This window comes from Diadema antillarum, unplaced genomic scaffold (genome assembly GCF_040938485.1).
Source record: "Diadema antillarum isolate AM-2024a unplaced genomic scaffold, OU_Dant_1.0 seq00001106_RagTag, whole genome shotgun sequence".
NCBI classification, from domain to species: domain Eukaryota; kingdom Metazoa; phylum Echinodermata; class Echinoidea; order Diadematoida; family Diadematidae; genus Diadema; species Diadema antillarum.
In genome coordinates this window covers 594,634-716,265 of record NW_027271922.1, presented here as the reverse complement: position 1 = coordinate 716,265, position 121,632 = coordinate 594,634, and the positions used below count along the sequence as shown (strand labels likewise).

At 38.6% G+C, this 121,632-nt stretch overlaps 4 protein-coding genes and 1 long non-coding RNA gene across 5 annotated transcripts; 4 read left to right on the top strand and 1 right to left on the bottom strand.

The window, feature by feature from the left end:
• The first annotated feature begins 12,219 nt into the window (after positions 1 to 12,219).
• Positions 12,220 to 24,791, top strand: LOC139743800 (uncharacterized). The gene is made up of 3 exons (XR_011711786.1): positions 12,220 to 12,511; positions 23,461 to 23,554; positions 24,743 to 24,791. It is a non-coding gene; the product is annotated as an uncharacterized lncRNA (long non-coding RNA).
• Positions 24,792 to 25,526: 735 nt separating this feature from the next.
• Positions 25,527 to 43,449, top strand: LOC139743793 (uncharacterized). Its single transcript, XM_071654247.1, has 8 exons — positions 25,527 to 25,532; positions 33,063 to 33,260; positions 34,057 to 34,129; positions 35,485 to 35,630; positions 36,148 to 36,330; positions 38,508 to 38,806; positions 39,503 to 39,674; positions 43,324 to 43,449. The coding sequence occupies exons 1-8, from the start codon at positions 25,527 to 25,529 to the stop codon at positions 43,447 to 43,449; spliced, it is 1,203 nt and encodes a 400-aa protein (XP_071510348.1).
• A 2,471-nt stretch (positions 43,450 to 45,920) lies between these two features.
• LOC139743792 (3'-5' exoribonuclease HELZ2-like) lies at positions 45,921 to 75,164 on the top strand. The gene is made up of 16 exons (XM_071654246.1): positions 45,921 to 46,133; positions 47,260 to 47,461; positions 47,887 to 48,027; positions 48,944 to 49,145; positions 51,721 to 51,883; positions 52,617 to 52,769; positions 53,927 to 54,269; positions 54,774 to 54,883; positions 56,011 to 56,244; positions 57,276 to 57,457; positions 58,986 to 59,242; positions 60,714 to 61,103; positions 64,826 to 64,901; positions 66,048 to 70,083; positions 70,753 to 70,756; positions 75,003 to 75,164. Exons 1-16 carry the CDS (start codon positions 46,123 to 46,125, stop codon positions 75,162 to 75,164), a joined length of 6,666 nt encoding a protein of 2,221 aa, XP_071510347.1. The 5' UTR covers positions 45,921 to 46,122.
• Positions 75,165 to 82,183: 7,019 nt separating this feature from the next.
• Positions 82,184 to 92,201, bottom strand: LOC139743790 (putative nuclease HARBI1). Its single transcript, XM_071654245.1, has 5 exons — positions 91,872 to 92,201; positions 87,443 to 87,709; positions 85,511 to 85,647; positions 82,844 to 83,141; positions 82,184 to 82,315 (listed from the first exon to the last, which is right to left on the bottom strand). The coding sequence occupies exons 1-5, from the start codon at positions 92,199 to 92,201 to the stop codon at positions 82,184 to 82,186; spliced, it is 1,164 nt and encodes a 387-aa protein (XP_071510346.1).
• A 1,928-nt stretch (positions 92,202 to 94,129) lies between these two features.
• Positions 94,130 to 116,008, top strand: LOC139743789 (3'-5' exoribonuclease HELZ2-like; the record flags this gene model as incomplete). The annotated part of the gene is made up of 10 exons (XM_071654244.1): positions 94,130 to 94,259; positions 96,811 to 96,960; positions 99,755 to 99,889; positions 104,636 to 104,925; positions 106,373 to 106,569; positions 110,504 to 110,606; positions 111,067 to 111,294; positions 113,477 to 113,636; positions 114,814 to 114,981; positions 115,899 to 116,008. Coding segments are annotated over 10 exons (1,671 nt in total), but the record flags the coding sequence as incomplete, so codon positions are not given.
• Between the last annotated feature and the right edge of the window lie 5,624 nt (positions 116,009 to 121,632).

The window sequence follows — 121,632 nt, the reverse complement described above, 5'->3', positions numbered from 1 at the left end:
CTGCTACATTATAGAGTATGCATGCGTGAACATCTTGAATACGGACAGAATTAGTGGATGAAGCATGACCTTGACAACCAGCAAAATCGGAGATATAACCCTTTGGTGAAATAGGTCTATCTACAGCTGACCCCATTGTGGCAACTTTGATATGGACACGAGGAACTATAGGATGGAATCAAAATGGATCAATATGGATTTGGACGTATAGGACCCCTAAGTTAATCTGGGATAAGGCTGTTTCCTAAATGTAACATTCATACTGTTAGGGGTGAATTGAACATGAAAGAACTTGCTGAAAGGTCGATAGGAAAGAAATACATTCAATGCAAATTTTATTATTTATTTATTTATTGAAAGGTTTATTTATTCATATCACATCTCGTAGCCCGAGGGCTAAATTGCGTATAATAATTCACATAAAATATATACATACAAATTCAAACATTCAGACGGTTACAGAGTAAAGCATTTGCACGTGTGATAGAATTGAGTGGGAAAATATCATAAGTATGCATATCAATAAGTTGAGCATTATCCGATATAATATATCATGCAAGATAAGAACATATTCCACATTTGTCAAAACAAGCAGAACTATATAAAAATACTGTGACGGCTGGTTTGCCTCTACTCCAATAAAACTACAAAACATCATGCACAAAACATCAGGTTTGCATGACTGATGATAACCAAAAATAAAATATTTAAAAATTTAAAAATGTGATTGCACAACCCCAATATAATTATATCAACTGATTTTTTTCTTTATATTTCATAACCAAATTTTGTTCTAATGACTAGATTATCAGATGAAACATATACCCTAGCACTCTCATCCGACCCCTAAAAATACCCGTGACCCACATTCTTCTTTAAACATAATCCAAATAACATCAAACTCACAGAATAGTTCCTCTAACTGTCCAAAAATATACATAAAAACATACATAAAAATGTCATATTTCTCCATTCAGAATTGCAGATTTATAAAAAAAATAGCTTTATGGGGGTGATTCTCAAAGCAATATACGGAAGAGATGTAGAGTATAGAGATACGAGAGGGATAGAGGGAGAAGGAGAGATAAAGGCAATAAGTATGTGTGTACAATACATATATAAGTATACACAATACGCACAAATACACAGCCTTTTGCATGTACTCACATACCATGTGCGAACCTTTGTATAAGGGGGCAGGGTTACAAAAATAACATATTTATATTCTGCGTAGCTTTCTCAGTAAAACACATATCATAAACCACACATATTTGTTAATAGATATTGGGAAAATAGAAAGATACCCGGTGATGAACAGCAACATAGTCAGAAAAGTTGCTCCATCAAAAATGATAACATTATCAGTGAAAGTTTTCGCCTGCCGGGGGAGATGGGAAGGACAAAACAAATTGGATAAAAAAAAGAGGGTCTAGCAAATTTTGGATGTGTATATAATACATCATACAGGTATGCACATACATACATACATACATACACAGACTTATGCATGTGCATACATTACTACGGACGTTTGTATGGGGGTGGAGAATGAGAAAATAACAAATTTATATCCTATTTAACTTTCACAAGAATAAATACATACATATCGTGGACCGCACATATAAAAATTGTAAAGATAAGGAGATACAGCGACGTGATAGGGAAGGTGGCCCCATCAAAATAAAAACAGTCAATGAAAGCTTTCACCTGGTAGAGCAGATTGGAAGAACAGGGTAGAATGGGTAAAAGAGGGGTCTATCTATAGTAAAGATAGAGAGGGAGAAGGAGAGACAAAGAAGGACTACGTGAATGTGTGCATGCACACATAGGTATACAAACAAACACAGCCATATGCATGTACAACTTTACTCAGGACTCCAATAGTGACGTAATCAGAAAAGTAATCCATTAAGAAAATAACATAATAAATAAATATTTAATATTTATTTAAATAATAAAACATTTTTATTATGCCATAGGGTAATAATATAGAGGTTATGACCTTGATAACCTTTTCTGAACAGGAAAGGAGGAGGTTGAAAGGAGGAGGTTAAAAGGAGAGAAAGAAGTAAAAGGCTGAAGGAGAGAGAGAGAGAAAAAAAAAGACTGTAAGGAATGAGTATGAGTATGAGGGGCGTGTCATCATTCATCACACAGAGACTTGTCAGTAATCTTAACCCGGGATAACAATTCAAAATGATTTACTCCAGTACATTGATGTAGAATTCAACAGCCTTGTGAGGTAAGGACTTGCACTATTCTCGAAACGCTTAGTGCGACATTTTTTTTCTCCACGTAGCGCTTTGTGCGTCTGAGTTTTCGAGAGGACGCATTCAGCACAAACCATTTCTGGAAGTACACAGAGTTTGTCGATTTCTGCGCAAATTTTATAGACAACTCCTCGCGTCTCACTTCTAGGCTGGAGATTTGGGCTGTTTCCAGTGCTACCTCGTAGTTGCAGTGCGGTAAAATGGTCCTCAGTGCTCTCTTCTGCACCCGTTCAAGTAGACCTGCCTGTGCGACCGTGAGACCTGAGTGCCACACCGGGCATGCGTATTCCAGAAGCGGTCGAATGAATCCAACATACACAGACACAAGATCATCAGTAGGCATGTTGAATGATTTCAACATTCGGAGCATATACATGCTACGGTTTGCCCGCGACACTATACGGTACGGACATGGCATTCCCACTTGAGGTCACTTTGTAACATGACGCCTCGGAGCTTCACTGACGTGACTTCGTTCATCACTTCGTTGCAAAGTGTAAAATCGAAATCTGGGAGGCTTCGTTTCCCGAAGGATAGCCTCATGACGCTGCACTTTTAGGGGTTGAGCTTTACGCGATTGTTGTCATACCAATCTGCTGTCAAGATCACCACACAACGCGTCATTGATCAGAGCGAGGAACAATGCAGGACCCAGACGAGTACCCTGTGGGACGCCCGCTGTGACAGGTTGCCATGGTGACATGGATGACAACGCTCCTTGGTATCGGACACGACATCTACGTCTAGTGAGGAACTCACAGATCCATCTAATTATCGATGGGGATAGCTGTAAGTCTATGAGTTTCCTCACCAGGATTGTATGGTCGACCCGATCAAATGCGCGGCTGAAATCAGTTGACACAACAGTAATCTCTTGGCCGGCGGTCTCCATGTTCCTGTAGAGGAAGTCCATCAGGTCAACCAGGCAATGCGTAGTAGAATGCCCAGCACGTGCCCCGTATTGCTTTGGGTCAAGATGAAGAGCTAACTCCGACATAACGCGTCTGTAGACGAACAGCTCAAGGATTTTTGCAAAGTGGTTAGTTAGAGAAATAGGGCGGAGTTTGTCTACAGGTGCTGGTGATTGTTCTTTAGGAACTGGGCACACAATTGCATCCTTCCATTGGTGTGGTACGTACATAACAGGTTTCATATGACGAGTTTAGCACTTCGCACAATGGTTCAGCTAGTTCAACGGAAAAAGTCGGAATAATCCGAGCAGGGATATCGTCTGGCCCACCGGATTTGCCAGGCTTGATTCCCTTCAATTCCCTTTCAACATCCCAGGGTGTTGAACGCGATGGATCGGCACAGGCGAGGGAAGAAACGCAGGAAGACTGGAGAGATCAAGTTCGGGGATATCGTCAGCGATATTTGCAAAGTGGCAGTTGACGGCATCGGCTATCCCGGCTTTGTCTGAGGATGAGATGCCCGGGGCCGTTATGATAGTCTCCTTGTTCTCTTTGGAGGTCATAACTTTCAGAAATTTGTACCAGTCAGACGGGTTCTCGCGTTTTAGGTTCTGTACGCGATCGCGATAAAACATCAGTTTGGCGCTCACGATTTCCCGTTGGACTTTGTTGCGTAGTTTTCTCCACTCGTTCTTGTTCTTGTGGAAGGCAACTTGTCTCCGCTGTATCAGTGATTTCACGGGTGGAGTAATCCATGGCTTGTCCCTCCCATGCAGTTTGACAATTCTGGTTGGGAAGTAGACATCTAATCCGTGGGTTAGGGTCTCATAAAATGCATCGCATTTCTGTTGTGTTTCAACACATTTAGCTACATTTGCCCAGTCCTGCTGCGCAATCCATGTGCCGACTCCGCGAATGGAGGAGTCTTTCATGGGTCTGGTCAACCGCTTCGTGACAGCATTAGTCTGGTTGGCGATAGGTGACTTTGACGTCCATACGACAGCGTTATGGTCGCCACCGCGCCCAAGGGGAGATGATATTTGAGGTTCCTTGTACCACTGATAGATATTGGTAATGATCTGATCCAATATAGCGTCTCCACGAGTGGCGGCTTGTTGACGACTTGAGACTTTGAAATGAAAACCAAATTTTATCATCCAAGAAATGACAGAGAAAAAAAGGCCCGTAGAAGTTGTGTTTGTTTATTGAAATTGAACGTTAAAAGTACGAAATTGTGTTCCTGTAAAAGAAATTGAAACTGGTATTTGGCGCGAATTTGAACGGCTATCGAGCTGGCGAGAAATTGAATGCCAACTTTAAGCCGTTAAATTGAATGAATTTCTCTCTAAATTGAATGAAATAAAATCTAAATGGAATGACATGAAATGAAATTGAATACTCAAAGAATTAAGATGAACCGTGAGAGTAGAGCAGTGACCAAAATCGCTTGAATTTGAACGCCTTGTCATTAGGCGCCTAATTCGAATGCAAATCTGATGAAATTGGGCGGAAAACCTGTATATTCCACGTGTCTTTACATCATGTTATTTGTATCTCTGTAATTGCTTGTGATATTTTGTTCTTTTCCATACGTTATACTTTAGTGAGAGTATTCTTATTCGAAGTATATTTCTTTCGCGTTTGCTCAGTTCATTTCATTTTAAATCATGGCAAAAAAACCCCGTAAATTTATTTTTCTATTAATAGATCGCAGAATGAAAACAGCTGATTTTAAGCGTATCCGGGCAATTACCCCCCCCCCCCCCCCCCGGCTAAATACTGGTCAGTGGTATGGTTAGAGTAAAGATTAGGGTTAGGTTTAGGGTTAGGATTAGGATTAGGTTCAAAATTTGAGTTAGGATTAGGGCCAGGGGAAGGGTCTGGGGTAATTCCCCAGGGGGTAATTGCCCTAGACCAGATTTCCAGAGGTATTATAGGTTACATTCGATTTTTTTTTTCGAGTGTGGCTCACGCGTTGTTAACCCTAAGTGACTCATTGCCTCCACTGGATTCTCTTCCAAATTGGTTCGGAGGCATATCCTTTTTATATACTGCAATTGGTTCCTTCCACTTTTTATGCTTTCTGGCACGTTTACATTGTACTTGCTTTCTTCAAGAAATGATATATCTGTACCCGTCAAATGACAATTTAGACTGCCTTCGACTACATTCATTCCTATTAGCCAATACGAACATCGTCTACACATTGTGTCCAAGACGTATTCGGCGTCGGAACAGGAAGAGTATACTGATTGCTTTTCATCCGTCCATGAATCGTGAACTCCGGGATGAAAAATTAAGCATGTTTAATGTTTACCCGGGATATGCTGGTACACCCAGGGTCACGCCGGATGCCTCCGCGATGGGATGCCTCTCCGGAAATGTCGCAGATAACACGGATGATCACAGAGCGACGATCGGCGGTAGACTTTATAAAAATGAGGGGGGAAATGACAAACGTTTGCTCGGAATTAAGAACATCTTTCTAGCTGCTTTCGCACTGGCAAAACTTCTCAAAATTTAACTTCGAGAGCTCTTTGGAGATCACGACGTTTGCTCGTCCGTTTCGTGACAAAGTTCGCGAAGTTTCAGCTGCGAGCGTTCAGACTGCACAAACTTTGAGAAGATTTGCCGGGGTTCGGGAAATTTCGCGAGAAGTTTTCGGGAGTTTGCTGTCACATTGGCAAAACTTAGAGAGCTTAAAACTTCACATAGTTTTACCTGTTTTCATCTCCGAACAATATACAGGTATATAGAAATACGTTCTTCTTTCGCAATCACGTAAAATTATTTTGTACTTTTAGAGATGAGTACTTTCGCCTCCTACTGGTGGCTTCTTCAGACTGCGTCGTAGATAGCGGTACGACGCAGTCTAAAGAAGCCACCAGTAGGAGGCGAAAGTACTCACCAAGGTACAAAATAATTTTACGTTATTGTGAAAGAAGAACATATTTCTATGAAATCACTAATCAGATGAACCTCATTCAGAATATACAGGTATATGTTACAAATGACAAGGTATTATAGTGTATTCCATGTAACGAGTATATTTGAAACGTGGGGAAACTTACAGAAAAGCAGATGCTTGCAGGGTTAGGCCCTCGGAAACAATATCTGCACAGACACACACGCACACACACACACACAAACACACACATACACACACTCACACACACACACGGACACACACAACAAGCATGCGTGCACAAACAATTAACACACAACAGAGAAGAATGAAAGGGATAGAAATGAGAAAGAAAAGAGAACATTATTTTACTGCGACTGAAGACAGCGAACAAATTTCCTTGGAAACATCTTGCCAGTGATTATAATATAAATATGAACATTTGCATCGTTCGCATTTAAAGTCATGTGTTCTTCGTGTACGTAACTGGCCGTAGTTCAGTAATGGTACACACGACATTCGCTTATATGTCGTGACAAATTTACGCACAAGCTGCCCAAGAATCATTTTCGCCAGGGTCATCCCACAAGTTCGACACCAACGAGTCATACGGTCCACGAGCCAGACGTTGAAAAAACAAAAGTCCATGAGTCAGACACCCACGAGTCCTGCAGCCCACGAGTCATAGGTCCCCTACAGCCTCCAGTAAAGAGGCCAATCAGCTAGACACCAGGCAAATAAGCAGGCCTATGAGCTCGCCCGACACTATAAGGTAAAAAAGGTCCACGAGCTCGAGACGCTATACGTACTTAATGTAATGTGACGTTATGTCTGGTTCGTGGTTCGTGGGCCTTTTTTTTTTTCGAGCTCAGAGGCTTTATTTGCATATAAAGTGTCTAGCTCATGGACCGTATAGCTCGTGTGCCTTGTCCACTTTAGTGCCTACATGTTGCTCGCTTGCTGTATGACTCATGAACTGTAGGACTTGTAACTCGTGGGCTGTATGACTGGTGGGCAGCATGCCATGTGGGCTGTATGACTCGTTGGCTATAATTATAACTCATAAGTGTCGAGTTCGCGACGTGCATCCATTTTGTGCCTCCACTGTCGGGACATATTCAGAGAAAAACTTCTCAGAATGTTGGACTTTTTCGCGTAGTGTCGAGCTCATGAGCCTTATTTGACAAGTGCCGAGGTCATTTGCTTTATTTACCAAGTATCCAGCTCAAGGACAGTATAGCTCGTGGGCCTTGTTCACTTTAGTGCCTATCTCACTGGCTTATGACTCGTGATCTGTATAACTCGTGGGCAGTATATGTCGCGTGGGTTGTATGACTCGTTGGCTACTGTATATGCGTGACTCATGGGCGTCGAGCTCGCAACGTGTATCCATTTTCGCCTCCATTGTCGGGACACATTCGGGGAAAAAACTTCTCCGAATGTTGGACTTTGCCATTTGTTTTCGACATTGGCGTCCTTCGCAACTCATTCGCTTGCTCATAAGAGTGAAGATAACCCTTAACTAACATACATATCATTTGTTTGCGCTCAGAACACATTAAGAACAGAATCAATCTGTTCTTCGTATCATTGGACATTATACATCACAGCATCCATTTTACTGTGCGATTTCTCGCAGGTGAATTTATGGAAAGAAAATAGTGATGATATATATGGATGTTTAGAAGGATGGTTAATTCTTGTTGTAGTTACATTACAATCTATAACCTGTTCTCCCCCCCCCCCCAATCTATTATGGTTCCTTCCCCCCCCCCCCCCCGCCCCCCCCAAAAAAAAAATATATATATATATCTTCCTCCCACCTCTGGATAATCAAACCTGACAAGGAACCGAAAAAAATACATAATGTCTTCAAATCATTTTTCTTTCCCAATAGACCACGATTTACTGATGACTATTTAATTCACGAATGTATTTCCTGGTAAAGAGCCAATCATTTCACCCGTTTCTACTGAACATATTTCAGTACTTTGGATCCAGTGTAAATTAGGTTTTGCCACGTCGGGCAAATTTCGGGCAAGCTTTCTTACTGTCAAGAGCAACAAGTGTCATAAATAGATAGGCGTAAAATTTGAACGTGCAATGGCATGAAACCGGTTTAAGACACTCAGTTTGCTCTGTAACTATGTGTACCAGTATGCAGTAAAGTGCTTATGTGTCACGTATGTTTATGTTTGCCTGTGTGGGTATTTAGGTATGCTTAATTAAATATGTGTAGGCGTAGGGAAATTTGTCATTTCTGTAACCCTGTATTTCCGTTTCTCTTTCTTTGTCATTCTCGTCTTAGTCAAGGCCTGTTTAACATGCAAACAAAAATGAACTTGCCCGTAGATGTCTCATTCACATTTGTATGTAGGACCTATATGGTATTATTATACAAGACAAGTTATTGATATTTTTTTTCTAATCAACCCGTTAAGGCACAGTATATGTGTATGCATCATTTACTATTGTTGAAGATATGATTTTGTCTACGAGTACCCGAATGTTTACAATTTGAGAAAAAAAAAGAAAAATGAACACAAGTACACACCATGATATTTGTACCTTAAGGTGTAATGTTCTTTTACGTGGTTTCTACCAAACCGGCATCATAATTAGCATTTTCAAGATTGTACTTGCCCTGTTGTGTGATTTTTATCCATTGTTTGTTGTTATCTGTTTGTTACATTCATGTGGAAAATACCATTTATTTTTAAGACATCCATTTGAAATGCCTTTGTTCGTCATTGCGATTCGCTTTTCCTCTAATTGTGCTGATGAACACCATTGCTTATCGATTCTTCTCGACAGAGAAATATACAGGAATCTTTAAACAATCCAAAATTAATAAATCTATCACAGGAAGTTTAATAAGCATCAACAACTCTCTTCAGGTGGGTTTTGTCTCTATTGATTGCGACGGTATGTTGCAGAATACATCCATTTAATAACATGGAAATCACGAATAACGAAATGCGTAACAACAAAATAGGTATCTCATGATGTAACATCTGTTCATCAAAACAAGAAAAAAACAGGATACATAGTGTATGGTATAAGTTTGAAATTCATAGGCAGAGGACTTTCTGAGTTAGCCTCTGCACAACTTTTGTCCAGAAATAAAGAAAGAAGAAAAATAAAGAATCAGTACAGATACGGAAGGTGATCCGAGAGGATACTCGGATCACCTAACAAACAAACACACACACACACACACACACAAAACACGGAATTAATTTCTTTTGCGACTTGACCACAACTAACCACCCTTCTCAGTAACTTTTCACATCGGCCTGTCTGCAAACAAGGTAGAGGAAGAGACGTCGGGGAATTCCCAGTACAAACTGTAATTTAATTCCTTCCTGTGTTTGTCGGCTCAGTTTATTTGTGTCTGTCTCCGTACGTGTGTGTATGCGTGGGTGTGTCAAGAAAATCTTCAATGCCTGCGTGTTAAGTGTGTGTATGCCACTCGATAGCATTGTTTCCAGCACTGTTGGCAAAGCGCTGTACTAAAAACCACAAAATAACATTTCGCTGACTTGTATAAGCCAACTATGCTATAATGTATATCTGTATAATTTGGTGTATTTATGTTTGTTTGATTTCACTTCAGTCCGTCTGTATGAGATTATTTTATAGTGCAGGGCCCCTTGGTTTGGTTTGGTTTGGTTTATTTCTGCATTTTGTTTTTCTCCAAATACAATAACAAATGAAAACAAAGTGATACAGAGTATGCAAAAAAAGGAAAGTATAACGTACAAATCAATATAAGAAATGCCAATTTCATAACAACATCAGTCTGTAATAACAAATGAATCAAAGCAATATGTTTAGGCATGATAGGCTAATGTATGTATATATGAACAAAAGAGCATACAGGGGACCGTCATCATAAGCAGAGTTCGAAGTGGATGAGGCCCTAATATCCTATATATTCGAATATATTACAACACCAAAAAACCTACACATAAAACTCTTCTTAACGTTATATACCAAACGCATTTTGCTAAAGAAGACAAACAAACAAAATAGATCAGGTTTTTGTCTGAAAGTGCTGCCCCACAGAAAGACATAAATGTATAAATAAACAGATGCCACTGGTGGCCACATATATCCTTGATGACGTATAACCACACATTAAACCCAGGGAAAAAATGCCAAAATGAGGTTTCATCAGAAGTGACGGAGAAGAACGGCAAAAAGGTCTTTTATTAGTCAATAGTGAAAATGTGACCGGCGACAACGGTTTCAGGCAAAAATCGGAAATTTGAAAATTCATTTCAATTTCATTTTTCATTTCAAAATCTTTGTACCCCGCCTAGGAGTGAATTAGCTCTTGCGACTTTTGTCTGAAACCGTTGTTTGCGCGTCACAAATATAAACTGAAGTTTGCTTAAGATATAACAATTCAAATTGTTGGTGCATTGTAACTCTGCCAATACCTCTCGGATTATCTAAAGCATGATGGGATGTTGCTTAGTTGCTATTTCAGATACTATGTTTGAAGATGACCTTTAATAGTAACAATATTACGTTTTTACCTCCTGCATCTAAAGTTTAAATACTCTCTCCTTTTTTTTTTTTTTTTTTTTGAGAGAGAATCTCAGACAAGTTATGTATTACTGGAGAGCATGCATGGCTACAAGTGTACCAAAATCATAATATTGATTTCCGGTGAATCTAACAAGCGAATATATTGCGAATAGTCAGATATACACAATTTGGATTTGATTAGTAGATACAGATAGGCTACATAAACAGATGATAAAAGAAATAATGACATGGTTATGTTGTATTATAAACCCATGTTGTAAAAACAGTTATTAGCATATTTGATAAGCAATAATAATGTTGGGTACAACTGCCACACCCCCTCCCCCCATATCGGACGTTCGCGCAAGAGTGGTGATAGGCCTACGCTCTGTGCTATAGATAGCACGTACCAATTGGGATACCATAATGTATATGCTTTGAAGAAATATATGTTGACGCATATTGATAGCATAATGATTATGATCGTCACTGTTTCTTCTTTGTCTCGTATGATTTTAATTGTGAACTTTTTCCATAATGATCCACCCACATTACACTTTACCTCATAGGTCGTCAGCTAATCTTGCCAATAACTGCAATTCCCAATCATAATCCTTCTTGACATAGGTTTGCAGTGGCGGATCCAGAGGGGGGCGCAACCAGCGCACGCAAACCCCCCCCCCCTTTATTTGTCCTTAAAAACAAAAGAAATTAAAAGAAAAAAATGAAATGAAATCCGGAAGTGGCACCATAAATATTAGTCACGCCCCCCTTTACAGAATTCCTGGATCCGCCCCCGGTTTGTTTGTTGTGGTTTTTTTTAATCACTGCTCGGATAGCCGTCTTTGGTATATTCATTGTTTTTGTACATTAATTACATGAACTCTTTTGCTTGTTTGTTCCTCCCCGAAAAGAACAGCAGCAACATCACAACAGCAATGTTGATCGTTTCATGACGTCGCCCGAAATCATGGCCGGACAATTTCGTTGTTGTCATGCGCGCGATTTTGTTTTAACCTCTTCTTAGCAACCGTTTACATATTATTTTGAAACATCTGATCTGAACCAAGTACCATCACTGTTCGCGTTTACCTAACTTCAACGAAATGTTGGTTCGCTCCTTGTTAAATATTTCTGCTAAAAAAAAAAAAAAGATGTGAAGGCGTGGTAAAAGCAATAATCATTATAAGCAATGTTAAGTATCGTTAGATGTACAAGTGTGAACAATAGTTTTTATTATAAAATCGTTTCCATAGAATAAACCGTCTACTATTGAGAAAATTAGTGTATCTCCTTATATTTGTGGCTTTATTTCGAATTTTTCATATGACATAGGATGTTTTGTCATGCACTGAACTATACATATGCATCAAAATATAGCTCGAACTTAAAAAAAAAAATCACCGCTCCCAATGGTGGACAGTGGCTTTAATAAGTGAACGTTACAGGCTCTAATATAGCATGCATGGCGATATTGTTGGCCCCATTGTATCTGCGATGTGAGATGTTATGAATAGTATCATAGACAGAAAAAAAAACCATTAATCATGACGTGGGTAGTGACATAAAGGAATTGTTACCTCACGTCGGAGCGTATGATGTAGGTACACTGCAACCCTTCGTCGGGTCCCCATTGTTATCTGACTGATTGCGCAATCAGCGTTCGGTTCTGAATATAAATTGGCAGTGAGCTGACATCAGAGTTGCAGAGATGTGTTCGTCGGCGATATAAGAACATGGCAGGACATGAAACGATCGCCTGTCAGGTTCTTTCCCCGCTCGCTTACTATCGATGATCAGCGTTTTCAGACTTTCAGACTTCAGTGAATTTGCTCATCAACGCTGCTACTGAGAAAATTTTCTTCGAATCATGGCTTTTCGATAATCGAGTAAGTATATTGTGATCACACTATTGCATTTTATATCGCTTGTCTGATTTCGGTTCCTGACAAGGTGGTATTCTCATATCAGATCACGAATATCAAATCGATTGATCCTTTCAACCATTTGGAGGGGAAGAGATAAAATAAAAAGGAATATTTTGTATTTAGATTATGATAGGGGAGGACTAAAGTTCATTAATTTTCGAGTGTTTGTTAAAGCACAAAGAATTATGTGGATTAAGCGTTTGATTTTAGGGGATCATAGTATGAAGTGGAAGTTATATTTCAAGTTTTCCACTAAATCGATGGGAGGTATTTTGACTTTTTATAGTAAGGCGATTTTACGGTTGTTGAGGTTAATTTTACCTGAATTTTATAATATGTTGCAGGTTTGGATGGGAAGTAGAAGTTTGATTCTGAAAGAGGATTCAAAAAGAAATGAGGTAATTTTTAATGATAAATTTATTTTGATTGATGGATATACAATATTTGATAAAGAGTTATTTCTTAGGAATGCATATAAAGTTCATCATTTGGTAGATGTAAATGGGGAATTTAAAGGGAGAAGGGAGTTTTTAAGATTAGGATTTAGTGAAGAAATGATTGGAAAAATGTCTGAAATATTTTTAGCTTTACCGTCATCGTGGAAGGGTACATTAAAACGAGAAATGAATATGGAGGATACTCAATTGAAAATTGAATTTTATTTGCAGAACAAAATATATCATTATACATGATATAACATCAAAACTTATTTATAAAGCATTGATGAGGAATGGAATTGAAACATCATCAGCATATATATAATAATTTAGTTGGTTTATATAATTTCGAGGACATAGATATTAGATCGATTTTTCTAAGGCCTCGGAAGTCTACTCTTGATTGTAAGTTGCGTCAATTTCAATATAAAATGTTGTATGGTTTAATATATACCAAAGCTAAGTTATTTTCTTTTGGTTTTGCAGGAGATAACCAATGTACATTTTGTTACTCTGAGGTTGAGACTTATGAACATTTGTTTTTTTTTTTATTGTAGGAAAGTCAATCAGATTTGGAAATTGTGTAGTGAAGTTTTTGTTTTACCCCAGATGGAAAAGTTAGATTGGCAATCTGTTCATGTAGGTATTAAAACGCAGGATATTGGAAAAGGGCAACTCATAAACCATTTGATATTATTGATAAAATGGATGATATTTATATTTTCGAAGGAAAAGAACAGGCCCCCATTGATAAGAGAAATTAAAGAAAGAATGTTAGAAAGTCAAGAAGAAGAAAGGAAATTAGCAATGAAACGAGGTATGCTGGCCTTGCACAGCAGGAAATGGAATCAATTAATGACACGGTGATTCTTACTCCACATCTATTGCTACCTTTGTGTGCTTTTTTTTTTTTGATTGTTTGGTGAACGTTGTACAGGTTCGGTGTTTTTTTCTTTTTGTGTGTGTGTGTGTGCAAATATGCGTGTGTATCTGTGTTGGATGAGGTTATACGGGTGAGCGATGAAGGGGTAATGTTTTATAGGTATGGATTATGTACAGACATTGATCGTGTAGATTTGTAAAGCTTTTGTATGTATGTGTGTACGTAGGTATGTAGGTTTTTGGTTGACCCCTGATACATAGGTATGTAGGCTTTTTGTTGACCCCTTAACAATATTTGATTTCATTATCTAATAATTACTGCTGTGACGAGTATACGGACGCAGTTAATGGGTATATTTTGTATTGCGTATTGTACATACATATGGTTTTGCTGACCCATTATCAAAAATTGATCTTATAATTATTGTGGGGATGACTATATTTGTGAAGCAGTTACTGTGTATTGTATAGTAGAATAATCAGAAATTGACACAATGACAGTCATAAGAATTATTTTGTAATATTTTCATATATGTTTGAAATGTCACGCAGCAAGCAAAACAACCAAATGTTGAATTGTAATCAACGATGGATGATGGAATCGAAATAAAATATTGTTTGAAGCAAAAAAAAAAAAAAATCTTTGTGTTCAGTACGCAGAAAATGAAACATATCATGCACATAAAAAACAACCAACAAAACAAAACAAAATAGAAAAAAAAAAACCCAGGGTAAACTTAACGCTGATCTGTCGCATCAGGCAATTACACTGGTACTCATAATCATGCTTCAGCTTATAGTGACCAGTCACGGAAAGTTGAACTTATGATACGGCGAGGATGCACATAATGCTGAGATTAGCACTTGGGCTGTATTCGTATATTCTTTCAAGCTGCTTAATAGAAATTCTCGAAATTAGCTGTCTTGCTATTTATTGTAAAAGCGATAAAGGTGAAATAGATATACCCTAATGACTCTTTAAGTATTATGAAAACTGAGTGAACATTTCAATGATTCTTTTGCACTCCTATTATATCACTATATCTAGCTCCTGTAAGAGCAGTTTAAAAGTTGAAATAAATAATCATGTCACTTTTATCACGAAAACCGGACACACCATGGTGTGCGCGTGTGTAAATATAGGCCTATATATCAATCAATCAATCAATCAATCAACTTTATATTTTATTTATAACATGTAATGTATGAATATATATATATATATATATATACTCTCTAAAAAATCGAGTGAAAATATTCACTCTTAAAGGAGTGAATTAAAAAAAGAGTGAATTTAGAGTGAAATTGGAGTGAATTTTTAGTGAAAATGTTCATTTTCACTCGTGGTGTGACCTCAGGGATCACTCCAAAATCTTCGAGTGATCCCTGAGGTCACGCCAAAACGAGTGAAAATGAACATTTTCACTCAAAACTCACTCCAACTTCACTCTAAATTCACTCTTTTTTGAATTCACTCCTTTATGAGTGAATATTTTCACTCGATTTTTTTTTAGAGAGTATATATATAATAAAGAACATAGCATTTATATACGAACATAGCATTCATATACGATTGCGCATTGCAAACTAAATAATCACGACATAATTCAAACATAAGAATGCATTGTTCAAAAGATGGGTTGTTAACCTGGTCTTAAACTCATTAACTGTAGCCATACTTGCCTTTCAAACAAGGGAGATTATTCCATAATTTCGGCGCAGCATACACAAACGCCCTGTCACCAAGAGTAGCTTTTGATTTCCCTAATGGAGATTTCAATAGTGTTTGATTCTGTGAACTTCGGAGATGGTTATGTTTGAAATGATGATTTTAACTCCACAAGTTCCTGTATATGCACACTGGTGCTGTACCATGAATAGCTCTGATGTACCATCAACAGAATTTTAAATTTTGTATGCTTCTTTGCATTACAGGAAACCAATATAACGCACGCAGAGAAAAACGAGGGGAATTTCAAACTAATCCAGCACATGCATGTATATATATATATATATATATATATATATATATATATATATTTATGTATATATGTATATATATATATATATATATATACATATATATATATATGTATATATGTATATATATATATATGTATATATATATATATATATATATATATACATATATATATATATATATGTATATTATAGCACTATACACATGTACGTGTACTGCTTATAGGACTAATATCACACGGAGAACGATCGCACAAAAACAATGAATTAATTTTCAGGCGGTTTGTTAATATAGGTTTTCCCGGCCAATTTCGCACTTTTGTCAGTCATTTGATAGAAGATTCATTCATTGAGCAAAACCCCTCGTTATCGCACGGTCTGTCTTTCAAAATTGCAGCTTTTGCGTTTTTTATTAAGCATTTCGATAGATGAAATTTGCACACGAGGCTTTAGAATTCGTAAAAAGGGCATTCAAATTCTCTGGTACCCCATGATCATTCAAATTCGCCACCACTCGCCGAAAAGGTTATTAGTTGAGTCATTCAATTTCGCGAATGGGCGGTCAAATTCTAAACATTTTCATTCAAATTAACGTCATGATATTTCTTTTTAGATAAAGGTGAGAACATTTAAACGTGATTTTCTCTGTGATCTTTTGTTTCATCCACACACTGTTAAGCAGTGAAAGTATCATATTTATTACCCTATCTCGAGTTTGTTGTTCTGTCATTATAGGCCTACATGTACCAATACTAAACAGATTAACTTCATCTTCTTACAGAAAAATAAAACTGTTGCCCAAATCTCTAAAATGAATACGAAAATATGAAATGTAATGATGCTGATAGTGCAAAAGCTATATATGTTGAAAAAATAAAGAAAGGACCAAAGCATAAAATTTGTGTGTGCTTAACTGACTGCAAAAGACGTTAAATAAGATGCCCAAAAATGAATTCGAATGAACGAGCGCAGCATAATTTATATGCGTGATCACGTGACCACGCCATTCTAAATTGAATGGACGAATAACGAAATGGTGCTTGTTTTACGAATTTCAATTGAAAAGAGTTAGTTAGAATGAGGTTAAAGGTCATTTGAATGCTCCAGAATGAAGAGATCATTTCTCCAGGCCTTTATATCTCCACAAAATGTAACAGGTTAGCAGGTTTATAACCAACTAGGACTAACCAACGAGTCGCTTCAGAGCCAGAATTTAGTGGCCTTACTCCCTGAGCAAAATGATTGGAGGTACTCGATATGCCTGTTTCGTATAAATTGTAAATGTAACTTATATAGGTTCCTTCAACCATTCTTGAATATTCTGTAATCATCTTCAACTTCTCTATAGACACTTGTAAGGCCCAGACCCTTCCACATATCCTGACCCATTGTCTATAAAGTGCATGTCATCATTAAAAAAAAGCTAACGCAGAATACCTGGCCACACACATGAAATAATCTACAAAACATGCAACTGTACAGTGTATGAATTTACTCGCAGGGTTTATTCATATACACGCACATGATACTGAGGAAGTGTTATACAAGTATGAAACACATTATTATTTCCGAAGGGAATTCCCACTCAGAGTGTTGCATACTTTAACATACCAGTATTTACTTCTATAGCATCTTGTACACCGTATACTGCATCGATAGCTTTCGGGTAATCTGAGAGACTCGAGTCTTTGGGAATCCCATCCCTAGATTATAGACATGAGCGTGCAGATTATTATGATTCAAGTCTTCAAGATTTTTGCATGATATGGAAGATTTTGATCCAGCTGTTCTCTTTGTTATCCGTGATCATCTATACACGCAGTCATAATAAGTTGAAGTTGTATAAAGGAAGGTGTCGCGCTATAACATAAGAGGTTAAACTCTTTCAGCCAGAGAGCAGTGAATTCTTGGAATGTATATCCTTACGCGAAAGTTGTAGATGCGACATCAGTTAACGCCTTCACGTCTAAGCTGTTCACTCATTGTAAAAGCGCTATGTATACCCATACTGTATTGTATTGTATTGTATTGTAAGCTCAATCATCACCGAAAACAGAAGCGTAATCCAGATTGCATAATATTGACCAACCCATGGGTACATTATCTCTCTAAAAAATATCGAGTGAAAATATTCACTCTAAAAGGAGTGAATTAAAAAAAGAGTGAATTTAGAGTGAAATTGGAGTGAATTTTGAGTGAAAATGTTCATTTCCACTCCTTTTAGAGTGACCTCAGGGATCACTCCAAAATCTTCGAGTGATCCTTGAGGTCACTCCAAAATGAGTGAAAATGAACATTTTCACTCAAAATTCACTCCAATATCACTCTAGATTCACTCTTTTTATGAATTCACTCCTTTTAGAGTGAACATTTTCACTCGATCTTTTTTAGAGAGTACATTGAACTCCTCAGGCTCAGGACTGGATCTGTTAAATGGCTCTCTACAAGTCTTTGAGTTACTGCATGGGCGTCATCATAATCATAAACGTAATTCGGGTAAATGTAAAATATTTACCAGAATCACCTATATATTATTGTATATAACCAGTTCGCACTGCGTAGAACGTTCAGGGCCCCATTTCATAAAAAAAAATTTATATGATATAGCAACTCTTGCTGTAATGGCAATTGTCACGGTATCGACAAGAATTCAGCTCCATGATTGGCTGTTCCCATGGAAAGTTGCCGGTATAGGCCTACTTTCAGCAAAAGTTGCTTACCTAACATCTTTTATTAAAATGGCATACTGGACTGTATATTACCTCTTTCCTTTCGCATGCGTGTGACTGCAGCTTCAACAAAGAAAAACTTCTCCACTTATCTGGTCAATCCAATATGTAGGCCTACTTACATATACACACAATTTAGAAACCGTATATCTGATAAAATGTACATTTATTATTTGCTAATTTTAATTGCTCGCATAATCCTTCAAAGTATATAAATCGTAAACGCTTCTTTGTCATCTGACCGTAGGCCCTATATCGTAAGCTGTGACACGAAACGACAGCAGCTATGTCCGATATTGCTGGTTACCATGGCAACCATAAACTGACAACCATATAGTAAGTACCCCCATGTTTTAAAGGAAGCTAGCAAAGTCGAGTGTGCACGTATAAGGATGCAGTACACGCAGTGTCCTGCGAAAAGAAGGCCAACTCAGCAATATCATGTTGCACTATACGTGTGAGAAAGACTTAACATCCGGGAGAATCGGGGCAAACACCAAGGAGCCGCACTAGCTAGGCCTACCCTCATCTTAGATTTTCTGTTGTCGTATTTTATTTTATTTTATTTTATTTATTTATTTATTTATTTATTATTATTTATTTTTTTTTGGGGGGGGGGGTGTTTGAAATCAACCCCATTCTCCGAACCCTTTTTCAGGACTAGAAGATATCCCCTTTCAGGGGTATTTCGGGGGAAATACAAAAAGAGCTCCTATAAATTTCAATGATTTTCGGGATTTTCCCCCGAACTGAGCCCTACATCATACCCCTTTTTCCCGAAAAATCGGGAAAGGGCATGCGATACTAGTACTATACGCTTGATCATCGTTTGTTTTGTTTTGTTTTGTTTTGTTTTTCCGGAGGAGGTCCTCTTGGCTCCCCAGGAGTCCTCCTATCGTTAGTGTAAACTATATCACTCTTTGTAATACATTTTTTGTACCCCCATTCCGCAGACATTTTCTCCCATTGGTCAGTTGCAGAAGCAAAGTTTATCGCTTCCGACTAGCCACCGAAGAGTATCGAATCGCAGTCCGATGGATCCGAGTTGTAATGGTCGAGTATCGGGTCAGTGTTGTGTGTGTGTGTGTGTGTGGGGGGGGGGGTTAATCCGATGAGGGAATACTATAGTACTATATCACCTGATATACTAGTAGTCACCTACCAATTAAGTCAGATTCAACAGACTGCGATCCGCTACACTTCGGTGGATAGCCCGAAGCAACAAACTTTGCTTCCGATGAGTGAGCGATGAGAACGACGATCAGTTCGCGGACTGCTCGAACTAAAAAACAAAACAAACTAGAAATGTCGCTATGGCGACTGGTATGCCATAATACATGATTCTCCTAATAGGTCTAAAGTACAATGTCTTGACAATGTGTGATGAGTTTCACATAATTGACAATAAAATGACAATTGGTGTGTCAAATGTGTCAAATGTGTCAAATGTGTCGAATGTTTACTTCCCTTGAACTAGGTTTGATCGGGTGTACGGCTATATTATTTATAAGAGTGCAGGTATTTGGGGATTTGGGGATCACCAGGGGATTTTTACTTGATCTTTAACCTTTCATAATTTTAAGAAAGAAGTGAAATTTAGCCTTTTCACTTGACCTTTGACTTTCCGGCAAAAACTTCCAAGGGAACCTCTGTATAGGGTAATACATGCATACACTAAGTTTCCAGAAAAATCCTGAGGGACTTGCATATAGATAAGAGGGGAATATTGAAATTTTGCGGAGTTGACCCTGAACTTTGACCCCATGACCTGTACCTTTGACCCACTTGGACCCCTTAATTACCTAGATAATCACTGCCAGTCTAAGTTCAATGAAGATACATTGAACCATAATTTGTGAGATTTGGAGAAGTGAAATTTTAACATTTTCATTGGACATTTGACCTTTGACCTCACGACCCAAAACTCTCTCTGGAGAATCTGTGGTTGGTAGTTCATGTATATGCACTCAGTTTCAAGAAAATACCTTCAGGGATTGCATAGGGCTTACCAGGTCCTATAGATATGGGGGAGATAGTGACATTTTGACCTTTAAAGCATGTGCAAGCGCGATCTGACGGAACACTTCTTTTTTTTTTTGCGGGAGGGGGGGGGGGGGGGGGGGGAGGTGCAAAACCTCGACGGGCCGGATGTGAGATCCTCGGCGAGTGTGTGTGTGTGTGTGTGGGGGGGGGGGGGGGGATACCCCCTCCAACGGTATAGGGTCTTTTTGTAAAAACAGAGTACAAAAGTGGCGTTTATAGAACTTTTAGGCCTAAGAGTAATTAAATTTCTTGGGGATTAAGCAAAGTGGGGAAAATCAGTGCTGATTAAGGAACATGACTATAACAATTTTTAACAGGGGTACAATAATGTGACGGTATGAACCCAAAATCCAATTGAATACTAATAAATCCTTGGCGAGGGAGCAAAGCGACGGACGGGGGGCGCGGACGGGGGAGTGTGTGGGAGCTAGGGGTAGGGACTTTTGTAAAAACAGAGTACAAAAGTGGCGTTTGATAGGGGATTAAACATAATCAGTCCGAATTAAGGACTATGATTATAACTTACAGGGGTACATTATGTGACGATGTGAGATCCTGCGTCGACACTTCGTAGCGGAGGCATAAAAAGAAAGAAAGAAAAAAAAAAAGAAGAAGCAAGGCCCAGGGGTGCAAAGTCTCGAGAAGTATCGTGCGCGTATTGTCGTCTGCTGCGACAGAGTGGAGCGGCAGCGCAGCGCAGCTTGTAGGCTACGTATGCACCCCAAAATTTGGATTGGGTACGATCATGTGTGGACCGAAGCGCAAGCAGCAGCAGTATCAGATCGAGCACCGGCCGGCCAGCGCCCAGACAATGAGACAGGTACCTGTCTCCGGAATTCCTTGGGTTCTTGATGATCATTATGATCCGATCCGCGGTCGTCGTCACTCAAATGATCAAATTGTTCAGCTGCATGCGTTTCCATCATCATGGCTCGTCACTTCATTAATTTGCAAATGGCCTGGCAAATTAATGAAACAATCACGGCCTTCAGGTCAGAACCAAGAACTGGTGAGCAACACTGTTACCCTGTTACTGTTAGTTAAATGCGACCAGCCCTAACGCGGCGGCGTCTCCGGGGCTACCCTAGTATACCGTTAGTGCACCACTTTTCGACAGGTCCCAGATTTGGACACCCAGCAGATAATTCTTATCAGATTTTATACTCAATACAAACGTCTCGTCTGACTTCAACAATCAACCAAGTTATCAATCACATTTCTGGTCTTATAGAAACACCGTTTGTCACTTGTCATCATAATCCGACGGTAGAATACTTAGGAGAAAAGCAACACAGTGTCAGCAGAGATGTTGATGTCAGCCATTTTTAGGCAAATTAGGGGTTCAAAACAATATGACGCATTTTGTATACATCGCCGTAAAATGAAATTCACCCATGCCGGTTATCTTACTTTAGTATCAGTTTGTTTGCCAAATCCTGATGTTTGATTTCATAATCGTCTTTAGTAATTTCATGGCTGAATTCGTGATAAATGAGCAAACTTGTAGTTGTAGAAAGAGTTGGCTTAAAATTTGAGAATGTGGCACCAGATTTCGACATTCCCATATTAAGACACGTTATAGAGGAAACAACAAGTTCTTGCACTGATATGAATGCTGGTTTGCATCGATCCACAATGCAGTGTACGCGTACTGTATGCGCCATGTGATTTATGTGTGATGTGCGCTGCATGATTGTGTCTAAAAATGATGCAGGGTGTCGAAATCTGATGCCAGCGACGGCGTGATGGAAATCGCTTAAAAAATGAACACAAGTGCATTCAAATGGGAATTCGTTCAAGACATATAATTATTGGCCTTTGTAGCTCAACATCATATCGAAATTCCTAGGTAAAACGGTGCAGTATTGATGGCGTAAACAAGGAAATGTGCTAAAAAAAAAAGTGTCGAAAATAAAAATTGTGAGGAATGGAGGCATGCCGGTATAATTCATGTACTTGACAAAATGATCTCCTGCGCAAAATGCAAACAGATCTGTAACCGTAGATGGCTAATGTCTGTTTTCAAAATAGTGTACACTCATTTGATTTTGCTGTCTTTATTTTTTTCCCTGCATGCTTTGCATTCAATACTCTTTTCCCCCTCTCCCCTGATGTCTTTCCCCCTTCTAATTTCTCTTTGTTCATTTGATATTATAAAATGGGTTCAAGAATGTAGCCAATTGGAAGCGCTGAAATGAGTCACGTGTGCGTGCATTATTTTCTTCAGGTAAGCACTAAGAACAGTCTCTCTTCCACCTCCCTGGCCTGACGTACGTCACAATGTTTTACACTAGCAGTGCGCACTCAATCAGTTGTTACAAGTGCGTCACGCGCTACTATACGCGCTGTCAATCCTGTAAACAACTTCTAGTTCGGGCCGCGGGCTGCCACAACAGCCGGCGGCCTTTCTTGTGCATAACAGTACGTGGCGTACGTATACTCTTATACGTACGTACAGTACTAGGTGAGTGTGCGGGATTTCCGAGTGCGACGTGCGTAAATGTTTGGGACGAACATCTTCGGACATCTTGACTTTTGAGCGAGTGCTACATGTAGCTGACTGGTATTGACCCACAAAGGTACGTGAATAATGCTGTTAGTTTTCGACCCATTTTATAAAACTAATGATGCACAGGATTATTTCGTGGCGTTAGTGAAGGTGCGGCTCACTCTCGAGTATTGACAACGGTTGCAAACATGCACTCGGCTGCGCCTCGTGCATGTCGCACCATTGTCAATACTCTCGAGCGCGCCGCACCTTCACTAACACACTCTATCCTGTGCATCATTAGTATACTAGTATATTTCTCCTTTTCTTGTTTTTTCACATTAACAATAGGTGTGGGCTGAAAGACTACAAGCATGGAGCAGCATGCGAACATTTCCGAGGAAAATGCTAGACATTTCAGAGTGGTACAAGGTTTTAATGAAGTGTAAGTACAAATGTAAAGTAATATTTCATGCATTGTGTATACCTATTGCAAAGTGATTTACAAGATCATGGCAGCAACATTCATGCATATTTTGCGGGATAACCAAACCAGCTTGTCCTGGGTCATTTTCTTCTGTAGCATTAGATTGTGGATCCTAATTTACGTGAAAGTTATATTAGTGATTAATCACTTTTCAAGTGATATCACAACTCAAGAGAGCAAAAGTCACTTCTGTCTGAATACCTCATTCAGATGTAATTTTTACAGCCATGACTATTGCATCGGTATGTAATGGCAAGATTTTCCCAAAAAGCAAAGGAATGTACTTAAATTTTGAATTCAACATGGCAGGATTTTTCTTTTTGTATTTCAGGCAATGTGATCATTGTAGGAGAGTACCAGTATGCAAAACATTTATTTTGTAACATTTTTTCTCTTGAGTCTCTACCGTTTGTACAGTGCACTCCTGTTACAACGAACACGGTTATAACGAAATTTCGTTATAACAAAGTAAATCTTCTGGTCTCAAAATTATCACCATTAAAGTCTATGGTACAAAATTCGCTTATAACGAACACGGTTATGGCAAATTTCCGTTATAACGAAGTCTTTTCAGAGCGCCACAGACAAAGAAAAACAAAAGAAATGTGCTCCGTTATAACGAAATGCGAATTGCTTTCGAAAATATGTAGCGGAACAAGCATTTATAGCGTCTCTGCATGGGTGGACGCTTCACACCACTGTGTGTTCGCTCCTTGTGTCACGCACAGTTTCTGAGGGGAACTTGCGTTTATTATTGTAATACAGTTATCCCATCACATTTCACATAGCTTTCCAGCGTATGTTGAGTATTCAGCAAATAGAATATGATATATGTACATGGTTTATCAATTATTCCTTATTTTCGGTATATAATGTATTTGTTCGGTTATAATAAAATTTTGTTATAACGAAAGAAAACTGCCGGTCCCGAGCATTTCGTTATAACGGGAGTGCACTGTAATGTATCACATGTAGCAGAGTTAGCAGACACAATTTTAACTCACTTGATTTAGTGCAAAAAATGATAATCCTTGGAAGATTTATACTTTTACAGTGTCAGACTCATCAAATCAGTGCCTTTGATACATGTATGCAAATGCTACCTGTAATTCTATCGTAGTGACACTTTCATATTTGTCCTTGCAGTTCCTCAGTCATCAAAGAATGGAAGACTCGTCATGATTCCCAATCAGAGGTAGATATCTCTAATTATGTTGTTTTGAATGAATTTCTGTATTGTGGGCATACTTCGTGCATTATGATAAAGAATGAAACAGGTAAAAAAAATCTGTACAGGCCATTTGTAATGGTGGAAAGAAAGGGAATTATTGTGCATGAGAGGGTGGGACTATATGGAAAAAACTTTTGAGAGGTAATGCTATATGACAAATATTTGCAATGACCCAAGGGATACAATTCCAATGCATGGCAAATGAAATTCTTTTTTAGATATATATATATTTTTTTCTTTCATTTTTTTATTTACATTTTCATATTCTTGAAAACTGGTGCTTAACCCATTGAGGATGGGCTGATTTTGCTACAGCACACACTTCCCATCAAAACACTTGCCCGAGTATACTAGGAACTCATCCTCAATGGATTAATTTTGATCTAACTTTACAGGAAGGATTTGACTATTAATTTTACCCCACTGGGGTTCTTCTCGGGCAGGTCCCAAGTGTGTCAAATTAGCTAATGTTGATAATTTTTGACATTTTCATCTTCTTGACACCTTGTGACTGGATTTTGACCAAACCTGGGAATCACTTGAGAAGGAAATTTGAGCTTGTAAAAATATTGGTTGTGCCCTCCTTGGGTCCATAGGGTGAGGCCCAAATAGCTAAGGTTTGGAAGATGTTGCTCAAGGGGCCTGCAGCAACCCCCAAATCTCAAGATTTCTGAAATCTTTTGTCTCAAGTGGAGTGCTATGAAGGTGAGCTGTGCTTCAATCTTGAGTGATTGCTAGACCCGAGTGTCTCTTGTTTGTTTTTTGTTTGTTTGTGTGTGTGTGTGTTTGTGTATGCCAAGAGTTTGTGTGTATGTTCTGAAATGGTGGGAAATCAAACATTCCAAGTAATGTGGTAGACAGCCCTGTCGACCTCTTTAGATGTCACCCTGGAATTATGTTTTTCGAAGTAGTAGATTATAGTTGTTGAGATTGAAGTAAAAGAGAGCTTTAGATTTTTGTGATGGGGACATTCAGAGGGGAAAAAACCTGGTCTGAGCATGCACAGAATTGCGTATCAAAGTCGATCTATTTATAGCTTGTGCATCTGAGTTTTCACTATGCATTCTGTGCTATTTTTACGTCCGCTCAGTTCACAACGTAGAGAGCTACTTCATGCATCGATCATATTGGGGTGCCATATCATTTTTTACGCGTTGCATCTCAGTGTAATCTAAGCTACTTTTCAGCACGACACAGGGAAGAGGAGAACGTACAGCTCAAGCGTCATCTCAAACATCCCCGCAGCAAATCTAAGGCTCCCTAATATGAGAAGAGACATGACAAACCAAGTCAAATCAAAATGACATAGGACGAGGTGTAGACATCCATTATGTCAGGGATGTTTGCCCAGTTAATTCAAGAAACTGCAGGTTGATATATATATTAAATAGAAACAGTTATTGACAGAAGACATGGAAGATGTACACACTTGTCCACATAATAGTTCTTTTTGCTGTAATACATCATATAGATATCTCAAAGAAGTACATTTTTGCAGTTGAGGTAAGGTTAATTTAGCTGTAGAAGCACACGGTAAAGACAAATTTTAACATACACAAAACTGAAAGGGAAAAGTATTCCATGTGAAAATATATATGTAGACTTTAAGGTGCATTTCCAAACCATGTTTAAGTTACATAGCTTTACATAGCTTTAATTAAAATTAATTAAAGGAGTACCATCAGATGAACAAAATGGTAGCAGTTTCATCAAAATCGGACCTAATGTAAGAAAGTAATGACTTTTAAAGTTTCTCATGTTTTCACCAATCAGTGATGTCACAAATACACATTTAAAACTTGGCTAAGTTCATGTGCAGTAAATATGCAGAAGGGATGATGTCACTGCTTTCACAGGTCTCTGTTGTAATAGTGGACCAGATTCAATGATGAACAGAGGACATAGTTGTTTAACGATAAAATGAACAACTTTAATCCACTATCACAAACTAGCGTCATGTAATGACTGCTGCTCTGACCGTATCACTCAAATATAGAATACATGGAATATGCGTACACTTATGATAAATGTAGTGCGCTCATATAACACAACATCCCCCTCCTTCTGAAAAGATACAATGACGAATATTTTTAAACTGCACTTGTACATATGGAAACATTCACATTGATCTTCCAAGTATTATAAATGTGAATCTCTGACACAAAATGCTGAAAAAATGGAGGAAGCTTGTTTGAGATTTGCATAGATACGTTGAATTACAATCAGGCAGGCAAATGAAATCTACTCTACTTGAAACAGCTGGTCTCACAAATGCAATGTACCAGTATCAGAAACTCTTTTTTATCAGTATAAGTTTTACATTTCTCATATATACTGAACAAATCTCGACATATAGAAACATAATGATTTAGCATTTGAGTTTGTACTCAGATTATCATCAACAAGGAAATGATTTATATATGCTTGTATGTTTGTTGGTTTTTTTAACATTCAGTTGAGATTAACTTTTGTATGTGAAATTAGTGAACAGCTACATCATAGTTTCAATGCATAAATGTGATTAACAGTTATACACAGATATATATATAGCATGCAACAACCATTTTGATAAATGTAGCATATGTCGTAGTTGTTATGGTTCCTGACTTAAATTTCAAATATTGTCTTGTGAAATAAAATGATGTGTATCACTTGGTTACACAAATGTGCTGTAAATAAATCAACACTAAACATAATGAATAAACATATTATTTACACTGACAATGCTGCTAGTATATCTTCCAGCATTTCATTACTCTTGGTACCGCGATGGGGGTCTGACTTCACGTCCATATCGCGTTATGTACCGGGTAGAGACTGATTTCCTATCAGATTGTCTTTGTCTTCTGTCTGGATGTTGTCTCCTTTCCTCACTCCGGTCGTCGTCTTCGAAGTGAACCCGTTTTGGAACTGTTGGCTTCGTTCCTGTTGGCATCTCTCTCAGGTGAGATCTATTTCTCCTCAAGATGCTACCGTTGGGAGTTGCTACTTCGTAGGATCTTGGTTCCTGACGTACTTTGCTCACTTCGGCGGGAAGCCAAGTGTTGTCTTTGGGATTCAAAACTCTCACTTTCTGTCCAACGTGCAGAGGTGGTAAATCTCTACCTCCATGCAAGTCGTGATTGTGTTTCATGTTCTCCTGTCTCTGAAACAACAAATCAGGCGTAGACGATTGTTTGGTCAAGTGGTGACTTGGAAGTGTTGTCCTGATTGGTCTTCCAAAGAGTAATTCAGCAGGTGATGGTAGGTTGGAGTCGATTGGTGTGGCACGAAAATGTAGTAGTGCTGTCTGGATGTCTTGTCCAGTTCTGGTACACTTGGTCATGATTCCTTTCACAGTTTTTACCATGCGTTCAGCGAGTCCGTTGGATCTTGGATATCGCGGAGACGATGTAATATGATCAATTGACCATTTCTCACACATCTCTTGGAATGGTCTTCCAACGAATTGTGGACCATTGTCTGATATCAGAGTTGCTGGTGGTCCGAAAAGACTGAAGATACCACTCAGTATGTTTGCGACTGCCGCACTGGATGTATCCTTCAACTTGCGAACGATTGGATACTTTGAATGGTAGTCGGTCACCAACAGGTATTCTTCCTTGTTGAAAGTAAACAAGTCAGTTCCAAGCTTCGTCCACGGCGAAGTTGGTATGTCGTGAGGTTGCAAGGGTTCTCTTTGTTGCTTGACCTGATTTTCTTGGCAGGCGTAGCAATTCTTTGAGATTTGCTCAATGTCTTTATTGATGTTCGGCCAATACACGGTTTCACTTGCTAGTCTGCGGGTACGTTCAATACCTTGATGACCCTGATGAAGTTGATTCAGGATGTCTTGTCTGAGGTCTGTGGGAATGATGACTTGATTGCCTTTGAAAAGTACACCATCTGATACTCCGATTTCATCGCGGTATGGCCAAAATGTTCTGACCTCTCTAGGTACTTCCTTGATTGTGTCTGGCCAACCATTCGTGACGATTTGCCACAGAGCTCGCAAGGTAGGATCTCTCGACGTCTCTTGTTGCAGCTCATTTCTCTTCTTTTGTCCAAAGAAGATAAGGTCAATCTGTGATATGTCGATTTCCTCACAGATCTCTTCCACGTTAACATCAAGGGGAACGTCTTGATTCTTGCTTGGATTAGGCATTCTGCTCAAAGCATCTGATATGATCATCGATTTGCCTGGCTTGTACTTGACATCATAGTCATAGCCTTGAATTTTGATGAGAAGTCTCTGCAAACGTGGTGGCGCACATCTCAGTGGCTTTCTGGTGATCATCTCTAAGGGTTTGTGATCAGTTTGGACAGTGAACTGGTTTCCGAACAGGTACGTGTGGAAACGTTGTATTCCAAACGCGAGGGCTAGCATATCTCTCTCTATGTTGGAGTAGTTAGCTTGGGACGATGAGAGAGACTTTGAAGCAAATGCGACAGGTTTGCCTTCTTGCATCAAACAAGCTCCTAGGCCTTTTGATGATGCGTCGACTTCTAGGATCGTTGTCTTCCTTGGATCATAGTACTGCAAACAAGATTCTGCAGAGATCGCTTTCTTGAGTTCGTTGAAGGCATGTTGATGATCGTCTTGCCATGTGAATGGCACATCTCGCTTCAGTAGTTCACGTAAGGGTGATGCCTTTTCAGAGAAGTTGGCGATGTGTGGAGCGAGATAGTTAAGAAGACCAAGGCACTTCTGTAGATCTTCTTTGTCTTGAGGCGTTGGCATGGCATGAATGTCTTCAATCTTCTGTGGATCAGGGCGGATGCCATCTCTGGTATATACAGAGCCGAAGAAGTTGATGCTGTCAGTTTTGATGATACACTTCTTACTGTTGAAGACAAGTCCTTCTCTTTGGGCAACTTCCATCAGTCTGTGGAGGTTTTTGTCATGCTCTGCCTCGGTACGTCCAACAACTGCAATATCATCAGCGATACAGATGCATCCATCTACTTGACCAACGATACGGTCCATGTGTTGCTGGAACAAGTCTTGGCTGACAGAAAGTCCGAAAGGTAGGCGTGTGTAGCAGTATCTGCCAAATGGAGTACGAAAAGTTGTCAGCTCCTGGGATTCTTTGGATAGGTGAACAGACCAATATCCGGATTTCGCGTCGAGCTTAGAGAAATACTTTGCTCCGGAGAAAGCTGGGTTGACCTCTTCAAGAGTTGGAATCTTGTGGGGACATCGTTTGAGATTCTGGTTTAATCTCCTGGGATCTAGGCATACTCTCAAGGATCCATCTTTCTTGAGAACTGTAGTAATCGAACTACACCAGTCGGTGTGATGGTCGATTTGTTTGATGATGCCTTGCTTCTCCATTGAGTCAAGCTCAGACTTCAATTTGTCTTTGATGTGGACGCTGCACTTTCTTGGAGCATCAATGGTGGGGTGGGGACAGCTCCTTCTTTGACATGTAGTGTTGCTTCTCCACGAAAGTTACCAATACGATCAAACTGGTCCGGATAGAGCACTTGCAGGTCCTTGACAGATTTCAACGGAGACGGTCTGTTAGTTGGACTACGACTCTGAGGGTGCATCTCATGGATTGTTACCACATGTAACTCACTGCACATAGGTAGTCCAATTATCACTGGTCCTGAGACATCGACCACGTAGAAAAGTTGATCTCTCCACTCGGAGTCTTTGTACTTGCACGTGATCTGAAGGGTGCCCAAACAATGTATCGGGGAACCGTTGTATGCGGTAAGACGTGCTGAAGTCGGGTGTACAACTGCTTGCCACCTGCTTCCATACATGGCCTTGATTGTCCGTAGAGGGAGTGTATTTCCACTCGCTCCGGTGTCGACCTTTGCATGTAAGATGTGTTGTCCACGTTTGCTGGGACAGATAATTCCAATCTTCATGAATGCTTCTTTCTGATGCACAGAATCGATAGATGCGTCTAGGTCGTTTCCCAGTACGATAGTGTTAAATTCCTCAAAATCTTCCTGGGTTTCTCCTTCTGGCTCTTTGGAGAACTCGGCTACCTTTTGTTTGGTTGGCTGCCTGGTGGGTGTCTTCTGTCTTCGTGGTGAAAAACTGCGGTTACCACCTTGGCGTCCTCTGCTTGGACTTCGTCCTCGAAGCACTTTTCTGTGTTTTGTCTTTCTGCAGCATTTAGCCCAGTGTCCTTTGGAACCACATGCTTTGCAAATGTCTCTGTAGGCTGGACACTTTCGTGGTGGATGATTCAAATTACAGTTACCACACTTCTTGCGTCTATCTTGGTTATGTGATAGAGCATCTACGTTGCTTGCGGAGGAGTCGATCGAACGAAGACACTGTTTGCCTACGGCTATGGCTTCGTATTTCCTGCCTTCATCAAGGAGGTTTGCTATCTTGTAGCCTTTGGGTTGGTCTAGAAGATCTTTCTGGAACGCCTCAATAGGTGTAGACGCAATGACTAGCTCTGTCACGCGTTCTGAGAGCTCATCTTCGGTGAAGTCACATTCTTTGGCTTTACTCCGGCATCTATTTACAAATTCGTCGATAGTTTCATTTGCGTGTTGACGATATCGCATCAGTTCCAGTCTGTGGATGCGAAAATTCAGCTTGACTTTCAGCTGACCTTCAAGAGTAGACCACAACATTGCAGGTTTTTCTTGATCCTCATTGGATAGACCGGATGCGTTAATTCTATGCAAACCTTCATTTCCTACTGCAATTTTGATTTTGATTGCTTGCTTCTTTGGGTCTTGGACATCGTTGTCTTGGAAGCATAACTCCATGCGTTGTTTGAATAACTTGAATTCTTCCGGCACATCAGCACTATTCCAATTCATTTCTGGATACTTTGCCATCGTGCGTTTTGATTTAGATTGAGCTGGAGATACAAATGATACAATGCTTGATATCAACGTCACACTGTGCAAACTTACGGCTGAATGGTTACAGATATAGTTTACAAAGTAAACAAATCAATAATAGTTTGCAAACACAGAAATATGTGACACAAAATCACTACTGATATACATGTATCAATAATATACACTCTCCAAAATACATCGAAACATGTCTAGATGTCAAGATTACCACAGTAATACACAGATGGAATACAATTGTATGTCTAAACATTCATGTGCACAAATAACGAATGTATGTAATTGCCCACACGCAAGTGTTCAAATGTCTGAGATAGTTTAATGAATTGTACTAATTCTCATCTCTTTTATCTGGTTGCATATGGATTCAATCTCGGTCTGGATCGTGCCGTGTCTTGATTGTCCGTCCTCGCTACGTTGTAGCTTGCAGGGTAGATGAACTGCGATAACGGGAAACTGCGTATGCTCTGTCAGAAATATCCTTCCGCTGAGTGATGGTCCCAGTACAGTACAGTAGAAGCAATGATGTCGCAATACACGTTGCTATGCCGATAAGATAAACACAATTCTGGCCAGTCCAGGATTATACGCGTCTATCTGCGTCTTCTATTGTTATGTCAACAATGGATGTCAATGGATACGGTGCGCTCAGGTAATGCGAACTTGGTCTATTGTTACGTCAACAATGGAAGTCCCTGGTTGAAACGCTCGGGTATTGTGCGTACTTGGATATGGTGCGCGTCGATAATGCTTGTTTACTACAGAACTGCAACTGTCCAATGTGGCGAATGTCAGTGATTCGTGCGACGAAAATGTTCTGACAACATTTTGTACGAGCTACACAGCTATATCTTACGATGTAGAAACGAATATAGAATGCTCTGCAAAGCGTTCATCAATCCGATGATATGTATTCGTATCGTTATTTGTTGATGAGCAGCATGGATGATAAAATAATCGATTTATTCACGCACAGTGTTACTCACAAGACGAGTCGTTCAGCTAGTCCATGCACGTATCTGCAGTAGACGTAGACGTGTTGTGCGCAGTGTCCTCTCGGGCGGTTTCAGCACAAGTCACTCATGATGAATTTCCCTAAGAAAACTTTAGTTCCGTGCTGATTTGGCATAAATCCGTGTCGGCACCGCTGTCACCATGTTGTAATAGTGGACCAGATTCAATGATGAACAGAGGAGATAGTTGTTTAACGATAAAATGAACAACTTTAATCCACTATCACAAACTAGCGTCATGTAATGACTGCTGCTCTGACCGTATCACTCAAATATAGAATACATGGAATATGCGTACACTTGTGATAAATGTAGTGCGCTCATATAACACAACAGTCTCCCTTTGAACTGCTCAGAAATCTTCACTTTACTTCCTCTGACATTCGCTCACTTGCTCTTTTTGCAGACATGGATCCGTGACTTCATAATCGATCTGCAGGAAGAAGCAGATGCTGCTCTGAGCCATGGTGTAAAAGGAGAGGATGTACAGAATCTTCTGGCTCAGTCACTGGGTTTATATAGAGTCTTGCAACATGGCAGCCATTTACCTCAAAGGCAGAGAGACAAGACATTTATCAGACATACAAACTCTTGTATAGGTTTGGTAAGTCTTCACAGTGGCTCTACAGCCAATATTTTTTCCTTACTCTCCTTGTTTTTCTGCTACCACAAGGATAAACCACATGAGTGACACTCAACCTGCTTTCTAGTGGCAAAGAGGATTATTTATGGAATGTTGTAATTATTATTATAATTTTTGATAGATCTCAATTTGGTTATATGTATGAAACCCTGTGGGACTATCAACTTCTCTACCCATCATATTGCATTTTCCTCTAATGTTTTCAAAATCTGTGCAAGTTAAACATGCCTTGATGCAGACATAAGATGATAGATAAGTAATGTCCTGTCTGATCATTTCAAAAATATTATGTACACTCAACACAGTTGAAAATAAAAAGAATAAAAAAGATTTGAAGAACATAAGGATTTTAGGGTGGTGATTTACTTCAGTCAGTAGGGCATCTGCCTCCAGATCCAAAGGACCCGGGTTTGATTCCCAAGTCTAACTAAAGCAATGTTGTGTGTAATCATCCCCTAGCGGTGAAGTGGTCTGCCTCACTTCCAGCTGGACCCCATGGAATACCCATGGAAGACCAGATAGTGCAGCTGAATATGGGCTACCAAACCATCTTCTCAGATGGGAAATGAAACATCAGTCAATCTCAATCTGAGCTAAAAATATAAGAGAAAAAAAAACTCTGTAAAGCACAGCGACAATGAAAGCTGCAAATACTTGCAGAATATTAAATAGTAGCAATCTGACTAGTTCAGTTTTGACGAAAAAAAAAATTTCATTGTTCTGAGGCCCCTTGTTTGTTTTAAATGTCTTCTTTTAGGCTGATAAACACAGACAATTGCCAGATGAAGCCATGCTCTTCCTGGAAAATGCAAATCGCAGCTTGCAAAATGGTGAGTCCTGTACTGAAATTGTTTTGTAGGTAAAAATAGTAAGTGTGCTTTGCATTGATACAAATAAATCTTCAAATTAATGAATTTTTGTATCAAGTTGTTTGTATTGCAGCTGATTGATGAATTGCCCTACATTGACATAAATAAGCAAAAATCATTCATTGTTTTAGTAGTAGCCATGATAAAGAATCATAAGCCTACATACATACTTGGTCTAGATTTGAACTAACAATCTCCTCATTACTTACGTTGATGGTAGGGCAATTTGTCAATCAGTTGCAACAAATGAATCTGGTTAGGGATTCAAATGCTTAGATTATTCACTCCAAAGACTAGATCAGGCCACATTTTTCCTGCCCATAAAAGCCTTGCTAAGATGAAAATGAAAAAAAAAAAGGAAAGACAAGTATATGTATGTAAAGAGGACAAGAAATGACACTTCTTACCGCCAAAAAGAAGTGATGTAATACTGCATCCCCCCCCCCCCCCCCCGCTTAAAGTGACAGTCCACTCTATAGTTTATCAAATATTCAAGAAAACAGAAATGTAGAAAGTTTCTGTAAGATTAAAGAACTATAAAGGCTTCTTATGTTTTCATGAAATACAAATGCAAATAAGGTGATGGTGACACCGTTTGCTTGCACCTAAATTTTCATCAAATTTTCTATTGTAGTTGCATATTTTTAGATGAAAAATTTTTATTGTTTACAATATTTTTTCTAGCATTTGAAAGATTTAGGTCTGACAAATTATACAAGGAGGGGAATTGATACTCCATATTAAGACTAATTTTATATCTCATGTACAAACTGATAATAGAGTTTTGAGGCAAGGACGTCATCACTTTATATGATTGCGACCGAATTTTACTAATATCACTATTTCATATAACTTCAAATGCCTCAACTTTCTTATCATATGTCCAATGTAAGCCTTTGTAAACTGACAATTGTATACCAGGTAGTAACCTGTCAAGGCCAGAAGAGTTGGAAAGGGAGGAGAGAATATGAAAAGGGGGAAAAGAAGAGGAGAGAATATGAAAAGGGAGAAAAGAAGAGGAGAGAATATGAAAAGGGAGAAAAGAAGAGGAGAGAATATGAAAAGGGAGAAAAGAAGAGGAGAGAATATGAAAAGGGAGAAAAAGAAGAGGAGAGGAAGGGAAGAAGAGAGGAAGACACATAAAAGAAAGTGATGGAAGTTTACAAAAAGGAGAGAAGAAGTAAAGATCAAATTTCTGCCCTCTGGCAGCTCAAATATTAATTCCAGTCATAAAGTCCTTAGACCTAGGAAAATCTAGGTGAGTCAATCATTGTCAACAGTGTGTGCTTTTTTTCCTTTTTTTTTTGTCTATTCAGTGTTATGGGAATCCAAGGAGAGGCCACCTCTTGCACTTGTCATTGAATTCAAACGGTCGATCCTGAGTAAATCTCCTTCTGAGAGGGTGGCAGCCAAGCTGAGAGAATGTCACCAGCAACTTCTGAAACTGGCTCCAATACAAATGGTATTATATGAAACTTAATATAAAATTGATTGTTTGAGATCTCAAATCCTTTTTAACTACATGCCCTTCTTACTGTGTATAGGCTGGTCTGTACTGTGTGTGTATGTAAACTGACTAACACATAATGAAATCCACTCTGCCCCAGAAGTGCAGTAACTACCGGTACTCACATTTCAGGAAATGTATACCATGAACATGGTGTATATGTATGCAGGGGTCTAGGGCAATTACCTCCTGGGCAATTACCTCGGACCCTTCCCCTGGCCCTAATTGTAATTGTAATCCTGAACCTAATTCTAACCCTAACCCAAACTCCTAATCCTAAACCTAACCCTATAATCTTTACTCTAACCTTACCACTAACCAGTATTTAGCCAGGTGGTACTGTAATTGCCCTGATATGGTATGCAGTGGACAACTCCTCTGTGAAAAACAAGGTATAATCTATCATGCGTTGATGTCAGACTTTCTGGCCATGGTATCTTGACTACATGTTCATTTATTGTTTCCCCCTCAGCAAATTGTGCTTCCACATTTCAGCGTTTGGAATGCCGTCCAGTTGAGGCAGGTGCTAGATGCTGAGTTGTGGCAAAGTGCATTCATGGCAGTCTTAAGTGGAAATGCTCCCACAAAGTCTCATGCCATTGACATGGATTGGATTCCCCAAGAACATATCAAGATGATGGCAAGGGAGAGGCAGGTAAGTCAATCTTTCACTTAAGCTGATAAGGCAGAAGTGACTCTGTGAATGGATTTTTGTAGCTTATCCAAGCCAAGTGGCTCAAGAGAGTCATCGCGATTGTTCACTGTCCAAAGTGCCATGTGCAGTGTACATTAAGTTTTTCAGTTTTACACGTGTAGCTCACCTGAGCTAAATGTTAATTTGTCTGTCATCCGTCATCCACAGTGCATAAACTTTTTCACATTTTCATCTTCTTCTTGAAAACCAGGGGCTAGATTTTGCCTAAACTTGGCAAGAATCACTTATGATGGCAGCAGTATTTTAGTTTATAAACATACAAACATACAAATAGTGATGATGCCCTGGGTAACACCTAGGTTTGGGCCTAGATACCCAAAATTAGCTCATTTTCATAATTTTGTATATTTCCATCCTCTTTGAAAACAGGTGGCTGGGTATCGACCAATCTTGGCAGGAATCATCATGGGGGAGGGAACCATATAGATTATACAAAATACAGGTTTTACCTGATTTAGAGGGAGGCTAGGGTGGAGCCCAAGTACCCCAAAATAGCTGATATTCATAATTTTAACTCGCCTGGCTAGTTCAGGTGAACTATCGCAATCGGTCACCATCCCACGTCCGCGGGGCATCATCTGTTGTCTGTTGTCCAGTGAGCGCAAGACCTGCAGGTCTCTCGTTTTGAATTCACCTGAGGCAAATGCCCCCCCCCCCCTGCACAATGCCCCAGGGGTGGGGGGAAGCCCTCCAAATTAAGGAATCTTTACAAATCGTCTTCTCTAGAACCAGAAGTGATTGAGCCAAGTTAGTGCTATGAGTACCTCCCCCGGGACCCTGTTTAGGGACCATGTTGGAGTCAATTTTCACCTTCATCTTGAAAATGATGGCCAAATTTCCACCCACCTTGGGTAGGTATTACCATAAGGGTGATATGTATTTGTACAAATTGGCACCATTTCCCCCCCACCCCCCCCCCCCCCCCCCCCAAAAAAAAAACAAAACAAAACAACAACAACAACAAACAAAAGGTCTGAAAGCAATGAAAGTCATTTCAAAGGGATAATGGAATCTTTCATAATTTCAGTAGTATATACAAATGTAGTGGAACTGTTCCATGTATGTGCATTTTAATATAGGTATTTGTGAGGTACAGGAGGTCAATGTTCTGAGGGTATAGTTGCAACAATATATCAGAATATTCCTTCTGAATATTTTTAGTGTGTGACATTTTGGGCAGGACTGAATAAAATTAGAACATGTTGGACCATGATCAGCCCAAGAAATTGTACTATCTGCATTTGTACACATGTGTGCCTGTGTGTGCTTGCAGGTGGGGTCATACTTTTTTCAGATTTTTGAGTGTTCATAAGTATTTATGTATGTGCATGTGTGTACATATTTGCATGTGTGCATGGATACATCATTTAGGTTCATGTCTGCATGAATGTGTATGTTTGTGCATATAAAACAAGGGACTCCTGTTAAAGGGTGTGTACAGTTCTGGTCGAGGCGAGGATTTAGCTTTTACCATTTTGCGAGATATTCAGAAACCACTCTATGAGATGTCAAAGAGCATGCAATTCTAAAAGGTATCAAAAGTTTATTTGATGAAAATCAGTTTTGAAATGGTTGAGATATCCAAAAACAAGGTGAAACAAAGAGATCCTAATAAAGTTGGGGCATGTCGCCTTTTATTATTATCACTTTTTTTTGATATCTCAGCCATTTCAAAACCAATTTTCATCAAATAAACGTTGAATGCTTCTTAAAATTACATGCTCTTTCATATTTCATAAGAGGTTTCTCATTATCTCACTTAGAAATGTTCAAACATGAATCCCTTACCTCAACCAGTACTGTTCAGTCTCTTTAAGATGATCGCAGCCCTCGAGACTGGCAATTTGCTGTAGTTATATTAAGATTTTCTTATAAGCGAAAATAGATTACATTTGTATAAGAAAATGTATCGACAATAATTTTGAGACCTGAATGTTTATGTCACTGTCAAGAGGGTTTTTTTTTTACATTATAGCCTTTTTGAACTGAGTGAACTGTACATATTTCTGTTCGCCTATAAGTTTGTGTGCATTTTCTGTCAAGTGAAAAGAAAATGTGATGTCGAACATCATTTTGCAGTGTAACTTGATATTGTGCATGTCTTTATACGCAATTAGCCTTTTCGTCAGAAGAGATGCAAGGCAGGGCGTCCAGAGGTGTCATCCAACAAAGCAGGAACTAGAAGGACAAGGCAAAATGCCAATGGGAGGATGAAAAATGACACAGAGCTGTCTTCCCCTCCCTCATCTCACGATCAGAAGCAGCGAGGCCAGTCAGCTAGTACAGGCCAGTCAGGGGATTCAGGACAATCCCTGTCCAAAGCATCCAAGAAATGGCTTGAGGAAAACCGATTCCGCCTTGCATGTAAGACCTGCTTCACACTGAAAAGGAACCAGGATGACATCAATACCTACAGGTGAGGTAGCAGTCCAGCTCTGGTCTGTAGCCCCTGAAGTGTAAACCTGCACAGTTGATGCTGCAAAAGCAGCTAGGCTTTATAATTCTAACATACATTTTTTCAGAGAGGTTAGGTTTCTGTCTTTAGGCATGTAATGGTGAAGTCAGTGAGTTTAGTTTGGATGATTATGAAAGGTGAGTGTCTAGATGTTTGCAACAATTTCACAATTAGATATGCTGAGAACATTGAATAATTTATTGAAAGTAATTTTGACATTTTAGAAATTGATTACAATGTGCAAATAGCATTTAAGCATTCAAAATGAGTTTAACCATGATCTGTGAAAAACAAAACTAAAAGCCTACAAATTTCTCATTTGTAAAGAATCTTTATAAATGACTTTTTTATTGGAAGGAAGTGTAATAGAGATGACAGTCAGATGGAATTTAAATTGAGATGCTTAACATAGAGGAAATAGCAAGGTACATGCAAGAATCAACAGCTCAGTGGACCAAAACAATATGGTTGCTTGTTAAAGTATAGTATTCTCTGTAACAGTGGTGCTATTTCCAAAAGATTAAGAAAAACTGAGGAGGAAGAAGAGATAAGAATGAAAAGACAAAGAAGAATACACTGAGGAGGATGAGTAAGGAGAAGCAGCTACTAGTACTTGGGATGTTGTTTGATGCCATGCATCTTTTCATTGATCCTCAGCCTGAATCTCAACCCAGCTCATGGACCCAAGTGTAGGAAAGACCTACTACTCTGTCAACTGGAGAAAAATGGTCCCTCAGCAGATTCCAGTACTGTGTATGGACTTGTGCGCCCTCGCCCAAATCGTGCCAAGGAAATCATCTGTGCCTACTTCACCAAGGGCAAATGCCAGGTAGAGAGGTTTCTCATTGTCTCATCAAAAACTGTTAGAAACCTGAAATTAGGTCCCAACCAAAACTATACGATCCGTTGTTAAGCTGAACTTCACTGACAACGACTTGACAGTTTTGATGAAGATATATTTTATAATCAGACTTCAAGATACACAATGCTGCAAAATACCTAGATTACTCTACATGTCAACACTTTGTGTAAGAGCAGAAAATGTGAAGTTGCTGCAAAGATGGACAATGCCCTTTGTGATTCAAACAGAATGGTCTGTTTGTACTGAAGAAATAATGATTGTAATATATCATGACCTTGTAGAAATAAGAGCACTGTTAAGTATTGGTGTGACATTTCCATTCAAGTTGAAACCAACTGTCTCCAGTTTTATGCCAACTTTGGTTACCAGATTTTCTTGTCTTGGAGTAGTGTTTGTGTTTATATGATTGTGTCCTACACATTTTTGGTGTGCCATTTGTCAGCTGTTGGAGTAAATGTTTTTAGACTGAGCATAGCCAACAAAGCAAGGTAGCAAATACTGATGATTCAAAAAATAGTATGTTCCATTTACTGAAATTTGCTGTTTTGATGAGATTACCATCATTAGAATACGGTAATTAGCTTTGGATGAGCAATTTTCGCTCAAGGTTTCTAGCTGTTATCATCATGGTAGTTACTATTAATGCTAGACGTCATTAATAGTTTTACAGTCAGTAATTGAATAAACATAATCATAGGTGGGGGAGCATTTTCATCTAAATGAATGTCAAATGAGGGAAATTTGCAGTTAACAATAGAATTAGGACATCCCATTAAGGTACATATTTCGTGAGTATGTCACCTAGATAATAGAGCAGTGTGTACTTGTGCACAGCTTGCTATTGTGGAAGCTGTGGGCTTGTTAATGCTGGCTTCTAGCTGTTGTCATGGTAGTTAAAATGCAAGACATTACTACAATAAATTATATGGGTTATTTAAATAACAACCAGCAGTTGAATAAACATACATGTAGTCATGGATGTGAGAGCACATTGTCTAATGAATGTCAAATATGGGAAATATGTACTTTACAACAGAATGAGGACAATGGAATTAGGACAATAAAATTAGGACACACAATTTAGGTACACCCCATTCTGGCTTGCAAACTAACAAATCAGTCAGTGCCTATCCCAAGCCCAGGTAAAGGAGGAGGGTTGGGTGTGATGTTAGCATCTCCACCATGTAAAAACTGTACATGCAGCTACAGAAATGCCAACAAGAGAATCAATAATTAATTTGGACCTGGGAGAGGATGGTTCTCCCGCTGGAGAGTAGCCTTTAAACAAGGCGACTCGCTCTGCGTGCCCCCGTATAGCGCGTTTACCCCACAAACCTGTTGGCCGGCGAGTGGAGCGAGCCGCCTTTATCCACTCATTCAGGGATGTGTACTTTTGTCGTTGTTGTTGCTTTATATTCTTTGACAAATTTGCGTACAAATTTGACGCAGAAAATACACACGGCACCAAGGCAAGCCTCGTTAATATTAAGTAACTATTCTTATTCTACTTAATATTAACGAGGCTTGCCTGTTACTTAATATTAACGAGGCTTGCCTTGGTGCCGTGTGTATTTTCTGCGTCAAATTTGTACACAAATTTGTCAAAGAATATAAAGCAACAACAACGACAAAAGTACACATCCCTGAACGAGTGGATAAAGGCGGCTCGCTCCACTCGACGGCCAACAGGTTTGTGGGGTAAACGCGCTATATGGGGGCACGCAGAGCGAGTCGCCTTGTTTAAAGGCTAGCTGGAGAGCTGATAGCAAGAAGTGACTGGCACAGGACCGGGCTCGTTGGAGAAATCTTCCTCATGGCACATTGCATGCACATGTCACGAAGACACTGAAGCTGTGTATGGTTGTGCACTGCTAGCTATTGGAATTTCATTGTATGGCTGTGATAGGATCATTGGTGATGCTGTGGTAGAGTGATCAATATAAGCTCACAGGCAGGGGTCAACGAACTTTTAGAGCCCAAAGTTTTTATGGCGCATTTCTATTATGGGTCATAACTTTTGATCCATAACTCCATTTGTGACCAAACTTGGATGGTAGATGTCCCTTGGAGAGTGGATGGTCACCACAAGGTCAAAGGTCACATGCAGGGGTCAACGAACTTTTAGAGCCCGATGTTAAGTTTTTATGGCGCGTTTCTATTATGGGTCATAACTTATTGATCCATAACTCCATTTGTGATTAAACTTGGATGGTAGATGTCCCTTGGAGAGTGGATGGTCACCACAAGGTCAAAGGTCGCAGGCAGGGGTCAACAAACTTTTAGAGCCCAATGTTAAGTTTTTATGGCACGTTTCTATTATGGGTCATAACTTTTGATCCATAACTCCATATGTGACCAAACTTGGATGGTAGATGTCCCTTGGGGAGTGGATGGTCACCACAAGGTCAAAGGTCACAAGCATGGGTCAACGAACTTTTAGAGCCCAATGTTAAGTTTTTATGGCGCGTTTCTATTATGGGTCATAACTTATTGATCCATAACTCCATTTGTGAATAAACTTGGATAGTAGATGTCCCTTGGAGAGTGGATGGTCACCACAAGGTCAAAGGTCACAGGCAGGGGTCAACAAACTTTTAGAGCCCAATGTTAAGTTTTTGTGGCGCGTTTCTATTATGGGTCATAACTTTTGATCCATAACTCCATATGTGACCAAACTTGGATGGTAGATGTCCCTTGGGGAGTGGATGGTCATTACAAGGTCAAAGGTCACAAGCATGGGTCAACAAACTTTTAGAGCCCAATGTTAAGTTTTTATGGCGCGTTTCTATTATGGGTCATAACTTGTGATCCATAGGTCCGTTTGTTACCAAACTTGTATGGTAGATGTCCCTTGGAGAGTGGATGGTCACCACAAGGTTAAAGGTCACAGGCAGGGGTCAATGAACTTTTAGAGCCCAATGTTAAGTTTTTTTGGCACATTTCTATTATGGGTAATAACTTTTGATCCATACTCCATTTGTGACTAAACTTGGATGGTAGATGTCTCTTGGGGAGTGGATGGTCACCACAAGGTCAAAGGTCAGAGGCAGGGGTCAGCAAACTTAAAGGACTCAATGTTAAGTTTTAATTGCACGTTTCTTTTTTGCCATAAATTTTTACTCTTTTATATCTCTTTTCATCTGTTATATCTCTCTTTTTTTTATCAGTTATATCCTATTCGCATACAATTTCTTATACGCGAATGGGTGAGACACATGGCACTTGCCTTGTTTATGTTATGTATATTTTGTTATTTTGTTTATGATACATATATTCATTTTTTGTGCGAATGTACTCTTTTGCGATTCACTTCAACTATTTCATATATGTTTGTGTGTTGTGGAGAAGGACAGATCAAGTGGATTTGATATTCAGTATCAGGTGCATGCGATCTGTTCCCTTGAAACTAGAAGCTCAGAATTATATGAAATGGGGGTATGTTTGCATGGATGCAGACCATATTCCTGTTCTCTCTTTCTTACTTTCCAGGTAGAGAATTGCTGTTACAGTCATAGCAGGATTGAGCTAGATGTCTGGCGTGCTGAACACCAAAGAACTTTTGATCGAGCAGAGGTAATGGAATATCTCATGCACCACCCTTCCAGCATGTCGACAGCTGTCTCTTCAGGTGTCCTGTCTGGTACAGCCAAAGCCCAAGGAGGTATCAGACAGAATAACACAAAGAAAGGAGGGCAGCAAAAGCCAGACCCAGCAAAGATGGAGGCAGTCAGGGAGGTGCTAGAGAAAATTGGTGGGGAGATTCTAGTTCTTTGTGCAAAGTGTTACGACAATAGGCCTCGTAGAATCAGCCAACCAAGGGCTTCGAATCGCAAGATATGTTTATATAGCAAGGACCACTTCATGGCTTCAGGGCAATACTTGGTCCACTCTTGTGATGGAGCATACCTCAAAGTCAGGGAGTGTCCCTCCCAGCGCAAGAACAGGAAAATCCCTCTCTGCCGGTATGTCAACAAGACCTTTGGATGTCGACTGGGTGACAAGTGCTCTTTTGCACACAGTCTGGCTGAGTCTGAGTTGTGGGCACTCCAGTTGTCCCATGGCATCAGAATGGAAGAACTGTGGCCCATCTGTTCTGAACTGAAACAGCAAGCTCACCCCAAGAAGGGTGCAAAGTTGGGAACTCTTGGCACCCAGGGAGCAAGAGCGAAACCCCAAGGTTCAGTAGCAAGTGACAGGAACAGGAAGAGCAGGAGGCAACCCCACACTGCATCTGCGACTCGAGGCACCCTGGCCCCATCCTGTGACTCCATAGAAAGATTCCAGGACTACCCTCCTTTCTCTCACACCATCAAGGTACGATATAGAACCAACACCTCACTTGACAATAGAAGATCATCTCCTATGCTGCTAATAGAATTTCTCTTTCTCAAATGTCAAGTCATAGTGCAGGGTTATGAATCCATATGTATATATATAATACATCTCTGTTTTTTCTAACATCTTTTCATGCTGCAGCGGATGGATTGATCAAGTGCTTTCACTGGTAATGATTATTATTTGCAACAATTAAACATGTACATGGACTGCTGGCAGGTTGTTAGGACATTGATAAAAGAATATGTGAATGCGTGGTAATCTTTTTTCTTTTTGCATTTGTAGATTGATAGACACTATATATTGATATTCAGGAAACTGCCTTCCTTTGTAGTGATATAAATATTTTTCTTTCTCTCTCTCTGCCTCAAGGTTGTATGCGGGTTATGTTTTGACCAGGATTCCAGTGTGATCCAGATACAGGATCCAAAGAAAAAATCCTACTGTTCAGGAAAAAAGAGACACCCATGGGGTCAGTACACTGTCAGAGTGGTTTGGGCCTCATCCCAGGGCAAGTGGCTCCGTATCTTCCCTAGACCACCTCAGCTGAGACCAGAGATCAACCCTAAAATTTGCTGGCAGAACAAATCATGCAAGCGTGTGTTTGGCAAACAGTGTCTGTTCCCTCACTTCTTGGAAGAACTGGAGCTGTGGGATTACCAAAAGAAATACAAAGGTAATAGACTGCCTATTGATTCCAGCATTTTACACTGATGTGGGATGTTTTGTGCTGTGAATGTCTAGCAAGAGAAATGAAAGAAAAAGAAGAAGATACCACTGTACAAATCTGATGAATACCAGCACATGCCTAGGCGTAGAAATGTTTTCAGTGGTGTTGTAGTGCTTTGTAAAGGAGATTGTGTGTTGGAATTTGATTTTGCATTTTTTTTAGGACTGTCTGTTGAGGCAATTAGGGGACCAGGCCTGTGTTTTATGAAGAGTTAAAATTGATTATATAGTTAATTTCAACTGTAAGTCTATGGCAGCCTGTGTGGTAAGGAAATCTAAAATCAATTTTATCTTTTGATAAAACGGGGCCCTGGACTGAAGAAGAGATCACTACCAAAATTTAATCATCTGTTCCTTGTGTCATTCTCGAGTTTTCCTGTAAGTTTCATCCTAATACGTCATAACTTTCTGAGTTATTTTGCACACAAGAAAAACAAACCAACCAACCCACAAACAAATGCTGATGAAAACATAACCTCCTCCCTTAGCGGTTACCAGAAGTCCATTCATTTGTCAGTGGATTTCCAAGTTTGCTCATGTTAGATCAATTGTGCCCCCATCTGGGTGATGGGGGGGGGGGGGGGGGGGGAGAGGAGGGACAAAAGTGGGGGCAACTTTTCACATTTTCATCGTCTTTCAAAAAACATGTCAAGTTTGTTATCAAACTTTGCAACCATTATTGAATGGGTGAATCTTCTTTAAAACCAGAAATGCTCTTAGCAAGCTTATTAGTGGGTGTACTTTCAAATTTGTGTATGGCAGATTCAAGGGTAACCCCCTTGGGCGAGGATTATATTGGGTCCAGTTTTCACATTTTAATTGTCTTGTAAAATGTATGGAATGTGAACTTGCGATACTCATTTCAGCGCTAGACCCCTGGGTTTCTTGTTGTTTTTTTAATTTCTTTTTCTGTGTGGTAGTCAGACATTGCCGTGGAAGGTTCAAATGAAAGAAAAATTATCTGAATATCTCTCGAAGCTTTGTTATGTGCACATATTAAGAAAGAAAACAAGTATTTGTCTCATGCCTTGCCATTACAAACTTAATCCCACTTACCCCTTCAGTGAAATCAATGGAGCAGGTCATTGCTAAGCAGCAGCAATCGCAGACTGCATCGCGCCAGACAGTGAGCACTCCTCCAACATCAACGCCAACACTGACTCCAACACCAGACTCTATAGCAGCGCCAACATGCAAGTATCACTGCCCCTACTGCCGGTTCTCTACCTCAAATCAGACGCAGTATGAGACTCACCGCCAATCTGCTGAGCACAAGGCCAGGATTCTTTCAGACTCTGACCGCATCTGGAAATACCGCAGCCCACCCCATCATGCAGAAGGGTGCTATGAGATGTGTAGGGAGTAAGTTGAATCCTTTTCTTACTTATGTGTCATAGACTTTCCTGCATTTAATTCTTTAGTAATGCTATAAGACATAATTGTAATACTACCAGTGCCTAACATTGATATGAATATCTATCAACAAATTGGGATAATAAGAATGTAAACAGGTGACAGTACAGTGGTACATTCATACTTTAAGCATTAAGCCCCAGTCACATAGACATGCCGGCTCACCCCGGATCTGATCCTTGGTGATCTGGGGAGAGATCCGTGTTGACGTCTTGGGCATCCTTGGACATCCAGGAGGCCAACACGGCAACTTTTGAAGGTCAAAAACATCCTGCGCCATCCGGGGACTGCCGTGATGGCAGAGCAATCTGGGATGGTCCATGTGGTTGCCGTGTTGATCTGTGTAAACGCTGCGCATTTCCGGCCTTATCCGTGTAGCTGCCATATTGATGTCGTGTTGATACCATGTGTACAGTCATATCAATGCTCGTCGACGCTCCGTCGCGAGGTCAAAACTATCCCAGAAGTCCCGGGTTCATTGTGTAGATCCTTGAGGATCTGTGCTTAGTGACTAAGGCCTTAAAGGGGATGGCTAGTAACTGATCAGTGGGAATCAGTGGGATGATTGCTCCAATCCTTGTGGAATTCATTTAAGAGTACATTATATATCTATTGTTATGTGAAAATCATTTGCTTCAGAGTGGTCTCGTATTCAAGTAATGTGCAGTAATGTGCCCCGTCACTGTACAGGCATTCTAACCTGGAAACATTGAACTGCACATTACTTGAATATGAGACCATTCTGAAGCAAATGATTTTCACACAACAATAGATATATAATATACTCTTAAATGAATCCCACAATGATTGGAACAATCACCCCAGCATTCCCACTGATTCCCACTGATCAGTTACTAGCCATCCCCTCTAAGTGCACTACACCATGGTGGGATATGTGGCAAAAGATACATGTACAGATGCAGTGTGTATGTGTCACTAGTAACTAGATAGTGAAATGACTGTAAGACCAAAGACAGAGACAATTGAAGACAAGAATGATTAAACCAACAGAGTACCTCACAGACGTGAATGCTGCTTCATATCTTATCTGTGATAAAATGCTGTCTCCTTGTAGAAATGAAACCGGTCAGTGCGAGTTCTCTGGAACAGATGGTGACAACAATGACTGCAAGTTTGCTCACAGTGTAGAGGAACTGGATGAATGGAGGGAACGCCATGACTATCTGATCATGAAGCTTGACAAGGCACGAGAGATGAAGCTCTTTTCATGGCTGGATGACCTTGCACATGATGTTCAAGTGGATGAAGAGAATGCAGTAAGTCCAAGCATCTTATAACCTGTAGTCAGACTGTATTCTATTTCTATTGTATTCAATATCAATTCTAGAGTTACTGCAGGAACAATGTATATCAGTGACAAGGACGTTTACATTTGATCATTGGTCATATAAAAGCACCTATTACAAAGAGTTCACCCTCCATTGATGCAGTTGTCACATGACTAAAATGATTACTGCGAGATTCCCTTGAAACGTTGATCATACATGTTAGATTTTTAAAAGTCTTTAGTCTTTCTTAGTATAAGTTGGATAATACTTGAATAGTTACCAATTTGTTGTTTTATTTCACTGCAATTTGATGTACATCTGAGAGCTCATGCCATTACCAAGCATTTTTAACGATGACAGGATTGTACAAACTAATGCTGCCCAATCTGTTTGAACTGATCTTTGATAATCAGGTGACTGAGGATATGTATGGCATGGAGTTAGAAGTAGACAATGACTTCAGCCAGACGCGTGTCATAACAGAAGAGAAGAATGTGAAGACTCGGCAACAGAAAGAAATACAATGGGATATTATCCTCCATGCTCCTGTAGAGGTGATGACAATGCTAGATTTGTATTTTACCCTTGTCCATTATGAATTTCTTTGAATATTGGATTTCTTGTGTTTTGACATTCATGTAAGCATGCATGGTAGCTTTATGGCCTTGACATGCATCTGACAACATAGAAACTTTGTGGTCCATTCTAATCTCACCAGAGCCACTGTAAGGTCACAAGTGAGCTATTGCTATCACTTTTTATTTGTTGTGCATCATCTTCTTGGAAACCCACAATCCAATCGAATCAAAACTTGGCACTGATCAGTTTTAAGAGTAGGGGATACACAAAGTGTTCCAAATAGTTCAGGACAGTGTGTCTCCCCATAGGGACCTGGTGGCCCCGCCCACATAGCGTTGCATTCCTTTATTAAACCAGATCAATGGTAAAGAATGTGGTGTCAAGGTGAATGCGTCAGAATTGGAATCATGATATACCTCACTTACCTTTTGTATTGTAGCTGACTGAAAATATTTTTGCCTTTCCAAATGACTTTCAATGTTTCCTAGAGATATGTGAGTGTCAAATATTCATATTACAATATTTTCATTATAATATATATATATATATATATATATCTTCTGTATAAATGTTCCATACACTGTGGTATGGTGGTATGTTTTCCTTTTACCAGTTACTGTCATGACCCATGTGAATTCCTCTTTGAGTGGCCTAGTCTGAACATGAAAATCAGCATGCAAATTTTAATATACTTGGCTCAATACAGAAAGTAAAAGTGTTAAAAAGAAAAAAAAAACTGGACAGCAGTATATTTGCTCTGTTTTTTTTCTTGGATGTTTGTAATGTTACTGCATTATGCACATAGTACCAGTAAGCTTAAAATCAATGTCATCAAGTGATGCAATTCTTATAAATGTTTATCCTCCATGATCATTTGTTCACACTGAGCAGAAACAGCTGAAACGAGTTGGACTGCTGTATGACCAGCATCGTTCACAGTTCTTCCTCTCAGACCCAGAGGATGAGAACCAGCCACAGAGCTGTCCTGGCCGTCTACTGGAAAGGGAGACAGATTCCCAGGATTACCGACTGAAAGTGATCTTCTCATCATCACGCTGTGGCCTGTTCTGCCAGTGGCTTGTCTTTGACTTCGGTAAGTCTCATTGGTTTCTGTTAGACAGCTATAACTTGTATTCTTATGTTATCTCTCTCTTTCTCTTTTTAAATGCCATTCTCCTATCAAGTCAAAAAGTCTCATGTTAAGGGAAACTTTACTTCTTGGTCAGGGTGACTTTGATAAAAAGTTGAGTAAACATTGAAAATATCATTCACAGTCAGCCACAAATGTGACAGTAATCTCTTTTTGCATTTTCACAGGCTTTCATCATAAGGAGATCATTGACAATCACTATTGTATGAAAATTAAATGCAGCATTAATGTCATAGCATCAAAAGTCTCTTTGTGGTTTTAAACAGTAACAAAAAGAATATACATAAAATTCAGGTTTATGTCCATGTTGTAACAACTCTGAGGTTCTGACCCTTGCCCTAAAGTTATATAGTTGATACAACTGTATTACAAATTCATATGCAAAGGATATAATATCTTCTTTCTGTTTGCACTCATTCTAACTGAGAAAATGTAATCATTACATTATATGTTGGTCGGTGGGAAACTTGTGAGGCGATGATATGACACAATGCAGAGCTGCATCAATTTAATGCAGTTATGACTCATATCACTATTTTTATTTATTTTATTTATTTATTCAGTTTTCTTTACCCAGGGTAGCCCCATCAGTGGTTTAAACACTGTTATCCTAGGGGGCCCTGCAACAGAATGACAAAATATAACAGTTCAACAAACACAAAATAACAAATCAAGGACATTCCTTTTTACATCATAACATCAGCATAATATCAATATTCTATATAAATGAAAAAATGCAAAGTTAATCGTTGACGATAATAATACACAAACTCATATTATTTGAAAAAAACAAACTTAACATTAAACAGGAATATCAAAAATACCCGAATTCTACCCCAAGTGAGATATGTATGCTCTTACGAACGCTTGAAGAGAGGTGGCGTTTCGGACTTCAGCGGGGAGCTGATTCCAAATACATGATGCATAGTGTGAAAATGATTTTTTTCCGGCTTGAGTTTTAACTTGTGGAATCATGAGACCATTATAACTTGTGTTTCGCGTACGATATGAATGTATGTTACCAAGAGGCGTGATGAGTTCTTGCACATATTCGGGCATGTTGCCATGAAGTGTCTTAAAGACTGCTTTACAAGTGTTCAAACGCCACCTCTCTTCAAGCATCATCCAACGTAACCTTCCAAGCACCTGGTTGGTTGGCACTGTGTGATCCACTCTCCTTACCACTCTGGCCATTTTCTTGTGTTGTTTGATAAGCACATCTTTAAGGGTTTGTGAGCAGTTTGACCATGCACAAGAACAATAATCAAAATACGGTAGGATTAATGAGTTTGCCAGGATTTTAGCGCTACTTTCGGTTAGGTACTTCCGCAGGCGTCTCAGCAATGCTAGTCGTGTGGCAATTTTTTTACAACATTCTTCAACTTGCTTTTGCCATCTCATTGATTCATCCATCCAAACTCCTAGGTACTTATATTCCCTCACTCTATCCAATTCATTACCATCGATTTCAAGTTTCAGCCGATCAGCAGATAGCAGTTTTCTTGATGTTCCTATCACCATGAACTGAGTTTTCTTAACATTCAACGTCAAACAATTTTGTCTCAACCACCGGTTTACATTGTACAATTCAGTATTCAGCACGGTTTCAATCTCCTGGGCATCATTTCCACTGTAAAACAGAACTGTGTCATCTGCATATAACATTACTTCACACTTAGTTACTGAATTGGGGAGATCATTTAACATAACTGAAAACAGAAGTGGCCCAAGTATCGAACCTTGGGGGACACCCACACATACACTAGTACTTTCCGACAAAGCCCCCTTTAATGAGGTGCGCTGTGTACGACCACTGAGATATGAATGGAACCATCTCAATGCATTTCCCCTGACACCGTACATACATAGCTTTCCCAGTAAAAGTTGAGGGAATTTGAGGGAATTTGAGGGAAAACATTCAAGCTTACTAATTCCGAAACCTTTGTATTTTGCACAATTGTGATAAAGTATTGACCTACATATTCTCTGTGCAATTTTACTCCATATGTTAAGATCAGTTTGAGCATGGAGTGGAGATCCCTTAGAAATCCAATGGAAGAATTGCATTTTCCTGTCGAGGACATTTCTAGAGGAGAACATAAACTGTACAAAGAACTACATGTAATAGATTATGGCCTCCTCTGCATGGCAAAGTTACATTGAGAGCATTATTCAGTTTTTGTGTTTCAGGCCATCTTATTACTAATAGACAGAGCATTTTTTTTTTTTGACATTTTAGTTATTTTCTTGTGATGGCAGCCCTTGTTGGAAATATCAAGTGGACAGAGATTTACTATGATTTCATAGAAATAGTAGAATTTGTGTTAACCTGTGAGTTAGAAATGCCTTTTATGGGAGCTCACATTTACTGGGATTACATTTCAGAATATGAGACACTCCTTTCATAGCATCTCCAACGTTTTGGCAGTTACTGTTACAGTTTGAGGTACGTATTAGTTATTCATCTGTTGATGGTGATGTACCAGTACTGACAAGCTTTCTTCATGATTGTATACAGATGAGAGACCCTGCCTTGTTGTCAAGCTTTCTGTGAACATGGGAACCGAAGCTGAGCTCAGGTGGCTAGAGTTTGTTCACCAAGAAGTGGCAGTTAGTGAACTGTGGAGTGAAACCAACTGCAACATCATTAGGAGTGCTCCCCCTGATTCCTGGACCAAGGGGTAAGGATATATTTGGTTTCCACTCAAAGGGTGCTGGAGGCATTATGTTTTTGAGTTGTCTGTCCATCTGTTCATTTGTCCAAACCTAAAAAACACAAGTTAGAAAATAACCTTCTGTTGGATTTTCTTGCTAGTTAACGCAGTTAAATGTATATGTTGCATATGAGCTTAGTAGGTGCATTTAATTTTGGGCACAATCCCTCAAATATCGAAAAAATGAGGTCACTGAGCTTCGGCTAAAGATTTGATTTTCCAACCATAATTGCAGTTCAAAATATTGAGTGGTAACACACTTTGGTAGAAAGGATTGAAGTGCATTGTTTGCATGGAGTGAAATGGATGAAACATCTAAGGTCAAGGTAAAAGGCTAAAGCTTTCATTTCTAGTGATAGTGGTTAAAATCCCATGTGTAAATTAGATAAGATGATCACAGAAATCTTAACTGAATTATTAATATGGCAACAGTTTGATATAATCTGTAGCATAATTTTTCTTCAAAATGTCATCTGTATATGAGATTTCTTGCAAAAATGTAGGGCTGTTGATAGCATAGTCAAGTAGGAATACAGTTGTACTTCACAAATTAATTCCAGTCTTTTATTACTGTATAATCGCCGTCATCATGGTTTTTAGCACCAACATCTGTAGAAACATCTCCTTTCCACCTTTACAAAGTGGCTTGTACATACAACACACACAGACACTCATACAAGCTTGTGTTGAATACTGACAGGTTGATGGAGAAGTATCCCAGGCCAGCAACATCTGAACTACAGTCACGAGCTGACGGCCTGGATGTGCTTCGCCTCAAGAGGGACAACTACAAGGTGTTCATGCACAGGATGCTAGACCTGGAAGAAAGGGAGCGCATGGAGAGTCTCTCTATGTGAGTATGGAATGCTCATATCTCTCGATGTGAGATCTACCAAGTCTCACACATTAGGCCTGAGACTCACACCTCAGGGGTCTTCCTCATGCTCACACGCCTGACAATTTTTTTTTCCTCACACCTCACACACACACACGCACACAGCACAAAAGCATCATATTTCCAATCACCAAACAAGTCACATTTTGAGACAATATTTTAGTTAATCAGAATAACCCAATGTATCACATTAAGTATGTGCCAGATCACACTGTTTTTGGCTAAAAATGCTATTAAAAGCTCCTTACCACAACAAGATGGACACCCTCTCCCCCGCTCATCAGTGGCAACGTGGCACAAAATCTGGCATGTAGTTGCTTTCTTACGTTGCCATCTATGCAATATGAATGGCAAAAATGCAATATGAATATGTGTTCCAATGTGCACTGGCCATCCAATCTTATGGGATTTCTATATTTCCAATCTAAGGGCTAAGGTTTTGTTACAATGAGGTAGGATCAAACATAAGAGTAATCATTGTTTAAAATACCTGTACAGGTCATGAGTAAGAAACTTAATTTGCAATTTGCCCCATTTGCGAAATAAAAATGATAGGAGGAGATGGAAAAAGGAAAAATTATTCTTGCTCAGGTTTTACTTATCTGTTTATGTGCCACGTTCGCACGTCCAACTCGGTTGACGGCGATCCAAGTTCACATATTTTGCTCAAAATGCACAAGCCCCCCAAACTGATCAATAAATCGCCAAATGCCGAGGTACAACTTTCACTCCATTCCTGTCACGTGTAGCTTGCATTACATCATGATTAAATATCAAACAGTCTTTCCTATTGGATTTGTGAGTGAATTCTAAGTTTCTGACATTGTTTTTTTTGTGTGGAAAAGTCATGCCTGAACAATATAGTAGCTACTGGTCATTTGAAAGAAAAATAGTAATTGATATGTCATAGAATTTGCATCATAGCAAAGCCTGGCATTTTCTCTACAACTTTGCTCATTGTATGTCCAGTGTAGCAAAAATCTACAAAAAGTTACATGGCTCTGATATACAGAATGTTTTCCCAAAGCATGCCTACATTGCAGTTTCAGAATAATATGGCACACAGGGGGTTTACACCATGGGGCATTCATTATTGGAAATTGTTCTTGATGCAGATACAGAGCAATGACAGATATGGAGATCAAGCAGACAGCACAGCTTTCCAGGGACACCCTCTTTGCCCAGGGAGGGGAACTCTTCGGAACAATTAAACTCAGCCAGCCTCTGTTCAACGACTCACAGCCCTCGCGTATTTTTCAGGACGATGTCAATGCTGTCCTCCTTAAATACAACAGTCAGGAAACATCCAGAAATGAAGGACTAGCCACAGTTTATGAGGCCCCTATCCTGTCAAAGGAAGGGTCATCCAATGCAATCACTGTCAGTCTTAGCCCATGCCTTGTACAGGACTGGAGACTGAAGGCCATGCTAAAAGGGAAGCAACCAGCCAAAGTGCAGGTGGGTGGGTCGCTTTGTCTTGCATATGAGAGGAGTAAATATTCTCGCCATAGCAAGATGCACGTTTCTGCAAGAGAATTGAATTGGACAGAATGGTTGTGATCTTTGCTTTTAAAACAAGAAGAGAAATTTCTGATTTTGCAGCAATAGTGGCAACCAATCTTGGAAACAAATTATGATCACAGGTTATTATATGTTAGCACAACATTAACTTGACAAAGTGATTTTGTACAACTTAGATACGGGGGGTACAAGTTAGAATGAGCCCAGAAAGATGATATGATTGTTTTTTTTTTTTGGTCCTCTCCCTTTTAAATGAATTGTGATCAGAAATAAACGGTTTATCTGAGTGAACTGTATTTCGATTGAATTATATCGTTTCAGTCTCAAATTCAACCAACTTTTCTCTTACCCTGTGCACATACTGTAGAGGAGGAAGCACCTGAACCTGTCTGTGAGACTGTTTACTCACCAGTATGTGTTTCTTGTGATATCTGCTTACAGGTCACTATACAGTTCTCGATCAACAGACACTGGTTCCTGACCTGTCATTATGCAGTGGATAACTTGAGATGTATGGACACAGTCCTACCACCTCCTAACCAACCTGCAAGGTAATATCAATATTTTGCCAGTTATGTGAAATTGTCATCACACATTGTGATGACATTGTACTACAGTATACAACTATTGGGAGAATCAGGCATAATGGCGGAGGCATCAGTCGCCATAGCGACATTTCTAGTTTACGCATGATATGTCATATGAAAGGAAAAAGAATGGATATTTAGACTATGATTTTATTTTTTGCAAAAGATTGCCCCCAAAAAACTGAAAAAACTCATTCAAAATCCCCATTTGCTTGTGCAAATGAAAATTTAGTAGCATTACTGTCTATTGTTCTAACTCAGTTATGCATGGATTATGAACAATGAGTTGTGCATCAAATGAAAGAGGAAGGGTATAGCTTTCCATTCATGCACATCTCATAAAGCAAATATGTGATTATGATTGCAACGAATTGCAATGAAACTCGGTTTAGTTTTTTCTGGGACACGCTGTATATCACAGTAAAAAATATACAACAGTAATTCACAGCTTTTCTTCTGTGCCAAATTATATTATGTATTTTAGAGAGAGACATGAGACAAAGAAAATGTGTGAGCGTTGTATTTGACACAGTCACATTGCTGCATCATTCAATTTTATTATTTCAACCATGCTTGAGTGTGTTTTTTTTTTCAAAATTTTTATTTCATCTACCACAACAGGTGTTAAGTAAATCTTATATAGTGTGGTGTTCATAATTGAAGTGTGTATTATTGAGACAGCAGCAGTTATGCAATCATAAACCAGTACTGTCATATAGTTTGAAAGGTGCTTTGGTATATTGTTTCATTTTGTTTTGGTTAAAGGGAGGGAGTTGTTAGAAAGGCATTTGCTCATTGAATCTGGTGGTAACATCTTGAATTATGATTCTTTGAGTGAAACACTTCTAGTGTGCATTTTTTCATGGTACATTGCAGACAGTTGTTCACAAGCGTTCTTTACAGGCAATGTTGAATAGATTGGATTAATAGTGTGTCTAGCTGATAGTTGATGATTGAGTCTAAAGCAGAGCTTACTGTGGATGCCATATACATGTACAAGTCGTGTATCTCAGATGCAAGACAGCTACACAGCATTATCGTAGTGGTGTAATGTATTTGTTGGGGGAAATATTTTGCATTTTGCTGAGCAGGTTTCTGGAGCTTGAGGAGGAGATGTGCGAAGAGATGTTGAACAAGAGGCAGGAGAAGGCTGTCCGCTACATTTGCACAGTGGGAACCACACAGACCCCAGGGCCCCACCATGGTCCCACCATGATCCTAGGGCCATTTGGGACAGGGAAGACCCACACCTTGGCCCTGGCAGTACAGAGAACTGTGGACCAGTGCCCACATGCCAGAATCTTGATCTGCACCCGCTCAAATAGGTGAGTCCTTTAATTTCAGACAGTGTATTGTTTGTTGGAGAAATCAAAGCCCCCCCCCCCCCTTCAGCTACATTTGTAACAATAAAAAAATATAACACATGACAGGTACCTTTGTCATGTCATTAGCTCAGTCTTTGCAACATGATGGATATGTACTTAGATATAAGAACATTGTCTGAGAATGTAAACTCCCCAAGCGAGAAATAACTGCACTCCTATGTTCTAAATTGATTAAAGTACTGAAATTGTCATTAAATTATCAGGAGATTATAATCTCATGTGTAATACAATTTAACACATCTCATTTTGTTCATGATGAGCATGCAAGAGATTCAGACATCCTATAATCTCCAAAGAATATAAAATAATTTTTGGGAGTTGTTGGAGCATGCAGATATCTTCCTCCAGGCAATATAAATTGCTTCTTAATTTCATTGTATTATTTTGTTTATACAGTGTTGTAATCCATTTCTAATGTATGTTATATACATGTACATAAGTTAACAGAGATTATTAGAAATCACACAAAATGCACACATTGTATAAAGCAGTATTCTACTCGTTTGCCATGTGAGCTTTGCACTTGATGATTCAGATTGAGTTACATTTGCATGTACACGTATGTCACTCAGTGAACCATGTATTCACAATGATGTTCCAAAAAGAAAAAGTAGCAAATTGAACAATTAGAACATAAACAATTTATGTAATGAGACACAGGAGAAATATTTTGTTGTCACTATTATTGGCTTTATTCTATCTTATCAAAATATGTTTGCTCAGTTTATAGATTGGAGAGAGACATAATATGATTATGACAAATCTTTACAAATGATAAACATACAGTAGAAGTTGATAGTTGAGCATGTTCATTTTGGCAATGTGCTCTTCCAATCCCTTTGATTTACTGCACAATATTTGGCATTTGCCATACATTAAGTGCATATTGGCAGAGCTGTTTCATAGCCTGATGAAGGAAGTGCGATTAATGTTAAACAATATGCTTTGGATTTTTTTTTTCATGCACACAGTGCTGCTGACTGGTACATCTTGAGCTACCTGGACAGCTTCTGTCAAAAGCGAGGGGATGCTGTACAGATGTTGCGAATCTATGCAGCTGAGCGCAGAATTGCCTCGGTACCAGAAGTGGTCAGGAAATACTGCCCTGTGGATGCTGAAGGCTTTCATGTGCCAACAGAGGAAGAGCTTCTTGGTAGGGCAGGGTGTAGTTATTGATGCATGCATCATGAATCAGCACAGGTTCATCTTTAGCAGTTGAAATGTGCCAGACAAGAAACCTAAGGTTGATAATCCACTGTGTGAGGGCCCAAGCATTAAAATTGACATTATCATCTTCTTCAAAATGCATGATCAGATTTTTACCCAACTTAAACAAGATTCATTCTAGGGTTATATTTGATACAAAAGTTATTTGAGATGGCCTTTTTTGGGCCCAGGGGTGGGTAGGTGCCAACAGAACAAAGCTGTTTAATTGTCAAAATTTCCCTGTCTTGTTTTAGAAGTAGTACATTCAATTTGTAGTGTATTCAAAAGAATGTAAGTTTTTCATGACAGTTTGTGGGGGCCAGATTGGGCACGAATTGAGGGTGTAACAATGGTCCGATCTTCACCAAACATGGTAGGAATCACTTTTAGCCTGTTGAGGACGAGTTGATTTTGCTACAACACATGTTTCCTATAGACACCAGCGTGAGTATTTGCGAGACTAGTCTTCAGTAGATTGAAGGCAGGTATAGAATGCAGAAACATTCCAGATGTGCATGTGGTTCCTAGTATGGGACAGAGTGGAGTAAAGGGCCAAAACACTCAATTTCAGTCATCGTTCTATCAAGTAGAATGTGTAGTGGTGTACATGAATATCCTTGCAAATAAAGAATGATACATTAATTATTCATAAAGCACTAGAGAAGTGGCGATACATTATATTTCTGTAAAGGACTTAACATCAAGGGGTTTTGCAGGGGAGTTGCAGTGAATATGAATTTATCTGGAGCTCAGTTGGGTATTATTACCTTGAGGTTTTTGTTTTGTTTTGTTTTTTGAACAGCAGTGTTGAGAAAATCAATGTGTTTCTGTCATAGAGAATGTTTGAAACAGATGATACATCTATCAATAGAATCATGGCAAAAGAATATCTGTTTGATTTAATATAATATGACACATTTGGTTTCCCTACAAGTTGAACAAGATGATTACCCTGTAGCTCTTGCAGGTTAATATTTCTTATAAGAGGAGATTATTGAACAAATATGGGGCATAAAAATGATCATATTTACTTCTTGCATGCACCATGTGGCTTATTTAGTTGCTCATGGTAGCAACAAATGCTGATGTGTAGAAGAGCTTAACTGGGTGTCAGACAATCTTACAAGATTGTTGTGTCATTCTTTTAATTCTCATTGTTGCCTTGTGGATGATATGGAAATAACGAGATTTGTGTTGAGACAGGTATGTTATTGTAATTATTTGTACTGTACATAGAAAAGGGAAAGCGTTTATTTTTAATCAGACTTTGAAGAGTAATCTGCGAGGACAGATCGTTTTTGTAATATGTTAAGAGCTGCCATAATGACAGCTGGTGGGTTAGGTTGTGATGTACAATATTGTAGGTGACCTGTACAATGTGCTGTCAACAGCATAAAAAACTCAAAAAGACCTTTTTCTGGCAGAGTGTGTTAGAGTTTTGTGCTGCTTTTATCCATCTTCATCCCAATGCACAGGATGGGTGCATGGTGGCAAAGAAGAGGCACAGACAGGGCCACCAAAAACCAAACCCAAACCTCCAAACATTGTCCTGGCCACACTCACCATGGCAATGCACCTGGCCAAGACACCTACCCTCCTTGGTTACTTCACCCACATTGTGATTGATGAAGCTGGTCAAGTCTTGGAACCTGAAGCAATCATCCCACTTGGCCTGGCGACAGAGACAACCTGTGTGGTCCTCGCTGGTGATCCCAAGCAAACAAATCCAATGGTGAGTACCACATGACTATCCTTTTTCATTTAAAGCGATTTCTTACCTCCGTGTGCAAAATAACGAAAAAAGTTGTGAATGAATTTAGATGAAACTTACAGGAAATGTTGAGAATGACACAAGGAACAACAGATGATGAAGTTTTGGTAGTGATCCGGGAATTTTTGTGGATTTTATGAAGGAGCTTTGATATTTTGGCAGGTAGGGTCAATGAACTTAGAAGCTCAAGCTGCACATTTTTGAGGTTGTTTCATGCTACGCGCACTGAAGTGCGTGTTCTACTTTCTGCTAGGGCAAGGCGTGCCGCGCAACTGCATATTGATGATTTTACAAAAGGCTTCTATATTGGGAATTGGGAGACTTTCAGCATGAATACTGTACGTGTGATGGGGTTGAAATCACTGATCTCAATGGAAGAACAAGATAGTGGTGGAAATGAGCTGCTTGGCAGAGGTCTGCACTCTTAGAGTGCTTATCCAGGGAATAATTTTCCAACTCAAATTTGATTAGCAATTTTAGCTGATGAACAATATTTCACATGGTATCCTGTACATTTCTATGGAAGAAAACTGCTACACAAAAGATAGTTTGTGTAGCAGTAGTGTAAAAGTGCATAGCAAATTGCGATGATTATTCCCTGCTTCTCTATTTTTTTTTTTTAATGAACTCAAGAGATATTATTTGATTATGACCTCAACACAAGCAACTAGTGCATTCAAGCTGAATTCTGATTACCAATAGAGTGTATTTTCGAGGAGAATTAAGATGAAGAGATGAGTAGCTTGTATTTCCTGCAGGTCTTCAGCATCCAGAACTTGGATTAATTCTTTTTCACTTTTTGCAGTGGTCTACATAATAAAAAAAAAAAATCAAAAAAAAAAAAAATCGAAATTCAGCATTAAATCCTAACAATCATGAGACGAGATATAAACATGTCTGGTTAGTTTGAATGAGCATCATGTGCTATCTTAGGAAAGAAAACTGGCCACCAATTCAACAAGCTGATTTCTTGCAAAAAGGCAGACCAATGTAGCAACAGTGCTGCCCACTTTAGCAGCAGGGAAAGGAACAAGCCACGTAAAAGTTCTGTATATACAAAAGTGATGCATAGGAGTCGTTGGGTGTGTTATAGGCAGTACCTCATGTCCTGCATTGTGCAGAATTGCTTAATTCTGCCCTTTATTTCCAAGAATTTCAGCAAAACCTAAAGTCCAAGTAGTTTATTTCCAGACTGAATAAAACTGTGCATATTTCATTTCCAAAATTGGAAGGTGTTTTTTTTTATGTCTAGTTTAACAAAAATAAAAAGTGTAACATTCTGGAAGTGAAGTAAGTTTGATCCATTCCGCCAGTCTACCAGTAGTTGTAAATGTAGATAGAAGGATGTTTTATATACAAGATGTAGAAGTATTGTCTTTTTTCTTTATTTTGATTTGTTGTCCTTTTTATCATTGCTCTTCAAACATCATAGGTACACTCATTTCATGCGCTGGAGGCCAAGTTTGACATGTCTCTGCTGCAACGCCTCTACAAGTTTGACAAGCAGAACAAATGCCAGGCAAGTTGCCTCCTCCACGACAACTATCGCAGCTGCCAGGCCATCTTGGACTTCCTGAAGGTCCACTATGGTATGACGTTGAAGTCACGGTGTCAGGAGGGGGAGGAACACCCCAACCTCTACCCACTCAACTTTGTGGAAGTGAAGGGAGTTGACACACTGGTCGAGTCATCCTACATAAATCTGGAGGAGGCACGAGAGGTTGTGGAGAAAGTGGCATCACTCATGCAGTTCTGGCCAGAGGACCAGTGGGGAAAGCCAAAGCAGAGTGAAATAGTGGTTTTGTCTCCATACCTTCCTCAGGTAAGTAGTTCCCATGCTGTTTGTAAAACCAGCACACTGTGTGTTGGAGAATTGATAATGGTCATAGACATGCTCCCTCATTGAATTGTCCTATGTGTAAACATTATTGAAATCACAGACATTATCCATTGTCACTGGATTACTACTTCATAATGGTCCATGATGGGTTTTGGTATGTCTTTAATAGCAACATACTTTTTCCCCCATGGCATTCTAAGTGTCATGCCCAACTACATTGGCAACATGCTGGACACACGCGCACACACAAAAAAACCTTGCCATTGACATAAAATTGTCTTCAAACCTTTGTAAATGATGTAGGAATCAAATACAAAATTGGAGTGACATTGTCTGGCTTGGCAACCCATGAATTTCAATCACAGATCACGAAATTCAGTGCACTGAGAATGTGGATGAAGGGGCATGCAGTTTGCAAATGCCCAATCCAGTCCTCATGAAACTCACAATTTTCTACTGTGTTCCCATCAGTGTAGTCCATCACATACAGCATCATGGCATACAATTATGGGCACGAGTTAAAGCAGATAATGTTCCCTTTGTACTTGCCTCTTAAGTCTTATTTGAGTTCTATGACCAAGCCACATTAAATACGTGCACCTTGTAATGCACATGCTGTAGGTAATAAAATACTCTTTCTAAACAAATTTAGGGAAATAGAACAGTAGCAGAAATTACATTGAAATCTGATGTACCACTGTTTTTATGCCCCGCCATGAAGTGGTGCGGGAGGCATTATGTTTTCGGGTTGTCCGTCCGTCCGTCCGTCCGTACGTCCGTCCATCCGTACGTACGGCCGCATTCGTTTACAAGATTACTTGAGTAATATTGACTGGAATTCTACCAAACTTGGTCCGAGTATAAAGAATGATAAGGCAATTGCTTGATTAGATTTTGGGTGAAATCAGCCAAAGGCCAAAGGTCAAAGGTCAGGGTCAAATCATGAAATTGTATTTGTTTACACTATAAACTCAAGACTGGATTGAGCAAATTTCACCAAACTTTGTCCGAGGATGATGTACGATGGGACAATTACTTGACTAGTTTTTTAGTGAAATTGGACAGGGGTCAAAGGTCAAGGTCAAATGCTAAAAATGTTGCTATTTTCCCATACACATTTGTATCTATGCAATTCCCAAAGGTATTTTCTTGAAACTTAGTGTAGACATGTACTACTGCATAAAGATTCTCCAGAGAGAGTTTCATGTCATAAGATGAAAGGTCAAAAGGTCAAAGGTTAGGGGAAAATGTTACAATTTCACTTTTCTCGCAAATGGTTCAATGTTTTCATGGAACTTGTACATACGCATGTACTGACTGGCAGGGATTATCTAGGGAACTTAGGGGTCATGGGTTAATAGTCAGGGGGTCAAAGGTCAAGGTCAACTCCTCAAAATTTTACTATTTCCGTCATATACTAGCATATGCAATGCTTGCATTATTAGTTTTAAACTTAATATATACATGTATTACCTAATGGAGAATCTCTGGGAAATTTCCAGCCAGAAGGTCAAAGGTTAAGGGTCAAAGGCCAGGTTTGAATGAAAAAAAATCTATTTTGTACTGTAATTACACTCTTTCTTCATACCTTTAGAATTACTCAATGCATAAACTTATAAAAGGGTCGGTCAGAAGTCAAATAAAAATCCTCAATTCCCCAAATATGTGTACCTGCACTCTTAGACAATTATAGCAAACCCAGTTCAAGGAAAGTGAACATTCAATATATTTCTGACAAACCTGTTATTTCAGTATTTTGCCAGTTAAAATGGTGTATGTGAAACTGTCATCACACATTGTAAAAATAGTGTACTACATTGTATACACCTAATGGGAGAATCATGCATCATGGCAGAGGCATCAATCGCCATAGCAACATTTCTAGTTTGATAAACATGCAACTTACAAGCTTTCACAATTTTCTGCTCGTATATTTCAGTTCTGATGTTTGATGTGATTGTATTTCATAATGTCAACTTGAATATGGAGCATCATTTTACTTTATACAAACTTCCATAAGTTATGGTGTTAAAGTTAATTTTATGACATTTAAACTGTATATCCTTTTTGCACTGTCACAGAAATTCAATATGAAGTGGAGTTTCTCCCTGAGTACAGTAGTAGATTGTTTTAAAGCACCTATAAATTATAGTGCACCAGTTGGATTTGCCTTTTGCTAGCATGTAAGCCCTGCTTAGAACCACACAAATCCTCACAAGAATTTATGTGAGTGTATAATTATGGTATGCTCCTGCAGTATTTTTATGTCTCTGCCATGAAGAGGTGCTGGAGGCATTATGTTTTCTGGTTGTCCGTCCGTCCGGTTGATATCACTCTTGTGGACAGCGTACCTAAAAATCCGTTTGAGGTAACCTACGTGTAATAAAACTTGGCATGTACATGTATATGAATGAGGGGATGAAGGTGTGCCTATCAACTTTTGGGTGCAGGTACTTAAGGTGAAAGGTGAAAGGTCACGGTCAAATGCTCAAAATTTCACTACTTCCCCCATGTCTATGCAATGACTAAAGGTATTTTCTTGAAACATAATGTATGCATGTACTTTCGAGTAAAGATTTCTCTGGTTAGAGTTTTGGGTCATGGGGTAAAAGGTCAAGGGGTAAAAGGCGAAGTGAAAATGTTACAATTTCACTTTTTTCTCCATATCTCAGAAATTGTTCAAGTTATCTTCATGGAACATACTACATATGTATGTAATGACTTGCAGTGATTATCTAGGGAATTTTGGGGTCATGGGGTCAAAGGTCAGGGGTAAGAGGTCATGGTCAACTCTTCAAAATTTCACCTTCTCCCTCATATTGTTGCAATGCCTGCAGGATTTTTTTGGAACTTGGTGTATACATGTATTACCCAATAGAGATTTTCTTGGAAGTTTTTTGCCAAAAAGGTCAAAGGTCAAAGATCAAGTGAAAGTGCTGAATTTCACTTTTTCCTCTATATCTAGGAAGTAGCTTAAAGGTATCTTCATGGAACTTAGTACATATTTATGCATGTTCTGCCCGAAAATGATTCTCTTGGGAATTATAGGGTCATAGGGTCAAAGGTCGAGGGTCAAAGGCCAGATTAAGATGCTAACAATTTACTATTTAGTACAAAAATTACACTTTTTCTCCCTACCTTGCATAAACTTACAGTATAAAAGGGTCAAAAGTCAAGTAAAAGTCCTCAAATCCCCAAATACATTATTTTGTACATACTCTCTTAGAAAATAAATCCATTAATCCAATTAAACCTAGTTCAAGGAAAGTGAACATTCACCCCATTTGTGACAAACGTTTCATTTTGATATTTTGCAACTTATGTGAAACTGTCATCACACGTTGTCAAGATGTATGATAGACATATTAGGAGAATCATGCTCTATGGTGGAGGCATACCAGACGCCATAGCGACATTTTTATTAGTTCTGTTTTGACGTTGTGGCATATTTTGGGCAGATTTTTCTGTGCATGTGTCATTACGACTTTTAGCGAAATGACTGCCTGTAAATGAAGGGTTCACACTTTGGAATTTACATAGAAGTGCTGCAGGTCCAAATTAAGTTACAATTAAGTAAGTTCTCAGTGAAAATCTGTTACGAGTTTGATGGGTTATGAGTGTCCTTTAACATCTTGTACCAATGCTCAAATTCCAGAAAGATTATATTTGTTTGTTGTTGTTGTTGTTTTCAATTTAACAATCAGGTGAGATTGATAAGATCTGAGATGAAGAAGAACCGTCTACATGCAGTGACAGTGGAGACAGTGCAGAATGTGCAAGGTATGCTAATGTCATTGGTAGGCTATCTCAAGTCAAGAGAGACTACACTTCAGGAGGAACTTTAAGTTAAATGCAAACACTTTGATATGCTGCATTCCTGTGAAAATCCTTTCTGAAATCAGGCAGAATATTACTGAAGTTATAGCCTTTTGAATATCAATGGCCTATTATCAGAGAGATGTATAGTGACCACCTCAAAATATGGTTTGGATTACCTGACTGTAACTCAAAACATAAGCATCTCTTGATTTGTTTTGTGATGTGAAAAGTTGCTCATTCAGAACAAGCTCGTATCTTACTTGTCAAATTTGGTGAGCATTGTGAGACTTGCCCTGTAAATCTCATGTTTAGGGCAAAATCTCCACCATACACATTAAAGTACAGTAAATACGTACTTCCTTGATATGAGCTTGTTCTGAATGGTTGACTGCAATGCTGACCAGCATTTGAGCCACATAGATTTGCCCTGTAAATCCAAACTTTAGGGCAAATCCACAAGCTGTAGTATAGTTTAAAAAAACAAAACAAATTCTTCCTTGAAATAAGCTTGTTATGAATGGTTGACTACCATATTTAGTGGTGTATAGGCCACAGGATTTTTTAGAAAAAAAAATTGCATAGCTTGGGTGCAGCCAATATGTAGTGATAGTCAAAGTGTGACCTTTTCAAACCTGTAAATTGCTGGTATATCTATGACATATACACATACGTGAAACAATGGGCATATACAGTACGAATATGTTCTATACACCAGCAAGTACAGTACACAAATTTTCAGTCATGTTGATAGGCACAGTGCATACAAAGTTACACATTTCTGAGGTCACTATAAAATGTTTCATTTCATATGCGAAGAATACTTTGTCAAAAATTTGCATTTTAAAATTCTTTCTTTGAGAGACATGTATTATATTTTTTGTCTTAAATATTGCATATGCCTGTTGTGTAATGAGAAAAGGAAATGAAGATATGATTTCTGAGACCTCATTCACAGTCTCTCTATTTCCCATATCCCATTGGTGTATGGTGGTAGTGCTGTAGAAACGACAGTAAGTTAAGACAACTTTTTCTGTTTTAGCTATCTGCATGGCCTGCATTATGCAATTGCTTCTGCTGATCTACTTCATAATGTTATTGTCTCGACAGGTAAGCAATATCGTGCAGTGTTCATCAGTACGGTTCGCACAAGGTCTACTCTGAACAATATCGACATCACTGCCATACGCCAGGGTGGTAGGGGACCTGTGAGAAACAGATACTGGTATGGTTTTCTCTCTGACCGAGGACTCCTGAACACAGCTTTCACACGTGCCAAGTCCCTGATTGTTGTAATTGGAGATCCAGTGGCGCTGTGTTCAGTTGGAGAGTGCCAAAAAACGTGGATGAGGTACATCAAGACATGTGAGGAAAAGGAAGGCCTTCTGCCCAATGACCTCACCTTTGCAGAAATCACAAGGCAGATTGATGCATCTAAACACTTACTGAATCCAAAAGCACGGCCTTTTAATCCTCAGTCCAAGACTCACAGATCTAGTCAGCATGGTGTTTCACAGAACAAAGGAGCTGCTGCAGTATCTCAGACTCATGCTGTGGCAGTTCCTGACTGTAGTCAAAGAGGTGCAAAGGATTGCAGATGCCGCAATAAACCTGATGAGGATGCTGAAGCACTGAAGGGACAGGAATGGCTGCAAGATCTGAGAGAGCAGATGCTAGAAGATGAGAAAGCTGAACAGAGGGGAGACAGACCAGATGAACTGGACCCCAGTGATGATCTCAGTGATACATGTCTCCAAGAACCTGAGAGAACGGCAGACGTACCACAAACATCACTGCGAGAACCACATCTTGCACGTGCACAAGCCGTCCCAGTGGCATCTGTTGACCAAATCAAGGAATTTCTTTTGAATAATGTGCGTATGGTTGAGAGGCAAGGGCATGTTGCTCTTCTGCGAAGAAATCAAAGAAGACAAGCTCCCAGGACAAGGTGTGAAGATGCTTACGCATCTGATGGTGAGAAGGACACTAGTCAACATGATGATTCACATGAGGAATCTGTAGAGCAACTTTTAGAACTGACTGTCAAAAACCCTGAGAAATACAAGGTCTGTACCTTCATCCATGAGGTGACTGGGCGTATGATCGCCATTCCAAATGATAGACAATCTGGGCATGTCATCGATATCACCAGTATGAAGCGACGGGGCAGAGCTTTGAACACAGACATAGTGGTAGTAGAAGTCTTGGAGAATGTGGAGGATGAGAAAAATGATGATGAAGCCAACATTAAAGAAGAGAGGAAAATCTATGGAAAAGTGACAGGTATTGTTGAACGCAACGGGGACCTTAAAGGTCGACAGTTGGTGTGCTACTTGGATCCTCACAATGACAATGTCATGGTGCCAGTTGATCGCTCATGTCCAAAACTGATCATTCTAGGGAAAAAGAAGACTAGAAGTGGACAGTGCGATGAAGCAAAAATAACAGTCTACATGGCTACAACAGAGGATGCAAGGGAAAGAGAAGACTTTACATTTTCACATGAAGAGAGAGTTGCTTACTGTGAAAGAGCTCAAAAACTCTTTGCTGTTCAATACTTGCACTGGGCCAAAGGTACTCCATATCCTTTTGGGATTGTCACTGAGAAGTTGTTACCTGGAGATACACAACGTAGTGGCCTGCACATCTTGAAACTTGTACATGGAATTAGAGAACAACATATACAAGTTCAAGAAGAATATCCAGAAGACTGGACCATTCCAAAAGAAGAGCTTATGTCTAGACAAGATCTGCGGGCCAAAAAAGTTTTCACCATTGATCCTCCTGGCTCCAAGGATTTGGATGATGCTATCAGTATAATCCAGCTTCCTGGAAATAGATACCAAATTGACATACATATCGCTGACGTGACGTACTTCATCACCAAGGATAGTGCTCTTGATAAGGAAGCATATGAGCGTGGCACAACCTTCTACCATCCTTTTCCTGTGGACTGTTTCCATATGCTGCCCACAGAGCTGAGCACAAGGATCATCAGCTTGCTCCCAGGTCAAGAAAGGTTGGCATTTACAGTCCGACTTCTTCTGGACCAGGATGGGCAAATAGTTGCAGTTCCACAGTTCTTTAGATCTGTGATTAAATCAATCAAGAGACTGACTTATGAAGAGGCAGAGGGAATCATTCAGGGAAGCAGTCATCAAGGCTGTGAAGTGGAAGCACAGATAAGATGGCTGCATAGGCTTGCTCAGCTTTGTAGAAGACACCGTCTCGAGGATGGCTGGAGGATATACCAATGTGAAGATGATGGAGGTGGAGCAGTATGTCATCCTCATGCCCACAGCCTGATTGAGGAATTAATGCTGTTGGCAAATGAAAGTGTTGCAAAGAAAATTCTTGAACATTTTCCTGAGTGTACACCTCTGAGGAGACAGCTAGCACCATCTCAGGAGCTAGTAGAGGTGTGGAAGGACCGTTATCATGAAGCAATAGCCAACAGTGTCCTCCTGACAATGCATGCTGATCGGAGTGAAGTTGACACTGATATTGAATGTCAGGGTGATCCGATGGCCGTTGCTGTCGAAGTGTGGAGAGAAGTGCAGCGACTTATGCAAGAAGGCCCTATTGACATGCAGAACATTATCAATCTGATCCTGCAAGACAGAAACCATCCACAGCAAGCACTTGCATTGACTTATTACCACCACATCATGGAACGTGCAGAATACATTGACACAACCAGTCAACAAGGGACTGACAAAAGATCACACTATTCCCTAAAGCGAAATGCATATTGCCACTTTACATCACCAATTCGACGTTACATGGATATAGTGGTGCACAGAATGCTTGCTGCTGCAATAGAAGGTAGCCCAAGCCCATACTCACCTAGAGAAATGGCAAACATAACACACCACTGCAATAGTCAGAATGCCAGATCAAAGAAATTCAGCAAGGAGACCTTGTCACTCAAGCTGGCTCTGAAGCTTACAAAAGCTCCACTGCAGGTAAATTCCTTTGTGGAAAGCCTGTCTGAGACAGCAATGATAATGCACTTGCCATACCGAAGCTATTTGCAGGGTGGACATAGGGCTGTTGCTTTCCGCCATCTTAAACCTGCAGGGAAGCCAGAATCAGAGCCTGAGGGTGTGAAACTCAAGTGGAAAACGAGGATGTATGATGCCATATCAAAAAATATTGCGGAGTCTCCAGCCAAGATGAAGTATTCATCTCCAGTCTTCAGTATCCCTGCAGAAAATTGGCAAGCTATTCTCCAAGCTATCACGGAAGGAAATGTTGCTGGAGTCATCACTGCTATTCAGAATGCAGCCATCCATGGACAACCCAATACCAATCCCTTTAGCAGCAATTCCCAAGAATATAGATCAGACACACAGGTCATGGAGATGGTATCTTTTGAGAGGACGTATAAGGTTGGCGATGTTTGTAAGCTCCAGATGAACTCCAAGGTGCTCAAAGGTTTGCTGGTACCTCAGATTCAGCTCTTCCACATAAGCCCAAAGGTTGGTTTCTGTACTGAGCATCGTTCTTCACCTGTTACCTGCTTTGCCAGAATAGCTCGGGAGATTCCAGGCAGGGAGAAGTCCATCACAAGCTATCAAAACAAGTGGCAAGAGGTGCTGTCTATGGTGACTGCCCACAGCTCCGTTAGCAGTGATGACACAGTCATCCTTCAGAATGTGCCAATCAAGTGGTCGAAAAAACATGGTGGAATAGTTGGCTGTTTTGAATTATCTGAGGACTTCCTAAAGGAGCATAATATCGGCATTTTTATTAAAAATGGAGCTCTGATAAATGACTATCACTTCCTGTGTGTCTGCATTGACATCCCAGTCAGTGAGAAATCGCAGCTTGCAATTGTTCGGTACAACAGAGACAAGGATGGCATTGGCCCCTTTAACAGACATGCCTGGAGTAAACAAACAGTTGTTGTCCATTGCTGTTTGATACAGATTGAGTCTGAGAAATTGCAAAAGATTAGCAGAACCAATCAGAAGAAGTCTTTCAAGGGACAGAAGGGGGTTGCAAAGAAAGAAAGCTCTCCACTGATCCTTCCTGTAAACTTTGTTTTGCACCAGTCATCAGTACCTTTTCCTGAAGATCTTATTGATGGGAAAAGTCACTTCGCCACCTCTGTGGAACTCATTCTGAAACCTGAGCCAGAGCGGTAAGAAGTTGTTCTGTACATTGTCATTTTTAGGTTTTTATTTTGATTTGTTTTCTTAACTCATTTGAGCCAGAGATTCAAGTTAGTGCTATACAAGTGTAAGGGGGTGTTGCAAGAAAGTTGAGTTGCAATTGATTGCAAATATCTATTGCAACTTTGCAATAGATAGATCGATTGCAACTTGCAATCAATCGCAAATTCCTGTTGCAAGAAGGGAGCTTGCAATTAATTGCAAGATGCAATTGATTGCAAGCTCCCTTGCTGTATTTTACATTTGTAAAAGCGACTTGCAAAACAAGCCTAGCCATATGCAAAGAGTATTGCGGTATTTTAAATTTATAAAAGCGACTAGTGAGACAAGTCTACCAATTTTGGGGGATTTTTTCTACCTTCGAGCGATATCGTCTGCATCTGCGACGGATGGTGATTCGTAACAATGTAAGTTGAATTTTATTGAAATTATGGTTGACTGACTTATACAAGATAAATTATTAGCAGCTATTAATACTTTGGATGTAAATTTCGAACACGTTAGTCTGGAAACACTATGGAAAAAAGTTATATCGCTAGTAGTCGGATCCCGTTTTTGCAGAAATGTTACCTAATGGTTCGTTGATAACGGTCCCACATATACCTATTTGTGTTTGTAAATGTTTGCTCTCCCGTCAGTCTGGTGAAAATTACGTGGATCCGATGTTGCGATACACAGTTGTAAAATTAAATACTAGTACTAAATAATGTAGTGAACGATAGCTAATTAACTAGAGAAAAAAAAAATAAGCGTAGGCCCTACAGTATATAATTCAGGATCAGATCAAGACAGTGATACAGGTGTAGTAGTCTAGCACTAGTATCTAGCGTTAGATGTGATCATCTTATTGTGGTGGTAATTTAGTACTGCACTAGATCTAGTAGATCTACAGACTTTTTACAGATCTAACTAACACTGAAACAGACGTTATCGTTAGCACAAGTAGCTCACCTCTTGTCTGTACTATTGTTTTGGAGGCCTAACATGACAATGTTGTGTACGACTACGAGTACGTCTGCAATGACGGCAGGTTCAGACGTCAGTGTAGGGATCAACACGAGGTAGCTCCCTACGGAGATAGCCTAGCCTGATGAGTGATGTGATACACAGCTGCTGTCAATGACAACACAGCTGCTGTCAATGACAATGTCCAATCAGTAGTACGATGAAGCGCCTAGCTAGGCTAGGGTGATGGCATGACCGATAAAGTAACAAAAAATACCTTGGTAGATTCTGCTTCTAGAAATAATCTAGCATCGCGGGAGTGCCTGCTATTCCGGGGTTGGAATTATCCAAAATAATTCTCAGTCCAAATATGAATCCATCATCAAAATCAGTATACTGTGCAGAACACAACTGGGGTCTACGTTGACCAAGTAGGTGACGATTTGAAGTACAACCGTACATGTACTAATCGCTTAGCTAATCTCAAAGTAAAAAAAAAAAAAAAAAAAAAAAAACATCGTGTGCCTGTACTGTAGACAAGCACGTGCCAGATCTGACCAAAGCAAGACAGACACACTGGTGATCACTCCTTGGAAGTTGCAGTAGGACTGACTAAAGTTTTGGGGCCTGCAAATGTACCCAGCATCTAGCAAGCTCTCAATGGCCACAAAGGCAAAAACTATTTTGATTGGCTAAAGAATATTACATACATTACATAACTAAAAACGATTGGCTGTCATAAAAGTGATTATTCATAATTACCTAATTTGCATACAAGCCAGACATCACGTGACATTGCAGACAGGAAGTGACCTGGGCATCAAGGGTACCGTATGTCTAGCTTGCATGCAGTGGTTGTACAATGTATACACACAAATAAACAGCCATCTACAGTAGATGTTGAAAAGCTATGTACACTTGTGTGTGTGTTATAAACCTACAGCAGTGTGTATGCAAACTGCATTCCATGCGTTAAAAAAAAAACACTGACAAAAAAAAAAATGGAAAAAGATACACTGCATATCCTCTTCATGTGTTTAGCAGAATGTTGAGCTACTACACATTACTGTAAATGAAAATGCAGATCCTAAGTCGACATAATCAACTGTTATTGAAATGAATGGTGTTGAAGCCCATCTCTAACTCTCCTGTGTTCATGTTATAGCATATGTGATCAAATATGTATGCACTTTGGATTCATGGATGCCAAATGGATGTGAAGGTTTTCTGAAGCCCATGTAGATATTGTGCGAAGATGTACAGCACAGGCCTATCCTTACATTGTACTTCTATTCTTCTCAGCAATTTCCTTAATGACAAACTAATAAAATACTGGGAATAGGACAGACAAAATATGAAAGGCATTCTCCCCTTTCTCAACATAGCCTTCTTGTTTAAAAGCCGCTGAATCAAAGCAAAGTTTCCACATTTTTTATTCCCCAGGATTTAAATGTGATGTAACGTTTATCATATGCCATTCATTACAATACAACTTCAATAGCCCAAGACTACTTCCTTACATCTCTTTTTTATTTATAGTGCAGATAAATCATTGATAAGGTGACTTCATATTTGATTTCACATTTTCAAACTAATGCACAATATTGGTGATGATGAGAATTTTGATTAAAAGTTTTGGTGAGATACCAAGAAAACACATATGATTGAAAACAGAGCATACCATTTCCAGTGAATTCAAATCAGGTTTGGAATGACTGAAACATCCAAAAATAAAGCAAAACAAAGCGATCGCTCATTTTTGGACATCTCAGCCATTTCAAAACAATTGTCATAAAAAAAAGAAATTCTTCATGAAATTACATGCTCTTTCATATTTTGTGAGAGGTATCTCATTATATCACAAAAAATATAATAGAAACCTGAAATTAGGTCTCAACCAAAACTATGCGATCGCTTTAAAATTGATATTGTCCTTGGCATCAATTAACAACATTATTTTCTCTTTTGCAGATTGTAAGCCATGGAATCACAATTAGATGGGAGCCAAAAGCTTGAAGTGAGTAGTTTCTAGAAGTAGACTATTATGCAATTTAAAGTTCATTTGGATTAAAGATCTGGAAATCTATGGTAGGTCTACATGGTGAATTTCCATAATTATAATTCTATTATTCACAATCAATGTAAATTTTCTGAAAATAATGCATGGTAAAGAAAATTTCACTTGGACAATGACACCTAAAACTTTCATATTTCCCATTTTCTACTTTGAATGCCCATTAATATTATATGAACTGATTGTTGTTGTAGCCATATTGTCTATTATTTTTAATTACAGATTAGAAATGATTGTTGTTTTGATGTTCAAGGTTAATGTTTTTTTGTTAAATAAAACATTTTCTGTACTACAAATGGTACTACAATGTACTCATCAGGAATTTTATTTGGGTAGTGAGTTAAAATAAGTTATGTTGTAATAATTTGTTCAGTAGAAAATGAATGCAACTATGTTCATTTACAAATCGATATTTTTCAAAATTGTTATTACAGTGGAAGTAATGAAATCCAACTGTACTACTTACTCAACTAAATATGCAAATTTGAAGCATTTTTGGCTGTTAATTTGTTTCATTTCATTATTGCAGGCAAAAAAGAGGAATCCCAATTGGTCCGAAAAAGAAGTCATGACTCTTTGTCAGTTTGTTGCTGACAATTATCGTGACCTTTTCGGAAACTCGGGTCATTGCACCCAAACAGTAAGTATTATTCTTGTATCCATACAGCTCACTTATGCTTAATCTTAATTTTTACATTTTCCATTTCTCACATCTAAAATTTTTTTCACATAATATTTTATTTAATCAAGATAGAAATGAAACAGTCTTAAAATTGATATCAAGAAGTCCATCTGTATGTATATAATGTATGGGCATATTAAGTGTAATTGAAAAAAAAAAAAACTTTCCTCATCATACAAGTGCATGTGCGCAAAAAAACATTAAGTAATTAACACAGCCAGCACAACCAGAGGAATTTGAGGGGGGTTCTGTGGGGAGTAACAACCCCAACTTCTCCTCTATAAAAAAAAACCCAAACAAACATAATGATATACAAGGTGCAAACACTTTTGGCTTCTCCACTTTTTTTTACCCCAATGTGGCATCCAACAAACAAAGAATGTGGATAACCTTTTGCCAATGTCAATTGCACGTTGTATGCAATCATTTTTTTTTTTTTGGGGGGGGGGAGGGAAGCTTATGAACATTCGAAATTGAAATGGAAGTAAGGCCTATTTTTCCCCTTTATCTTTCTTCTTTTATTTTCATGCTTTTTAGCTGATGCAACCCTAAAGTTGCACAAGAAATGTAATCCCCCCACCCACACTCACACACACTTTTAATTGCATAGTACTGGCCGTGAATAATGCACATAATTTAAAAATCTGAAATATTTGTCCTAAAATGGAGTCAATATTGAAATGCTCAAATTTTTCAATTTTTCCTGTAATTGCATTTGAATTATTCGTTAAATTTAGAAGAAAAAAAATATCATTATTGCAACTGTATATGCTTTCATAATGACATTAGCATGGCAAACAAGATGGATGAGGTTCACACATAGCAGTATGTCGAATTGTTGTTAGAAAGATTTCATATGGAGTAGTTTTTCCATATTGAACCTGAGTTCAGATGATTTCACCTTCTTTAATTTCTTGTTTCTAAGTAATATATTCTGAACATTTAAAGGAATGTATGTATGTTGCATTGATTTTCATAATGATAAAAGAAAATATACCAAATTTCAGGAAATGTAGGTTGTAAGTGGTAAGGGACATCTGTATTACTTTCTGCGGAAGTATCATTTTCTTAAATTGTGTTTGAATTGTTCATTTCTTCTGGAGTTCTTCCAAAGTAATACCATCATTGGGACACCTACATTTTGTATCTACCATTTGATGTTTTGTATCTACCATTTGATGTTGCAGGTCGAAGAGCGCAAAAGAAATTCCTGGGGGCTTTGTGCCCAGCAGCTGAGAGCAACTGTGGGGGGTTATGAGAGGAAGTGGCAGGATATTAAAAAGAAGTGGGCGGATTTGAAGGTCCGTGCCAACAAGTACTCTGCGAAGAAAAACAAGACAGGTGACTAGTGTGTTTACTTTAGGAGACCTTTGGATGATTTCAAGACAATTTCAAACTTCAACAACTATAGATAAGTTATTCAGTTGACAGAGTTTAGAAATTAGTGATAATTGTGATGAAGAATAAGAAATTTTTGGCAATTTATAACAAATTTAAATGAACATGGAGAATTTCATAGCAGGGTCACCATAAGAATTGTACATGGGTTGGGCCTCACAGAAGCAGAAACAAAGAAGAAGGCATCCATACATTATACACAAGTGAACTCGCAAGCAATCAATATTGTAATGGATTATACTGCTACATTTCTGAAATATGTAGGCCTCCTGTGTCATCAGCCATGTTAAGTGTAATTTGTTTATGGATTTTCAAACGTTTGAACTACAATAAATTCCACAAAATCTTTATATTGAGCTATTGACTTTGATATAGTATTACATGATGTAAAAGTATGAAAATTGTCTGGAATATTCCTTTAACCCAAAAAGGGCCTAGTGGCGGAATCCGCTCCCCTCAAAGTTTCTGTTGCACAAGAAGGACTTGTTGCGAGGCTTAACCTTTGTTTCTTCAAGATCACTGGGGGGGGGGGGGGGAAGGGGGAGGATGGGGGCAGAATCCATATCCCCCCCCCCCCACCCTTTTATGGTTAAAGGACAAGTTCACCTTGTAATCTGCTTACTGATATTATATGTGATATTGATGAAAAGAATCTTGATTTATGTATGAAATTGTTTCAGAAGAAAAATAAATCATACAAAATCAAACAAATATTAGTAGAACACATCAGTGAGAAAGAGGGAAATTGGACAATCCATTCAAAAGCTATGATTTTTTTAAAGTTTCTTATCGGTCACAGTTGGATTAGAAGATTACTTTAGCTTTTGATGTCAATATACCTGTATATGTGTACAATAAAAGAAAGTGTAAATAAAATTCAAAATATTTCCACTTTTCTAGCACAACCAAACAACACTCAAACTTCTCCCTTTGAGAAGGCAAGGAGAATAGTATAACCCTTAAAATACATTATTAACAAATGGTAGAAATGTGAACTTTTTTTTAAAAATAAATATTATCTTTTTATACTTCATATAGCACTGTATGCATGTGACATCTTGCACTGTACTTTTTTTTTTTCATCCAGCAGTGATTGGGCTGATACTTTAAAAAATTCCTAACTTTTGAATAGATTATCAGATTTTAGTCAAACTTTTATTGATGTGTTTCACTAATACAGTATTAATGCATTTACTCAATGCACATGTATATGAAGGTGGGCTTATCTTTTAAAATAAACAGAATACACAGTACATAATAAAATCAATAGAAAGTAACACAAGGATGTATTCCATTGATCATCACTCTTGCATTTTATTTCCTACATTGCGCATATGAATGTCATTAGGCATTTCAGTTTTATCAACAAATGTAATTGTCAAGTATTGAAAATGTTGATAAAAAAAATAGCAAATATCATTTACATGCACTGCAAAACTTGTCATGATTGACAAGGAAGAGACATACATGTACAGTTGTATATCATCAGATGTCACTAATTATTGTTTCCTTCCAAAACACATGTTGCATAACATTTTTTGTTTCTTACAAAAAATAAAATATAAATATCTGCCTCTTACATCACATTCATTATTTACTACATGGGGGAATGCTTACATTCTCATTTTGCAAGCAATCACAACAAATAGATTTTCAAAATATTCACTATGAAACTGATTAAGCACAACTGTGCCTCTGTTTTTCATGTCAGGGGAAATTTAAAATAAATGGAACAGTTTCTGGTAATTTTATAATAAAGAATCGTTTGACGTATTCTTCCATGAAAACTGTACAATTATTTGTCTTCCTATGGTTAGGCGGTGGGTCATTCTCAACAAATCCAGTTTTCGAGGCTGTCCTGCAGGCACAGAGCGTTCAAGCCATCTACGGTGTTTTGGGACAAGAGACCGAGGCAGGACTTTCCTCATCGCAGGTAAATGGAGATTTGAGATATGCTTAAGAGTCTTGGTAGACTCTTTTTATATATGTAATGGTGCAAGACAACTTCAAGCATCCTTATCAGAACTGTTTTTTGGATTTATTGAAACTACTCAGCTCTATTCCTGGTCTAAGGGTCTACCTTGAAAAAAAAAATGATTTCCTGTATCCTGTATAATGCTGTGTTATTATGTACAGGCTTACAGAAAGAATACTGTGTTATACATGAAGTTAGATATATCTTCACTCATCAAATAACTCTTATCAATGTAAAGAGAGCATTTTAGGAACTATATGAACACTCCAAGCAGTATTGGTTTCATATTACAATGTAACATGCAAAAGATTGAAATGATATGAAAGTCATAGAATGTAATATGTTTTTGGTTTGCAGGACTCACAACTAATCTTCATAACAAATATAAAGTGTTACCACTGCGTTATCATTCATGACAGGTAACATCCTTATTCCATATATGTCTGGTATACTGTAGATGTAATTTTATATACAAGGTATATGTACTAAAATACATTTAGCATTTTATGTACGGTAGATACAAAATGTTTCACATTTGTGCAATGAGAAAGGGAATGTTTTCTATTGGACAGATATGTAAACTTCTCTGTGGTAATATAGTCCAGGGGCCAAGACCATAAAAATGGGTTATTAGTACCACCTGAGGTGGCAAAACCTGTTAGGTTTCATTTTTTTTTAGGCCGCATATATGCTTATCAAGCATTGATAACATTTTGAAATAAATAGATTAGACAGAATAAATTAATTTTTAACCAATTTGGTCTTGTTATTATATCTCCATACTTATGAATAACAAGTAACCGCTATAAACAATCTTCTTTACATCCACTGGTGTTCTGTTATAAACGCAGTGCACTTAGTCTTTATTCAAGGCAGCGAAGGGAATATCCAAAGGTCATTATGTCCACAGGCATGACGCGGTGCGCTTGGTCTTCATTCAAAACGGCAAAGGGAATACCCAAAGCTTGTGACCCTGTGTATATCCCCTTATCTAAATAAAAAAAAAAATCAACATCTTGTGAATACTGGCATATTATTTTTTCAATTATTCATCATTTTCCAGTGAAAAACGTACAGTGAAAAGCACATCTGTAACAGACAAACAAAATGACACCAAAAAGGTTTTGCCACCTCAGGTGGTTCCAATATCTGGTCTGGCCCACGGACTGATAGAGAAGAATGAAGGCTGGTTATTCTGCAGTTTGCTTATTTTGGCATGATGCATAATGCTTCAACTATTTGGCACTACACCACATACACTGTATTCTAAAATTGCTCTTGTTTATTTGTCTACACTCTCTTCTTGTGGCTGCAAAGCATTACCAGTACTCATTGACAAAAGTAGGAACATTTTCATAGACCTGCCTATAAGGATAAATGCCACATTAATACATCTTTCCTGAAATCTGAGACTGAAATGTTGCTAAAAAGGTATTTCTTACAATTGCAAATTGCGATGCTTTCTTTGTTTCAGGAATCAGGAGGTGACACAGCACAAAACATTCTATGGTTGCTGTCTGGACAAAGTCCTTCCGAGCAGATGCCTACTCCTGAATCTTCAGTAGTCCCTACAAATGTAGGAAACAATGCTACTGCATGCGCTTCTAAAAAAAAGAAAATGACAAGCTTCGAGGAAGAATGCCTTGCCTTGAAAAAAGAGCGTTTAGAACTTGAGAAAAAAAGAGTCCACCTGCTCGAGAGACAGGTGTGTACTGTAGACAAAATTCACAAGTTGCTTGAAAATCACCTTCACAATGAAGCCTAAACATGTCAAGAAACCACCTCTTTTTTCTTTTTTTTTTTACTCATAAATCTTATTAAACTCATCTTCACACTGATCTAAAATACGTTTAAATGGTGTGTACACTTCTGGTTGAGGTGAGTATTTAGCTTTTAATGTCTTGCATAATATTCAGAAGCCACTCTATGAGATGTCAAAGAGCATGAAATTCCATGGGGTATCAAAATTTCATTTGATGAAAACTGGTTTTGAAATGGCCGAGATATCCAAAAAAAACAAGATAAAACAAAGAGATCCTAATAAAGCTGTGGCATGTCGCCTTTTATTATTATCACTTTTTTTTTTGGATATCTCAGCCATTTAAAAACCAATTTTTATTAAATAAATATTGAACCCTTCTTAAAATGAAGGCTCTTTCATATTTCATGAGAGTATTCTCACTATCTCACTTAGTAATGTGCAAAACAAGAATCCCCACCTCAACCACTACTGTTCAGTCCGTTTAACAACAACCCACCTCATATTTTCTCATACAGTGCATAAAATGTTCCCCAAAGTGTCAGATAGAAAATCCCAAAGTACTTCGCCCTAATTTCATTTGAGTACAGTGAACTGATACATAATTGTATCAATCCTTACATATCAAACATTGTGCATTTCAATAATTGATATTTCCAAAATTACAGTGACCTCTGTTTTAATGAGGTCACCGGGACCAGCTCTTTTCTTTCCTTATACACCATATTTGATAATTTGCTATGATCGAAACCTACAAACATTAGAAACCACAAAGACCAAAATTCATGGGACTAAATTTTTATGTCATTATAACTGTGTTTATCATAACAGAAGTTCACTGTAAGACATTTTTGAATACCTGATGTAATTTAGATTTTTCTGCAACAGCGGTCATAAATTTTTAATGAAATGAAAGTTATAACTGATCATAAAAATATTTTATGACCTGATAAATGGGAATGGGGAATGTTCGAAATTTTTAAATATGCAAAGTAAGAAGCTATTGACTTTTAATAAGAGCAATAGTGATGAATAGAAATCAGTTATATACAGGTTGACCCAGAAAGAAATAACTGAAAGCCTAAGAAGTTTAATTTCAGCAATATCGTTGCAATTATGATGATTATTGTGCATGGTAGTGGAAAGGCCACTATCTTTCCAAAAGAATTACACCAAACTCTTATGAAGTTAGTTAATGCGTTTCGATTTCAGACCAATTTCTGTCAACCCTTGCAATTTCCAAAATGTGATCATTTTCCAATCTCAGCGACACCAAAATCAGTGATAACTCGGCTTGCCATAGAAGCAGCAGCATTCAGAATGCATGGAATAGGTCTGTGCCAGCAGCAGTAAAGGGAACTCATTAACTTTATAATTAATCCATGATATTCATTAAGTTTGTTTTTCTTTATAGTTTTCATCCATCTGAGCGTAATGACAACGGTAAGACAGCTCATACAGAGAATTTTTAAAAATCGGTCATCCACATTGTTAAAGGACAAGTTCACCTTCACAGACATGTGGGTTGAGTGAATGCAGCAATATTAGTAAAACACATCAGTGAAAGTTTGAGGAAAATCAGACAATCCGTTCCAGAGTTATGCACTTTTGAAGTTTCTGCTCAGTGAAGGCTGGATGAGAAGACTAATATAGCTTGTGATGTCACATGAGTACAACGATATAAAGTTAATACACCTATAAAGAAAATTCAACATATTTTCACTTTCCTCGCTTAATAAAAGTTCTTTTGACTTCCCTCTTTCAGAGGGCAAAGGGAATAATATTACCCTTAACATACGTCCGTGACATGTTGAGCATATGTACACTTTTTTCAAAAAGTAAAATTTTGTGCAATTCTCTTTTTATTTTCTTTATGTCGTTGTACGTATATGACATCATACACTGTAGAAGTCTTCTCATCCAGCAGTAACTGCGCAGATACTTGAAAAATTCATAACTTTTGAACGGATTGTCCGATTTTCCCCAAACTTTCACTGATGTGTTCTACTGATATTGTTGCGTTCACTCAGTCCACATGTATATGAAGGTGAACTTGCCCTTTAAATTGTGTCTTTGAATTTCTTGTGACTGCTCGGAGACACCGTAACATCACAATAAATGTCTCTAGTCGTTGGCTAGCAAAGCTATCTCTGGTGCTGCTATGTAGTCCCGAACTACATGTAGTTGCAAGCCGGGTGAGATATGTACTTCGTTCATAAACCAACACAGCAAAATTTCTCAGTTCTCAATGTATTTATTAATGTATACTTCATTAAAAGTATGTGCTTTATTCCTAAGCCCCTTATGAACTCATGTCATCACTGCCAATCATTCCTTTAAATTCACCTTGTTATTTTACAGCTACATTAAGCATCTCATTGAACCCAACAGGTCGTCTCATTCACAATGGTAAGGGAAAATGACAATCACATCGTACACTTTGCCAACCCTCTCTTCCGTTCACAGTAAAGAGCTGTTGTCCACATTGTGAACGCTGCTGGTTCTATGGCAAACCGAATTACAATGTAATGCTGATTTCGGTATCTCTGAGAGAGCAAAATGATCACATTTTAAACATTGCAAGGGTTCAGGAAAATGGTCGTACAATCATAACCCTTTAACGCAAAATTATAGAAGTTGGTGTCATTCTATTGGAAAAAGAATGGCCTTTCCATTAGTATGCCTAATAATGTCACATTTGCAACAATATTGCTGTAATTACAGATCTTAGGTGTTCCATTCTATTTGGGCCACCCTGTATACAACTGTAGTTAGAAATACTTTTATTGCATACTAGTGACCCTGAAATTTAAACCAAACTCTCATTTCTTCTCAATGAATTTGCATTCAAATATGTTTTGAAAGTCTTTTAAAAGATAATTTTCTTTCGAGAATCGTACATTCCACTTACTTTGGTATCACATTGAGCTTTTATTCCATTCGTGCTGTTCTTTAAGATTTCATGCATGCGTATTAAAAGCTGTATATTAGATTTTTCCATGCAAATGATTACAAAAATTGCGTAAATGTAAAATAACACAAACATTTTTTAACATCACTCTCAGGAAATATCAGTTAAACCTAATTTCCTTTTAATCACCTGTTAGTATACGCATTATTTGCTGTGCAGCACTTTAGTTCAGCATCTAACAAATCTCGGGCAAGTTTTGGGTAGGGGTTTTCTATCTGAAACTATGGGGAAAGTTTTTACAGACAAGAGACCGGGGGGTCACGCGCTAACCAGAGTATCGCAAGTTCTCCTTCCATGCATTCTTGAAGACTTTTAACTGAGAACACTGCAACCTTGGGGCGGGGGCAGCTTTGAGTTCTGGGGGCATGGTGTCCGTTTGCATAATGATTCCATAAGACTGGTACAGATTATTGACAAGTACATTATACTTTATGCCAACATTGTACTTATACATGAACGGGCAGATCAAAAACAAGTTCCGTTGCCTCTTGGGACATGGGATGCAAATCCAGCCACATAGGGCTTGCAACATCATCACAGCGTGCTGTGTGCTGTTCAATCTGAGCAAGGATTTCAAGAGGGACGAAAGAGATGAAGAGGACGAGGACAGCGATGTAATTTACACCATAAGGAAGTGAAAAAGTTACACTTTTCATGGATTATGATGCTATCAATGTCTTACATACCATATCAAAGGCAATGTAATTGGATATGAAACTAGGTCAGTTTAAAGGGTAACATTATGCATGAATGAATTCTCTGTAAATTGCAAAATTGAAGGGAGGGGAAAAATGATTTTATGTCAAATCAAATTTCACATGGCATGGGAAGTATGGACACAAAGATGTTTTAAAATTCCTAATTTTGCCCCCTGCGAACCCCCCCCCTACAAGCAAGACACAGTTCATGTATCAAAGGTTCTTACAATATCCGCACGCACGGCAATACCAGTTGGATCCGTGTCTCTATTGATGTGATCATCCACAGCATCACGTCTCTCCTCCTCCCTTCGCCTCTCGTCATCATCATCGCTGTCCTCGTCCTCTTCATCTCTTTCGTCCCTCTTGAAATCCTTGCTCAGATTGAACAGCACACAGCACGCTGTGATGATGTTGCAAGCCCTGTGTGGCTGGATTTGCATCCCATGTCCCAAGAGGCAACGGAACTTGTTTTTGATCTGCCCGTTGACCTCTTCGATGATTACTCTCGTCTTCCTGTGTGCACTGAAAGTAAAAAAAATCCGAATTAGATATTTCAAGGTTAGAATAGAAAGAGAAATCCTACTGCTAAATGTCCTTTTTCCTGGACTGAAAAAGAATTGGACATTCCCTTCATTTCTTGTTTTTGTTTTGCTATAACCTGGATTGAAATACCTTTTTATGAATTCGTGTTCATTGGTGAGAGACGTAGTTTAAATGTATATCCAGTTTTTCTATGCGTCTGCCTTGAAGTGTAGCCTATTATTATTTTTTTTTTTTGCAGGGGGGGGGGGGTTGTCCATCCTACCGTCTATTCTTTAATAAATTCTGTGGACGGGGGGGGGGGGGGGGGGGAGGAAAAAAAACACCCAAAAAAAAAAACACTGTAGGATGGTAGCAAAATACAGCTTGGCATGTATATGTTTGAGTGGGAAAAGTTGTACCTATCAGCTATTACTGTAGTTGAACATGCTCAAGGTAAACAGTGAAGGTCAAATTCTTTAAATATCACAATTTCTCACATATTTATACAACACCTGAATATTCTTATTCAAAAGTTATTGTGTACACATATAATCCAGTTGAGATTATCTATAGAAATTTTGAGACCACTAAGTCAAAGTTTAAATGTCAAGTGGAAATGTTGACATTTCAAAATTTCGTCAAGATTTTTGGGAAATGGTTCAAGGCCCATTCATGGAACTCATAATACTAGTAGTACATATGCATGTAGTGACTAGCAGTGTTATTTTTTTGGAAATTTGGTGGTATAGGGTAAAAATTCAAGGGTCAAAGGTTAGGGTCAACTATTTCACTATTTCCCTCATATCATTGCAATACTTGAAGGATTTTCTTTAAGTGTTTATGTGTCATGGTACAAAATTGTATGAATCCCCTGTATGCCACATTAATCTTTGTTAGCAACGTAGTCATGCTTTTGGAAAAAAAAACTTGAAAGTCCATGAAACTTTCATAGTTTTCTGATACCCTGGATATACTGAACTGTGTGGTAGAAAAATTTGAAGCTTTGATTTGATTTAAATTCTATATAAGTATGTGATTGCTTTCCTTTGAATTAACCAGTAGCTACATTATTGTGTACAAGGTGTAACTTGTGCATACAATTAAAGGGGAAGGCGAGTAACTGATCAGTGGGAATCAGTGGAAATGCTGGGAGATGATTGTTTCAATCCTTATGGGATTCATTCAAGAATTCATTGTATATCTATTGTTGTGTGAAAATGATTTCCTTCAGAATGGTCTCATATTCAAGTAATGTGCAGTTTAATGCTTCCAGGTTAGCGTCCCTGGTCAGTGACGGAGCATTAATCTGCACATTACTTGAATATGAGACTGTTCTGAAGCAAATCATTTTCACACAACAATAGGTATACAATGAACTCTTGAATGAATCCCATAAGGATTGGAACAATCATCTCCCAGCATTTCCACTGATTCCCACTGATCAGTTACTAGCCTTCCCCTTTAAGTAACAAAAAACTAATGTACTTACAATTTCAGTAAGGAATACCCACTTACAGTCAATTAACACACACACACACACAAATGAAAGCTGCATGTGCATTGTGACAGGAGTAAAATTGTGAGAAGGCTCCTTATTGTAATGCAGCATTTTGCCATTTATCGATCCTTTATGGCGTGTATATGGATTTGAGCAGTTTCTGCAAAATTATAAACCATCTATTAAGTAGGTTGTGCTAACGTGGCACATATAAATGGTTAAAAAAAAATACTCTCTTGTAATATTTTTATTTTTTTTAAAGAGGTTCAAGATCTGAAGGTTAAATTCAGGTGAAGATGTATAAATCAACTTCTTCCTCCATATTTTGGAAGTGGCTCACGGTATCATTATGAAACTTTGGTACATATTTACACATGTCCTGTCTGACAGTGTTTCTCATCAGAACTTTAGGGCCAAATTTAAAGGTTCATAATTTGGGTTGAAATGCTTAATTTCTGTTTTAATATTTATTTCTTTTTTTCAAGCATTATAAATTATCAAATTATGAAATTACAAAAGTGTCAAATGTTCAGTGAAATTCTCAATCCCAAATTAGATGCTCTCTTAGATAAGCCCATAGTCCAATTCAACCTATTTCAAGGCAAGTGAAAACCAAACACTTCAGTGACAAAAGAGTAATTTTCATATTTGTCACATTCTGTTTAACTTGTACAAAAGGTTGTAAAGATGTACATGTACTACAGACCTATTAGGAGAAGCAAACATAATGTCGGAGGTATACATTGCGACATTTCAAGTGATGCCTAAATAATGTGCTATATGTCCAAATTGCACCGAAGACCAAATGTTTCCCAGTTGTATAACCAGTTTTGATTCCAGAAATTCAAAAGAAAGATAATATTCATCTTACATGTTGTAGGCTTGCTCTGCTGCAGTTTTTGGATCCAGTATAGGTGTCATCAACCAGGGGAGAAGGGGGTAGCCTGAATCGCCCAGTATGATGCCTTGCAATCTGCCCTCATTGAAATTGGCGGCCAATTTGCTGTTCTGTATTGGTTTGGTGGGTAATGAAAGAATTAAAAACATTACAATGAATATAATACAATTTTGCAGTTTTTTTTTTAATTACATGATGTATATAGTGTACAGATTATGACTTGATGATATATTTAGAATGTATTACATTCTGAAAGAATTTTGGTGACACATATGAAGTGATGCAAATCATTGTCTGAAATATTACATTTTAGGCCCTGCATCCTGCATTGCAATTAATTCAAATACTATAATCATATAATTTGCAACAGGTCTCCTTTTTGGAAGCAATAGATCATTCAACGTGTCAGTATAACAGATTGCTTAATACATCATTTGCCATATTGGCTTTGAATTAAAAGAAAACGAGCATATATAATAAATTCTGTACGTTGTATAACATAAAGAAAGAACTGTGTCCTCTCATTTATTATCATTTTAATCTATAAATTCTGCAATATTGTAGTTTGGCTAAGTGTAACTTTCTCAATTAACAGGACAACATAGGCCTTCATGTACATATTATTGGGCTTTTCCATTCATTATGTTTCAAATAGACAAATGCTGATCATTAGACAAATGGCGTTATGGAATGGGTAGCGAATCCTGCTATCTGATTAGCCGAGAGCTATATGTGGATTTTTAGTGGCCGCACGCTGAGTCACAGAGGTAAACATTTTTATCGCTCACTTGTAGTAAGAGAACGAGAACTTGTAGCAAAGGTTCGCGCACTAAGCAAGTGTTCGCGCACTCAGTACGAGACACCTATCGGCTGAAACAACCATACATCAGTAGGGCTTTTTACACTTGTGTTTCTTAACCCCGGACTTTCTCTGACCCAGGACTATCGTTAGTCCCGTACCAATTTTCTCAGCTTTTTACACTCGCCAATTAGTCCCGTACTATCTCTTGTCCGGGGCTAAGGAGAAAACTGACCTTTTTACACTCGTATTTCTTAGCCACGGACTTTCCAAACAACATGAATATTCATAATTACGCTATGTACTGTACACGTACACGCACCCACCGGCAGCACTTGATTACCTCGTTTCTGATTGGTCAGTGAGGGTCGCACTTCGTCTCCGTCGCTTAGCCCAGGTTTATTTTTTCATTCTGTTTACACTCACTTGCTTGGCACCGCAATTGCGGTGCTAACCCCTGCTGTTTTGCAGGGCCAGATAGTACCGTACTATCGGTGGGGCTAGCCCACTTTGGCAAAAACGAGTGTAAACAGGAAGTGGGCTAAGGATAGTCCCGTACCAACGGTGGGGCTAAGGCCCCCCCTTAGCCACACTGTTGGTCCGGGGCTAAGCAAAAATTTACAAGTGTAAAAAGCCCTAGTGTTTAATAGATGCATGGCTGGCCATGCGTCCAGTAAAAACTGATGCGTGCTCGTTTACAGTAAGCCAAAAGGAAATGCATCTAGTAATTTTGTCATTAGGTAAGACAACAGGAAAATAGGTTTTTGGCAAGGAAATTTCCCATTCTATGAAATCATGTGTCAGTCGGAATTTAGTGTGCATGCTGTAACTATTGAAATTAGCCTAAACCCTCTTGGCTTTGTCTCGTGGTTAAGCATTCCACAGTTACCTTATGCACAAAATTCCGACTGACGCACTCAGACCTGTACGTCATTTGTATACTGACACGATGTGTGTAGCCTATGGTACTTGACTGTCAACTGCTCAAATCTGCTCATGCCTGAATATTGCCACAACGAATTCGGCCACTTTTTATTTTTTTTTATTATGGAAATAGCATAACGTTTACATGCCTAAAGTCAAACCTATTCAGCTTTGAAAATCACCTGCAAGATTCGACTGTCATGTGTGGACCCGGGCCACCGTGCGACGACGTTTGTGATTTTGTAGTTAGGATCACAAACAAGTTGGACATTTATGGAGTAGTGCTGGTGACGGTTGCGGTAGATGTACTCGTGTTCTCCAAGTTTGGTGCCGTGTAGCCCAACATGGGTACAGTCAATAACCCCAGATATTCTTGGGAACCCTGCAGTCTCGCGGAAACTTGCCATGTTGCGTTGCACATCTTCATCTTCCTTTGGAAACTTGATTACCTGTGCAAGAATAAGGAAAGGCAGACTTGTAATATAACTGCACTAAAAATGGCATTTCACTAAAATATTTCATCTTTGTATACATGTGATATGAAAACTTTTTACCTCTTATCATTAGGCCAGGCATGTATATTTCAAAATCAGGGTATGCGAGCAACAAACAGTCTAGAAATTACTGGAAATATTATTTCTGTTTTATAGTTCATTTTGGTTAATAATATTAGCATAACTTATCTGTACATTGTCATTACTCTGTGAAAATATTTAAATCCATTTCAGGCAAATGGTACATTGCTTATACATAGCACAATTAACGGTCAATCCAAAATTGAAGAATGTGAAATATGTACAGGTCTGTAGATTTGAAAATGTAACTGATAAGCACTGTTGTTTGCAGTCATTCATGAGAATTTTAATGGTTGAAGAAAATAAGTGGACAACATCAGACATAACTGCTCTCCATTTCATCTTTAGAACGTAGTAACAACAACCTTCCATAAAGATTCATTTGATATGATTGCTGGACCTGAAATTCAGGAAATTTGATTGTGAAATACAGCATTTCTGCCAGCCCCCCCCCCCCCCCAAAAAAAAATGTACGTATACACGTACATGTAGGGCCTATATGTATAGTGACTCCATGTGTTTGTGAAATTAGAATATCTTTTTCTTTTTTTGGGGGGGGGGTTGTGTGTGTGTCCATGTGTGTGTGTGTTTTGAGGGGGTCACAGGAATATTAGCTGAAGTATTCTCAAACTTGTTTAAAAAATATATAATCCTTTTCTTCAGATTGCCAACTTCCAAACTCCCTTAGATGCTCTCTTAGATTAAGCCCTTAGACCAATCAAACCTATTTCAAGGCAAGTGAAAACTAAACACTTCAGTGACCAAAGACTAATTTCCATATTTGTCCGATCTGGTGTAAGTTGCACCAAAGGTTGTAAATAATTCACAAATCAATGCAATGATGAGATTGGAAAGCCAACAAACAGCATGGGCTCCCCGCGCATCGCAGAGCTACCAAGTCTCACGCATTCTGCGTGAGACTCAAGCATTTAGGACCTGTCTCACGATCTCACGCAGGGCACCCATTTTTCTCACGCATCGGGTGAAGTCTGCAATTTGTGCCAAAAATAAGGAGCATAGCTCAAAGAATTCAAGTGATAGTTGCAATTGAAGGTATATTTCCCTTTTGTCTTTCAAAATTAGTATCGTATCATTAAAAGCTAATAATTCAAAAAAGCTCCCTACCATGGGAGGGGTGACACCCTCCTTGTTCGCGTGCGCATGCGCGCGAGCGCCGAAACGCCGAGTCATGAAAATCTCACTCATGAAAAAGTTTTTTGAACTTGGCATCTCTGCTCTGTGCATGGCACATGGCACATTAAAAATGTTGCAATAGGATTGAGCCATAGCTGATCATGTGATGAAGCATAGTTTTGCTAATCACATCACCTGAGAAGAAAAGTTCGTTACACTCTATGTTGGTAGTCCCTTTTGTTTCGCCGATCTCTACACATTCCACACATTATTAATGCAAGACGAGTACGGGCGAAAAACTATGTCACTTGATAGTACACACTGCAACACACTTTCATTTTGGTGCCGCAAGGTGCACACAGCAAATTCATTGTTAAGTTATCTACGCACACGTTGCCTAGGCCATAAGGATACCTACAGACCGCTAAAACTGGTTCAGATGAGGAATAAAATGGGAATTGCTAGGACCCGCTACTGGCGCTAGATGTGGAACATAAAGCAAATCAACTTTTAGTTTCAGGCAATGACACAAGTTATCACTTCCTCAGCAATATGAATTTGTATGCTATCTTTCAAGCTTTCCTCAGCTGCGCTTAGGAAAGGTAGCTACATGTCCACATCGAATTGTTAGTGATACTGTAAAACGAGGAATGTTCTCGTGTGCATTTTAATGTTGCAAAAATCACGTAAACACCAAAATTTGCAAAATTAAAATGCACGAGAAATTTCATGTCTGACACTACACTATGTGCCTTTAACGCCAGTGGCAAATTGCAAAAATTTGCTTAATTATCACTGAGTGATAGCGCCTGTGAATTCTTGTTAAAAATCTTGCATTATAAAAGGAATAAAAACGAATCTGTGTTTGAAGCCTAATTCATATTGTAGCGATTTTGGGTCTGTGATGTTTATGCTGTGCTACTTGTTGTTGGAGTAATTAGGAGGCTCAAACTAAGCACTTCACCTCAACTCAGGTACACGTACAGTTGTAGTTCATTGCTGCTGGCAAATAAATACACTCTTCATTTACATATGTAGGGAATGCGAGGCAATCTGGCATGACACACGTCGTTAGCATGTCTGCATGATCAGACACGAGAGTGCTTCACAATAATAATTGGCACCAGAAGTAAATAGAGTCTAATACATACCGTCTCATTGTCTTTATTTGCCGGTATTAAAATTGGTAGCAACCACGCCAAGCGGTAATTACAGGGTACATGAACGGTCGGGACAGTTGTAATGTTAAACGGGGCCCTGGAAATGAATTGCTATCTGGAGCTGATGTGGGGTGTAACAGCTATCTAGGCCTATTAAAAAACGAACTGAATCTGCACACTACACTGCACTGCAGCTGCACAATGCAAGCATGCACTGTAGATACTTACCAGGTTCTCGTAGAAACTCCCAGCTAACGTGTGGGTTACTCTACACTCACTTCTTGAGTTTCAGGACTCTTCAATACACTACTAGTAGGCCTACCCCGGCCTAAGTGAATGAACTGGAAGACTCCTGCAAGACTGAAAACCTCGCGAAATATTCGGCGTAGTAGTATACCCAAGAATTGGAAAGACTGTTGACTGAACAAAGATCGGTCTGTATCTGTCCGTCGGGTGAATGTTCCGCGGACACTGCGTCTGGCTTCACGATCCCCTCGCCTCGAAAAAAAGGCCTCACACACACACACACACAGGTAACGAGAGCGTTAAAAATAGAAGACTACTCCGGACAGACGGGTCTTTCTGTATATAAAGTCTGGTGTAGTTTAGACTAACTTTCTGTCTCGTTCACTAAAATGCTGCCACCACCCAATTAATTTTATGTAGGTCTCAGGAAAACTGGGACACCTTTCTAACGTTAGGTGATAGATCTTCATTGAATCTTATCTCAGCACACCTCAATTCTTCATCTGCATCAGATTAACACCAGCACCAGCACCAGTAATCATCATCTATTTTACAGGTGAGTTGTAAGCTCACTGCTTTCACAATTTAGCTCTACCTAGTGCTTACATGCTTCTGCTATTTCTGGCGTGTGCATGTCTGATTAGGACATGCACACTTCTGCACACACGTGTAGGCCTACTGTATAAAAATCCCCTGCTTAGCAGTATAGTACTCGTAGTATATGTATTAGGGGGAGGGGCTAACCAGTGATGTTTAGGCTTCGTTTTTTTGCCGTATCATACAAACTAGACTAGAGATCTAGTGTTACATAGCTCACAAAGTCTCGGGAAGTTAACTCCTGACAACTGATATACTATAGTACAAGGACATTTTGTCCTACTCCACACTCAATGTCGTTCTACAACTAGCGTTACAAGAGATATCAATCTCACATTCGCAGACACATTCTCTTGCTCCAGGCAATAACTTTATATTTACTAACGTTAGGCTCTGGTGTTAAAGAAAGGTGCAAGGTAATTAACTAGGGAGTAGAGAAGCGTGCTGTACCCCCCTAATTATTAGGCTTAGCAAGCCAACATACGAGTACGACACCCGCCGGTAGGCGTATTAGCAGGCCCTACTTCAGTAGATCAACATTTGTCTAACGTTAGGGTTAGCTGCTATCATTCCTGCAGCGTTTTATTTTGTTTTGTTTTGTTTTTAATTCATAACACCATGAAGCTCACTGTGTGCTTAATACAGTCTGCTAGCTTTTCAACATCTATCGGGGGGGGGGGGGGGGGGGGGGGGGGGGGGAGGCAGGGGGGGGGGCTAACAGTAGTAGGTTACCCTACCTAGTAGATGGCTGCTAGCACTAGTGCTACTGCTAGTTTATTGTGTATATGATTCTACCATGTGCAATCTACTGTACCAGTATTTGCAAGATATCCAATGGTTATCTTATTTACTGTCTAGTTCTGTTATTGTTTAGAATTGTAGATCATTTACATACTCACATGTTTCTTGATGTTACACAGTGCTTGAGCCACACAGTGTACACATCTGGAGACAGTTGAGCAGTCGACATTGTGGCTCGTTGCAATGTCGTCAAAGATCGACCCCTTCGCAAAGAAATTCAGTGCGATGCATATCTGCAGCTCTTTGCTAAGAGCTTTGCTCCTTTCTGTTTTCCTGTCGAGGTCGCCATCTTTAAGCATCTCAGCAATTGCTCTTACTTCATGTTTCGAAAATCTGTATTTCTTTTTGAATTTTTGGGCCGATAGATGCTCGAATGGATTGATTCTGTCAGGAACGCTCCTCGCAGGAACAGGATCAGCAGCTGCCATTTTGACTTATATGCAATCAATTGCAAATCGATTGCAAAATTTGCAACTACCCCTGAATCTATTGCAAAGTTGCAATTGATTAGCAATCAATTGCAGAGATGCAATTGATTTGCAATCAATTGCATCTTTCTTGCAACAGAATTGATTGCAATTTGCAATTGATTGCAAATTTGCAATTAATTGCAGGATTTGCAATAGATTTTGGGGAGTTGCAATCAATTGCAACTTTCTTGCAACGCCCCCTATGTGTATGAGTATTTAAGCACATTGGTGACTGCAGTTTCAAATTTGTTCATTGTGGATACAGGTGTGCCCTTTCCCCAACCACAACCAAACTCCCCCCCCCCCCCCACCCTGGTAACCAAATCGAGGCCCAATTTTCACATTTTTAGCTTCCCCTTCAAAAGGCACTACTTGGAAGGTATGAATTCTCCAGTGTGATAGAATCTTTGTTTTAGTGGATCGTGATCTGTTCAAAAGGGCATCCCAGGGGACCCAAAGTCCCCAAATGAAGGAATCTTTAAAAATCCTATTCTCTACCAGAAGTGCCATGCTTAGTAAGTGCTATGAGTAAGAACATGTGCAATGGTGACCATTGTTTCAAGTTTGTTCATTGCAGATGGGGGGGGGGGGGAGACCAAATTGGTTTGCACATTTTCATCTTCTTGAAACCCAATAATGAGTTTTCACCAAACATGGTGCATAGGATCTCTAGGGTGATAGGGTCTGTTGGGTGATAGGATCTTAATTCATTCAAATAGTTCTTAATGTGTTCTTATGGGCTCCTTTGGGGTGCAAAGCCTTCAAATTCAGGGATCTTTGATCTTCTTTTCTAGAACCAGAAGGGATAGAGCGTAGCAAGTGCTATGAGAAAGTACAAGTACATTGGTGGATTTTTAGTTAAAGTTTCTTCATGGTGGATCCAGGCAGATCCTGTGGGGACTAAATTGAATGGTGCCCAGTTTTCACAATTTCAGCTTTTCCTGAAAATTGGATTTTCACCAAACGTGGCAGGTAGGATGTCCAGGGTGATAGGATTTTATTAATTTGTTCAAACAGGCACCATGCCCCATTTCCCAGGTAGCCCACAGGCTACCCAAATACCAATGAAGGAATCTTTAAAGATCTTCTCTAGAACCAGATGAGATTGAACTTTACTAGTGCTATAATGTATAGTGGTGAGTGTAGTATACAGTAGTTTCAAATCCTTCTAATCATGGTAAATCCTGGGGAAGGGGGAACCAAACCAGGGCTCAATTTTCACATTTAGAGCTTTTGGCCCCAGTTCAGGCCCCCCTCCCCTAACTTGTGTGCAGTGTCTGTGATATGAATGAAACATGCTTTCCGATTAATTGGATAGGCTCCTACTCCACTGTATTGTGTAAGAAGTGCTCTGCCCAATATTACCTGATCATTGTAAAATGAAGACAACTGTACAACACTGTGAAGGAAAGATACCATAATAAAAGAAACAAGCATATTGTGATTATAATTGTAATGACAAATACCCGTATCACCAAAATATGCAGTTTTCATATAATACATGTAATTTTGCAGCTGACAATCTATTGAATAACATGTAATAATCATTTTCTGTGGGATGCTCTGTTTTTGTTATGTCGAAGGATTAAGTATGCTGACATGTTGAATCAATGTTACTCAGTCTTCTTGCTTGGCCAGAGAGTAATAGTTGTTTGTGGTTTTTTTTTTTTGGTTTTTGTTTTTGTTTTCTCTCTCTCTTTAATGCAATGGAATTATTCCAAGATTGTTTCCAATTATAGCAATTTAAATAAGTGCATTCTTATTGAAAGAAGATCATCAGCCTTTATCCATGTTGTGTAAATATGTATTTGCATAGTTGTGCAAATGTAATATATTCAGTCTAAATGGACAGAACAATGTGCAATACCTGCTAAAATCAACTTTATTCTTATCATTACTCTTTATTCTTTAGGCGTCTTGAAGAAGCAGTGCAGGCCATACATGAGGCACCGAAGTTGGTCAAAGACATCGCATTACAAAAACCTCATAAACCTGCTATTGATGGTGTCGACAGAAGTAAGTTACTGACATGAAATTGCTCCTTTATGCCTGATTTTGTATCCTTGCAAAGTATGAAAGTGAGACACTTTTCGTGAGAAAAGAATTATGTCAGAAAAAGTGTAGTAATGGAAATTTGTTAAATTCATATACACGTAGGTCTCGTAGTAATGCTTCTGCCATGAAGTGTCACCAGAGGCATGATGTTTTCATGTTGTCTGTTTGTCTGCAATTAATTTTGTGGACAATGTAAATTACAAACCGTTTTATGAGATGTCCAAATAAAACTTGGTGCACATATGTATGAGTGGACATGCTGTACCTATCAACTTTTGGGTGTATGTGCTCGAGGTCAAAGGTCAAATTCTAAAAGTTCACTATATCCCCTATATCTCTGCAATGCCTGGAGATATTTTCATGAAGACAGCAGTGTACACAAAACCAGACAAAGACTCTCTTGGAAAAGTTTGGGCCGTGGGGTCAAATTCTAAAAGTTTCCCTTTTTTCCCATATCTCAGAAATGGCTCAAGATATCTTCATGACACTTGCTACATGTATTGCATAAAAATCATTCTCTTGAGGAGTTTAGGGTCACAGGGTCAATATTGAGGGTCAAAGCTCAGGATAAAATGCTAAATAATTCTATTCAATGCTAAAATTACACTACACATACTTTTTCTAAACCTTTTGGAAATGGCTCAATGCATACACTTAACCCGTTGAGGACGGTTTGATTTTGCTACAACACGCATTTCCCGTAAACACCTGCCCGAGTATACTCGGGACTCGTCATCAACGGGTTAATAACTTGATACATACATACAATTGTACAACATGCAGTATGGCACATTTCTACAGGGAAAGCTTTGGGCAGTGGGGTGAAAGGTCAAGTGAAAATAGCTAAAATTTCACTATTTTTTTGTATATTTTGCAAATTGCTCGAAGTAAAGTCGTGAAAATTTATTTACAATCTGTATATATATGTATGCATAACCGGATGGTGATTAATTGGGGGAAATTGTGTGCCATGGCATAAAAAGTCAAAGGTCAACTGAAAATGCTCAAATTTTATTATTTCATCTTTCTGAATTAGCTCAAGATTTCCCCATGCAGTTTGTGTTTAAGTACATGTATTTGCAGGAAGACTGTATCCTTGTTTATGGAGGTGAAATGACCAATAAGAAGCATTGAAAAATTGTACTTGGTTATTTGCATTAAGAATATCTGTGTCTCAGTAAGGAGCTATAAAGTGATTGCATTGGCTAGATTTTGAGTCTGAGGTCAGGGGTGTCTTAGTTTTTTATATAAGAAATTGATGCATTTTACAAAATGTGGGATTTGTGCGCCATTGGGTTGACAGTGCGCAACTGAAAAATTCAATCATGAAAATTATACAAATTCCCAAATAATTGCCCTTTGAAACAAGAGTGCCATCCAAATGAAAGTTGGTGTGAAGAATGTGTACATGCATAGCCAGTCAACACATTTTAAGGCCACAAAAATTTTAAACATTTTATTTCACTTTCCAATTATTGTAAAATTGTCCTCTCATATTGTCAAGATGTACTGTAGGCTTATTGGGAGAATAATGTAATGTAGCAGAGGTATACCAGTCACTATAGCAACATTTCTAGTTACATGTATCTGTGATTATCCTGTGTGAGGGGTTGCACACACAAAATATGGTATTTACTTCTTTTGGGGGAGGAGGGAGGAGAGTTTCCTGTAAAAATATGACTGTTCAAACATTTTTTGAGTTTTACATGCTTACTCCTGGTCAAGATGCAGTGTTGTGGGACCTTTGCCAATGAAAGTTTAGCCTGACAAAAGCTGAACTTGCAGTGGATTGTAAAGATGTAATGATCATTTTGATATTGACATGATAATAACGAGAGTAATGATGATGATGATGATGATGATAATAATAACAATAATAATGACAACAAAAATTAAATGAAAATGATATGTGACCCTGCACCACAAAACCAACAAAATTTCACCGGACATGGATTTTTAGTTGAGGGCAGATTCTGAAAATCAATAATAGAAGAAGGTAGCTCTTTCAGAAATTATGAAAAACTTAAGATTGATGCGGATGACCCATTCCACCTTTTTTGAGCCCTCACATGAAATCAAGGGGTGCAACTTTTTGTTTGTTTTGTGATGCACAGTCACATATAAACATTTCTTGTAGAGTCAATGGGGTAAAAAATCTTGGTCAAGGGTTTATAAGGTTGTACATGCCAGGCAGGATTGGCTGGAAGCTACATTAGAAGCCCATGCTTGCTATACCTCAGAGCTCCTACTGGGGCATCTGCATGATGCACTACGTTGGCGCAAAGAATGAGACACTTCCCAATCTGAATTGATTGTATTGGAACTTCTGTTCTGTGTAGTCCTCCTGCACAAGTGCACAAAAATGTGCAATGATGGCCAGTTTAAATGCATGAAGATAAATTCTGTGTGTAAATGAATGATACATTGTACTGGTAATCATCTGTGGCCAGTGAGGTTGTAGAGATTGTCATGCATATCTTGATGCTTTGATCTGCATATTTCAATCTTGAAGCCAAGATCACAGCAAAGCTTCTTGCCCTGGCCAAAGAGTTCCAAGACTTCCATGTACCTGAGACAACCCTGAAGCCGTTGAATCAGTCCCAGCAGGAGGCAGTGAAAGAAGCCTTGCGAAGCACCTTCTCTGTCATTCAAGGACCACCAGGTAAATGGCAAAATCAATCAACTCCATACACGTCAGATTCTCATTTATACTGGATAGCACAAGAGACATTTCGTATACATGTAACTTGAAGTCTTTACAAGCAGGAGTGCTTTTAGGCAAATTAGCCTTCAGGGAAAAGTTACAAGTATTTGCTCCAAACCTTTGATGCTTTGGATAATATGCATTCTCTGTCACAGTTTTGTTGAGCCCACCGGAGGTGCGGGGAGACTAAGGGATCACGCATCTGTCTTTCTGTCTGTCGTCCGTCCGTCCGTTGTCCGTCTAACGCTACAAAATCTTGAAAAACTCTCCACTGAGGAGTTCAACTCAATCAAACTGTGAGGGAAGAGTGGTTATACAAATTAAGTTACACATTTTGCCAAAAAAATTCAGGTCACCTCAAGGTCAAAGGTCACAGGCAGGGGTCAATAAACTTTAGGCCCCAATGTTAAGTTTTTACGGCATGTTTCGATTATAGCTCATAACTTTTGATCCCTACGTCCGTTTGGTACCAAACTTGGATGGTTGATGTCCCTTGGGGAGTTGAAGGTCATCACAAGGTTAAAAATCACAGGCAGGGGTCAGCAAACTTTTAGGGCCCAATGTTAAGTTTTTACAGCACGTTTCGATTATGGCTCATAACTGTTGATCCCTATGTCTGTTCATGACCAAACTTGAATGGTAGATGGCTCTTGGGGAGTTGAAGTTCATCACAAGGTCAAAGGTCACAGACAGGGGTCAACAAACTTTTAGGGCCCAATGTTATGTTTTTACAGCACGTTTCGATTATGGTTCATAACTTTTTGATCCCTGTGTCCGTTTGTGACCATACTTGGCTGGTAAATGTCCCTTGGGGAGTTGTAGGTCACCATAAGGTCAAATGTCATAGGCGGGGTCAATGAACTTCCGGGAGTTAGAAAAAGATTAATTTCTTCTACACGAATAGGCGAGACATTTTGGTGCTTGCCTTGTTTAATAGGGACATCATGATGTCTTTGTTCTTTTGTTGTTGAAATCAAATTTCAGTCATTGACATATTGCTCATGCTAGAAATTAAAGACATAGCTTCCTTGAGAACACATCTTTGATGTATCATAAAGGTACCTTTTTTAAAAACTTCCCACTGGCTATCATATCACACAATAAACTGGGCAATATTATACAAATGATGCACAAAATAGAGTGCGTTAGTGGAGATGTAGCACACTCGAGGGTATTTACAATTGTGAAACATGCACTACATTGTAAATACCCGAGAGTGAGCTGCATCTCCACTAACGCCACGAAATAATCCTGTGCATCATTTGTTTTATAAAATGGGTCGAAAACTAACAGAATTTTTCACGTACCTTTGTGGATCAAGATGTCTGAAGATGTTCATCCCAAACATTTACGCACGTCGCACTCGGAAATCCCGCACATATAAGTACTGTACGTATAAGAGTATACGTACGCCACACATGTTATGCACACAAGAAAGGCCAGCCGGCAGCCCGAACTAGAAGTTGTTTACAGGATTGACAGCGCGTATAGTAGCGCGCGACGCACTTGTAACAACTGATTGAGTGCGCACTGCTAGTGCAAACATTGTGACGTCAGGCCGTGCATGTTAGTGAGAAATTAATACAAGCACACGTGACTCATTTCAGCGCTTCCATTTGGCTACATTCTTGAACCCATTTTATAAAAACTGCTAGTATACAAGTGATGCACAGGATAGAGTGCGTTAGTGGAGGCGTAGCGCACTCGAGGGTATTTACAATTGTGAAACATGCACGAGGCGAAGCCGAGTGCATGTTGCACTACATCGTAAATATGCGAGAGTGAGCTGCATCTCCACTAACGCCACGAAATAATCCTGTGCATCATTTGTTTTATAAAATGGGTCGAAAACTAACAGCATTTTTCATGTACCTTTGTGGGTCAATACCAGTCAGCTACATGTAGCACTCGCTCGAGAGAGTCGAGTCAAGCACGTCGCACTCGGAAATCCCGCACATGAAGTACTGTATGTATAAGAGTACTATATACGTTCGCCACATAATATGTTATGCATACAAGAAAGGCCGGCCGGCAGCCCGAACTAGAACTTGTTTACAGGATTGACAGCGCGTATAGTAGCGCGCGACGCACTTGTAACAACTGATTGAGTGCGCACTGGTACTGCAGTGCAATGGTACTAAAGTAATCAAAGCCCACGTGACTCATTTCAGCGCTTCCTATTGGCTACGTTCTTGAACCCATTTTATAATTGACAATAGTAAACTACCCAAATTTACCCAAATTTTCAGTGATCTGTTCTTCCATCCCTGGTCTAAGTTTTCAAACCCTATCAAATCATCCACCCCTTAAAGGACTGTACAGTACTGGCTGAGGTGGGGATTCAGGTTTATAACATTCCTGAGTGAGATAACGAGAAACCTCTTATGAAATATCAAAGAGCGATGTAATTTTAAGAAGGATTCAACATTTATTTGATGAAAATTGGTTTTCAAATGGCTGAGATATCCAAAAAAATGATAATTATAAAAGGCGACAGGCCACACCTTTTATTAGGATCTCTTTGTTTCACCTTGTTTTTGGATATTTCTGCCATTTCAAAACCGATTTTCATCAAATAAACTTTTGATACCCCTTAGAATTACATGCTCTTTGACATCTCATTGAGTGGTTTGTGAATATCTCGCAAAACGTTTAGAAGCTAAATCCTCACCTCAACAAGAACTGTATACACCCTTTAATATTGTAATCGTTATTGATTTTGCTGCTATAAAGTCAAGCTGTGTCTTTGCAGGAACCGGCAAGACAGTGACTGGGGCCTACCTTGCATACTTCTTCTCCCGTATCAACTCAAAGCTGCGGACAGGTGACAAACGACCCCAAGTGCTCTACTGTGGACCCTCAAACAAGGCCGTGGATGTTGTGGCTAGTATGTCCATTTTTAATGTAATCTGCACTTTTACATTTTTATGCCTCTGCCACAAAGTGTCGCCGGAGGCATTATGCTTTCGGGTTGTCTGTCCTTCCATCCGTCCGTCCGTCCGTAATCAATTTTGTGGACTGGGTAACTAAAAAACCATTTGAGGTATCTTAATGAAACTTGGCATGTATATGTTAGAGTAGGCAAAGTTGTGCCTATCAACTTCTAGGTGCACATGCTCAAGGTCAAGGGTCAAGGTCAAATGGTCAAAATTTTACTATTTCCCCCATATCTATGTAATGCTTAGAGGTATTTTCTCGAAGCTTAGTGTATACATGTACTACTCGATAAAGATTCTCTAGAGAGAGTTTCAGGCTATGACTCTGAGGTCAAAGCTCAGATATCAAAAGTAAAGTGAGATGTTAAAATTTAACTTTTTTCTCCATATCTCGGAAGTGGTTCAAGATATCTTCATGGAACTTGGTACATATGCATACACTGACTGGCAATGATGATCTTAGGAATTTTGGGGTCATGGGTCAAAGGTCAAGGTCAGCTCCTCAAAATTTCACTATTTCCCTCATATCCATGCAATGCATTGCAAGATTTTTCGTGAAACTTGGTTTATACACATATTACTCAACAGATATTGCTGGGAAAGGTTTTTTGCCAAAAGGTCAAAGGTCAAGTGAACATGCTAAATTTCAGTTCTTCCTCCTTATCTTGAAAGTCGCTCAAGGTATCATCATGAACCTTTGTACATATTTATGCATGTACTGCCTGACAGTGATTCTCATGGGAATTTTAGGGTTATAGAATTTAAAGTCAAGGGACAAATGCAATGTTTAAGTGCTAAGATTTTACTATGTAATACTGAAATTACTCTTTTTCTCCATACCTTGTAAATTACACAATTCATAAAGGATCAAAAGTCAAGTAAAATTCCTCAAATTCCCAAATACCTGCTCTTTTTAATATACAATATTAGCCATTCATCCAATTAAACCTGGTTCAAGGAAAGTGAACAATCAACACATTTGTGACAAACATGTCAATTTATTATTTTCCCAGTTACGTGAAACTGTCATCACACATTGTCAAGATGTACTATAGACCTATTGGGTAAACCATGCATTATGGCGGAGGCACACCATTCGCCATAGCAACATTTCTAGTTGTTTAACTGAACCTTTGTACATATGTTTATATGTTCATATACAGTACATGTATATGTGTGTGTACATGCATATGGCTGTGTGTGGATTTATACACCTGACAGTGTATAATCATACATAATATGTATGTATTATATACACATCTACATATTTCTCTCTTTATCTCTCCTTCTGCCCTTCCCTCTCTCTCCCTCTCTCTCTTCCCCTCTTTTCTGTATTGAATCTTATACTTATTTTGTGATTTACTCTGTATTCCTGCAATTCCGAACACTATTTAGTCTACATAATGCATATTTTGGGACAGCTAGAGGTATTGTTATGTGACTTTGATATTGTTAGTTGGGGGTTGTTTGAAGAAGGATGTGGGTCACAGGATCTCGGAGTTTGGGTCAGGGGTCAGGTGAGAGTGCTAGGGTTTCTGAGTATTTGTTTTATGAGGCAGTCTGGTTATTTGAATGAAATTTGGTTAAGAAATATATGAATATTTGATATATTTTGGGGTTTTGCAATCACATTTTTAAATACACTCAGCAAAAAAGGAAAGTAAGCACTTTTTCTAATTTATATTTTTCATTGAAGATTTTTAATAAATATCATTTCGACATACACCATATTAAAGGTTACTGTATATGCCGAATATTTCGCAAGGTTTTTATTTTCGCGAATTTCACGAGTTTGGTGCTATTGGCAAAATTAAAGGCACACAAAAATATTGACTCTGATCCCAATATGAATGTGACGTGCATGTACATTTCTGCGTTCAGTACAGGACTCGACGATCGCAAATTTAGCCAGTCGCAAAATCATCAGGAATTCCTGATTCGCAAAAATTCAGACTCGCGAAATATGTGGCGGATACAGTATTTGATTGACTATCACCCATATAGATTTATACAAAGAAAAACTTCACACATGAGTGAACGCATTCGTTTTTGTCCTCCAAGGCAGAAAAGTAAAAATTGCAGAAATTGACATTATGACATTCACTCGCACATGTCCTTGAAGGTAGCAATGATAACAAAAGACCAATTCAATGCAATAGTACAGTCAAAATATGAAAAAAAAAAAGGGGTCAACCCAAAACAAATTGCAGCAGAAACCATTCCACTTGCATTGAAAGTAACATGTCAAAATAACATATTAAAAGTTCCCTAAAATTCCAGTGGTGGATCAATGCCTAATTTGCATAAATTGAAAAATGGCCACCATTTAACCTATTCATGCTTATATCTTGGGACATAAAACCCAAAGAAAGTCAGTTCTTGTGTCTAAACCTACATTATTAGGTCATGGAACACAAAAACTTGTTTACATTTTCATCTTCTTCTCGAGAGCTCCTTGACCGATTTTCACCAAACTTGGCAGGTAGCATCCTTACGGGGATAGGATCTCAATTTGTTCAACAGGGCACCGTGGGGTTGTTAATGATCGCCTGTCACTGTACAGGCATGCTAACCTGGAAACATTAAACTGCACATTTCTTGAATATGACACCATTTTGAAGCAAATAATTTCCACACAACAATAGATATATGTGACCATGCACCACAAAACGAACATAAAGTCACACACACTGATTTTGCGTGCGGACTGAAAATAAGTGAAATTGGTCAACCTAGCCGATCTTGACTTTTTCATATTTTCTGAAAGAGCAGGTCTTCTTTTACATTATGCTAAAATTTGGTATCATGAATTGGGCGGGAAAGTGTGTTTTTAGCAGTTTATCTCGAACATTTTGGGGAGAATAATGTGATTAGGTGTGTCTTTTAGAGTCCCTTTTTCATTTCTGAAAAATCTTGTACACATTCTTCACTTTCACCTCTAATAACTTTTGAATGGATAGTGCTACTGCTTTGAAAGTTGGCATTAATCATGGACAGAATGTGTTAATGAGGCATGCTTAATTTAAGTTCAATCTCATAATCCCTTCATTGTTGTTACTCTGGTGGTTTACTTCCTGTTTTTTGTCCCATTCATCACACAGCCAGCACGGTTTGGTAAAGATTAAGCACTTGAATAGACACTGTACTTCAGAGCCTCTTTTCTCAGTTCACACTTTTCTTAAGTTTGTGCTTTCTTTCCAATATTTAGATAGGTTAGGAGAGTCCATTTGATTTGAGTTATACATTATTTTAAAGCTTAAAGGGTGTGTACAGTTCTGGTCGAGGTGAAGATTTAGCTTTTAACGTTTTGCGAGATATTCAGAAACCACTCTATGAGATGTCAAAGAGCATGCAGTTTTAATGGGTATCAAAAGTTTATTCTATGAAAATCGGTTTTGAAATGGCTGAGATATCCAAAAACAAGGTGAAACAAAGAGATCCTAATAAAGTTGTGTCATGTCGCCTTTTATTATTAGCACTTTTTTGGATATCTCAGCCATTTGAAAACCAATTTTCATCAAATAAACGTTGAATCCTTGAAAATTACATGCTCTTTCATATTTCATAAGAGGCTTTTCATTATCTCACTTAGGAATGTTCAAAACATGAATCCCTACCTCAACCAGTACTGTACAGTCCCTTTAAAGTCTGCTCTTTCAGAATATGGTCTTAACTAAAAATTCATATCAGGCGACTTTTTGTTTGTTTTGTGGTGCAGGGTCACATATGATGTACTCTTAAATGAATCCCACAAGGATTGGAAAATCATCCCCCAGCATTCCCACTGCACATTGATTCCCACTAATCAGTTACTTGCCATCCCCTTTAAGCTCGGGCTAAGTTGTTTTATACTGCCAATCTTGACCACCCAAGATTACGAGCGAAACCAAACCTATCGCCCCCCTCCCATCAGCCTGCTGTGAGTGCGAAAATTCAGTGATAGTTTTTATGCTTACTTATGAGTATGAATTCAGTTCTGTTGTTTTCCGTTACTCGCGAAAATCAACCATTCATTGGCATAGTGTACGAACTGCACCTGTCTATTTTTTTTTCTCACGATTCCATAATGTTGTTTGCTGGTTCAAAGAATTCGCTAAGAGTTTTACCAAACAGCGAACAGAGACAGCGTAAAATACTACACCAGTGCATGCAATGCGTAATAAACAGCGCACCGGTGGAAACAGTACAGCAATAAATGTACATATTGGCAACTCGGAAGCACCGTAAACGCTTTCTGGTCACGGGTCAGTGAATTTAGCTTGAGCTACATTGTAGCTCAAGCATTTTATACTGAAGTTAGCTCGGACGTGAAGCTGACCTGATCCACCCCCCTAGAGCGGACTAACTTTAGCTCGGCTAACTATTTTTCAACCTCTTATACTGAGAGTTAGCTTGCTTCAGGTCTGCACCTGAAGCGAGCTAACACCCAGTATAAAAGGGGTATGATTTGCTTTATTTACATGATGAATGTAACATTTGAGCCCTTTGCTATTTTTTGTATTTTACTCATTCGTATATTTATAGCATATGTCAGCATATATCCAAAGTGCATTGATGAAGCTACACATGTATGTAAGATGTGGTTGAACAGACCATGCTATATTGATTGAGATACTGTTATTAATTTTCATTTATTCATAGTTTCATACCATGTCTTGACTATCATTGACCATGTAAATTTAATACTGTCATATCAGGATACCTGAAGAAATTCCAAAAAGTCTCAGTGGTTCGCGCCTATGGCAAGGTCATTGAGAACAAGGCATTCCCAGTTCCTGGGGAACGCAGCTTCATGGCAAAGTGGTCCAAGAATGAGGCAGACATGCCACCAGATCTACAAGACATCAGTTTGCACTTCAGAATCCGAGAGCCGGGAAATCCCCTAGCCAAGCAGATCCACTATTGGGAGAATCGATTTGCCCGCTTTCCAAAGCTCATCACAGAGGAGGATATCAAAGCCTACAAATCCACCGTGACCGAAGCTATGGTAACTCAGCAATTCATATATTTCAAGTCTATTATAAAGTATATTATGAAGTATATATCATAATGCTCAAACAAAGGCTGCTAGACATGTGTGTTTAGGGGCATCATTTGTCTGTAAAGCACAAAACTGTAACCATGTCCAAGTTATCCTTGGCTTGATAGCTGTAATATTACAAGTTATTGTTGGGCATTGATGTTTTCCTTTATGTGCACTTGCTGTCTGATATTAATGTTTAAAAGGTATTATGGTGTTTATATATGTTACAGCAGAATGTAAAACAATTATGATATCCGGCTTACATATTTAACCCCCCCCCCCCCTCTCTTTTTGCTGTACTTATTGTCATGTATCATTAGAATACTTTTACGTTGCATCTGCATTGAGTAAATGTGGCCTTTGTGGTTTAACCCAACAATAATTTTCATTCTGCCTCTGCCACGAAGTGTTGCTGGAGGCATTATGTTTTTGGGGTTGTCCGTCTGCCATCTGCCCATCCATCCATCGCTCTGTCCATAATGCAGTTTGTGGTGACGTAACTTTGCCATTTGAGGTGTCCAAATAGATCTTGGCATGTGTATGTAGGAGTGGGCGAAGCTGCGCCCATCAACTTGTGGACGCACATGCTTGCAGTCAAAGGTCATAGGTCTAGGTTAAATTTTCCTCATATTTTTGCAATGCCCGATGGTATTTTCTAGAAACTTAGAGCATTAGCATGTACCAGATAAAGATGTTCAAGGAATTGTTTTGGGACATTGGGGTCCAAAGTGGAAGGACAATTAAAAATGCTACATTTTCATTTGTTCATGAAACTTTGTAGTACATATGCACATATTACCTGCCAATGATTCTCTTTAAAAGTTTTGGTTCATGGGTACAAGTATCAAATGTCAGGTTGAAATGCTAAAATTACACAGTTTACTCCTGAAATTATACCCCTTTCTTCATGCCTCATAAATTACTTGCCTGACACATTTGATTTAACTTGATAGATATACATTTATTAGTGTACAATGTTACAATGACTCTGTAGGGGAAGGTTTTCTCTAAGGGCGGTCTATCCAATCATGTAAAACTGTTGTCACACATTGTTCAGATGTACTGTAGACCTGTGGGAAGAATAATGTGATATAGTTGAGGCATTTCTGGTTTCACCAATTACATTGTACATGCCTCACAAAAAACAATAGGAATTGCCAGTATATGATAGAAAAATATTATGTGTGTCTTTATGGCATTGAAGTTTATTTTGAGCAATTAGTTCCATAAGTCCTTGTATATAGGCACATTTATACAGTGTACATTTCGTTTTCTTTTAATCTGTATCGATAGTAAGCATGTATTATTGTAAATTTAATTTCATTTGAATTGAAAGTACAAGTGTGTAGCTGCTGTTGTGCATTTATTGGGTGATAGTCAATAAATTCAAATCTAAAAATTTTATTTCCAGAGGATTGAGCTCAAGCAGCATGACATTGTGCTGTCTACATGCAACGCAGCTGGGTCATTTCGCATTCAGAAATTTACCTCGGCCATGCAGGTCATCGTCGATGAAGCTGGAATGTGCAGCGAGCCAGAAACGATGATCCCACTTGTCTTCAACAAGCCAAAACAAGTGGTGCTGATTGGTGATCACAAGCAGCTGAGGTATGAGAGGCAATATTATTGATTCTGAACCATCCTCACCTCCAGACCTTTGGCAGGATTCTTTGAAATCATCTTTCTAATATTCCTAACAAGGCTGTGTTTTGCTTGGCAGAGTATAAATGACTTGAAGTTCATGGTCTACCATTACATATGTTCTCATATATGTAGTTCTGTCAAAAACAGAGAGGATTGAATAGTACAGGAGAATGCTGGATATAAATAGCACAGTAATAAACTAGAAAAGCACTCATAGAGTGCAGATCTGCGCCAAGCAGCTCATTTCCACCCATATTATACACGCATGCTGAAGTCACCCAATTCTCCAATATGCATGTACAAGCCTTTTGTTTATGTCATCAGCTTCCAGCCTTGCCCCTAACCTCAAATACGTGCAGCTTGAACTCTCAAGTTCATTGCCCTTCTTCTTTTTCTTCTCACTAAGTCTGCCTCCTTTTTGTCCTATGTGCAAAGAGATCAAATATCTGTCAAAATCCTTTAAAAATTTTCAGAACACTACCAAACTTGAATTATCTGTTCCTTGTGTCATTACCAACTTTTACCTGCAAGTTTCATTCAAATCCATTCACACCTTTTCGAGTCATTTTGCGAACAGACAAACCAATGATGATGATCACAAACCTCCTTCCTTGGTGGAGGTATAGCAAGTAGGATTCAGACATATAGAGATGTGAACAAAAGATTAGGAGCAGGTATAACCTCCAAACAAAACCAACCACATAAGCACTACAGTTTTAATGAGGAGCAAAAGTAAAGTATTAAGATTCAGTTTTGTAGCCAATCAGGGACCCATGGATTTTGAGGACTATTACACCAAAGGTTGAGTGATCAACTTCAGAATGTGTTCTATACTTGAACTTGAGTTGAAGTCCTCTGAACCAATAAGGCTTTTCAGCATTTTTCTGTTTCAAGTATCTCTTTTGACTCTTAACCCTAACTAGGCCGGGCTATTTAGGTAGATCATAGAGCCGGGGGGATCGCGACAAAAATTGGCACACACATTGCCTATGACGTAATCTACAGTACCACGAAGTTAAATTTTTTAAAAATTATCATTTATGCTAAATTATGCTAATTTATGCATAATGATGCATGAAATCAGACAATTTGGTATAAATCACTAAATAAAGCTCAAAATGGGGGGGCCTCCCAGGCCCCCCCTCCAGATCTCGGTCGTCGACCGCGCGATCGCGACAAAAATTGGCACACACATTGCCTATGACGTAGTCTACAGTACCACGAAGTTAAATTTAAAAAAAAATTATCATTTATGCTAAATTATGCTAATTTATGCATAATGATGCATGAAATCAGACAATTTGGTATAAATCACTAAATAAAGCTCAAAATGGGCACATTTTTTGTGTAAATATTCTTTTTAGTGTCCTGAGCAAATATAAGATAAAACATTGCGGCATCAGAAAAAATTTCTTAAGTATTTTATTGTTTTTTGAATTTCTTATGTATTTCTTTGTTGTTTCGACTTCATGTTTTTCATTGTTTTTTCAATGAAACTTGTCCGCGACATTGTTCCACACAAGTAAATATGCTATTCATTAATTTTAATCAATGAAACCCCCAAATAATCATGCTTTTATGAAATTTGCCTGTAAGCACAGTTTGCGTTGAAATTGTACACAAATTCACGTTTTTGAGCAATTTTTGGTCTGACATGCATGTACATATTTATGCGCAACTTCGGAACCGCAGGCCCGGCATCGCAAATTTGGTGTCAAAAGATGCGGGAGACTCAAAAGAAAAAAGTCATGAAACGTTGCGGCGATAGCTTTTCGCGTTAGTGATACATCGCGCGGAACGTCGAGGGGGGGCCTCGGAGCCCCCCCCCCCCCCCCCCCCCCCGGCCTAGGTAGGGTTAAAGCATCCAATCACATGACACATCAGTTGATCCTACTTCTAACCATATAGACTGAACCTCTTTACAGTTGCCCCCATTTTTATTGTCGAGCCCACCAGAGGTGAGGGGAGACTAAGGGATCACCTGCAGCATATGTCCGTCCGTCTGTCTGTCCATAAAGCTACAAAAACTTAAATTACATGTACTTTGTACTGAGTGCTTCAATGTCAATCAAAAGTGAAGAGTGCTTATGCAAAGTTACACATGTTACCAAATAGGAAGATCACCCTAAGGTCAAAGGTCATAGGCATGGGTCAACAAACTTTAAGGGGCCAATGTTAAGTTTTACGCACGTTTCGATTATGGCTCATAACTTTTGATTGGTATGTCCATTTGTGACCAGGCTTGAATGGTAGTTGTCCCTTGAGAAATTGAAGGTCACCACAAGGTCAAAGGTCACAGTATAGGGTCAACAAACTTTTAGGGGCCAATGTCAATTTTTTCGGCGCATTTCAATTATGGCTTATAACTTTTGCTCGGTAGGACTGTTCGCGACCAAACTTTGGTGGTGGATGTCTCTTGGGGAGTTAAAGATCACCACAAGGTCAAAGGTCACAAACAGGGGTCAACAAACTTTTAGGTTCCAATGTTAAGTTTTTGCGGGGCGTTTCGATTATGGCTTATAACTTTTGCTCGGTAGGACTGTTTGTGACCAAACTTTGGTGGTAGATGTCTCTTGGGGAGTTGAATGGCACAGGTCACAGACAGGGGTCAACAAACTCTATGGGGCCAATGTTAAACAATCAAAGTTAGATTTTTATAAATGTCTTGTGGTACATTTGTGGGCTAGACATATTTGGGCACTTGCCTTGTGATCCTTCCATTGATCAAAATGTATGAATTGTAGCAAGACAATTGCATTTTGAATTTCGTAAATTTTATGTTTTGAAATGGAAATGAATGAATGAATAAATGAATGAATGAATTGAATCTGAAAGGGTCAGGAAATTATCCTCTTTTAAAGTAGGACCCCCCTCTTGTCTGTGCTGCTGTAAGAGTGGATATTTTTGTGCGACTAATTTTTCGCGCTTTGCTGGGTAAGAAGAGTTTCACATGTTTTTTATTCCATGGAATCAAGGCATCAATTCCTGGAACATATAGCAAACACAAATATTTGCATGCTTTATGTCTGTGCTAGTTTCTGGTTATGCAAGAAGCATGAAAATTTCCACTTTTACAGTACCCCATATGGACCCATGCGTATCCCCGTATATCAGGTATGAAACCAAGTATGCATATGATATAGCAGAGCTGAAGGTCATAAAACAACCATTCCATGAAGTTATAAGATTTTTCTCAGCATATGTTGGGAGATTCATGTGGGTCAATTTTGAGGAAAGCTTCTATGTGCTGAGCAAAGATAGTAGAGTTAATAAGACGATAGGAAGGCGAGGGATAAAGATGGAAACAAAAATGGCTACCCTACATGACGATGCAAAAGAGAGCTACATTTTAAGTATAAACTCAGTACAGCTAGTGTAGAAACATCATTCATATCCAAAGGTAGTGGTATTTTCATCATCTTAAAAAGATTTAAAAATCATAGTCGTAGCTTTTTTTTCTATTAAGGAGATTATTTTGAAGAACAAGATTTTAAGTAATAAGGATTATTTTGTGGAGGTAAAAATTTGGCAACAACATGATCTAAAAATAGAGTTCAGGCTACATTCCCTCAAGGACGCTTGATAAACAACAACAACAACAACAACAACTTCAAAGATAGCGCGTCTCAGGCAAAGACGCACATCACCTTAGATGCGCTGTTTTTGAAGTTGTTGTTGTTTATCAAGTGTCTATGAGTGGTCTCAGGTGATGTGCGTAATACGCTTGAGGACTGCACGCTGTCCATTTATTTTGTACAGGATTAGTGCGCACTTTCCTGTCTTTTTCAGTTAAGCATCTTTGGTGCTGAGAGAGATCATAGATTGGAGCATAATCTTCAGAATGCCATAGATTTCCTTTAGTACCTTTCTTGTTTTGTGTTTCATTGTGTGAGTTCAGGTCCATCATCACAGAGCCCAATGCAAAGGCTCTCGGAATGGATGTCTCTCTCTTGGAGAAGTATAAGGACAAGGCAAAGATGTTAACCATCCAGTACAGAATGGTAAGACTATTCATCATGTTTCGTATGGATTGTCATTGATAATGATGATGATGGTAATGATTATGATTGGTGGCAATAAAGTGGCAGTGATGGTGTTGATGATGATGACTGTAATAGCTGGATGTGAGGATAGCCGAGATGATGATTAAGTTGATGATAACAATGTTGGCGAGTACTGCTACTACCAGTGGTAATAATCAGGAATAGAGACGAGTAATTTGGTCTTGTTATAAGATGGTAACAGTGACTTGACAGCTGTACTCATGATGATGGTGTTGGTGATGAAATAAGTTCATAGTATTAGTAATTTACCAATTTGCAAGCTCATGACTAGATGTATAGCTAGCAAGCCATAAATGATTATCAACCAAAATAAGTGTGGGCTTAACAAATACTATATTTCTACTATGTCATTTCTGCATACATTATCATGTGATTTATTATATGCATGCATTTTCAGCACCGGATGATCTGCGAATTTCCATCATCGGCATTCTACAACAAGAAGCTACAGACGGATAGGTCAGTGACTGAACGCTCCAGAGACCCCCTGTGGAGAATTTGGCCAAATAGAGGGGACACACCCCGTGTCTTCTGCCATGTCAGTGGCCGAGAGGAAACCCTATCAGTGAAGTCGGATGAGGGAAGTGAGATGTCCAAAGGCAATCGCATGGAGATTAAACATGTTGTGAGTATATGATTTGATTTTTTTTTTTTGTGATTGATATCTGCATATATTTCCCATTACAAAAGCAAATGAATTGCAAAGTACTGGTGTGTATGAAACAGTATGTGTGATACAAACAACAGGTCAAGAGTCTGCTAAAAAAAGATAGAAGTAAGACATGGCCATAACCATATTCTCCCCCCTGTCAGTAGGGAGTGAATAATGAACACGACTTTGATAATTTTTGCCATACACCCTTTAGTTTTCATCAGATTTACAGGTACGAAAAACAAATCAGTACCTTGTAAATTACCAAGCTGCCTAACCGACCTAAATACTGATATATGGGACTAGTGCTGTTTTTATGGTCTGCCACGAAGTGTCGCCGGAAGCATTATGTTTTTGGGTTGTCTGTCTGTCCGTCCTTCCGTCCATAACCAATTTTGTGGACAGCGTATCTAAAGAACTGTTAGAGGTATCCTAATGAAACTTGGCATGTATATGTATGAGTGGGTGGAGTTGTGCCTATCAACTTTTGGGTGCACATGCTCAAGGTCAAAGGTCAAAAGGTCACGGTCAAATGCTCAAAATTTCACTATTTCCCCTATATCTATGCAATGACTGGGGGTATTTTCTTGAAACTTGGTGTATACATGAACTACCAGATAAAGATTCCCCAGAGAGGGCTTTGGGTCATGAGATCAAAGGTCAAGGGTCAAAGGTCAAGTGAAAATGTTAAAATTTCACTTTTTTCTCCATATCTCACAAATATTTCAAGGTATCTTCATGGAACTTAGTATATATGCATGTACTGACTGGTAGTGATCATGTAGGGAATTTAGGCATCATGGGTGAAAGGTCAGGGGGTGAAAGGTCAAGGTCAACTCATCAAGATGTTATTACAATGTATTTCTCTCTTATCTGTGCAATGCCTGCAGGATTTATTCTTGAAACTTAGTGTATACATATATTACCCAATATAGATTCTCTTGAAAGTTTCTTGCCTAAAGGTCAAAGGTCAAAAGGTCAAGTGAAAGTGCTAAATTTCACTTCTTTAAACTTTAAAGGGTCAAAAGTTGGGTACAAATCCTCAAATCCCCAAATACCTTCACTCTTAGACAGTATAGCCATTCATCCAAGTAAACCTAGTTCAAGGATAGTGAACACTCAATGCATTTGTAACAAACCTGTCATTTTAATATTTTGCCAGTTGTGTGAAGCTGTCATCACACATTGTCAAGACATTGTAGACTTATTCGGAGAACCATGCATTATGGTGGAGGCATACCAGTCACCATAGCGACATTTCTAGTTGTTTTGGGGGTGTTTGTTTTTTTTTCTGTGATACTCTGCCTGTCATCAGCATAAAATTGGGCACTCTGGGAAAGCCCTTAACTATACAATGCAGAACTTAATGATGGTGAGTCAAGTTTACTTAAGGGCAGAAGTTAGCTCAGACGGTAGTGCACCTGCCTCACAATCGAAAGGACACAGTTTTGATTCCTGAGTCCCACTGAGCTATGCTGTTGTAATCATACCACCCCTTCTAGTAAAAGGCAAAACACTCTGTCCCTTTGATAGGACATGAAATGAGGGCCGTGTGTGTGAAAGAGTCACAACTCATACACATAAATGATCCCACTTCATTTATTCATCGCAAAGAGCAGGGTGTATAACCCAGTGAAGTGGTTCCGCTTCTAACATCCAACTGGACCCAATGGAAGACCAGCTATTGCAGCTGCAAATGGGCTATCCAGCCATCTTCTCAGATGGGAATAAATCAATCAAACAAATAAACAAACAAACAAACAAACAGCGTGAGATACCATCCATGTTATACCAGAGAAAGGGTAGCTTCATTGCACCACTTGTTTCAATATGATACCATTTTGATTCATAGTTCACAAGTCTTCTCATTTGTTTGAATTTACACATTAGAAGCTAATCAGTCAGATATAGTCACATTATTATGAGTGCATATTTTCCCCCACAATAGCTCATTCATTAGAGACTGTATCATGGGGTACATTGAAAGCTGTCCATAATTTTTATCAATATGATCATTCTAATGTTCTGAGATCATTAGAGAGGAAGCAGAAAATGAAAATAGCATCACAGTTTCCTTGAGTCAAGTGCAGTTTGTCTTGTTAATGCTCTTTGTCAGGAGAGCATTTTTTATCCTTGTGGTCTATTTCCTTTAAAGATGAGGATTGTCCGAGAGATGATTCGTCGTGGTGCCAAAGCCGAAAGTATTGTGATCCTATCACAGTATCGGCTCCAGTGCGCCAATCTGACAGATGAACTCAAAACCATGGGAGCGCCTTTCAGTAACATCAGGGTCAGCACTGTCGTGAAGAGCCAAGGTTAGTCATCTCATCAAACTCAGAGAAGACTGACAAAAAGTGCAGAAAGTTCAAAAAATCACTGCCACAAAGAAGATGTTGCTTTTGTCATGGAGTATTGCGTTGTTATAGTATGGATGCTCTATACTCAAAGCCAGCACTCTCTGATTTGTTGTATGTAAAGGTTTGTCATGCAGTGATTTGAAACAAGAAAAACTTTTCCCAGATATGTTGATGTTGATAAAGTGAATGCCCTCCCTTAATAGTTCTTTAAGGTCAATCAATTATTAAGTGAAAAGTTCTTTAAGGTCAATCAATTATTAAGTGAAAACTTATTCAGTGTTAGGTAATTGTCAACCTATACTCCAGTGAATCAAAACCATTGGTTAATGATTTAAGATTTGAGAGTAGATGCTGGAGGTACGTTATTTAAATGTTTATTTACACAAGGTCATGAGTGAACATTTAATGTTGCTTGTTCCTATGATTTCTGAAGTGCAGGGTTTTTATTCAAGTAAAACAGTGACATACTACAGTGGCAAATATGTCATCATGTTTCATTAGTGATAATGGGATATAAACAACTTCTTTTGTGTAATCAGTGCTTTTCACAATTTGTTATCTGGTGCAATTTTTCAATTTAATTTCAATTTATTTTCGTATTTCTCAATGGGAAATACATGGTATATAACAAAATATAATACAGAATGTCCAGCTTGGATATATACATGAAGAAATAGGAATACAAAAATAATACATAACGGTCAATGTGTCATTTTCAATCAAAGTAAAGGATGCGAAGAGAAATACAACGGAACCTACTAAAAAGCAAAGCTTGTTGAGTGTAGGTCCCAACGAAAGCCTAGTGAGGGGAACAGGATGAGGAGCACGGGTACAATTAAGACCAAAAGTAAGGATAAACAAAAGAGAATGACTATTAATACTCGGGGCACAGAAGATTCTTCTCACATGTATTTATGTGTGTGATAAAATGAGAACAAGTAACCACATGCTGCACACTATAGCAGTTGCTCTAATAGCAGTTTTGACATGGGAGTGATAATGACGTGAATACTTAAGTACTATATGATTTATGATAAAGCTGCCAAGGCTCCCCGGCCCAATGCCGACAAGAAGAGGCGTAGGAAGAGGAAGGAAAGCTACGGTATTAATAGTCATTCATTTTTGCGCTGGACAGGGAGCGAGTGGGACTATGTGATCCTGTCCACAGTCCGCTCCATGCCACTCATTGAGATCGAGCAGAGGCCCAGCAAGGGATGGCAGCGAAGACACCTGGGCTTCATAAATGATGAGAACCAGATGAATGTCGCCCTCACTCGAGCTAGAAGAGGCCTCATCATTGTTGGTAAGTTTACACCAAAGGCAAAAGTTTCTTTGTTTTGTCTGTTCATCACTCTATGCGCTTCCTTTGCCTGTCAATTTATAGCATACAATGCCTAATGTTTAAGATTTACATTGTAATCTTCATAATGCATAATCAGATCTGTACCAAATTTTACAGGAATCACTCTAATGGGAAGTGACTACTGAGTTTATTCAAATTACACAGATGGCTGTAAAGGGATGGGGGGGGGGAGGCTTGGTGGAGGGGTATGGGGCCCCAGTGAATACTAAATTTTGTCATCTTCTATTTATCAATTAAAACTTGTGAATTGCATTGTGTGTAGATAACCTTACAGGTTCAAAATAATGCATTGCGATTGCTTGTTGGGCCACTGAACAAGTACTGTAAAAAAGAAAGTTTTTGCGGTGTTGAAATTTTCGCGCATTTCGTGCAACCAGAAGCTAGCACGAAAATAAAAGCACGCAAATATCTTTGCGTGCCTTATGTTCCAGTAGTTGATGTCTTGATTCTGCGGAATTAAAAACATGTGAAACTCTTCTTACCCAGCCAAACACAAAAAAAATAATCGTGCAAAAATATCCACCTTTACAGTAGTTACAATTCAGTTAGGAACATATTCCATCAAGGGACAGCACAGGGCAGTTATGTTGTATGTCAAGGCTGATTTTGTCTTGAAACTAAGGTGAATGCCTAGCCTCTGGGGTTCATGTTCAGGGTGAGAGACTCTTTCATCCTATCAATGATTCAGTCTTGTAGTATTGCCGTTATGACATTAAATGAATTCCCATTGATTTCTCTATAGTTTTATTTTTTCTCTGTATGAGCAATAAGAATTTATAGTCACAGCTTATTTTGTACCAGTAATCATGAATGCATGTTTACTTGGTGTTCCACTATGTGGGTTGTTTTGTCATCAGGTAACATGCATCTCCTCCAGACGCATGAACAGTGGAGGGAAATGATCAACATCTACAGGAACACAGGCTGTTTGAAAGAGGCTCGCGAGTTCTTGCCAGAGCGTTCCTAGGTATCACCCCGCAAGGTGGAAAGCCAACTGAGCTTTAGCAGCATGCACAATGAGCTGCCTGACAGAACATATGAGTCACATGGCAGGAGATTTCCATGCCTGCCTTGGTGAACATTGAACAGTCCAACATTCTCTCTTTCTAATCTGTTTTTATTTATTCATTTTTTCTTCAATTTTTGCTGTTTTTTTTTCTTTCTTGTACAGATCTGCTATAAGATAATGGATGATTTTAACGGCACTGTGCAGCCAATATTTAGACATGTTTGCAAAATTCATTTGAATGAGGGTATACATTTTATGCTAGATGATATGTGACTTTGATATCATGAATGCTGCATCAGACAGACCTTTATTACCTGTCTTTAATATTGAACAAGTCTTTCTAGAAATGCCACCAGAATGTGCAATATTACGGTACATTCTCCTTCTGAGTATACTCACTACAAATGTGTGTAATAAGCATGATGCATAAATTACTTTAGTGAGTGAGTGTACCTGTATGTGCATTCATTGCAATAGAGACTGAAGCAACCCTGTTCTAGGCATCGCTGGAGTGATCTTTGTGTGTAATATACCTCTGTGCCGTTGGATGCAGGTTTATTAGAAATTCCTCAACTCTCAGCAAATGGCATTGCAATTTTGTTTTTTCATTATGATATTGAATTGCCTAAACTGTTACTGAATGTACCAATGTTGTTAGCCTACATGTGATATTGATAGCAAATACAAAGTGTCATGTACAAATCTATTTTCACCATAAAATTTGTTCATAGTCTTGCATGTATATACAAGTATGCATATCGTACTACCGCTATCTGTAGTTATCAAAGAGCTGCAAAGAGAAAGGGGAAGAAAAGGGCTGTAGAGGAAAAATGGAAGTGAGTGTTTGGGGTTTAGAATGTTTCAAAAGTGTATGACAATGTGATATTGTGAGCATCCTTTTAATGAAATTGCACTTTGATGCAACAATGGTTATGAAAATAAAGTGTGTAAATGTGTCATGTTTTGTAATTTAGGTCGAAATACATTTATAAATGCATGTTTTTACAAATGTGTATGACATGAAGATTTCCAAATTTATGTCAAACATCTACCTGCTAATATACATGTAGTCTTATTTGTAAATATGGATATAAACAAATTATGCAAATTTATAATTTTTTACAGATTATATAATTATACCAGATGCCATTGCATGCATAGTCACCATCTACAAGCTCATTATATGCTTGTCTCTTGCCATGTACAAGGTGTTATGTATGTCCGGAGTGCTATTTTTGTATCAAAATTGTCTTTCACTGTGAATTCCCTTTAATCTCTGGGATATATGCATCTAGATGTGCAATGAAATTGTTAATAGGACAAAATTTGCATTTCAGTGTCTTGGAAAGCATACCTCTGGAAGTGTCTCAGTACAAATACACATTTGTCTCATTGTGTGCACTTACTTCATGCTGTGTAAAGATATGCATAATTGGTTGCAATAAACAGCCATCTATGTGCACTAAATATTTTTGTTATATCATCATGTATAAAATACATTTCATCTCTATATATTTCTGATCAGTCAGTGTTTGTTCCTGTGAGGAAGAAAAAGAGAAAAATTATACTTTTGCCATTTTTTCCTCATAAGGACTGAAATGTCATTGCACAATGCATGCTTGACAAATCACACAAAATATGCCTATTATACAGTCAACTCCACATACAGTTTGTACATCTTATCTCAATCGAACTTGACGTGACTGAGGAAAATGCATATTCTTAATAGACAATATTTGAGTTTTCTGTCCACAGAAGAATAAAACGTAAGGCTCTGAATATAAATTGGACTTTTTTTTTTTCATCAACATAGCCAACAATTCAACATAGGTGCTGTCTACTTACGCGGAGTTGACTGTATGATATCTGCAAAAGTGTTCTTGCATGTATGTTTGCATTATGGGTATGTGTAGGACACATGTGATGTTTTTTTAGGTGTACAGTCATTGAAGGATAGTCTGTGTCTAACAATTAAAGAAGTGGACAATAGGTCCAAATCAAGTGATGGCATTCTTGGATATGTAACTTGCCAAAAGCATGCAATAACAATCAACTTTAGCCATTTGTGGTTTTGTGGTTGATCTTTTAATTCATGACCTCTCTGAGACATAATGTGTTGCTGCATCTTTTCATGGAAAGTATATGTTTACATGTATTTGTAAATCGCAAAATATATTGTAAGACTTTAAGTGCTGCATATCTTTGTCATCAAAGGAAGCAACACTATACATTATTAGTGAGGTTCAGATTGTTTAACCTATATAGATTAGACCAATGTGAATCAGTCATTTTCTAATTACATTCTTGTGACTTGAATTTACTTTGGTTATTGGACTTCATGTGTTAGCATTCTCTGCTACCTAATACTACAACCATACTGATGTGAAATGGTTTCAGAGCATTTTTTTTTTAAATCTCTCTACATTTTTTTTTTTAAATTCATGTTGCCTTTAAGTGGCAGTATTTTTGTATAATGATGCCATGGTTTTAATTGTGCTGTATGGTCTTGCCTTATATAGAATAGCAGGCAGTAGGCATGTGTTTGAAAAAAAAATGTTTATAAATGAAGTATAAATAATATGTGACCCGCTACAACAAAATGGTCCTAAAGTCGCGCACGGTCAAAGCCGTGAAAATCGAGTTTGAAGTCAAAGCATCACAATTGGTCAAAACTTACGATTTTCTGAATTTGACATATTATTAGAGTCTGACATGTCTCCTATCGTCTGTCGAAATTTTGAAGCAAAATGATGAAAGGAAAGACCGAAAAATAGCGTTTTTCTGGGCCATGTTTTTTTGGCGTTTCAACGGAGCAGAAACTGGTTCGAACATTTGGATTGAGCGCCACAGATAGGCTCCGCCCCTAACAACGACCAGAGTGATCTCATTGGTCAGTTTGCTGCTTGCCGCTAACCGAAGCGTGAAGCTCGCACACTGCCTAGTCGAATGGTGCGTGCTGGCGGGGTGCGCTATGCCCAGCCGCTTCTCCTGGCATACTGGTCACTGATTGGTCGGTGAGGAGACCGCCGACGCTGTGTTTGAATGAGCATTTCGGGGGTTGCTAGGGCTTACCTTCTATTGTCCGGAGGTGAATACTGACTTGATCGTGATTGCGTCGCAAGGAGATCTTTTAGGGCGCTTTTCTCGAAACAGTGATTTCCCAGACGTCTCGACATGCTCTCCTTTAAACATCGATATCTCCACAGCCGATTACTTTTATAAAATGTGTTATACATCAATTTAAAGCAGAAAGATTAGGGAATTGTGTCATGCAATTTTGAAATAATCAGCCTCACCCGACTTTAGGACCATTTTGTTGTAGCGGGTCACATATATACATTATATGCTAATTTTTACAGTGGAGTTCAATGGAATGTACAATTTTGTTTGTACGATTTGTTAGATCACTTCTGTTGTAATATAATTTTTTTTTTAATGATTAATGTACTACAGCTACACGAACAGAAAAAAAAAATGATGGATAAGCATGATTATTTTACAAGAGAATGGAAGTATTTTGCTATTGCCATGTGTGTTTGCGTGTAGTTATCTTGATCATATCAACACACATAAATCATTGTACTCTTTGACAATAGGCATGCACTTTTGCAGTAAGGTCAAAAGATTGTTTCTGCAGATAATATTTGTTGACAGGAGAGCTTTTTTTTTAAAATTGGAAATGTAATGCTGGCAATATTTAGTGTGTATTGTATAATCGTGCCTTAGATAAGATAACAGGCAGTAGACACGTATGAATTAAAAGAGAATACATTTATTTATTCATATACAATTGTACACATATATATATATATATATATATATATATATATATATATATATATATATATATATATACATTAATGAAAATACAATCCTGGCAATATTTAGTGAGTATTGTATAATCGTGCCTTAGATAAGATAACAGGCAGTAGACATGTATGAATTAAAAGAGAATACATTTATTTATTCATATACAATTGTATATATATATATATATATATATTAATGAAAATACAATCCTGGCAATATTTAGTGAGTATTGTATAATCTTGCCTTAGATAAGATAACAGGCAGTAGACATAGATGTATGATTTAAAGAGAATGCTTTTTTTCTTTAATGGAAATGGAATGCTGGCAATATTTAGTGAGTATTGTATAATCTTGCCTTAGATAAGATAACAGGCAGTAGACACACATGTATGAAATAAAAGAGAATGCATTTGTATATACATGCTGCACAGTGTATCTATACGTTATATGCTCATTCTGCAGTAAAATTGAATGAATGCAATGTCTTGCATAGTCTGTGATGTTAGATCCTTACTGTTTTAATAGTATCCTTCATGATTAACTTACCATAGCTAACAGAAGGGAATGAGGAATCTTATTTTGCAAGAGTTTGCATTTTGTAATTTCTATGTTTGATTAATTTGATCACATAGTACACAAACATTATAAATCATTTGCTCTTTGACAATAGGCATGTATTTTTTTAGTCAGGTCAAATGGTGTTTTCTGCAAGAAAGGTTTTTTTTTTCTTTTATGATGGAGTGATATGATCATGGTATTCTTCATTCTTAAAGCACTATCACTTTACTGATATGAAAAATGGTTGAAACTTCACTTTACTGATGTGAGAAATGGTTGAAACTTGTATTTTCCTTTGTCATGGATCATTTATAATCATGTCAAAGTGAGAATTTTCACATGATAAATGTTTTCTTTTTTGCTCCAAGTAAGGAGAATTTGCAACTTTTAATATCACTGACTGTTGACATGTTACATGTGTTACCATAGATTAATGTGAAGAAAGTACAGTAAACATTAAAGTGATATTGTTTTGCATTCCTTTTTTTTTTGCACTAGAATCATATAATGCAAAAAGTGCACAAATCTCCATTATACTACAAACAATTCCACAATCACAATTTCCTAAAGGTATCTGTTCTGTGTGAGTGCTGTGACATAGAACGAGAATTATATCTTTTATAAGCGTGACTTTTGTTTATTTGTATTATGACTTGTACTTCTTTGAATTATGTGCATTGGCAAATGTGCAGTCTACTTTGTCATATTTGTTACTTTGTGTTAGATGGAAATAAAGTATGATAGAATTTGACTGATTACAAGAAAATGCATTCTGCCATAGTACACCAGGAAATGTGTAAGCTTCTAAGCTTATGCTTAAGATTACCAGTTCAACATTGCAAGGTAGGATTTGAAAGCAACACATTGCAGCAAGCAGATGTAGTTATAAACAAATATACTGTTTGAAAAACTGAAGAGCCAAGTAAAAGTAAAAGGTAAAAACAACAAACAAAAGGAAGACTGAGTGCAATGCCAGTAAGTTGTAGAGAAACAGTTATTATGAATGCATTGATTAAAAATTGTGCTGTCAGAACCTGAACTACAATGCATATGCATCTGATAATAATCTTTGTCTGCATATTTTTTTTCTCTGATGCAGTGTTTGTAATTTTGTACTGCAGGGGGTGATAAGCATACATTTTGTTTACAACATGTTTGTAATGTTGGCATGGAATTGGATTAAATTTCTATATTCTGTATGAAAACAAAAGTGT

What these genes read in the sequence shown, in the direction of transcription:
- LOC139743793 (XM_071654247.1), top strand. An exon ending in CAAACTCTTGTATAGGTTTG is followed by an intron (nt 33,261 to 34,056) that starts GTAAGTCTTCAC and finishes GTCTTCTTTTAG; the next exon opens with GCTGATAAACACAGACAATT. An exon ending in TCACCAAGGGCAAATGCCAG is followed by an intron (nt 39,675 to 43,323) that starts GTAGAGAGGTTT and finishes GCATGTCGACAG; the next exon opens with CTGTCTCTTCAGGTGTCCTG.
- LOC139743792 (XM_071654246.1), top strand. An exon ending in CGCATGGAGAGTCTCTCTAT is followed by an intron (nt 52,770 to 53,926) that starts GTGAGTATGGAA and finishes TTCTTGATGCAG; the next exon opens with ATACAGAGCAATGACAGATA. An exon ending in AGCAACCAGCCAAAGTGCAG is followed by an intron (nt 54,270 to 54,773) that starts GTGGGTGGGTCG and finishes ATCTGCTTACAG; the next exon opens with GTCACTATACAGTTCTCGAT.
- LOC139743790 (XM_071654245.1), bottom strand. Translation starts at nt 92,201, where the DNA reads ATGGCAGCTGCTGATCCTGTTCCTGCGAGGAGCGTTCCTGACAGAATC. An exon ending in ATGACAGTCGAATCTTGCAG is followed by an intron (nt 85,648 to 87,442) that starts GTGATTTTCAAA and finishes AAACCAATACAG; the next exon opens with AACAGCAAATTGGCCGCCAA. An exon ending in TTGCCGTGCGTGCGGATATT is followed by an intron (nt 82,316 to 82,843) that starts GTAAGAACCTTT and finishes AATCTGTACCAG; the next exon opens with TCTTATGGAATCATTATGCA.